General features: G+C 45.4%; 1 protein-coding gene across 1 annotated transcript; it reads left to right on the top strand.

Annotated features, from left to right (window-relative positions):
- Positions 1 to 7395: 7395 nt before the first annotated feature.
- DCDC2C (doublecortin domain containing 2C) lies at positions 7396 to 77092 on the top strand. Its single transcript, XM_060168984.1, is given in 11 exon segments — positions 7396 to 7431; positions 7783 to 8171; positions 17226 to 17277; positions 31102 to 31178; positions 35872 to 36000; positions 40556 to 40693; positions 44498 to 44544; positions 56921 to 57046; positions 59472 to 59575; positions 66179 to 66241; positions 77017 to 77092. Coding segments are annotated over 11 exon segments (1206 nt in total). The 3' UTR covers positions 77062 to 77092.
- Positions 77093 to 112369: the final 35277 nt, after the last annotated feature.

Raw genomic sequence — 112369 nt, 5'->3', positions numbered from 1 at the left:
TTTTTCCCTTTCTGTGGGTGTCTTTTCACTTTCTCTAGAAAGCACAGACAGTTTCACTGTCTCTTGAAGCACAGCAGTCCTCAATTTTGATGAAGTTCCACTATGTGTTTCTGTTGCTCATGCTTTTGGAGTCATACTTAGAAAAGCATTGTCAAATCCGAGGTCATGAAGAATTACCCCTAGATTTTTTTCTAAGAGATTTATCATTTTACCTCTTAGATTTAGGTTTTTGATCAATTTTGCATTAGTTCTTGTATATGGTGTAAGGTAAGGTTTCAACTTCATTCTTTTGCATGTGGATATCAGTTGTCCAAGAACCATGCTTTTTGGAAAAGACTCTTCTTTGGGCACACTTGTGAAAAATTAGTTGACCCATACATACATGGGTTTATTTCTGGACTCTCAATATTATGTGTTTATCTTTATGCCAGTCCCACACTGTTTTGACTAATGTTGCTTTGTAGTATGTTTGGAAATCAGGAAGTTCGTCTTCCAAATTTGTTCTTTTGGAAGATTGTTTTGGTTATTTGGAGTCATGTACAATTCCATACGCAGTTCTGTATTTCAGAATCAGCTTGTGAATTTCCAAAGAAGTCAGCTGGGATTCTCATAGAGATTTTTGCATTGGATCTGTAGATCAATTTGGGGAGTATTGCCAGCTTAAAAATACTAACTCTTGGGCTTCGCTGGTGGCGCAGTGGTTGGGAGTCCGCCTGCCGATGCAGGGGACACGGGTTCGTTCCCCAGTCCGGGAAGATCCCACATGCCGTGGAGCGGCTGGGCCCGTGAGCCACGGCCGCTGAGCCTGCGCGTCCGGAGCCTGTGCTCCGCAGTGGGAGAGGCCACAACAGTGAAAGGCCCGCGTACCGCAAAAAAACAAAACAAAACAAAACAAAACGAACTCTTCCAATCCACGAACATGCGATGTTTTCCCATTTGTTTACATTTCCTTAATTACTTTCAACAACATTCTGTAGTTTTCAAAGTATACATTTTGCACTTCTTTGTTAAATTAACTCCTACATCTTTTATTCTTTCTGAATACTATTGTAAATGGAATTGTTTTCTTAATTTCATTTTTGGATTGCTCATCATAAGTGTATAGAAAGACAATTGATTTTTGAATATTAATCTTGTGTCCTATGACTCTGCTGAACTTGTTTATTAGTACTAATGGATTTTTAGTGGAATCCTTAGGATTTCTACAGACAAGGTCATATTATCTGTTAACAGAGATCGTTTTACTTCTCCCTTTCCAATATGAATGCCAGCTTCCTTCCTTCTTTCCTTCCTTCCTTTCTTCCCCCTCCTCTCTCTCTCTGTTTCTTAAAATCTCCAGTGCAAAGTTGAAAAGAAGTGGCAAGAGCAGAATCCTTGCCGTTTTCCTGGTCTTGGAGGGAAATCATTCAGTCCTTCACAATTAGATACGTTGTTAGCTGTGGGTTTCACAGATGCCCTTTATTAGATTATGAAAGTTCCCTTCTACTCCTTCTTTGTTGAGTGTGTTTATCATGAAAGGGTGTTGGATTTTGTTAAATACTTTTTCTTTGTCTATGAGATTATCATGTGGCTTAATAAAATGTCTTTTGTTCTGTTAGTACAGTGTATTACATTAACTGATCTTCAGATGTTAAACTTGCGTTCCTGGGGTAAATCCCACTTGGTCATGGTGGCTACTTGTTTGTAATGTGTTGCTGGATTTGGTTTGCTAGTGTTTTGTTGAGGATTTCCATGTCCCTGTTCATAAGAGCTATTTGCCTGTAGTTTTCTTTTCTTGTGATATCTTTGTCTGGTTTCAGTATCAGGGTAATACTGGCCTCATGAAATGAGTTGGGAAGTGTTCCCTCCTGTTTTATATTTTGGGAAGATTTTGTGAAGAATTGATATATATATATTTTTTGTTTACTAATTCAGTCTATTTACTCGACATTGGTCTATTCAGATTGTCTGTTCTTGAGTCATTTTCGGTAGTTTGTGTCTTGTGAGAATTTGTGCATTTCATCTAAGTTATCTGATTTATTGGTATATAATTCCTCTTTTATAATTCTTCTTACTTCTGCAGGTCAGTAGTAATGTCCTCTCTTACATTTTTGATTTTATTAATTTGAGTCTTTTCTCTCTTTTTTCTTAGCCAATCTACCTAAACGTTTGTTAATGTTTTCAAAGAACTGGATTTCAGTTTCATTGATACTCTCTATTTCATTAATTTCTACTCTAATCTTTATTATTTCCTTCCTTCCGCTTGCTCTAGGTTTAGTTTGCTTTTTTTCCCAGTGTCCCAAGGTGAAGGTTCTAATTTTTTAATATGGGTGTTTATAGCTACAAATCTCCCTTCAATCACTGCTTATTGGACACCATAAGTTCTGGCATGTTGTATCTTCATTTTCATTCATCTAAAAGTATTTTCTATTTTACTTTTTGATTTCTTCTTTGACCCAATGGTTTAGAGTGTGTTGTTTACTTTTCACATATTTGTGAGTTTTCCAAATTTCATTCTCACTGATTTCTACTTTCATTTCATTGTGATTGGAGAACACACTTTGTATTATTTCAACCCATTTGTTTATAACCACATATAGGGCCTATTTTGGAGGATGTTCCATGTGTACTTGAGAAGAATGTGTATTATGCTGTTGTTGGGTGAAGTGTTTTATAAGTCAATTAGGTATAGTTGGTTTATAGTGCTGTTCTGTTTCCTTGTTGATCTTTTTTCCAGTTTTTCTATCCGTTATTGAAAGTGGAGTACTGAAGTCTCTAACTATTATTGTTGAGTTGTCTATTTCTCCTTTCATTTCTGTTAGTTTGTTTCCTTTATGATTTGGGTATATGTTATTAGGTGCATATATGTTTATAATCATTATAGTTTCCTGAAGGATTGACCCTTTTACCATTATAAAATGTTCCTCTTTATTTCTAGTAACATTTTGTTGTTGTTGTTGTTTTAAAGTCTATTATGTCTGTTATCAGTAAAACCACTCCTGTTTGTCTGTGGTTGCTGTTTGCATGATCTAATTTTTCCATCCTATTACTTTCAATATATTTGTATCTTTGAATATATAGTGTGTCTCCTGTAGGCAGTATATAGTTAAGTTTTGTTTTTCCATGCAGTGGGACTATTTTTGCCTTTTGATTGTTTAATACATATTTTGTTATTGTTTGTTATTATATAGTTGGAGTTACAGCTACCATTTAACATTTTGCTTTCTGTGTCTCATGTCTTTTTTTATTCCTCTTTTCCTCCTTTACCACTCTTTTGATTTAACTGAAATTTTATAAACAGCATTTTAATTTATTTAGTAATTTTTCCCACTATTTTATTTTTACTTTCTTTCAGAAATGTTACTCTTATATAGCTCTATTTCCATTCCCCCCTTGGTGGCATTGTTGTTTTACAAAGCACACCTATAAATGTTACAAACCCAACAATACACTATTACAATTATTTACATAATTTTATGTCTTCTGAAGAAGCTGAGAGAAGGAAGGACAGCAAGTTTATTTACATTTACTTAAGGTTTGTTATATTCACCTTCCTATTTATCATTTCTGGTTGTCTTCACTTGTTCCTGTGGATTTAAGTTACCATATGTAGTCATTTTCTTTAGCCCAATACAGCTGTGCTCCCAACAACCTCCTTTGTGCAGTTACTGGTAAATATATTACACACAGATCACATTTTTATTTATCAAAAGCCCAACATACAGTATATACATATTATTTTATACTATTGTTCTTTAAATCACTTAACAGAAGAAGGGACAGGAGCTGTGTATTTATACTGTCTCTTATAATAATTATATAATCACCTCTACAGGTGCTCTTTGCTTTTCCATGTTTAGCTGCTGGCCGTGTTACTTCAGTGAAGTCAATTTCACCCTCACAGTGTGAGCTTCTGGTGCTGCCCCTTGGGGGGCACAACCCTGGGGATGCCCACAGTGGCCCTGAGATGACAGCTTGGGTAGAGCTCTCTTTGACTATCTCTTTCCTTAACCACATGCACAGTTAGCTCCACTAATTGCCGTCCCATTGCTCTATTTTTTCAACAACGCCCTGGGCATAAATTGCTCCACATACCAATCCAATTAAATTTGGGTTTCTTTGAAGTGATAGTTTTTGAGGTCAGAGTTTTTTTTTTTTGTTTTGTGGTACGCGGGCCTCTCACTGTTGTGGCCTCTCCCGTTGCGGAGCACAGGCTCCGGACCCACAGGCTCAGCGGCCGTGGCTCACGGGCCCAGCCGCTCCGCGGCATGTGGGATCCTCCTGGACCGGGGCACGAACCCGTGTCTCCTGCGTTGGCAGGTGGACTCTCAACCACTGCGCCACCAGGGAAGCCCAAGGTCAGTGTTTGAGATTTTTTCTGATCCCAGAAAAGTTTCTTTGAGCTCTTTCCCTGTTCTTTCCAGCCAACTGTCTCGCTTACAGTTTGTACTGCAGTTATATATATATATATATATGATGTATATCTGATGAATGTATTAGTCTCAGTCTCCTCTTATAGCTTTTCACCATCACCGCCATTGTTTTTGAGAGCACCTTAGCCTTGAACTTCTCCATACTCTGTTCCACGTGAAGCCCATTTATTGGGAAGAGATTTGGAGCTCTCTGTTCTAGGACCCGCTTCTCCCTGATCTCTGAGCCCTGGCTCTGGAGCTGGGGGGTGGGGACAATGGTGCACTTCTCTCTGACTGACAGCCCTGCTTTAGGAGCTGGGTGCTCAATGGACGGGGGCAGTAGCCTCGGGTCTTCTTGGCTTGTCTCTCTCAATGTGGACCCCCTGCCTTGTGAACTGAGACACAGGCGATCATGGCTCCAGTATCTCAGTGGGGCTGTGTGCAGGGTAGAGCCCCATCTCCTGAGTGGGGGCTGGGTGGAAGGAAGGTGCCCCCCTCTTCTCAGCCACACTCACCTGGAATTTAGCCTCACAACAGGTAGATGGGGCAGAATGAGAACCCTCCTGGGAAGAAAGCCCCCAACTGAGATCTGGGGACCAGCCCTGCGTTCGTGGCTGCACCTGTGTGGAGGGGAGACGCCACTTCATTGTAGTGGGAGGAGGGAGCAAAGGTGCTGGCCTGGTTCACATACCATAGACTCTCCCTGGTCTTGCTGAGTTTTAGGAGATTTTTGGAATAAATGTGGCTTCATTTTCTGTGTGTCCTTAGGACTATTCCCAGAGACTTTAAGTGGTTGCTTTTTTTTGCGGTACGTGGGCCTCTCACTGTTGTGGGCTCTCCTGTTGCGGAGCACAGGCTCCGGACGCGCAGGCCCAGCGGCCATGGCTCACGGGCCCAGCCGCTCCGTGGCATGTGGGATCCTCCCGGACAGGGGCACGAACCCGCATCCCCTGCAGGCGGACTCTCAACCACTGCACCACCAGGGAAGCCCTAAGTGGTTGCTTTTTTCCTAATTTTCACGAACTTCCCTGGGGAATGGGTCAGCAGAGGTCCATGTGCCGTCATGCTAGAAGTGGATCTCTTGACCCTCACTTTAGATGCAACACGTTTCTGGTTATCATGCTTTAAAGTAAGACACCAACATGTAGAGACTTGAACACGTTTAGTGATATTGATTGCTCATGGAAACCATCTGTTCTAAAATCAATGGAAGCAACTCAAAGAGCAAAGCCAACAGGAGAGATTTAGGACTTTTCATGTTCGCTAATTCAACAAACACTTATGGTATCGCTGTGTTGAGCTAGGGGCTAAGCGTCGGCTGTATAATCACTTCCCAGATGATGAGTAGGGCTGAGGCAACAGAACACAAGCTTCCTGAAGACAGGGGTCATGTGTCTGGGCTGTCCTTTGCTCACGCCCACTTCCTAGCACAGGCTGGGGGGACAGAGTAGATGCTCAGTAGCCATTTGTTGTTAAGACTGAACCGACAGGGTCCTCGCCCTTACAAAGTGAACCACCCAGGTGGGAGATGCACAAGAAAAATCCTGCAAAAATAGTGATAAGTGTCACAACAAAAGCACTTAGTAGAGCCCTGAGAAATTTCTATTTGGCAAATTTTGATAACTGAAATAGCAACTTCCTATGTTCAACCCAGTGTGTACAGAGCTTAGGAGTTGAGGGAGCGTCTGAAAAGGTATTGGGTGGGAGCCCTGCTTTGTGGGGTTGGTCCTTGGAGTTTCCTGCACACGTTAAGTCTCGTTCTTGACTGGCAGCCTCCACGGATAGAAGGTGAGGGGTGGGCATGTCTGTATGCAGATTTCTCCTCCCCATCTCCCCCGCTGCACCTTTAACTGCTCCATGAGGATTCCGCCCGGATCCAAGTTTAAAAGGGAGCGGAAGCAGTAGGAGAACCCAATGGGACACCTGGGGTGGGCATGGAGTGGCTTTATTGAGTCTCCCTCAAAGGTACCAAGAGGCATATCTAATATTCCAGGACAGTTTTGATAAAAGGGAGGCTGGATATTAATTCTGTAAAGAAGAACCTCATTTTTTTAAAATGTAAAACCAGCTTTATGTTAACAGACATTAACATTCTACACCATTAAAGCAGATCGTAATGTTCAATGAACCAGAAGAGTGTTGTGAATTAGTCCTGCTAGTGTATTTTCCTGGGTTTTACGCCAACACAGTCTGGTTTCATTTACTGTAAATATCAAGGCTCCCACGGTTCCACTGAAAGTTTTTCAGATCACTCAATTTCACCAAATCGTTCATGTACAGATATATAGGGCTGGCTTCAGCAGAATACTCTGATGAATGATTTTGAGCTTCTGTATAAAAAAGCTTGGCTTCCACCTTCTAGGAAATAATCAAACAAATAAAAAGCATTCATTTTATTAGAATCAGATAATGTGAATGGATCTTCGTAGCTATTTTCTGCTCTGCAGACCTAATCTCAGGCTGCTGTGGTTCTCAGCAGCTATTTGATTTTGAGAATATTAGCTTTAGTATTCTCAATTGCATTGCAAAGCAATGTGTTGTAAAAATAAAAATGTAATGCTCTCGTGTGAGTCGGTGTAGGATTTAGCAATGCTGATTTCTGACACCAAACATTCATCTGTGGTGAATTTCCCAATTGCTTTTTGGCCTTCCTGGAGTTATTAGTTCAACAACAACAAAACAATGCAAGCACCTACTACGCGCCATACAAAAAGCAAGCAAGGGCTTCCCTGGTGGCGCAGTGGTTAAGAATCTGCCTGCCAGTGCGGGGGACAAGGGTTCGATCCCTGATCTGGGAAGATCCCACATGCTGTGCAGTAACTAAGCCCGTGCACCACAGCTACCGAGCCTGCGCTCTAGAGCCCACGAGCCACAACCACTGAGCCCCCACGCTTAGAGCCCGTGCTCCGCAACGAGAGAAGCCACCACAATGACAAGACGGCACGCAGCAACGAAGGCCCGATGCAGCCAAAAGAAAAGAATAGGGCACGACTCCCCCAAGACCATGCAGGCCCTTGAACTGTCCTTCCCCCAGATGAAGGTGCGTCCCGAAGGCTACACCTTTGCGATGCCATGCGCCAGCTGCGCCTAGTATTCCAGTCTCTCCCACGCCCTGCACGGTTCCTGACAATTCCTCCCTGACGCAGTTTTAATTGTCAAGACGGTGCTGCTACCCGCCATCTCCCCACGTCTTGCGCGTCGGAGGGCGGAGGAGTAGTGGGAGGGGTCGCGGTGGGTGCCCAGTGCCTCGCCCCCTGCCCTCCCGCCGCCTTCGCGGGAGCCGCGCCCCGTCCCTTTCTCCAGCTCTGCCGTCCTCACCTGTCCGGACTCTGATGCCCCGTCACCCGTCCCGGCTCTGCTTCCCCCTCACGTGTCCTCTCCCGGGCGGCAGCGCGCTGCGGTCGCAGTCGCCGGTGGCGTCAGCGCGGGCGGTGGCGGCCGTGGCCCAGGCAGCCCGGCTGTCCGGCGGCGGAGCGCATGGGCGGTGCGGGCCGTGAGCTCGCGCGCGCCGCACGTGCTGGTGGACCCCGCGCCCGCCAGAACCATCGTGGTGTACCGCAACGGGGACCGGTTCTACGTGGGCCGCAAGTTCGCGCTGTCGCGGCGCCCCGTGGCCACCTTCGAGGCGCTGCTGGAGCAGCTGACGGAGCAGGTGGAGGTGCCCTGCGGTGCGCGGCGCCTCTTCACGCCGACGCGCGGGCGCCCGGTGAGCGAGCTGGACGCGCTGCAGGCCGGCGGCAAGTACGTGGCGGCCGGGCGCGAGCGCTTCAGGAAGCTGGAGTAAGTGCCGCCGCGTCCCCCGGCCTCTGCGCCCGCCCCCCGGCTCCATCGCCTCGCCCCGCGGGGCTGTGGACCGCGACCGGGTCTGCCGCGGCCTGGTGGCCCGTCCTGTCCCCGCGGGGCCAGGGACCGCGACCCGGGCCTGCCGCGGCCTGGTGGCCCGTCCTGTCCCCGCGGGGCCGGGGACCGCGACCCGGGTCTGCCCCGGCCTGGTGGCCCGTCCTGTCCCCGCGGTGCCAGGGAACACGACCCGGGTCTGCTCAGGTCTGGTGGCCCGTCCTGTCCTCGCGAGGCTGGGGAACGCGTCCCACTTCTGCCCCCGCCCAGCGCCGCCGTCCTGTATGGACTTTGTCTGCGAGGCCTTCTCGGGCCGCAGTGCACCCTGCATGCCCCCGGAAATCGCCCCTGCTCGCCCTGTGGGGAGGGCAGACCAGCTACTATCTCCCGACCCATCAGTATTGGAGAGAATTAGAAAGAGGGTGGGGAGAGGGGGCGGCGGGTGTGGCAGTGAAAATAGGGTGCCCAGGGTCGCCTCTTTGAAAAGGTGACCTCTTCGCGAAGGTCTGCAGGAAGAAAGGGAGTGGCCACCGGAGGGAGCACGCTGGCAGGCAGAACGCCGAGCTGGGTTACAGCTTGTCCAGGCTGGTGTCCCCGGGACCTGGGCACGCCTCCTTCCCTGAGAGCACTTAACCGAGCTGTGCTGTTGGCCCAGCTCGCTGCTCTCTATCCTGCTGGTTAAGACCCTACAGAGGACAGGCACCCGTGATTTCTGAAATCCTGGCACCTGACGCAATGCCGGCCTACAGTACAGCCTCTGAATGCTGGCCTGGGAGCAAGGACACCCGCCCCAGCGTCTGCTGCCATCAAGACAGCAGCCGCGGACAGATGGCGGCTGTCCTGGTGGAACAGGCCTGTGTATCAACGTCAGGGCCACTCAGAAAGCCATAATGGAGATTGGCCATATTCAGGCTGTCAGTTGTACTTGTGGGCACCCACTCAAAGCATCGATTTAATTCTTTTTTGTTTAGCCTGGGACTGGTATTGCATTCTCTTTGAGATCTTACTGCAAATGGGGTTATAGTACACTCTCTTACTTTTCTTCCCAAGAGTACCTCAGTCTTTTGTGCACTTATAATCCTTGTAACTTCTCTAAGCTTTCTTGGTAACTGTCATTATACAAATGTCATTGCAAACCAAAGGTGTCTTGCAGGTCCTTAACAAAAGCTATTGTGCGCGTCTCCCTGTAGGGCAGCCTCAGGGCTGCTGCAGAGGGCCTTACAGTGTATGTTTTGGGAAGATAAGAGACAAACAGAAGTCACCACAAAAGAGAAAGTGGTAACGGCTAGGACAGAAGCACAGGGTTAATTCTGTCTAGGTGAAGGACCTCAGAAAAGGCTTCCTTTGCCAAATGGAAGGGAGAACATTGTATTGTTTCTTAATCCTCTGTGCATTCCTGGGCTGCCTTGGCCTCACTCATTTCTTGTGTCTGCCCCTAAAGATGTTTTGACCGTTCCTTACATTGTTGTTAACTCTTGTTTCTTTTATTGTGAGATGTATCGTATATACGGAAGAGTGTATACAGTTTTATGTACAGTTTAAAGAATAGTAATAAAGCCAGCCTCTGTGTAAACTACAGCCCAGATTACGCAAAAGAGCATTACCAGCGTTTTAAAAACCTCCTACCTCCACTCCCATCCTTTGCCCACAGGTAACCACTACTTTGGCTTTTGGAATAATCATCTTTTCATATTAATCTATCCCTGAAGGGTAGATTTTTTTCAATGTTTTATGTACTTTATGTAAATGCAATTATATTGCATATATTTTGTTGCTTGCTTTTTCACACAATACTATGCTTTGGAGACTCATCCGTGTTAAAAGCATGTAGCTGTAGTCATTCTTTTTTACTGTTATGTATTATTTCATTGACTGATATACCAGTTTATTTATCCAATCAGTTGATGGATAATTTGGGTCACTTTAAATTTTATGCTAAAGTAAGCAACGTTGCTGTAAACATCCTTTTACCTGTCTCCTGGTGCACACGTGGGTAAGACTTTCTCTGGGAGAGCATGTGAGTTATCAGTTGGTGCATATCCCATTCGTGCAAGCTTATTGGCGTAAAAGAGCACTTATTATCTCATAGTTCCTGTGACCAGGAAGTCCAGAGCGGTTCTGGCTCAGAGACTCTTGTGAGTTTGCAGTCAAGATGCTGGCTGCAGTCATATCTGAAGGCCTGACCCGGGTAGGTGCTTGCAGGCTCACTCACGTGGCCGTGGCAGGAAGCTTCATTCCTGCCGTGAGCCTGTCCATGGGAGATCTAGCAGCTGGCTCTCCCTAGCGTGAGTGATCCAGGCTGAAGCCACAGTGTCTGTTGTTACAGCTGGTTCTCTGTTGCGCTGTCTTCTCTTCTCCTCTGCCTAGTTACCTCTGTGTGCTGGACATTTTTACTCTTAAAACTTATTTGCAGGGCTTCCCGGGTGGCACAGTGCTTGAGAGTCCGCCTGCCGATGCAGGGGACACGGGTTCGTGCCCCGGTCTGGGAAGATCCCACATGCCGCGGAGCGGCTGGGCCCGTGAGCCATGGCTGCTGAGCCTGCGCGTCCGGAGCCTGTGCTCTGCAGCGGGAGAGGCCACAACAGTGAGAGGCCCGCGTACCCCCCCACCCCCCCAAAAAAAGTTAAAAACAAAAAACTTATTTGTGGAAATCATTTGAGGCCTGAGGTGATATTAGCTTTTGCCAAAGCGGCAGCTTTGCTTGGCCAGCTGCCTGTTCATCCCAGCTCACGATCACCTGATACAGCTTCAGCGCCCAGCTCACGATCACCTGATACAGCTTCGGCGCCCAGCTCACGATCACCTGATACAGCTTCGGCGTGTGGGGTGGTTCGGACTGACCAGGTGTCGGGAGCCAGGGTGCTGCTCACGCCTCAGGTGCGGCCAGTGAGGTCCCAGTTCACTAGGAGGGTGGCTCACAAGGGCCCCCGTCGGTGGGTCCTGAACCAGTGCTTTTCCTGTGGCCACAGAGGCTGTCAGAACCATGGGTCACCCTCTCAGCTCTCTGTTCCCTGGACCAAAGTGGCCCCAGATGTCGGCCTCGTGGCTTCGGATTGCCTTTCTTTCCTGGAGTGTGGGAATTCCTCACCATCTTGATAGGTGTCTTATGTTTCAAAGTCATGTTTTTCAGTGTGTCCGGTTTTGTGTTTTAGTGGAAAGGTTGACTGGGGTTACTTCGTCCATGGTTCCCAGAGCAGAGGTCTCTTGCCCTTTTCCTTCACGTATGTTTTTGCTATGACTCTGTGGATGGCAGTGTCCTTTAGACCGTGAGTGGTATTTTTCACTGTCTTCTAACTTGGTGGTTGCTGATGAGATATCAGCTATCATCGTTCACTTCTCTGAAAGTAATATTTTATCTCTTTGAGCTTCTTAAAATGTGTGCTGTTTGATTCTGGGTGCTGTGCTTTAAACGATACGTCTCAGTGCAGATTTATTGAATTATCTTGAGTCTCTGGTGTGGTGACTCAGCCATTGTCTCTTCAGGTGATGCCTCTGTCTCATGTTCTCTCTCTTTGCTTTCTGTATCTGGGTTGATGTGGGTTAGCGTATTTCATTAGCTCTAACCTCCAAGAGTCCCCCTCTTTTTCACGTATCTCTCTCTCTCTCCTTTATCTTTGTGCTATAATCTGGGTACTTCTGCCTCATGTATTTTTCTCTCTCCTTTATCTTTGTGCTATAATCTGGGTACTTTAGATTTGATTAATTTTTTTCTGCAGTGTATACTAGGCTTCAAACCAATTTATTGAATTTTAAATTTAAATCATTCAGTTTTTCATTTCCAAACATTCTATCTGGTTCTTTTCAAATCCTCCATGTTATTCTCTCGAGTCTCTTTGTCCTGCACGTATTTTCAAGCTTGTCTTTTATTGAAATATTGTCTTTCTGTGGTCTGTGCCTGTAATCCCAGTATTTGAAACTCATCTCTGTTTTCTCTTATTTCACCTGGTTTTCTCTCATGATCCTTTCTGTCCTTGTTAGTTTACTTATTTTTTTGACTGCAAATGACTCCCTTTCTATGGGGTTTTTTTTTTTTTTTTGAGGAAATTCTTTAAGGGCTGAGATAAAGGTGAGATTCTCCAGAGAGGATTTCCATTTTCTTCTCCCAAATGCCAGGAATGCTTCCTCTCAAGATACTCCAAATTAAATCAGTAGCTTGAGTTTTTTTGGACCACCCAGATAGTGTCATTTTGTGAGTTAGCCGGCTTGTGATTCAAATTCTTAATGGCATCTGCAAGGATGCAAACTTGACATCTTATTGTTTTTGAAGAAAAATCATAAGTCACAGACATCACAGTTGCTAAGAGGTAGAGAGTTTGGATTAATGCCATAACATTTTAGATTTACATTTATTACTGTGCTAATCCTGGTATGTATGAGAATTCACTGACAAGAATGTAGTCCTTTGTGGATGTTTGATTTTGTTATTATTTTTTCAGGGTTAGTTGCTGCATGCTACACACTGACTGTGTCCCCCTGAAATTCATATGTTGAAACTGAATCCCTCATGTGGTGGTGCCGACTTGAAAAAAATGCACAGTGTAAGAGCTGTGAGCTAAGTTTATTCAGTGTCGCACTGAGGACTGTAGCTGGGAGACAGCCTCTCAGACAGCCCCAGGGAACTGCTCTGGAGAGGGTGGGAGAAGACAGTGTTCCCGTGATTTTGGTGAAGGAGTATGTGCACTCAGGCACCCGTCACAGGAGAAGGTTGCTGCTAGTAGCGAGGAACAGACATCTCAGTTAATGATTTTAGTGCTTTTCTAAGTATGGAAAGTTGCAAGAACCCAGGTTCATAAAAAATTTTTTTTTTTTAAAAATAAATTTAAAATTTATTTTTGGCTGCGTTGGGTCTTCGTTGCTGCGTGTGGGCTCTCTCTAGTTGTGGCGAGCGGGGGCTACTATTTGTTGCAGTGCGCGGGCTTCTCATTGCAGGGATTTGTCTTGTTGCGGAGCACGGGCTCTAGGCACATGGGCTTCAGTAGTTGTGGTGCCGGGCTCAGTAGGTGTGGCTTACAGGCTCAGTAGGTGTGGCTCACAGGCTTCTCATTGCGGTGGCTTTTCTTGTTGCAGAGCATGGGCTCTAGAGCGCAGGCTCAATAGTTGTGGCGTGTGGGCTCAGTTGTTGTGGCTTGTGGGCTCTAGAGCGCAGGCTCAGTAGCTGTGGCACACGGGCTTACCCCTTCCTCCAGGTGAGGACACAGCGAGAACACACCATCTATGAACCGGGAAGGGGGTCCTCAGCAGACACTGAATATATCAGTGCCTTGATCTCAGACTTCCAGCCTCCAGAACGTGAGAAACGAATGTCTGCTGTTTAAGATCCCCCTACCCCAGTCTGTGGTACTTCTGTTAGGGCAGCCTGAACAGACTCAGACATTGCGTATGCTGGATTCCGATTTCCTACCAGAATCCGGTCTTCACTGTTGTTTTATGACCACAAAAGGTTTCAACAGAAATTGACTTTAAAATCCTTTTCAACTTAAGTGTGATGAAAAGTTTAATTTTACCCCCAAAACGTTTCCTCGTAAAATTGACATGTGTGATGTCTGTGAGCAGGTGAGGAAGGAAGCTTGTGAAGCACTGACTGTCAGGCCTGAACCAAGATCAGGAAATTCTTTCCTCTTTCTGTGGGTTGAGGCACTTTCTAATAGATCCTGTGAGACTTCTAATTTGGTAGGGAGATTTTCAGTGTTTATTTAAAAAGTTTTGGACATGTGGCAGAGATATTGAGAAAGACTTTGAGGTGTTTCTCTTCCCAGATTTCTTAATGTTGATTATTATTTTCCGTAGGGAAAGGAATGTGATCCAGTTCACTGAGCAGGAGGGGAGATGGGATTCCCACGTGGTCGAGACCCTCTGTTATTTTGCATTTTCCAAGTACCTTCATTGCTATCAAACGGATGGGAGAGATTTGCTTATGAAGTTCAACGTGGAGAGGCATTTGGATTTCGTTTTCTCCACTACCTTTTAGATCAATGAAGTATGAAATTGGAACCCAGACGTTGATGAATAAAGCTCTGATTTTAATTTTGGCTTGATTTATACTGGTATCAGTGAGCTAGCACTTGTTGGAATGTATGTTCTGTACTTACTGAGCCCTTGAACGGTTAAAATTAATTTTCACCAGCAAATAATCTTCTAATTGTGCCACCAGCAGATGAACTTTGAAGTGCAACCTGATGATATATTAACCGTCCTGGAGGGTTTCTCATGGTTGTAAAATGGTACATTGAGAAGACAAACACCATAACATCTTCCCCAATCCAATCATCATTCAAACATTTCCTACATTTTCTGGAATAAATTAATTTGAGAAGAGAAACATCATTTTTTCTCTATAAAACAAAATATTATAGGCTAATAATCACTTTAAAAATGTATCCCGTAAAGCCTGGAATTAATGATTTCTTTTGTAGAGAAAGTCATATTCACAACAAAATTTATATCAGGGCATTGTGTGTGTGTGTGTGTTTAGGTGTGTGTGTATGTATGTGTGCGTGCGTGTGTATGTGTGTATGCATGTGTATTGTGTGTATGTGTGTGTGTGTTTCAAGAGACCCCAAAGAATTTGAATTATAGTAGGAATTTTTCCTATTTACCTTAGGAGTTTGCTGTTGAGATTCAAAGTGAAAATGCTATTTAAATCAAACTATGGCAGCTCCTTGACACCCCAACCTGTACTTTGACTCTCCTTACCACCCACTTGTACCCGAGGACTAGTGTGTAACCAGGAAAGGGGCAAAGTGTGTGGACAGACAGCCACGCCCGAGGAAGAGGAATGTGGTCTCAGAGCCAGAAGACCTGGGGTGAACAGAATCGTGGCTTTTCCCATCTGGGTAGCACTTAGCAAATCAAACCACCTCGCTGAGACTCAGCTTCCTCATCAATAAACCAGGGCTGGTTAGTATCTGCTCCAATAGGGTGTTGTCAGAGTGAAATGAGCACAGTGCTTTGAAATGCCTGCCTTGATCTGGTGGTTGGCTTCTTCCTTCCTTTAATCTTGGGAAGCAGCAGGAGGAACATTGCACATTAACATCTAGCCTCTGCTTCCAGTTCCTGCCCCCCACAGCCCCAGGGAGACCCAGGTCCAGCCAGGAACCTCCTGCAGACACCCGGCTTAAAGACTTGGGGCCACTGGCTCTCTGAGGAATTACTCGTCCCCTCTTTCCATTCTATTTCTGTGCTTTTTGGAAGGCAACATTGAAACAGTAAATAACATTTTGTGGGTTTTTTGTGATCTTTTTATGCCTTAATTTCTGTATTTATTTATGCCTTTCGTTTCCATTTAATGAGAGTAAGTTGTCTCATTTGGGGGATTAATGTGCGTCATCAAATATGGAATTTGGGAGCTTAAGACTAAAATACCTATTTGAAGATGAGCACAGGGGGATGGAGGGGAGCTGTAAGCCGAGGGGGTGATTTGGGGATTTGCAGGCGCTTTGGTTCACATAGTTTTCGAAGGTTGGAATTGGCTACCACATTTTATAATGGGGGTGTTCATGTAATATGAAATTTTGGTTTCCATTTAAAAAAAATAGAGGATTTTTGGGACTTCCCTGGTTGCACAGTGGTTAAGAATCTGCCTGCCAATGCAGGGCACACGGGTTCGATCCCTGGTCCGGGAAGATCCCACATGCTGCAGAGCAACTAAGCCCATGTGCCACAACTTCTGAAGCCCGTGTGCCTAGAGCCCATGCTCTGCAACAAGAGAAGCCACCGCGATGAGAAGCCTGCCCACTACAACAAAGAGTAGGCCCCACTCGCAGCAACTAAAGAAAGCCTGTGCTTAGCAACAAAGATCCAACACAGCCAAAAATAAATAAATTTAAAAAAACAAAACAGAACCAGTGTAGTTAAAAAAAAACAAAATAATAAAAAATAGAGGATTTTTATTGTTTAAAAGGACTTAGTTTTATTTATTTATTTATTATTATTATTTTTTGGCTGTGTCAGGTCTTAGTTGCAACATGCGGGATCTTCCGTTGTGGTGCACGAGCTCAGTAGTTGTGGTGCAAGGGCTTAGTTGTCCCGCAGCATGTAGGATCTTAGTTCCCCGACCAGGGATCGAACCTGCGTGCCCTGCATTGGAAGGCAGATTCTTTACCACTGGACCACCAGGGAAGTCCCAAGGACTTAGTTTTTAGTAGCCTGCATTTCCACAGGAAAACAGTGCTCTGCAATTATGAGCACTCCCACTAGCCACAGTCCCCACCATTCCCTAATACCACCCTTTGCGAGCATCATCATTTACTTGCCCAGCCTCTGTAGGCATCTGAGCTTGTGACTCTTGACTGTATATTAAGTACTTAAAAATGTCTTTTTCCTTTCATCTACCAACTCTTAGTCAATCCTTCTCTGACTGTTGCTAAAACCATTGTCAAGAACAATCTCAAATACATGAAAAAATTGTTTTAAATCAGGAAGAAACCCTAACACATATAAATCTTAACATACTATTTATTATCATTAAAAATATCTGTTCTGTTTCTGAGGCACATGGAGGGCTCTCCGAAAGTCCCCAGGGGTCACGAGTTCTGCTGGCGGGGCTCATACACATTTATTCCAGTGGCTCTTTCCCAGCATTTAGTGTTGGCAGAATGGGGACAGTGATGGCATTCTGTGAGACAGGAAGGGACAGCGCAGGTGAGAGGGAGCTGGGCGAGGTGTCTGGGACTCTGCTCTGCCTTTGGCCAGTGGTGGGCCCTGGAGCCGTTAGTGATCCAGTAAAGTTCTCTTTGATTGGTCTCCAAGGTTCCTCTTTGATTAATAGTGTTGTATGAGGAAAAGCAATGCCACTGAAGGACGGTTTTCCTGGGTGATGCCCACGGTAGCCAGTATGAACATTTTCCTGCAATGACATTGCTATTGTATATTGATGTGAGCATTTATGGTGCTCTAGGTTTTAGCTTTAAGTTGCTGTGGAGTGGAGTCATCTCTAAAGAAGCTCGAATTTTCTATCTAAATAGTTACCTTCTAGTTAGGTTTTTCTTTCTTTTGCAGTTATTTTAATATAGTTCCCAGCAGACCTGCAAGGATGAGAAAGTTGAAGGAAGTAAGTGTTCACTACTAACTACTAAAGATGGGATATATTGGATGATTTGGTAAAAATTAAAATGTCAGTATTGAATAACTGAAGTTTGGTAAAAGCAGCATTTGGTGGGGAATGCCTGTAAAGGCGTGCTGCTCTTGAAGCCAGAAGTGGCCGTGCAAGCTCGTTCTGTTTGTCAGAGCACTTAAGTCACTAAGACGATGGAAGTCGGTAAGAACGTTTGAAGACCACCGTTAGGGAGAGGTCCATCTTTGAGATGCAGAGTGCTAGCATTTATTAAGACTTTCTCCTCCTCTTTTGTTTTGGGGATTTGGAAAGACAGGTGACAGGAAAAGTTGTTTTAAGTTACACGATGTTGAAGCTAATTATAATGTTCAATTTAAAGATTTGCTCTGTGTTCTCAACATTTTTGTCCTTGATAGACATTTGAAAGACTACAAGATGGAACCTTCCATCACTCTGTTCACATCACTTGAGTCTTAGCAAAACAACAACAACAAAACAACCCAAATTTCCTATGTAAGTTAAAAGAGATCCACCTTTTAAATAAGCGACAAAAATCAGGTTTGAGCGAGATAGCCTGATGATGATGTTTAGAATGCAAGATGATCTCTACTTTTTAATTTTGTAAATGGACTGTTTGTGGAGTGCTTCGAAGGTGAGCTGTTTTTAGGGTATCTACGTCTCTAAGTGGTAGTTTTGCTATTAAGTTCTCTCCTCTATGGAAAGGAGATGAGAATGTGTCTTAGAGGATGGTTGTGAGGATTACATGATAAACTAGACATAACGTACCAGCACTAGATAAGTGTCGGTTCTCATCCCCCATGCCTTAAAGAAGCAGGGCCCCTTTGTGTCCTTGGACTCCCCGGTGCTCCAGTAAAGGGCAGTCTAGCAGCTCTTGCATCGCCCACAGGCACCAGCCTGCAGAAGCATTTAGCTGCTTCCTTGCCTCTGCACTTTAAGGCTGTGCGATGAACCAAATCAAATTTATTACCTACCCACCTTAGACTGTAACTTGCCAGGGGCAGGAGGGCGAGTTTCCAACAAGAAAGCAATTCTGGCAGTCGTTGAATTTCAGGGCTACTACCTTAATAAATAGAGAGGAAATGGTATATGATTATCCTTAACATCTAAGTCCCTGCATCCCCCTGTCCTGGTGGGGCGGGAGTGGGATTGAACAACAATTCTGAAGCGTACCCCTCGAGAGACTCTGTTCAAGTTTGAGTCTATGTTTATCCTTTGTACATGTCAATGATTTAAAAACATTAGACATGATTATAAGGTAACATTTAGCATTTTAGGACAGGAAGGGAACTTCTAGATTATCTTATCAAAACTCCCTGTTTTCTAGTTGAGGATGCGGTGATGGGAGAGGTTACGAGGGTACCAGCATTGAAATGCCCACAGGAGCCTCAGCCTCCCAGGGTCGGTACTAGATTGCCGTGCACTCATACTAATGAGACTATAGTTGCCCAAAGAGTTTTGTAATTGTTCTTTTGAAATTTACACTCTTTTCATTAAAAAAAATCTGATTTTACAGTCGTTCTTGCTGAGAAAAATGTCAAAAATGCTGTGCAGAAAAGCTCAGTGAGGAAAGTGAAGATCACTTACAATCCTACCTCCCAAAGATCAGCGCACTCTGCATTTTGTCATGTCCATTTCCAGTTGTTTTCTCTGCACAAGTCGCAAATATCTGTCTATCTATCTATCTAACTATCATCTTCACAGATACACACATATATACAATGCATGCATTGATATGTATATATTTACAGAAATGGAATCCATCAATACGTACTATTTTCTTTTTCATTTTTTTAAACTTTTTATTTTATATTGGAGTGCAGCTGCTTAACAATGTTGTGAGTTTCAGGTATACAGCAAAGTGATTTGCATAGTATTTTCTTTTCTGCTTTTTATTAACTATGTATCATGACAGTTTAACATAGTAAAGGATCTTCTGCCACGTGATTTTTAGTGGCTGCAGAATGTTCCATCACGTGACTCTAGCATAATTATTTAACCCCTTCCCTGTCAACAGACCTTACATCCTTCTTCTTTTTCATTATTGTAACTAGGCATTGGGATGGACCCTGATAGAGCCATCATGATTGTTTATAGAGAAGAAGAGTTACACGCACAATTTTTACCTCTTTAATATTTACTTCCAGAAAGTTTCTCAGAACATGTATTGCCTCCAGTGGTGCCTGGGAATGCCATCACTGCCCTCGGGTGCCGTGGGGTACTGCACGGTGTGGAGGCCTGCGAGGTGCTTGACGGTCACTACCCCGGCCCCCTCTTCTCTGGTGGCAGAAGTGACTCCCTAAAAGTGGCTTGATTATTGCCGCTTGCTGTGTAGTATCTTCGTGGACATTCATCTGTGATGTAGCCAAGAACTCTGCTGGTCCCGTGAGGAGCCCGTTAGAGCAGCCGGCAGTTTACATCTGTGTCCTGCTGTCCCATATGAGGACGCAGAGTTGCCAGTCACGGGGCTGAAGTTCCTCAGTCACTTAGTGGGTACCTCTCTTTTGTCCTCCATACTGCTTACGTAACTACTAACTTAAACTCTCTTTGTCACCTCTCACTACTCGCTACCACTGACTAAACCACATTTTAGCTGCTTTGTGGTTTGTGGGGACGTACCCATGATTCGGGAGATAATATAATACTTAATGAGCTAAAAGACTTGTCTTTTTAAAAATACATTTATTTATTTATTTATTTTTGGCTGCATTGGGTCTTCGTTGCTGCGCGTGGGCTTTTCTCTAGTTGCGGCGAGCGGGGGCTACTCTTCGTTGCGGTGCGCGGGCTTCTCATTGCGGTGGCTTTTCCTGTTGCGGAGCACGGGCTCTAGGTGCGCAGGCTTCAGTAGTTGTGGTTCATGGGCTCAGTAGTTGTGGCTCATGGGCTCTAGAGCGCAAGCTCAGTAGTTGTGGCTCACGGGCTTAGCTGCTCCGCGGCATGTGGGATCTTCCCGGACCAGGGCTTGAACCCGTGTCCCCTGCATTGGCAGGTGGATTCTTAACCACTGCACCCTCAGGGAAGTCCGGGGGAGGAGGTCTTAATATCTGCCACTTAAAAGATGAATCAAGAGTTCAAGACAGGTTAAGTGACGTGCACAGAGTTAGGCAACTAGTTAGTAACAGAACTTGGTGTGAAACTAGAGATGAATCCGGGGTCCCCCCACCCCCTTCCTTGCGGAAAGCCTCATTACTGCACTGTACAACCTGTGCATATTAAATGGGTTTCTTCTGTTTAATTCACAGAATTAAATTCCGTGAATTATTTCTGGTGGATACATGAGCGCTCACCTTACAGACAGAGCCGCACTTTGTGCACTGGGGTGGGACAGACCGGATGGTGCTACGCTGCGTCGGCGCAGCGCAGGCTCTGCTGGGGGACCGGAAGCAGAGAGTCAGCGCCACGGGGCACTGGTTCTCCAGGATCTGTGCAGAGGGCTGTGGGAACCGATGCCCCGTAGGATGCGCTGCAGAAGGGTGACCTGGCCCTCCGCAGCGCCACCTCATTCTAGGACAGTGGAGAACAGCTTTGCAAGGACTAAAATCTCCCCAGGCCTTGTGGGGTGTTGCGGTCACGGGCAGCCCCTGCTGCATCTGCTCCAGCCGGCTGGTTCAGTTCACACACTGGGCCTTAAGGATGTTTATAGCAGCATGTTCTTTTTTTTAGTAATTACAAAAACCTGGGAACCACGCGAATGTCCATCAGTAGAGGAATGGTTGAATGATTCATGACTTGTCATACTGTGATTAGATCTATAGGTATTGATCTGAAATAATACCTCTCGGAATGTTGCTGGGATTAAATGAGATGGTGCTGGGCATATTGCAAGAGCTCAGTAAATAGTTGAAATTAATACTCATAATGCCTTTAAGTCTGGGTAGCTCACCCTCTCAGAATTTGAGATCCATGAATGCTACCGATTTGAATACCAGTGCAAACTCTTAGAAACACTAAATATACTATACTGTAAGCTTTGGCCAAGTCCAAATATTCAATGTTTAAGTGTTTTACTAAGTTATTCCGCCTTGTTTTGTGATAGCAACACAGAGTAGAAGTACCTAGCTTTTTGTAGAGTATTCTTTCACAGAATTCCCGTTTTGGTCAAAATATATTAGTGGGAAAATTGAAGACACTTCTCAAGAGACCTTGATTCAGTAAAGAAATTTACTTAAAATTAATTAGAATACCATAATAATATACTTCATATAACCATAGAAATGACTTATAAAATGCTTCAATATAATGAATTTGGAATTACGTGTCATTAAACGGAGGAGCAAAGGGAGAATCAGACTCGAAAACAGTGCTCTTGGGATTTTGAGTTTCCATGACTGTGTCTCGTTGATTTAATGAGAAAAATGTCCTTGGTCTCAGTTTAATTCAAGGAGTTCTGTTGCTGCATCTTAGAGTTTGGGTGTGTAATGTCAAATTGTATAAATTTAGGCAGAATTTAGAAGACCTCCCCTGTCCTTTTCTTACAGTTCTAAGAACAAATGAGCCCCAATTCAATATTCTTTTTTGCCCATGAGGATGGTTTTCTGATTCTGTCCTTCCAGTGCATTCATCCTGGTAAATAGCATACTAATGGTAAAACAATTAAACCACTAATTTAGACCTTAGTTATCTCAAGTTGTTATGGAAGAGAAGGGAGTGAGTCCCTGAGGTGAATTTTCGAATAACGGCGGTTACTGATGATTCTAACAAAAAAGAATTTTAAAATTAACTTTTAATATAAATGCCTGTAACGTGATTTATGTGATTCCCTATCTGACTGAAAAGCAAGGGGAAGGAAATTTAACTGTGTTTTGACTCAAGAGTTGGCTGAGGTACTTTGCACTGACTGAGCCGATACCCGAGTGCATCGTATTCTCTCAGTGGCCTTGACATTGGCTCTCCTTTTGAACGGTCCTGAACACATTTTTGGAAGCTTCTGTTTCTGTTAAAAAAACTACTATATAATTCATGCTCGTTGTAGAGAAATGAGAAAGTATATGTAATTTAAAAGGAAACACACACATAATCCTATCAGCCAGAAATTAGCCACCATGTTTTTCTAGATGCTTCTAACCTATGTGGACATATATGCGTATATATACAGTTGACCCTTGAACAATGCAGAGGTTAGGAGCACTGACCCCCTGCACAGTTGAAAATCCATGTATAACTTTTCACTCTTTTAAAACTCAACTACTAGTAGCCTCCTGTTGACTGGAAGCCTTACAGATAACAGAAACAGTTGATAACATACTTTGTGTGTTACTTGTATTACATACTGTATTCTTGCAGTAAAGTAGACAGAGAAAAGGAAATGCTGTTAAGAAAATCATAAGGAAGAGAAAATACATTTAGAGTACTGTACTGTACTGTATTTATTGATACTGTATGCTCTTGTCACCTGTTTACATGAATCGTCTGTCAGTACAGTCAATATTATATGATGCAAAACACCGTAGGTGTTATACATGTTACTAACACCAGCCATCAAAATGAAAAGATAACATGAGAAGGAAATTCATATTTATTTACATGTGTAACGATTCGTGCATTGATAATGAAGAAGCAGCAATACGATTGCTTTATGGTAGCCTGGCTTTACACCAATGAATAAATTGTTATAAAAATTTTATGGCACACATTGTTACAGTCATATTCATAATACAGTATTGGAAATATGGTTGCACTAAAAAACCCACTTCCCTGGGATGATAGGCTGATGTGCAATTTCTCCAATTATGAGAGAGAAAGGCCTATGTACGGTAATGTAACTTTTTGAAAGCAAAGTTGTATCAATAAAAACAGAAAGAAAGCTAACACATTACTAATTTTATATTAAATATCACACACCTTATGCCTATATAAGGATAGACTAGTACCTACATATATTTTGTGCATTTGTGACATACCTTTTTATCGTTTTGATATTTCTAGGCAATGAAGTTTATGAGCTTTTTCAAAATGTCACAAATGTCCAAAAAATTCTCCAATGTATTTATTAAAAAATTTGTATATAAATGGACCCATGCAGTTCAGACCTGTGTTGTTCAATGGTCACATGTATATACTTCTTACTTCACAAATATATTAATTTAAGCACAGATGAGAGCATATTCTATGTATTATTTTTTACAAATCCCCTTTTACTTAACAATGCATCATGAAATCTTAATGTGTCAACAAATATGCTCCTATAATAATTTGTAGTGGATTCAGAGTATTCTATTAAGTGATATATACCATATTTTTTAGCTTTATTGAGGTGTAATTGACAAAAGTGTAAGATATTTGAAGTGCACAGTGTGATGATTTGATGTACGTATACATTGTGAAAGGATTCCCTCCACCCATCAAGTTAATTGACACATCACCTCACATATTTCTCTCTCTCTCTTTTTCTGTCTTTTGTGAGAACACTTAAGTTCTACTCTCTTAGCAAATTTCAATTATGCAATGTGATGTTATCAATTACAGTCACCATGTTATCCATTCGATCCTCAGACCTTATTCATCTTGTAACTGAAAGTTTGTACCTTTGTACCAATCTCTTCCTATTTCCCCCACCCCCAGCCCTGGCAGTCATTTTTCTATTCTGTTTCCACTTTCTGCCACCTGCCCCCCAGATTCCACATATAAGTGACACCGTGCAGTATTTGTCTTTCTTTGGTTTATTTTACTTAGTATAATGTCCTCCAGTTTGACCCATGTATTGCAAATGGCAGACTTTTCTTCTTTTCTATGGCTGAATAATATTCCGCTGTATGGATATAACATATTTTCTTTATCCATCCATCCATTGGTAGACACTTAGGTTGTTTCCACACCTTAACCATTGTGAATAATGCATCAGTGAATACTAACTGGAGTACATACGCCTCTTCAAGAAAACGGTTTCACTTCCTTCTGATATATACCCATAAGTGGGAATGCTGGGTCATATGGTAGTTCCAGTTTTAAGTTTTTGAGGAGTCGCCATACTGTTCTCCACAGTGGCTGCACCAGTCTACATTCCCACCAGCAGCGCAGGAGGGCTCCCTTTTCTCCACACCCTCACCAGCACTCGTTATTTGTTGTCTTTTTGGTGATAGCCATTCTGACAGGTGTGAGGTGATGTCTCACAGTGGTTTTGATTGGCGTTTCCCTGATGACGAGTGATGTTGAGCACCTTTTCTTGTACCTTTTGGCAAGTTGTATGTCTTCTTTGGACAAATGTCTATTCAGGTCCTTTGCCCGTTTTTAAACGAGGTTGTTTTTGTTTTTTGCCATTGAGTTGTATGAATTCCTTGTATATTTCGGATATTGACCCCTTATCAGATGCAAGGTTTGCAAGTACTTTCTTTCAGCAGGTTTTGCCTTTTCATTTTGTTGCTGGTTTCCTTGGCTGGGTGGAAGCTTTTCATGTATTAAGTTTGATGTGGTCCCACTTGCTTATTTTTGCTTTTGTTACATCTGCTTTTGGTGTCAAATCCAAAAAATCGTTGCAAAGATCAATGTCAAGAAGCTGACTTACTCCCTCTATTTTCTAGGAGTTTTATGGTTTCAGGTCTTATGTGCAAGTCTTTAATCCATTTTGAGTTGATTTTTGTGTTTAGTGTAAGACAGGGGTCCAGTTTCTTTCTTTTGCATGTGGCTGTCCAGTTTTTCCAGCATCGTTTATTGAAGAGACTGTTCTCTCCTCATTGTATATTCTTGGATCCTTTGTGGAATATTAATTGACTGTATACACACGGGTTTATTTCTGGGTTTTCTATTCTGTCCCACTGGTCTATTGGTTTGTTTTTATGCCAACACCATACTATTTTGATTATATAAAAATATGTTGACAGATTATATTTATAGATGATAAACGCCTCCATCTTTGTTCTTTGTGTTAAAGATAGCTTTGGCTATTCAGGATCTTTTGTGGGTAAGTTGATAATGGGGGAGAGAATAGGGAGAATTGCTCAGAACGATCTTAAGTGGATGAGAAAAGACAATAAGAGTAAAAAGAGCTGCCTCTGGACCTGCCTGTTCTGGACATTTCATATAAATAGAATCATACAATATAGTGACTTCTTAGACTAAGCATGTTTTTACGGTTTATCTATGTTGTAGTGTGTATTGATTTTTCATTCCTTCCTATGGCTGAAGAGTATTCCATTGTATGAATAGACCACATTTTATTTATCTATTCCACATCTGACGGACATTTGGGCCTTTTTGTTTACAGCTTGCGCTGGGGGGTGGGAACTGGTCCTTTTTCTCATTCTTGGAGTGATTTCTCTCCTTGTCATCTGAAACCCTGCCCTCTTCTTATTCCCTCCGGTTGTTTCTCCTAACTTTTTCTTGCGGTGTTAGTGTCATTGTCTGTCCTTGGAGTCCCCACTTCCCTCCAGGTGTTACCCCGGTTCCTTCCCTCTTCTCATTCGGGCAGTGTACCTGCCTCATCCTCCACCATCATCCCTGCGCCCAGGGCACCCAGGCCTCTCTCTAGCGCAGGATCCACATCTCTGTCTACAGGGCACTGTCACTTGGATGTCCCAAGGATACCTCAGATTCAGCATGTCCACGTTTGAACTCACTGGCCTCTCCCCGCAAACCCAGTTGTTATTTTGTGTTCCTTTTTTCAGAGAATGGAGGTGTATACTCAACTCCTAAAACCAGAAACCTAGATAATCGTCTTAGCTTTTACTTCTCCCAGCCCCGCTCCCGCCCTGTCCCTCCTGTGCCTTCTCTCAAGCCCATTCAGTTATGGGCCCCCATTCTTGCTGAGGACACCCAGAGCTGCTCCTAGAAAGAGTCGTGTGCCTTCCACCTGGACTTCCTGCATATCCAGCCCATCCCTTTCCAGTTGGATCTCATCAGTTCCCTGGTTCAAACACTTCAAGGCCTGCCTCTTTTCTCCAAGGGGATGGAGTCTACACCGCGAACAGCGGATGTGAAGGCCCTCCTTGATCTGGCCCTGGCTTTCTTCTTCAGCCCCGCCTCTCACCACTCCTCCCTCTGTGTCCAGTGTCTAGTCTAGACTTTTCCATTTCCCAAAGACCTTGTATCCACGAGGATGTATCCAAAGTCCTCTAACAGGATTTTGTGTATGCTGTTTCTCCTGCCTCATTTAGCATTTCTTCCCATTCTCAACGGACCGACTCCTGCTTATAAATCAGGTCTCAACTATAGGCCGCTTCCACCAGGAAGCCTGCTTTGTGTCGCTGTGAGGATGGAGTGCGCCCCGTGCTGGCCACCAGAGAGCCCTCATCACAGAGCTGCATGTGCTTGTCTCCTTGTTTACGGATCACTCGCCCAGTGGTCTGTGTCCCATGCCTCGCAGCCCTCCGAGGCCAGGTGTGATGACGGTCTCACTCACCTTCGCGTCTCTAACACTTAGCACAGTTCCTCCCATGGAGGGGTGTCCTCCGCAAACAGGGCTTACATAAATGAACGGAACGATGACCAAGCGCCTTCCGGGAGTCTGCAGCCGGGCAGAATTTGGGGCAGGTACTCTCCTCTCCTTGGGTTGGTTTTATTTGTGACCCTGCTTCCGAGTAGGGACTTCCTGGGATGGCCAGTAGGCTCCATAAGTCGCGTGGCTGTCTGTTGCTGTGGGATGGTTCCTCTGGGGGGTCAGCAAATTTGGAGTCATTCAGAGCATCAGTTCCAACCTATAAATCTGTCGTCAGCGGGGAGCTGACATCCATTCTACACGGGGCACATAAATCAGCTATGGGCCTTTTTTATTTGATGTTTCGCGTGGAAAAGGCCGTGAGGATGTTCACGGAGGGCTGTTGGAGAAGGATGATGGGGCAGAAGGAGCAATGGCACGAATAACGACCACTGCTGTCAGCTGAGCTCTTAACTCACTGCAGGCACCTTGCTGAGCACTGGAGAGCGAGGTCTCTTACTTTGTGTTACTCATATCACGAGCAAACCTATAGCATAGGCACTACTTTTTTGTTTGTTTTTTTTTACCTTTTCCCTTTAGCCAAATTTTATGTTATATCTGTATTTTTTATTGAAGTAGAGTTGATTTACAATACTGTGTTAGTTTCAGGTGTACAGAAAAGTGATTCAGTTATACATATTTTCTTCAGATTGTTTTCCATTATAAGTTATTACAAGATATTGAATATTGTTCCCTGTATTATACAGTAAATCCTTGTTGCTTCTCTGTTCTATGTATGGTAGTTTGTACCTGTTAATCCCAAACTCCTAATTTATCCTCCCCCTGCTTTCCCCTTTGGTAACCGTAGTTTGTTTTCTATGTCTGTGAGTCTGTTTCTGTGCTGTGTATAGATTCATTTGTATATTTCTTTTTGAGATTCCACAGATAAGTAACATCATGTGATATTTGTCTTTCTCTGTCTGACTTACTACATATACACCACTTGGATCTGCGTTGCATGTACGGAGAAACAGGTTTAGGGAAGCGAGACAACTTGACCAAGGTCACACAGGGAGAAAGTGACGGAGCCAGTCCTGGAATCGTGGATGACTCAAAGTAGGCTCCTAGATGGTGTACTGCTGTAGGTTCAAACCTCCGTTTTGCTAAAAACTATCATACACTATTTTTTGATGGCTTAGCCTGGCCAGGACGCTTGATAGCTGTGTGTTCTTGGGAAGATGACATAACGTCTCTGATTCTTTGTTACCTGGATATTGTGCCTGGTGATTTTGAGGATTGGGTGTGAGTGCTTATAAAGGTCTGAGTGCAGTGCCTGACACACAGCAGGCATCCAGTAAACCGTAGGTCTACTTGGGGACACACACCTTTGGCAGCCTTGAGTGTCTTCCGTCACTGAGGCAGATTTCGTTCAATTACCCTGGACCCTTGTTAAAGAGCTCTAAAGCCCGTTACGTCCTGCCTCTCAGGGCAGGTGAATGACACGAGTCTTGAAACTGTCATCACCATCAGACAGTAACAGCAAAGCACATTTGCTTGATACTTCTTCGGAGATTATTATGTGGAGTGCAGGGGGAAAAGCCCAGAAGCATATATGCATTTAATTGCTGGGGTCATTTAATTAGGCAGGTGATATCAGGGTTAATGAATCATTAACATGTAGGAAAGCAGTTAGTTCATTGTTTCCATAAATTTATGCCGTCAAGAAAGCTGCTTCTTAGGGTGGCTGTGCCTTAATAGAATTTTGCAGAGGATAATTTCTGTTGTTTTGTTTTCAAACTAGGTCTGCAAATTCACGGTCGTCGTTGATATTCATGGCATTGATTTTGTCACTATTGGTACGCAAGTATATATAATTTTATATATAGTATGACAGTAGGGTAACAATGGATGTAGGTGTGCATTGCCACCATCCTCAGTGGACTCACTTTTCCTGGGATTCTTTCCAGAGTATCAGAGCTGTTTCTCACTTGTCATTCATTTGTTCATTCTTCATTCATATTCATGAAATACTTATCAAACTCCTACCATGGGCCGCCCATTTTTCAGGCAATGGGAGTACTTTGTTGAACATGACAAACAAGGTCCCTGCTTTCAGGAGGCTTACACTCTACAAGGAGGAATCAATAATAAGCAAGTAAATAAACACACAAATATTAGGCAATGTCGAGTGCTGTGGTGAACATACATCAAGGTGCGTGATCATCAGGGAAGTCCTCTCTGAGGAGCTGGCATCCACGTTGACTTCTTAATGCAAGAGGGAGCAAACCATGCAAAGATCTGGGAGAACATTCCAGGGTCCAGGTCTTGTGCTTGTGGGAACAAGCTCGGTGCTTAAAGAGCTGGAAGAAGGCAGGCATGGGAGGTGCTGTGGGAGGGACGAGGGCACAGAGGCAGCGGTGCGAGCCACGTGGCCGCGTGGGCTAGCTGAGGAGTGGGGACCTTCTGGAAGTGTGGGTCTTTCCACCACTGGGGCTTTAAGTCAGACGGTGATGGCGTCCTGGTTTGTGTTTACAGAGGCTCCTCCGCTTGCTGTGAAGTAAGGCCTATGGGGGTGGGGAGATGAGTCCGGGGAGGGATGGGGAGGCTTGGCCAGCGGGGTGGCAGGAACAGGGTGGCCCAGGGTGCAGTTTTGAGGTAGAACTGAGAGATGGGCTGATGGCTTAGTTGTGGGTGTCAGGGAAGAGAGGACCCACCGGTGTCTCCCAGGCTTGGTAGTTGAACAAGTGGGTCTAGGGTAGTGCCGTGTTCTGAGATGGGGCGTCTGGGGACGAGCAGTTGGCCGTGGGTAAAATCAGCAATTGTCTTTGGGCTGTAATCCAACTGAGATGCCGAAACGGTCTCTCTCTCCCTCCCCTCCCCCCCGGCCCAGATTCTGCGTGTCTGTGTGTGTTGGGAGACTCTCATATTTACTAGACTGTGTATTTATCGTATGTGATAATAGGTATGGCATTGTGCCTTTTATAAAATGTTATCTCATAAAAACCCTGCAAGGTATATCATCCCCATTCCCAAATTAATAAATTGTAGCTCAAAGGTGAAATGGTTCTCCGAAGTCACACAGGTAGTAAGGGGTTGGGCTGGAGTTTGAACCCTGGTCTGTCCGATCCCAGAGGCTGTGGTTTCTCCTCTCCCAGGCTGCCCCCCAGATTTGTTCTGCTCCCTCCGTGACTGAGGCACTCCATGCTTACAGCGAGATGCCGGGGCAGGCTTCTCCAGAGCACCTCCGTCTTCCCCTCTCTCCGGCGTCCTCCTCTTCAGAAGACAAGATAACACCACTCCCAGCTCCTCATTTAAAACACAGCGCTGGGGGCTTCCCTGGTGGCGCAGTGGTTGAGAGTCCGCCTGCCGATGCAGGGGACGCGGGTTCGTGCCCCGGTCTGGGAAGATCCCACATGCCACGGAGCAGCTGGGCCCGTGAGCCATGGCCGCTGGGCCTGCGGGTCCGGAGCCTGTGCTCCACAACGGGAGAGGCCACAACAGTGAGAGGCCCGCGTACCGCAAAAAACAAAACACAGCGCTGGGAAAGCGTGAGCTGCCCACGTCTGCCTGCGCTGATGGTGGGCTGCGCAGCTTGCCCCTGCTCCCGTGGGGAACCTGGAGGATGCTGCTTGGGTGTTATTCTCGGGAAAGGAACGGCTGTAGGTGACTTTTACTCAACTTGGGATAATTCAGTGGCACTGCGCCAACATTAGAGGTTGGCTGGCCTGTCTGTATGTGACCGGGCGGCCTGGCGGGTCAGGGAGGTGCAGGGAGACGGGCGGGTGGGAGGCCTGGGTGGAAACCCTCTGCCGCGGGGCCCTCCCTTCCGGGCCAGGGGCCAGGAGGCAGGCCAGCCCTGACGAGAGGAGGGGGCCCGGGGCTGGCGGGGGGCAGGTCTCGGGGACTCTTGCCTGCCTGGGTGTCTGGGCCCTGGTGGGCGTGAGGCCGAGGTTGAATGGGGCCCCAGAGCCGGCTCAGCCCCTCAGGTTGGATTCACAGAAAAGAGAAGAGAAGGGTCAGGACACGCTGGGAAGGCGTTCTCACCTGCCAGGACATCCTGGCTTGAACCCCATGGCCTGAACTAGAAGCCCCTGTCCCGTCTCGGGGCCCCAGCGGAGCTCACCCAGGCGGTGGAGTGAGCTGCTGTGGGAGCATCCTCAGCGGGAACCGCACAGCCCCTTGCTGGGCACCTTCAGCGGGGACCCTGCCACCCCCTGGACCGCACGGCCCCTCAGCGCAGCCGCCCGCATCGCCCCGGCTGGACTCCTGGCCACCGCCCGGCACGGAGCCCAGCGCTGCCCGGGCCCCTCCCGGGTCCTGCCCTGCGGTCTCTTAGCGAGGCTGCCCCACCTTTACCTTAGGTTTGGGGTCGAATGCTGTGCCTACTGTTGGTATTTAACAAGCGTTTTTTAGCTTGAACTGCATTCTGAGGCTTCTTTTTTCTTTTTTTTCAGATCAAGCCGGTGGTTCATTGTGACATAGACGTGCCTCCCAGGTGGCAAACATCCCATCGTTTATCCCGACAAATCAGGTGAGTACAGTGGGGTGCGGGGGGTGGAGCTCCTTAAAGACGTTGCGCCGCCTTCGCCCCGCTTCTGCTCGTCCCCGCCCTTCTCTGACGCTCACCCTTCCCCCCCGGGAGCCTTCTGTATGGTTCAGCTGCACGTTCTTGTCTCGTGAACCTTGATTTTGGAGAAGCAATGCCGTTGCCCCGCCGCGGCTGCCAGTTCACGTGGGGTGGAAGTGCACGGCTTAGTCTTGGCTTTTTGTTTATGTTTGGTAACCTAGCCCTTGCAGCTGCTGGCTGGTGAAAGGAAATGTAGAAGTTACGTTCCCACCAAAGCCCCTTGGCGGGGGAGACGGGCTGTCTGATGCTCAACGCGCCCTGGTCAAGGTTGCCTGAGGGCTGGCCGCCCCGGGAAGCGGCTGGTGGGGCAGGTGTAGAGGTGCCGGGGGACTCAGTCCCGGTTAATCGGGACCCCTCTGTGGGCCGGCCCGCGTTATGCTTGGGGCTGTAGAAAGAGAACACACTTGACTCAGGTCAAACGTTGGTTCAAATCCCGCTTTTCACCTGTCGGCTTTGTGACCTGCACACGCTTCCTCTCTCTGAATTGGCATCCTCATTTGTAAACAGCGTGGTGACGTGCACCTGCAAAGTCCCAGGAAACCCCGCCCAGTGCTCGTTAAGGGGCAGGAATTCTCCAGATGGCAGCCATTTCCTCCCAATCCTGCATATATTGTGCCGCTTTGATATTATAGGGATGAAAATCCCTGACTTGAAGTTCCAGGGGGCACCTTCCCTCTCACCCGGTTCTGTTCTCAGCGGAAGGAATTTCGGTGAGTTTCCAGGGTCCTGGCTCTATGTCTGAGGGGCGGCAGCAGCAGGCCAGTCCCAGCCTTGGGTAGCAGAGAGCCCACACTCCGACGAGTCATCCTTCACGCCTCTGCTGACCAGCAAAGGGCTGGGGCCCAGGAGGCTGGGAACCCCCTGCCAGACACAGCGGAGCCCCCGGCTGGGAAGCCCAAGGATGGAGCAAGCGTGACCTGCTTATTAGCTAAGCTGTCCCTTTCACTTACCTTCCAGAACCCAACCATCGTTTCTTTAAAATACTTTTCCTTAGGCCTCTGCAAGGGAGCCACTCAACACACCTGAGATCTCCACTGTGCCTTTTGTACGTCTGAGAGCGGTTCTGAAATGATGAGAGACACAGTATTTCTAAATTTTATGAAGGACACCTCTTTCTGAAGAATGGATAGAAATCCCAGGGAACATTATTGGCTTATGGGTCCTTTCTGGCAAAGACACATATCACTAGACATACATTTTTGGGGGGAGCCTGACCCACACTGTCCATGGTTCTCACTTATTTTGACAGACTTTTTTTTTTCTGTTATAAACCAGTTATTCTTAAGGCATGTGCTCTATTCTTTATATGGTGTGCTAGAAACTCCACTAGATGGACCCAAATACCCGTCCAAATGCAAGGCCTTTTCTCCCAAGGGAAGGCCTGATCATGTTTGCTTGGAGACCTTGTAACTTGAAAACAAACGGAAAATAGTTACGATGGCTTTCAGAGTTTTTGATGTTCGAGGTGACAGGTGTTTTGACCCTTCCCGGTAAGCCGGGAGCTGGGGTAGAGGGAGTGGGGGGCTGCTGAGTGAGTTCTGTAGCAGCTGGATGGTGGAGAGAGAAGCTCTTCCCCCTGACTGTCTGCGTGTCCTCAGAATTCAGCTGGTCGAGTCCACGTTCAGGAGAAGCCACCAGCCTGGAGGCGGAGGCTCAGGTCTGTGTCCTGGTCTGTCATTAACTAAGCTGTGTGCTACGGTAAGTGGCGTCCACTGCCACTACCACCACCATCACCACGTCACCTGGCAAAATCCATTCCTAGATCCAAGTGCTGTTTCCTACTTTGAAAAATTCAAAACATTTCCTATTTAAAAAATTTAAAGTATGTCTCACTTAAAATATTTTAAATATTACCTATTAAAAATTAATAAGCACATCGGGAGATGTATTGGCAAAGCTGTTTTATGCCTTTAACCTCTCTTATTTCAAAGTAATTTTTAAAAATTAACTATTTTTTATGGCCAGAGTAACTTACACCCATGGTAAATATATCGTTTTAAAAGGTATACATTAAAGTAAATCTTCTGCCCACTTTATATCCCCAGAGGCGACTGTTAAAAGTTTCTGGAGTGTCCTTGTAAGACAGGCTTCGCATGTTCAAGCATTTAGAGGCGTGTGTATGCTGCAAGCGTTGCTGTGTATCTTCCTTTTTCTTTCACAGAATTTAATATGGCTTCTTATTAGCACATATAGATACGTTGTGCTTTTAAAAATGGCTACCTAGTATTACAAAAGCGGTCTGTACGTAATTAACAATGATGGGCTTTCACTGTGTGTCCAGGGGCTGTGCCTGTCCATTACCTCTCTGTCACAGACTTTCTAGGGAAACAGTCTTTGGGTGTATTTCTTGGGGTTGGTCATCCGTCTACCTGGATCGTCAGGTGGAAGACGGGCTGTCTGATGCTCAAACAGCACAGACCTAAAACCTGGCAGAGCGAGAAGGGTCTAGTTCATTCTCCAGCTCAACCGGAAAACTGGGGATGTGTTAAGTCCATTACTCCCTCTAAACTTGAAATTTCCTAATTTCTTTATTGTTAACATTTCTTTCTTGATCGTTAACAATTTAAAAAATCCTTTTCTCCGTATTTACATGCTTCGTATAAAAAAGTGGACATCTGGAAATGTGTTAAGAATAAAATCAAAATCGCTCGTTATCCTTCTCCTCAGAGACGGCCCCTGTTAACTTTGAGGGCCACTTACTTTTAGTTCTCTCTGTATTTGCTGGTGTTGTTTTCTTACAGCATTAATTGTATTTGATCATTTTCCCCCTAAATACAAATTCTGCATAAACAATTTTAAATGGCTGCATTAGTTATTATTGTATCCTGTGCTTTGTTTCACCATTCCTCTGCACTTGGACATTTAGGTTGTTTTTATATTTTAGTTTTTGTAAATACAGGCAAACTTTCTACTTTGTTTTATCGCGCTCTGCTTTCTTGTGTTTCGCAGATAATGCTTTTTTTCTTTTACAAATTGAAGGTTTGTGGCCACCCTCTGTTGTCAGATGATAGTAAACATCTTTTTTAGCAATAAAGTATTCTAAATTAACGTATGTACATTGTTTTTATAGACTACAGTATCGTATAAACGTAACTTCTCTATGCACTGAGAAACCAAAAACTTCGTGTGACTCGCTTTGTTGCTGTGGTCAGGGGCCAAACCCGCGATGTCTCTGAGGTTTGCCTGTGACCCTGCGAGAGACGTTTCTACAGGTTCACGTATACGTGCCCACATTTCCGTGGGTTGGATTTCAGGGAGTGGACAGACTGTGTCAGTGATTCCTGGTCCCACGCGTCTCCATGTCTATGTCCCCAAGTCGCCCTTCAGGAAGATCGTGCTCACTTTTACCCACATCAACAGTGTATATGTGTGTGTGTATCAGCCTGCGAGGGCTGCCAGAACCTGTGGGGGACACAGTTCAGTCCATAACAGCGTGCTTATTTCCCCGCACTCAGCGTGAGAATCTGTGTTAAATATCTTAAAAATGTAGACAAAAACAGAACATGGACTTGTCTCAACATTTATTTCTTGTATTATTAGCCGTCTGTGTTTGGAGAGACTTTTGGCGTGCACCATTTAGGAACACGGATGGGTGGAAACCTTGCAGCAAATCTTCAGGGTAGCGGTAACATCACAGATGAGCTTTGCTACGACTTGCGCAGAATGCCCCTTTCGAGGTTTGTTTTGGGGCAGAGGCTTTAAGTACGGAAAAAGGTGGCCTCTGGGGTGATGGCAAGCCTCTTTCCACAGAGCCTTAGCTGATCCTTTTTGTTGTGCACAAACGTGTTAACTTAAAATTTATATTTACTCTGAAACAAGAGATGTATTTCTCCAGTTTTAAATTATTTACATTTAAGGAAAAACAACAACAGTAATCATAAATAACAAAGTAACAGATTGAAAGTCAGCCCCGTGAAGTTGAGCTCCTGTATTGTTAAATGCTCTCCGTAACTTTCAGACTTAAAGAAATAGCCTCATGTTTTACAATATTTTAATAAGAGTTTGAAACTGTTGCTAAGTGGCTTTGACTGTAACACCAGGGAACTAGTAGCTTTGCACTGGGTTTTGTGCGGACCCCAGCCGTGTTCCCAGCCCCAGCCCATAGAAATAAGAAAACAAACCCACCAGGACCACAGGGAAGCTGCCTTAAACTGTGAGAGTGAAACCAGTGGTTTCTATTATCTTTCCAGAGGATTGCACGTTATTTCCTCCGGGACACTCTCTTGGCGCCACGGAGGGGACAGCAGCTGCATTTTTAACGCCAAATTTCCCCGTTTGTTTTCCAAATGGACACAGTTTTCTTCCATGTTCCCCGTTGTCACGGAGGCCTATTTTTTAAAGAGTAGAGTTTAGTCCTGTTCATCGGGGTGTCTTCTATCCCATGAGGCCGTGTCGCCAGCGTTTCCGGCCCCTCCCTGGTTCTGAGCACTATGGGGCTTGGGGACTGTCCTCCATGCGGTGGCGTGTGGGCCACCAGGGGCTGCTCAGGGCTCCGTGTGGTCTCCATGCTTCTGTAATTGGGTATCTTTCGTGAATTCCCAGCGTTTTCCCCCAAGGTGTGAGGCCCTAATGGAGGCTTTTCCTCTGGTTCCTGCAGTGTTTTCACAAATGGAAGATTATTTATTCCACCTGTAAAGATTATTATACCCAAATTCAGCCTGACGGAGTGAAACTGCGTGCTGGCCATGATCGGAGAGAAAGTCTTTCCTCTGGGAGGCGTTAGAAAGTAAGGCTCTGGCCCAGCTCTGGGGACCCGGAAGGAGGGACTCGTTCTGTGCCTTTCAGTGAGAATTTCCTGCCCGTCCAGCAAGGTCTGAAATGATTTCTCGTGAACTCTGATTTTAATTCTTCAGGCAGACAATAGTTCTGCAGTCTTTGGGCCATACTTATTTTTAACAGTTTCATTCATTCATTCAAAAAAGTTTAGCGAGCATCTGCCTCACCCTCGGCGTGGTGAATACAGCTAACAAGGCTGAGATGTGGTCGCCCCAATCCCCCGGGTCCCCCGTGCCCCTGCCGGGTGGCCAGTGATTAACATTCAGTTAGATGCTCAGGTGATGTAATGAGGCCTCTTGGGCGGGAGAATTCGGGGAGCCACGCAGGGGAGCTGGTGTCCGAGTGGTGACGGGGCCCGTCACGGGGGGATGGAACCGTTGGATGGAGGAGATGGTGTGCTGCACTGGCCGAGCAGTGTTGGGGGCCCCACTGGCCTGGACCCCGAATTTGCAGTGGGACACGCTGCAGGGCTGTGGTTTCCTCCGACGCTCGGCAGCCTGGGACTAGGGAGGGGAAGATAGACTCGTCCATGGCCGAGGGTGGGAAGGACCAGCAGAGGAGGGGTTCGGTGTGTGCAGGTGACTCTAGGGATGGCCCGGTGGTCTCAGACCCCGGCCTGGCGGTTGGAGGAGGGCGGGAGGGAGGGAGTGGAGAGCCGCGAGGCTACAGCCTGTAGTGGGAGGGAGGGAGTGGAGGGCCGCGAGGCTACAGGCTGTAGTGGGAGGTGAAGAAGACCTGGACTTGGGAACACACGGGGTGATGAGAAGGCCCGGGTCTCGCCACGGGAGTGGGTGGGAAAGCGCAGGAGGACACAGACCTTTAAAGCTGGGAAGTCGGGTGATGTGGAGTGAGGCGGAAGGACCATTAGAAGCGTCGTCCTCATGGACAGTATGGTTCCGGGTGGCTGGCATTGGAGAGGAAGAGCAAAAACATTCAGTCCCTTTTCACTTTTGTGTCCATTAACTCTTTCTCGGGGGTGAATTAAAACATAGAAGATCTATTGACAGTCAAGAGTTGTGATACCAACAATGACAACTGTTGTGTCTACTAGTGAACAGGACATAACTGTTGGGACATTTAGAGCAATGGGATACTCGCTAGCCTAGTGAGGGTGGTGAATAACAGTGAATACCAATGTTCCAGGAAGAGCGCTGTTCACATAATAAAAAGTCCTGTAAGTGCCCAGGTGACTTCAGGATGCAGTTATAAGTATTCGTGTTTCATCCTTAAAGAAATAGGGACAGTTGTCTGGAGCAGATAGGCCTGTGCATATTTTTGGAAGAAGCCAGAAACAGTAGTGGGATTAATCATAAGTATCACGTCTAAAATCACAAGTATCACATAGTGGTGAAAGGAAGAGGTAAAATCTTTGTGAGGGAGAAGCAAGCAAGGAAGTAGCATATCTAGAGGGAAAATAGGACACGAGATCAATACGCTCCTTTCTTTTTTTCCCTGGGCTTAAATTAGTTCTCTGTGGCTGAGTTTAGAAAAAGTACAGAGCTTGGAAATAAAGGAAATGCTTAGAAAGTACAAATATTCAATAGTAAGCTTGAAAGGGTGATGTAATAGGCACATTACAGGTTTTTTTTTTTATTATCAACGTACATGTTATCTTTGAACGGAACCGACAGCTAATAGTCAACATACGTTTGAGAAGTCGTTTGTATCTATCTGTATTTATCATTCCTTAGATAATGTTAATATGGTTCAGTGGAGGTTTCTACTGTACCTTTTTCTTGTGTCCGTTAGAGACTTAGCCAAGTTCTCAGTGGTATTAAAATTGGTTGATTTATTGGATAGTTTTGAACGTTCTGGGATATATATATATATTCCAGAGAAACCGTTAAGATTGTGTGTGGGTCTCTGTGTGAGAGATTATTGCTGATCTCGGTGTTAGAAAAATGTGCTTTTCGCAGACGTGTGTTGTGTGCTGATTGCACGGTGGGCACCACGCTGTACGCGGGAGGCCCAGCCTGGTCCACTCACCCCTGTTGAGCTTGTGGCCCCGCAGAGAAGGCAGAATCAAAAAGAATCACAGTGGAGGGCAGAGTGTGTAGGAGAGGAGCACACCCAGGTGTGCAGCGCAGTCTAGGAATAGCCCAGAAGAGGTTCGCCTTGAGGACGGCAGACGAGTAGAGGTCGGGGTGTGCTGGGCTTGGGAGGAGATGCTGGTGCACCCCTGAAAGCGGGCACCCCCCAGATCTGCACCCCGGGTGCTTCTCTCGCCTCACCCTGGTCCAGCCCTGGTTGGGAAATGCAGTGTTATGGGCGATGCCTGGCCGTGAGGCCGGCCAGACGCGGTTCCGGAAAGAAGAGTCGTTAGCACGGGGAGGAACTGAAGAGGAAAGAGGCTGAATTTCCCACGTCCCGCAGCCCTGGGCTCTGTGCACCTGGCAGAGCTCTCTACCTGCTGGAACAGAAGGGTGGTGAGTGGTCCCTGCCAAGTTCTGAGGCTCTGAGATACGACCGTTTCCACCCTCAATGCTTGATGCAATCCGCGTTTGTTGGGCACAGGTTGGGCAGTGTTGGTGAACTCTTCTGTCTGCTTTTTCACCGTCTGTGGACTCTTCCAGTTGGCGGTCTTCCCTCTTTCGTTCTGTGACACGAATCTTCATTATTTCTGCCCGTATTTCTTCCTTTCTGCTCCTAATTGAACTTATTTTGGGGATTCTTATTGTCTGGCTGATGGTACTTCTGCTCATTTTATTTCTTAACTTCTATATGTTCTATTATCATTCCCTGCTGCTTCCTGGGAGAGTGCCTCTATTTTATCTTCCAAACAAGAATTTGTGCTTCTTTCTTTATTTCATATTTCCCTTATTTCTTTTGTAACGTTTTCCACGTTTGTGTTACGTGCCTGGTCCGTGTGTCCCAGCACTTCTGCTTCCGGTGGAGTCTCCCAAGGCCCCACCCCCAGCGCCTTGCGGTCCAGCCTCCAGCACCTGAGCTCTGGGGGGAGGCTGTCCTCGCGGCCGCAGCCAGTCAGTCCTGCCGCCTCCCTGGGCCCCTCACTGCCGAGGGCGTCTGCAGCCCCCTGGCTTGCTCCTGGGGACACTCGTACCAGCTGTGTGCCCTCCAGGGAGGGGCACCGACTGTCCCAAGGTGACAACAGGAGAGGAAGGAAGTTCCAAGCCCTGCTTCTCACCTGGAAGCCCTGTGTTCCACTCCCTGGGGCGTCTCACAGTTGCCCCCTGTCTGGAAGTTCTTCATCTTGGTCCTACAGGGTGACCCGAGGCAGCAGGTCCAGGAGCTGCCCTTGGTAGAAACAGATGCTCAGGCCTCATGTTAGACTCACTGAATCACAAACTCCAGGGCAGGGGCCCGGCGCTGTGCGTGAGCCGGCCATCTGGTGGTTCCCTGCTCGCTGAGGTTGGGAAGTGCTCAGGGGAGGGAAGTCTGAGTCCTGTGGGTCCCACCTGTTCCAGGTGCCCTGCATCCTTCTCTCCTCTCCCTTCCTGTGCTCACTGCTGTCATTCGTGAACATGTCGTACGCTCTGCGAGAAGCTCTGCATCTCCTCCCCCAGGTGAGGTGCTTTGCCTCCATCACATCCCACCCACGATGGCCAGCCGCCTGTTGCTAAAACACTGTGCTTACCCCACACTTCCATGCAAATCCCCACTCACTCTGACTAAATTGATGATAAGCTCCTCCCCCTAGAATTCCAGGCTCTGGGATTCAACGTTCACGTTCCATTTCACCCAAGGGTGCATTTCACCCTTCGGTGAGTCAACCCCCTGTGTTCTGGCTTTTTGCAGAGGCCCCTTCTGCTGCCCCAAAGGCTTCATCCCATCTTCACATGAGGAACTCCTACCTACCCTTGTACATTTCACCTTAGTGACGCCTACAGTTGCCTTTACTCTTTCTCCTCTTAGAACACCGACGTTTTGCCCTTCTCTGGTCATACTTGCCTCTGTAGGCTTTTATACACTGCTTGACTTTGGGAAAGCAGTGGCCTTCTTATTTCATATGTTTTACACAAGGCCTACCTCATTGGATGGTGCCTAACAGATGCTCAGCATTGAATGAATTGAACATTTTCTTAAATAAATGAATTATGAATTAATACATGCCAAAAAGAGTGCAGAATAAAACGTAGACAAATATTAGTCTTTTAGTGCTTACAAAAAGGCATATTATTTGCTAATAAATGCCGGGTTGTTTTCCAAGTATTGTTATAACAATATAAGCCAATTTGTATTCATTTTAACTGTTATTAGTTAAAATTAATTGAATACCAACCAACAGCTTAAATGTTCTCAGGGCCCTCTGAATACTTGTAGATAATTAAAGATACACTTTAATTAAAAAATCTAAAAATGGAAAGCGAGCCTAACCCTGGCAGAGCCGCTCCCGCAGGGCTCCGTTAGCCCGTTTTGGTTACGTTTGCTCTCAGCGCATCAGCTCTCCTGTGGTGCGCATACCCGTCGCATTGTGTACCGGGTGCCCCCAGCCTGATGTCATGGCTCTTAAGTCTCCAGCTCATTTTTTCTTTCTTTACTCACAGATTATTTACAATGAATGGGCATCTTCCGGACACCACAAAGGATTTGCAAGACAGCCATTTTTACGTTGCGGCAGGACTGGAGGCCTTCCAGTATTTCCCTTATTGGAAGTCCCCAAAGGTCCCCAGAGAAGTCTAACAGTGAACACAGTTCATTTCTTCCCTTCCTGCTTAGTAAAATTTGCCTTTCCCCCCAGCTCCTCTCCCAAGTACGGTCAGTTTAGGTACCTGCTATTTTTCTGTAGTGAAACTTGATATTATCGTTTTATATATGATGCATTTTTTTTTAATACTTTCTTGGCTACGCCACGCGGCATGTGGGATCTTCGTTCCCCGACCAGGGATCGAACCCGTGCCCCCTGCATTGGAAGCGCGGAGTCTTAACCACTGGGCCGCCAGGGTAGTCCCTATGAGGCAGTTTTGAATTTTCAAAATCTTTGGCATGGAGGAACCACTGCTGTTGGATAGAGCCACAAGGACAGTGAGATCCCGTACTGAGTCTTTCTCCGGGGCTCCTGGGGTCTCAGAGGTCAAGAGTCCAAGCGTACAGGATGGAGCTGGCCCCAGGCCGCGGTCATGGTCGCCACGCTCCATGTGGCACAGTTTCGTTTTCTTAATTCGACTTGCTTTTCCTTATCTAAAACAGTGTGTGCAGGCTGGCAGTCTCTCCTGGTGAACAAAGCAGTGATTTTTGTAGTAGATCCTGGACCTGCGTAACAGGGCACGCCCCGGTGTGTGCATCTGTGGATGTGAAGGAATGGCTGGGAGGAAGATGAGACGGTGGGGACTCTTGTCCCGTCCCCTGAGATAATGTGACGACTGTCCCCGCAGTCTCCGGCTTGCATCTAGGATGGGGCAGCCGAGCGCCAGTAGTGAAGGCACAGTGCTGTCCTGTAGGCTCAGGCCTGGGGGACGCCTGGGGTTTTCCCCTGAGGTAGACGAGCCCAGCGTTTGCGCTCAGAGTTGCATCCTGTGTCCTGCCCTGATGCTCACAGGGCAGAGCAGGCTCTGTATGTGCAGAGCACCCTTCTCATGGTTCCCGGTCCTTGAGGTCACGAGATGAGGCGGTCTGGTTCCATTCCCAGGGCAGACTTACACTTGACACCTCCTTGGTTTTCCGTGTCTCACCCACCCTGCTTTTCAGGGCGTATTTGTATGAAAAACCTCAGTATTCCCAACTCCAAATATCTGTAGGTCTGTAGAGTCCAGATCCCTTCCTCACTTTCCTGATGTGCTGGCCAGACACGGACGCCTATCTGTGAGTCTGGGGCTCTCGGGGCCGCAGCTCCAGATGCGCTCCCGAGTGCCTGACGCCAGGGGTCAGGGCCGGACCAGGCTTGGCGGAGGGTCGGGAGGAAGGCTGACCTGCCGGACTGAAGGCCTGCGGTTCACACTGATCCAGCTCCTCAGTTTTGGTCCCAAACGAAGGCCCTGGGATGAGGACTGTGGTTGGGCTTATTGCCTCTGGGTCAGCCGGGAAGGCGGGCGTGGGGCACGGGAGGATAGGCCGGTGGTCAGCAGATGCGCTCTGCCAGGGCCCAGGCCTTGAGCTGCACGGGACCTGGCCATCCCCACTTCTCCAGCGCCGGGGTGTCGGGCACTCGGGGGCGTGTACACACGAGCCCGAGTGTTCCTTCACACGACGGTCGGTACGGTTTTTTGGTTTTGTTTTGTTTTCTGTTTTATTTTTTTTAATTTTTAAATTTTATTTATTTATTTTTTAACATCTCTATTGGAGTAGAATTGCTTTACAATGGCGTGTTAGTTTCTGCTTTATAACAAAGTGAATCAGTTACACACATACATATGTTCCCATATCTCTTCCCCCTTGCGTCTCCCTTCGGTACGGTTTATAAGGCGGGCACCGAGCACTGCTCCCCGTCTCCAGGTCTTGCTGAGACAGCCAGTCTGGGGGATTTCGGCCCCGTGGCAGCGTAGCCCCCGGGGGTGCGTTTGACCCGCACTAATGTTGGGACTATTTGAGGGCTTGCAGGAGCCCTCCCCGTCGGGCTTCTCTGTCGTGCTCTTATGGTCACTGTGCTGAGAACGAGGTGTCAGTTTTCATCTCGCTGTGGGGCAGGCAGGTGGCCTCAGCCTCGCAGGTGGTAGGCCTTCACCCCACCCCGAGGTGCCCTGCAGGAGCTCTGGGTGCGTTTGGGAGACTTGAGACGCCACCGGGGGAGCCGTGTCTGGGGGCCCTTATGCCTGTTTTGGCTCCTGTGCTCTTAGGTTTTCTACTTTAAGGCTCCCTTCGCCCTGTTGACAGATGGTGACCCCCCAGCAGTGTGATATGCAGGCAGATGCTTAGGTTAGGGTCCTGCCCGCGCGCCTGGTCAGCGTGGATATTTCCTGACTTTGTCGACACCTTAGTCCGTTGCTGACGGTCCTGACAGCATGGCGGGTGGAGATATGGTGGGGCTGTCGGACTGAGTTGAACGGTTCTCTCTACTCTGTGTCTGCTGCTCCCTGCACGAGTTCCTCTGCCTTTCAGTGTGTTTTGTTTCTTCCCATCTTCTGTTCATGTGTTGAACCCTGACCTGAATCTGCTGGTTGCTTAAATAGCTTTCTCCCTCGCCAAAGAGGTTGGGCTGGGGGTGAGCAGAGTCTATAAGAGACTGAGGTCCAGTCACCACACGGGAAGTAGACCAAGCGGGTGCTGGTCTGCTGGAGACCCACGTTGGGGAGACCTTTCCAAACGTGCACGGCAGAGGTTGGAGTCGGTGAAGAATCGGAACCAGCACGTGGGTCTGCATGGCTGTCAGGCACAGAAGGAGGACGAGAGCTCTGCGGTGGGGTAGAAAGAGGATGGACTGGGTTTTGGATCGGATTTTGGTCTCAGTCCTTCTGCTGATCAGCTGTGGGGCATTAAGTAAACCCTCATGTTTGGAGCCCGGGTTCTTCACCAGCCCAGGGGGAGCAGTAACGCTTGTTCTGCATGTCATCGTGAGGGCTGTGTGATGAAACTGTGTTTGCAAACGTGATTAATCCACCGTCAAAAACTTAAAAATGTTAGGGTTCCCCTCCTCGCCGCCCCAAGATCATATAGAAGCTTTGGGGCAGAGGTGCCTATAAACGCATGGCCTTAGGTCAGACGCCCGCCTGCCTCCCGCCCCCCGTAAGTGAGGAGCCATTGGATTTTCAAGGGTTTCAGGGAAGAGCCAGGACCCAGGAGGCTACAGTTGGGAGCCCTTGGGTATCAGTCCAGTCTGGCCAAAGGGGCAGACGCTCATGGCACAAGCATGGCTTCCCAGGCATCGGGGGTGTGTTCAAGGGCCATCTGGGGTCCACTTCACCTCCCCCCCCACCTACTGGCCCCAGACCTGCCTTCCAGCACCTACACTTGAACGTCTTCCCATTGTCACAGTCTTTGCCGTTTGCACACCACAGTCACACACACCGGATTACCTCTCCTTTTCTTAAGAAACGCACTTTTTAAACCTTATTGTAGGTTTGATCTGTGAGAAATGTTTTTATAATGCAAAAGCATGTGTTAGCTACACTGCAGCCTGAGGCCAAAGGAAAGATCGATAACACTCATCCTGCTTCCATTTAAAATTTTTATATTTTGTTCATCGTGCATTACTTTTTGCATTTTGATTTTTCAAGGGCTGCATTCAAGTCGTGTTTATCTTGATGACCGGCTTGTTTGGTGTCCCCTTAAATTTTGCACCCAAGGCCAGTGTCTCACCTACCTCTCTTAGCCCCTTCCCTGCATCATTTAAATAAAGTTTTAAAATACTAAAAAAAAAAAAAAAGATTTCAGGGAAGTAAAGTGAACAGACTTCCTTGGGGCCCTTTCTCCTGAGCCTGGGAGCCGCTGTTGATGTGGGCTTGTGTCCTCTGGGGACAGAAAGCGCCTTCCTCGTGGTCGGTGCCTCCTGAGGCTGACGCAGCAGTCGACATTTTTGTTCAGATGTTTTTGGCTGGGCTTTTTTTTTTTTTCAGAAAGTACTCAGACATTGAGAAGTATTCGCGAAGAAAGAAAAAAGTGAGTCCTTGTTAAAAAGGGCCGATGACAGCCGTGGTCGACCCTGGTGTCTTTTGTATGGCTGATTCATTTTGCTGTGCAGTGGAGGCTAACACAACATTGTAAAGCAACCATACTCCAATAAAAATTAATTAAAAAAAAAAGGACACACGACAGGCCGGGCCCGCCATTGTAGTACGAGCTTCTCAGCACAGGCTGACTCCTGTGAATGGGCCGAACAAGGCATCAGGTGTATCCCTGGAGCTCAGAGTCTCCAGGGCTGGGAGGCACACCCAGGTGTTAGTGATGCAGCACAGTGAGTGTGGGGATGAAAAGACACACAGGTCTCCTGGCAGTGGTAGGAGCAAAAGGCCTGGCAGGAGCTGGGAGGAGATGTCAGGCAGACGTGGCAACTGGAGGAAGGTACAGAGGGGTGTGCTTGTGTTCATCTGCACGCACAGTCTGACATTGCAGCACAGAGCACAGGCCGAGCAAGACAGGTAGAAACCAGACCTTGGCGGCTCCGAAGGGCCCTCATCACCTGTTTACATGATGAAAACATCCCAGACCAGCTTATAGAGTCAGTACTTTAGCGGCTCTACTGCGAGAACGTTCATTCAACAAAGCTGTTGAATGCGTGCCATGTCCTTCCCGGCCTTCTAGGCCCGTCCTTCAGAACTCGCCGGCCTCCAGGCTCTCCAGGCACTCTCTGTTATTTTCCAATATCTGGCAAACAGCCTTTGGGTTTGCTTTCCTCCAGTTGCAGCCCAGATGTCTTACCCACCATTTATCACCTTCCTGCAAGGAGCTTTTGCTTCCTTACCCCTAGGGGCCACCTTGCATTTGCCTGGTGAAAGCCTGGTCTTGGAGCCCAGCCCCTCGCTCTGTCTGCACTTGCCCTGAAGGAGCTCAGAGTCCCTGCAGGGAATAACACAGCTGACCTGACCCTCTTCACACCGAGTTCATGGCCACAATCCTCACCCAGCCGGCCTGCACCTAAAAAGCCTCACTACTAAAAAAAATACTTTTCTGAATAAGTTTTGCTAAATGTTGTTAGGGATTTTTGCACGTCTCTTTATAAGTGAGACTAGCTTAGAATACCTCTTTCTCTTGTTGTCTGGCTTTTGGTGTCAAGGTTTTCCTGAATTGATTCTGTTGTTATTTTGGTAGCTTCTTGAGCTCAATGATCATTTTATTTATTTTCGATTTTCTCTAAGGATTCCGTTTAGTGTTAAGTGTTTGTTGGATGAATGAATGAGAATCACTGAGAACACAAAAATGATAGACGTGATCCTGCCCTTGGGGTGCGCTCCATCTGGTGGGGACAGACACGTGGACTTACGTCATGACACAAATTGTGTATGAATGAGTCACGTGCATAGGATGATGGTTTGTAGGCTGGGGAGTGATCCACACGTGGAGCTCAGCAAAAAGGTGCAGGTCGTGAAGTGTGATTCAGAGAAGGGGGCAGACAATCCCGGAAGGGAAAACGCCCGCATGAACGCACAGGGTTCTAGTCCCACCGAGTTATTCTTTTCTGCCCTCTCCAGTGTTTTCATATATGACGTGGGCACCGAAGTTTGAATGATGACTTATTTAGGAAAACGCCTGCATGAACGCACAGGGTTCTAGTCCCGCAGAGTTATTCTTTTCTGCCTTCCCCAGTGTTTTCATGTATAGTGTGGGCACCGAATTTTGAATGATGACTTATTTAGTGTGAAGAGTACAAGCTTGAAATCCCATACTTTCCTGGTTTTGGAAGCCTCTGAGCACACAGGTAATTGAATCTGTCTGCTGAACCTGTAGTGCGGGTTTATCGCTACCTGCTTGTGTTCTGTCCTCATTTCGTGGTGGTGGGGTTTTGACTTTGGCTCCTTAGAGGTAGGGATGTAATTTTCTTTTCATTATAAGTTTAAAATTGGTCTAAAATGTGAGCGTGTTTGTTCCGATATTGTCTGCATTCCCTTTTCTCTTCTGGAAATGGATCACTGGAAAATTAATGGGTTTTGATGATGATATTTAATACTTCGGAGCCTTTAACAGAATGATCACAAACATGGCATAAACTGTAGTGTAAAGATGTGTTATTTTAGGAAGGTTAGATCTATTGCTGAGATTCTCCTATGAAGTCAGTGTGACAAGAGCATATAGCAGGTACAGCAAGCACATTTGTTCTAGAAAACGGAAAGCCCTAGAAGAAAACAGAGGGCATTGACTTAACAAAGGTTGGTGTTCAGATACCTGTCAAGGGTTTTACGGTGTCCGTTGTCCCTTATGTACGGCTCGTGGATCTCAGAACTGAGCACTGGACGAATCCTTGCCCCATTTGAGGCCTGGGCTGCATTGCTGAGAACGGAAACTGCTCCACAGGCCGGGCTCCTTTGTTTGGCTGCAGAAGCCTGGATTTTAGGATTAGCCACGGCAACTATATTACGACAAATATATTTGTTCCTTTATTTACTTGTTCCCAATTTTCCACGTCTAACTTACTAGACTTTCATCTGTTTTCTGCATGAAGTACCTCAATATCCTTTTGGAAAGTGGGGGGAGGAAATTTAAAAATCAACCTGGAAACCCAGGACTGCCCCTCGAGGGGGACATTGCCCTGCAGCACGTGAGGGGCTGTCGTGGACCCTTGGTCATCTTCCCATTCTAAGGCTGTTAGGTGGGCAGAGTAGCAGCTCTCTGTAAGATCGAGTGCTGAGTTTTCTTTTAAAAAATAAGTAGTTTTTTAAAACATTGTTAAAATTGAAGTATAGTTGATTTACAGTGTTGTGTTGCTTTCGTGTATATAGCAAAGTGATTCAGTTATACACATATGTGGACATGTATATTCTTTTTCAGATTATTTTCCGTTATAGGTTATTACAGGATATTGAGTATAATTCCCTGTGCTGCACACCAGGTCCTTGTTGTGTACCTATCGTGTATATAGTAGTGTGTATATGTTAATCCCAAACCCCTAATTTATCTCCGCTGCCCACTCACTATCCTCTTTGGTAACCATAAGTTTGTTTTCTGTGTCTGTGGGCCTATTTCTGTTTTGTAAATACATTGTATCATTTTTTAGATTCCACATATAAATAATATCATACGATACTTGTCTTTCTCTTTCTGACTTACTTTGCCTAGTATGATAATCTCTAGGTCCATCCGTGTTGCTGCAAATGGCAGTATTGCATTCTTTTTTATGGCTGAGTAGTATTCCATTGTATATATGTACCACATCTTCTATCCATTCACCTGTCTATCAATGGACACTTAGTTTGCTTCCTTGTCTTGGCTGTTGTGAATAGTGCTGAATGTATCTTTTTGGATTAGAGTTTTGTCTGGATATATGCCCAGGAGTGGGACTGCAGGATCACACGGTCTAAATCTGCAAGTGTTTTCTTAAATGTACTGACAGTATGAAGCAGAGACTCTGTCCTGACTCTTCTATGAACTGAACACAAATACACACAGAGCTTTTGACCTGCAGACTATCAGACTTGAATGGAGGCATCTGTTGATGTGTCTGGTGGTCCAGGAAACCTTCATGTGCTGGAGATACAGAGATGAGCTGAGCGTGAGTTTCTGCGAGTGGCGAAGGCAGACGTGCCAGTGAACAGGATACAGTGACTGTAACAGTCCTCACCGGGAGAATGGAATCTGTTCCCTGGCTCAGCCCAAGCCCCCACGTCATCCTGGATTCCACCGGCATCAACCCCTCCTGCTTGCATAATTCCAGTAGGGCAGCGATCCCTCTGCTATTAAACTGCCCAACTTTCAGGCGCACCTGTATCTCTCCATCAGCACTGTGCGAAGAGTCAGGAAAACCACAATACCTGAGATGGGAAAGTGGGATGCAGGTGGCAGCCTGGGAAGGCATGAGGGCTGGAAGGGCAGGTGAGACACTTGTATTCATAGGGATCCTGACCTCAGCAAGGGAGTGAAATGAACAGATATGCACTTGAGACTCACTGCTAGTGATGGAATAAAATGTACGGACTGAAAACGGAGCCGGAATAGCCGTAGCGGAGGAGAGGCCCGTCCTGAGGCCACTGCAACGCTCCCAGCGAGGGGCAGGTGGGGCGCAATTGGGTTCAAGAGCTGCTGCGTGTCACTGATTCTGTGACAGGCATTTTCCCCATCTTTGAGGCTCTGAAGTACGGGCACATCTTAGGCTGATGGCATCTTGGCTGTTGTGCTGCAGGTTCATCTGTTGTCACGGTCAACTTGGCCACAGCTGCTCACTTTACTGTCTCTCCAGTTGAGGAGGTGCATGGCTGACACTACACATGGTGAGCTTACTTGCTGTGTAAATGTCCTCGAAAGGATTTTGCTGTGATTAGGAATTGAAATGAAAGTTATTATATACGTATGGAAATTCATAAAGATAGAAACAGAAAGATGTGCTGTTATTTGTTATTAGTGGGGTATATTCTCCTTCAATTCCATATGTTTTTGCAGAAGAACAGCCAATTCTTTTATGGACCCAGGAAAGGGAGATACCCACACATAGTGGAGCTATCAGCTTCAGTAACCTCTTACTGTGTAAAGAGCCATCCTGGGGACTTCCCTGGTGGCGCAGTGGTTGAGAGTCCGCCTGCCGATGCAGGGGACACGGGTTCGTGCCCCGGGCCGGGAAGATCCCACGTGCCGCGGAGCGGCTGGGCCCGTGAGCCATGGCCGCTGAGCCTGCGCGTCCGGAGCCTGTGCTCCGCAGCGGGAGAGGCCATGACAGTGAGAGGCCCGCGTACCTCAAAAAAAAAAAAATAGTAATCCACCTGCCGATGCAGGGGACATGGGTTCGAGCCCTGGTCCGGGAAGATCCCACGTGCCATGGAGCAACTAAGCCCGTGTGCCACAACTACTGAGCCTGCGCTGTAGAGCCTGGGAGCCACAGCTACTGAGCCCGCGTGCCACAACTACTGAGCCTGCGTGCCTATAGCCTGTGCTCCGCAACAAGAGAAGCCCCTGATCACCGCAGCTAGAGAAAGCCTGCGTGCAACAATGAAGACCCAACGCAACCAAAAATAAATAAAATTAAAAAAAAAAAAGAGCCATCCTCAAACCTAGGGCTGTAAAACAACAATGATTTGTTATTTCTCTAGGTTCTGTGGGTTCTGTGGGTTGGCTGGGTGGCTTGGGCCAGTTCCCCGGGTTACTTATGCAGCTGCATCTAGCTGGAGGATCCGCTGGGCTGGGTTGTGTAAGGCCATATCACCACGTCTGGAAGCTGGTGCTGGTGGTCGGCACCTCTGCTTTCCTCCAAGTGGGGGTGGAGAAATAGGCTGTCCCTCGGTGGAGAAGTGCGGCCGGGTGTTCACTTTTCACACTGCCTGTGCATCGGGGGAGGGGCTTTGCGTCCAGGGGCAGCCCACCACGCTTGTTTGCGTTTTGTTGCTGAGATTGGTGCAGAGGGTTGCCTCCCGTGCTCCAGGCAAGAAAGCACCAGCCTCAAGATGTGCAGAGCAGCTCGGAAGAGAATTCCAGGGGTAATGGAGGAGCCCTCTTTCTGTCCCGTGGAAAAGCACAGGTGGCTTTGAGGCGGGAATGGCTCAGAAGAGCCAGACTCAAGATGTAAAACCTTGGGAGGATGCAAGTCATTTATTTATTGACTGTCTCGCCTTCCTTTTTGCACAGGTGTGATACTGATAAATATCTACGTCTAAGTAGTTCCAAAAGGCCTTTTTCAGGAAGTATAGATAGAAGAAAGAACTTCTAGGTAATAAGGAAGCACCATGACATGGTTTAAAGGGCAGGTTGATTTCTTTATTAGCGACACAGGTCATGACCACGTGTCTTACGATTCTTGGCGTCTTGATTCGGTGAAATGGGAAGGAAAACAATGGGAAGGAACACGGGTGCGTCTAGATGGCCGTGGAGTGTGAGAAAGTGGAAAAGTCAGGGAGGACTCCAGGTTCCCCGGGGCAACACTGGTGGATCGTGGCGTCAGCAGCAGAGACCTGGGCCCCCGGGGAAGGTGGAGGAGGGTTTAGGTGTTGGTCCGTGTGTGCTAGAGTAGCACACTCACCAAATGAGAGGCAAGGGGAGATGTGCGAGATGATATTCATGCAGGAAGGTTTTTGTTTTTGTGTTTTTGGAGCAGAGAAAGGTTCACCGCAGGGCCAAGCAAGGAGAATGGGTGGCCTGTGCTCAGAACCCCCCGAACTCGCAGAAAAGTGTTGTTGATGTCAAATAGAATCCCGTATAATGTGTAGTAGAGGACAGACCCTCTCCTGTATTTGTGTGGGATTATCATTGTGGATTCTTTAATGAGTAAAAAGACGAACTTTCTCTGGATCTAACTGGATGCCAGTGGGTGAATCTCATCTACATATTATGATAACAGATTTTTTTTTTTTCTTAGTAAACCAGTGGCTCCCACCCAGGGAAAGCCCAGGCCTTAAGAGTAAGCGTTCTGGACTCTGACTTCCTTGGTTGGAATCCTGCCTCTGCTGAAGCTCTCAGGGTCTCTGTCAGTGAAACCTGGTTCCCCCCTTTTGCTTCCTGTTTACCCCCCACCAGGATTTCTGTCATCAGACTTGCCTCAGTGGGCATGAATTTCTAATTTAAGCTAATATAGACACCCTAACAGAGTTCTAAAAAAATTGAAGAGTGAAGCTGTTTGCTTCTTACATCTAGATTTCAACTGAGCACAGAATGAAAGATTTAATCTTGGTTTAGCAGAACTTTAAATCACACTTATGAAAATGCCCGTTTCCAAGAAAATGGCAAAGAAATCATATGGGTGCATTTTAACTGATTAGCACGCTTGAACCGTATTTGGGATGTAGTCTGCCTTATTTGATTGGCTCAGTTCACTTTATTGGTTGATTCAAATATTTGAATGTTGGAAAACACGTCATTAGGAGGCTGCCAATGCCTTAAATGGTCCAATTAACAGAAGCCATGACTCTTTAAGTCCAATGAAAGTAACTGAATGCAGCTACTCTTATTTGTTACATCAAATTCAGTTTTATAGCAACTGCATTTATGGTGCAGTTACCTTCCGAAGAGGGTATCTGTTACCTTCCAGAGAAGTTAAGGTTAATTTAATAAGTGCTTAAAATTGTATTCGTATATTAAAATGAACATTTTAGGGTGCAAGCCTCTGTAAAATGTCAGTAAGTAGTTACTAAGCATTGTGTTTATATCATACCCGCAGTCAGAATGTTAATATCACCTACCTCTCTTTGGCTATAAAGCCCAAGTATTGGTGGCAGACAGTAATGAACTGATCAAGCATCGGCACCCTAAGTGTGAGGGCGTGTGGGGTCTGACACCCACGCTTTAGTAACCGGGTTGAGACTGTGAAGTTCAGTGTGAGGTGTAAATACTTTGGAACTGACGTTTGCAGGCTGGTGATGTCAAGTCCACACCACATCGCACAGCAGTCAGGCGGTGTTTGTCGTCATCTTCCAGCAGCCTGGAGATGCAACAGTCAGGTTTAAGTGTTAGCAAGTCTTCTATGTTAATAATTCTCAAAGCAGGGACTGGTTCATTGGTGGAAGACTTTGACCCACTTTGGGGCCAGGCCGCTCCCTTGGGAGCCGGGGAAGTGCCTTTTGCCAGCAGGCCTGTTGTTTTCTACCTGAGGATGGATTGACTCTGAACTGCCTTGTTACGGTCATCAATTAGACGCTGTCTGATTCATCCCAGGTTACCTTGGGAGGCTGCCTTTCATGTGCCGGAGCCAGATGGTCATCTGTTACAGTGACATTAAAACAGCTAGATTGATTGACGGGGGCTCTGGAGAAAAATAATATTTCTTAAAGCACCACAGAGAAATAAACCCAGTGTGCCTCAGGTATATTTTCCAAAAATACTTTTAACAGGAAGAAAGATGAAGGAAGTTGAAAGGAAGTACTGTGGCCTTTGTAACTAGAGGCCACGATGATGTCAGCGGGGCTGGGATGTGAGGACGGAGAGGAGGGGTCGGAGGCGTGACACTCATTTCCTCGTGTTGGGAAGCAGGGGATTCTGATTCCCGCTTATCTGCTGTTTTCCAAGAATGGCTGTAAATCCGTGTGGCTCTGACAATGAAAAGACACCAGAGTGTCCACACGTGCCAAGTGCCGGGCGTGTGAAGATGCAGGCCGCCCTGCCTCGGTCCTTGGGGAGCTTTCGGGCAGAGAGAGAGTTACGTAGTGGAAACTGCAGGCCTGTGGCCGTGGAGCTGTGGACAGAGCGGGCTGGGAGTGGGGCCGGGTTTCTCTCTAGGGACAAGATGACACTGGAGTTAGGATCTGCAGGTGAGTTTGCCAGACCCCAGAGGAGGGAGCCCTTCTGGAGAAACACAGGGATTTGGAAGCGCTGGCCTGTCGGGGAATAGCAAGGCGTGTGGGCCCGCAGGTAGGGGCCCCTGTGCCTGGGTGCGGTGCTGGGAGTTTGGGCTTCGTCCCGAGGGAAACAGACCTGGAGGGCCTGCAGAAGAGGTGTGCATGCCGTCCCCTCCCGGACCTGTGCCCCTTCCCTGGAGACCCCCTCCTTGCCTCCCACTGGTCCACCACCATTTCCCCACGGCTCTCAGGACGCAGACCTGCCCACCCATCACATTCACCTCCAGCATTTCATGGAGTGCTTCTGTCTGCCCCGCCAGGTTCCAAAACCTTTACTGGGGTGAAGCTCTGCAGACCTCATGACCACCCCAAAGAGGCAGTATTATCGGTCCCACGTCATCGAGACGCCTTGGGACAGCGTGGTGGGGTGATGTGCTAGGTGCAGAGCTGCTGAGTGAGGGAGGGGACGGCGCTCAGTGTTGCGCACCTACTGTGTGCCAGGTCCAGGGTGGCTGGAGGGATTGTCTAAGAAAGTCTGAGACACCGGGCCTTCGGGCAAGGCTGCTTCTTCCCCACCGCCAAGTCCAGGATCCAAGCTCCACCCAAGCTCTTACGTCCCTTTCCAGTTCCCGTCACACCTGTGCTGGGGACGCGCTGGGCGTGGGCCTGCATACACTTCAGGTCCTGTGTGTCTCGTCCACTCTGCTAGGTGTGGGTGGTCACACTTGCGAGGTATGTGGGTCTAGTCTTACACTTTGTAGGGTCTTGATGTATTTCTCAGGAGTTTATTTACACGTTTTCAAGTGGAATTGGTGTAAATATTTTGTTTTCTTTCTATACTTTTTCCAACTTATATTACAGTTTGCTCTGTTTAAATAATTAAGATCATCTACTTAAATGTGAGACATTTACAGCTGGTTTCAAAGGTGAGCAGGTCAAGATTCATGCAGGAATGAAAGGGCAGTGCAGGGAGTTTGCTCAGAGCTGTCAGTTTGCTGGTCCTGCCGGTGGCCTTGGCTGGACGGACGAGGAGAGGCTGGTGGTCCCCGTCCCCAACCAGGCAGATAGTTGTCCTGGGATCCGGCTGTGACACCTGAGATGGGACACGAGTGTGTAGGATCCAGTCAGGGACACGTAGCCTTCACCTAATTATGCAGAAACACCAAGCCAACCTCAGATTCTTCCTATAAAACAAAAGAAAACAGGCCTGTGTTCTTCAAAAATTCAGTGTCACGTAAGACGAAGGAAGTCTGAGGACTGGGTCCAGGTAAAAGGGGACGAAGGGGACACGACGCCTAGACACGGTGTGTGACCCTGGACTAGACTGTGCTCGAGGGAAGGTCCACAAAGGATGTCGTTGCATGGAGACCAGATGGAGTATGGATGGCGGATTAGCTAGAAAGCCTGCGTCAAGGCCGACTTCTTGAATGGGGTGACCGTCCTGTGGTTCTGCAGGGGCGTCTGTCTCTGTTGTCGGGAAACCACCCGACAGTGTAAATAGATCATGTGTCCTCAGTACTCAGTCTAAGGGACTTAGCCGTAAATGTGTGTGATTCACGCAACTTCCTCCTAAGTAGTTTAGAGAAGATACGTGTTTAATACAAACATGAATGGAAGCCACTCCTAGCAGCCCCTCACCTTTCCTTGTCTGGAGAATGCCAGATTTTCAGCTGTTCTTCTCCTCCTCTGTCTGCATCTTCCTGCTCAGAGCATTGAATCGGCAGACATTTACTGAGCAACTGTTAACGATCACTTAATTGAACACACGTACATATCGAGAGCCTGCCGTTCGTTTAGGGCCAGGAATGTGCGGACGGTGGGCCTGGGTCCTGGAACTGCGTGTGGAGGTGTTACGGGACCGGCAGGGGGGCCCTGGAGGTCAGGCGTGGACGGGGATTTGAAGGATGAGTCTTAGGTCAGGAGGCAGGGCGGGGGGGGGAGTTCCAGGTGCAGCTGAGCTCTGTAGGAAGGCGTGGGGTGTGCAAAGCCTGCGGTGAAAGGGTGTGAGGAGCGGGCTATGCAGGCAGGTAGGCTTAGAGCTTGAAGGGCTTTGGAACATCCTCATAAAGTTGGGACCACTCCCTGAAGTGTTTGAAAGGTGGGCGTGATCAGATTCACAGCAGCCCTGTTCACTTATGCATTCAGCAGGTACTTACTGAGTGCCTACTGTGTGCCAGGCACTGTCCCAGGCTCTGGGATCCATGATGAGAAAAGCAGACACACACACGTAACCCCTGCCCTCATGGAGAGTCTAATGCCTCATGGAGACAGGTGAACAACGAACGTATAAATAAATTATCTGTAGATTGAGTTAAGTGCTGGGGAAAATATGGAGAAGGGTAAGGAAGGGAACTTTTTTTTTTTTTTAAGAAGGGGAGTCCAAGGTATTTTATGCTTCCATATTTTTTTTGTTGTCCTGTCGGCATACGATTCCTCTTGTCTGATGGATTGCTGAGGTCAGTGGTAGGGAAGTGCCCCGTTGTGAAAGGGGGACAGAGCACTGGCGGGAGAGAGAACTGCTGCAAAGTGTCCCAGGGAACCAGTGAGTTGGTGCATCCTGCCAGGTCTAACTCTTGAAGGATGGTACCTTCTTTGTTAATTCAGAGACATTTAAAATGGGGGGAAATAGGGAGGGAGCCGTCAGGGTGGCTCTCGCCGAGAAGGAGAGGTTTGAGCCAACGCTTGACAAGAGGCCAAACCCATGCCACTCTGATTTCCCTGGATTTCACAGGAATGAGGTGTTTTAGAATCTTGCATTCCCTTCATGTGCTTGTTAGGCAAAGTATGAGATTAAACAATAAAACTGGCTTAATGACGCGACGCCCGCCTTCACCTGCCGTCCTGCTCCCCCGGGGGGTTCTTGTTTCCACAGCTCCTGGGGTGGTCAAACCGCGATGGGTGTGGTTTGCCCTGTGCTCTCTGCACAGCATCCTCGCTGCTTTTGTGTCCTCATAATGAGGCTGGGTAATATTTCCTTGTCACTGTCCTCTGAGTGCTGTTTCAGGGATAATAAAATAAATATATGGCCTCTTTATCTTAGAGGCCAAAGATACGGAAAATGCTTGTGACAAGGAGATGTGAGTAACACCGAGAAGAATCTAGTAGGTTTCCCGAATCCCAGCCCCCAGCTGGCTCTAAGGCACAAGCACCATATATCATCTTCTGTTTCTGAAACCAGTCCTGCAAAGATCTTGTTTCCTGTGTTCATGAGCATGATTTCAACTTGCAGGAAAGCCTCCTAAAATAGGTAGAAAGATTTTGCTCGGCTCCTATATATGTGGTTGAAGGACTATTTTCACACTTTAATTTCCACAAGGAAAAAAACCCCCTAGTAGTTTGCATAATACACTATAGTGCCATATATAAATGGCACAAGGTAGGTGTTTTTAGTTTGACATTTTCTTAAGTGACACAGAGAGCTCACAAGAAATATCTATTTATATAGTTTTGCCTGTATTCATTTCCAAATACTTCAGTAAAGATGGAAAAAGGGAGAACTAAAAAAGATGGCTTGTATATAAAGATGGGATATATCTGGGATAGAATTGGAATAGAATTGGGATGGTGCTAAGAATTAGTTCATCTTACACTGTGATCTAGTTATGCTTTGTTATTATAGTTTATAGGTTTCTTTAGAAATCTAAGTTCCCCTCAATTGTAACCCAGACACACCTGCCACGCATCAGTTTTTAATCAGAGACGCTCCATCCTGCTCTGTGGTCCCAGCAGTGACAGTTTGGTGGTTGTCATGGAAGCGATTTTTATTAGGCTGTAAGGAGTATCTCTAAAGCCCCAGCGACCTCTGCAGACCTGCCTGTCCCCCTTCTAATGCAGACCCTCCTTTCCCAGGCACCACGCGGCCACCTTCCTTTGGGAAGAGAATAGCTTCCCTTCCTGGTGAGCTGCTGCCCCCTGGGAGGAGGGAGGGGAGTATTTTTGCCACTTTACAGAAGAGAAATGGAGGCGACAGCCTGGTCCAGATGGTGCGAGAAGGGGGGCCTCTTGGAGGCACCTGGGTCCCATCCCACTGTTCACTCGAGGAGCGTGTGCTTTCCCTGGCCCTTCTCAAAATAACCGATTAGACTCACTGTACGCCTCCGTCCCAACACGCTCTTTATTCTTTGTTTGTACCTTAAGAGGATCCCAAGGTGAAAGAAACTCATAAATACGACAGCGTTCCACCCAAAGCCCTGGATTCTATTTTTTGTGCCAAAGAAGGAAAGAAGAAACCAAAGGCAGAACCTTTAATCCACAGCGGGGCAGGTAATGTGAAATTCTGTGTCGCTGTCAGCAATTCGAAATGCTGCCGGGTCAGGAATCTGTTTTTCCAGACCAATTTCATCCTGCAAAGATATGACTTGTAACGATCTGATTTAAAAACCCGACTCGTAACCGTCTGACTTGTTAATAAATTGTTCGGCATGTAGGGCCATGGTAGGGGGAGTAGAAAAGTAAAATTTCAGGGCTGAGGGCGATGGGATTCTCCTACTGGGAAGCCCTCCAAGATAAATGCAGGATTTAAAAGTAATTCTGGGGGCTTCCCTGGTGGTGCAGTGGTTGAGAGTCCGCCTGCCGATGCAGGGGACACGGGTTCGTGCCCTGGTCTGGGAAGATCCCATATGCCACGGAGCGGCTGGACCCATGAGCCATGGCTGCTGAGCCTGCGCGTCCGGAGCCTGTGCTCCGCAATGGGAGAGGCCACAGCAGTGAGAGGCCTGCGTACCGCAAAAAAAAAAAAAAAAAGTAATTCTATCATCTCTGTGGACCTCTGGGAAGGCATATTGTCCTTTAAGGACCAATGACACTGAAAACAACCAGCAAACATATCAACCTTTTGAGGGAAACATGAACATAAAAGCCATCAGAACCCACTGTTTGGGTTTACTTTTTGAGTATGAGAGACATTTAAAAGATTGAACTTCAGAAGTGATTTTAAAACGAAATAATTTAAAATACACTCCTTTCAGTCCTGCTCCTATTCTTACTACTACTGCTACTACCAGTAGTATTACTGTTACTTCCATTATCAGTACTACTGTTACTACTACAGTTAGTGCTACTGTTCCTACTATTATGAGCTCTGACTGGGGGCCAGGCTCTGAAGGAGGTGCTTTCTGTGACTGTGTCATCTGCAGGTGTGATGGATACCTACAAGACTTAAGTCCCCTGGTTGGTTGTGGAGAAGAGAGGGAGATGGCGGGAAGGAGGGCTTCCCTTGCCTTCTCCGCAGCATCTGACAAGTTTGCAAGTCATTTCTCTTAAGCTGTCTTCTCCCTCGGCTCTCAGTACCACACAGAACGACTCAGGTTTTCTTCTCTTTGCTCCCTGTTTCTTAGCTTCCTGTGTTTGCTTCAGGCTACAGAGTGGGGCGTTTCCCTAACGCTTTTCTCTGGCTTCTCCCCCTCTCCTGGCTCTCCCCATCCCGTGACAAATGCGTCATCCTGCTGTGCACCAGGCGCTGGTCCGGACACGCAGGTGTTCAGGCATGTTCCTTTCATCCTCGGAGCTCATGTCCTGGCAGGCAAGGCAGATGCGTGAGCACAGAGGCCACGCTGTTCTACTCCACCCTCACGGGGCTCATCACGGAGCCTACTGAACCTATACTACCTGAAATTCTGTAATATATTAACAGTAATAGAAAATTTAATCACCGAGTAAAATGTCTTTCTTGGGAAAACATACCCTCCAGGAGTGGCCTGGGCTGCCGGGGAGAGCGTGGCCTGCTGGGACTCAGATTCCAGCTGTGGCCCTCGTGAGCCTGTGACCTGGGCACATTCCTTACCTGAAAACGGATGTCGTAGGTGTGTCTGAGGATTGCCGTGAGTATTAATATCAAAGGCATAGGTAGGGAGCCCCTGGGACACAGTGGGTGCCCGCCCTCTCCTCTCCTCTTCCATCCCTTATCCTCCAGCCCAGGGCTCGGGGGATGGTTCTTCCGGAACCGGGGCCAGGAAGGGCCAGAATGGACCCCGTGAGGGGTGGGGAGGTCCAGGACTCTTGACTGAGGAATGGGATGGGCTGTGCTCACATCTGTCTCCTTTTGGATGTTGAAGGAACTGGCTAGCCCACTTCTTTTTCCTCTGCTGTCACCTGTTGCTTCTGATCGGGGTGAGGATAAACTTTTCAGGAACCTTGGGATTTTATAAGCATTTACTATTGATACATCCAGTTGTAGTGCTAATTAGATGATTTTGTCTGTCAGCCAAGTTGAGTGGCTTACAGTGTACAGATTCAACCCCTGTGTCGTTAAAGCCCGGTTCTTGAATATATTTTGAAGTAACGCATCTGTGTGTCCTTAAAATCTGATGTTGGTGTCTCGTGGTTGCTTTGCGTTTATTTCTAACTGAATGAACCGAGCGCACACTTGTCAAACATTCACTGTATTTTGTCTCTGGCCTGAGTCCCATGGGGTTGGGACACAGGGATGACGGTGACTCCTGGGGTCTGGGACCTTTGTGGAGACAGTGCAGGTGTTGAGGGCCACTGAACCCAGCACCTCGAATGACGCAAAATCAAGGGTGGTCGGGAAATGCAGGTGAGGGGATGTGTGGGTCCCGGGGTCCCTCGGCCAGGCCGCCTGACAGTGACACAGGAAGCTCCGAGGATGCTGAGTTGTAACTCTGGTTTGGCTCAGAAAAGGTATAACGAACATCGGTTTGAAAACCCTGCCTGCATTATTTTTCTCCAGATGGTGACGTGTATGAAGCCCAGACTCCTAACAAGGAAACCCAAGGAGCACCAGAAGTTACGGGGGCCCCAGACGTGCATGTGGAGGTGCCTGTGGCCAGGTGGGTGGCGGGCACCGCAGGACTGTGCCCACTCCTTCTTACTGCTGCTCCGTCAGCCCAGCCTGCATCTCATCCCCAGCCCCTCCCCAGAGCTCTCCCTGGCCTCTAGAATGTTCTTTGTCCCCTGCAGTTAGCTACTGCTCATCTTTTAGATCCTATGCTGTGCATTTTCTTGTCTGCCCATCTTTCTCCCAAGGCTCTTCTGCTACCAGGACCCTTCTTAGCACACGTCACAGTTCGTGACAGCACTTCAGCCTTATTTGGTTACTGTCCCTTTTCCGCGCTAAGCTGTAAGCTCCACGAGAAGGCCATGGTCTGTGCTGCTCACCTGTGTAGCCCCTGTTCCTAGCAGAGGTCCTGGCATGTAGAAGGCTCTTAGGAATCATCGGTGGAAGGGTGGGATGATGGTATAATCAGACCATGTGGTCGGGAATCATGCATCTGCCCCTTCCTAGCTTCCCGACCTCAGGCCTCAGTCTCCTTGTGCATGTGGCGGAGATGATGTCACCGTGCAGGTCAGCCCGGGCACCAAGTGAAGTGTTAGTGCCCAGTCCAGGGCCTGGGGCACCGTGGACCCTCTCTCTCTGTGTCCCTCCTCCTGGCCTCATGGAGGAGAGAGGTGGAGTCCTGCGTGGGACAGGACGACTGGAGGGGAGAGGTGATGGGGAGAGGGGCTCACTTTGAGGCCTGGTGCCTGGACAGGAGCAGAAGCAAAGGGCCCCAGGCCCGAGTCGGAGGCCTGGGTTCCAGCTGGCTCTGCCCCGCCCCCACCCCAGCGCACCCAGCAGGTCTCCAGGGCCTCCGGGCCCCAATCCTGGGCCTCAAAGGGGAGTCTGTGCCGAAACGCATGACTTTGCCTCTGGTATCTACCTGGAGGCATTAAAGGTCCATTTCCAATTATAGGCTTTTGAGAAAATAATTTATATTCTGTATAAGGTTAGTATTAGCATTTGAGTCCCATTTTTGTTCCTCTTAAGTAAAGTGGGTCCCAGCCCTGCGCTTGCCCCGAATCACAGGAACCAGCGAGCTTTCCTGCTCCGCTTTCAGTACTAATCACTTTTAACCTTGTCGTTTATTTTTAACTTCTGCAAGTTTTTCCCTGTGATATATTTTTAAAATGTCATAACTCCGTCTTAATGTAGCAGTAGCCTTCCACTTCCTCTTGACATGTTGAACACTTTTCCCATATGTCCTGTTGTATTCCCTAAATTACTAGTAATATTATTCTTTTCCTCGACATGACAAGAAAATGACCCAAAGATTTGGTCTTCTCTTAAAACCCAAACTAACAGTTTAAATATTTTTATTGCATACTTAAGAATTTTATAGTAATAATATTAAGACATTTTAGGCAGTTACTTTTTTATACCGAATTTATCATCCACACTTCCACCTCCAACATGAATTATTGTTATTGATCTATTATTGTGTGTTTTCTGGGCTGTACGCTGAGAGTGTTTGGCACAGTTTTAAATGGAGGTAAAGTCCTAGTGTGTCAAATAGTGTTTCCATACTGTTTGGGAACAGTAAACGTAGATTTCCGTTGCTCGCATATTTGAGTTCCATTGCGTTTGAGGCTGTGGAGTGAGATGGATTTCCCCAGACTGGTGTGTGGTCTGATGGGGGGAAGCGGTGTCCACACCACACGACAGGGGCTGCACACCTGGAGAACCGCCTGAGAGGCGTTGGCCTTCATTTGTGTTCTGGTGCTAAGCTCTTGGAGCCACTGGTCTCCTTGTGGAAGGAGGGGAGGGTACTTGTTTTCATGCCCTTAGGACTTTCTGGTTCATAAGGAAGAACGGTTGGCCTTTATATTAAACTATTTGATTATGGTGGTGCCTTTTATCATAACCTGGAGCGCTTTTCTCATGCTTTTGAGTGACTCGCTTTAAGCTGTGGGCGTCTCATCATTCCCTAAATGGCTGGTGGCTGTAGCATTGCGCTTTCTCCACTTCTGTGTTGCCGGAAGGATACAATGTTACAAAATATAACATCCCAACTAGTCAGTTTATGAATCTGGAGTCAAACTGAGATGGACGAAGGGAGCCTCAAGAATGAGGACCCCTCCGGGTCAAAGGGGGCAGGTGTGGTTTGTTCAGCCTGTTGGTAGCTGATGACGCCTGTGAATAACAGGGTCGCAGGTCAGGGTTGAGGCCACTCAGACCGTCCTGCAGCAGCATCGGCCTGCGACACTGCACTCCCGCTGCTGAGTGAAGGTTGAAGCTAAGGTTCGGTTGAGTGTGGAAGGCGGGCTGTCCCTTGTTCTTGCCGGGTGCCGTCGTGTAACATCCGCTTTTTTTGTGATGGTGAGCGAGGCTGACTGTGGCCTCTTAACCTTTCCTTCACTCCAGTGCCTAGAAGCTTCCCCCCAGGACTTCTGAGTCGGTCAGGAACTCCTTGGAGCTGTGCAGAGAGGGCAGGGCAGCTGCGTTGGAGCGCGGGGCAGGGGTGTCGGGTGCTCAGTGGTAAGGAGAAGTCATCAGCTGTTTAGAGTGTTGGTCTTCCCGACAGTCCAGGAGGGCTGTTAATGCTGCCTTTAGACCTGCGCTCTGATTCCTAAGATGCTCCCACTCTTCTGGCTCTGCCTCCCGATCGTTTTCTCTTTAATTTACCCACAGAGCGATACATGCTTCCAACCGGACGTGTCACTTTTTCTGTCCTCCTACGTCAGCCACTTGGTTTTCCGCCACCTGACACCTTTGCGGTTGATTTCAAAGAGCCGCTCATTTTCCTGCGTATGTTGGAAGGTGTGTGCTTACGTTCCAGGGCCTCTGGTCGTAAAAGCTTATTCTGGAGAACAAACTTGACATTGAGACCCTTGTAGAATTCTGTTGACATCCATCTTTGGCTCATGAGAGAATCAAGATCGAGGTGCCGGGTGAGAGAAGCTGTGCTCTGAGTTAATGGAGTGATTTCAGTGCCTGTATCATGAATGGTGAAGCTCAAGCCACTGAACCCTGTTTTTCTTGAACCAAGTGGTTCCTGAACAGGACGAAAGGCTAAGCTGTGGAAAATATAATGAAAGTGAAAGGGAGAGAATGCTAGGGATTGGGACTCTGGCTGTGGCAAGACATTAGAAAGCGTTTTACTGATGGTCAACCATGGTGACAGGGACTATGGTCCATGGGCGTTAGTCACCTTTTTCCTCTTCTATGCTGCACTGTCTCCTTTTGAGTTTTCACTTTTAAGAAATTATGATTTCCTTTCAGTGCCTCGTTTCTCATTGGCTTTAGTAGCGGTTAATATATCCCCTTGCCATCCACCGCCCCCTCCAACCTTTGTTTATCCGAGCTTGAGTGGAGGACAAGGGTGATTGAGTTAACTGTCTGCTTCATCAGCCTCGATTCTCCCAGAGTGCTGACTTCTTACACCAGCTTCTATTTTAAAGTCCTGAGTTATTATACCTCAATGTTAAGGAAATGATTGTTAGCACTTGTAATATGCACAAAAGTGACATCCAGATATTAAGACCTTGATGTTGAAGTTCTGTCTGATTTAAGGACTACATTTGTCACAAAGTAATATCTTCTGCCAGATTTAAGATTCTATTTATTTATTTAATATTTTAAAATTAATTAATTAATTTACTTTTGGCTGTGTTGGGTCTTCGTTGCTGTGCGTGGGCTTTCTCTAGTTGCGCCAAGCGGGGGCTGCTCTTCGTTGCGGTGCACAGGCTTCTCATTGCAGTGGCTTCTCTTGTTGCGGAGCACGGGCTCTAGGCGCGCAGGCTTCAGTAGTTGTGGCGCGCGGGCTTAGTTGCTCCGCGGCACGTGGGATCTTCCCGGACCAGGGCTCGAACCCGTGTCCCCTGCATTGGCAGGCGGATTCTTAACCACTGCACCACCAGGGAAGCCCCCTATATTTATTTTTATAAGTACTTTAAAAAGAGAAAAATGCCCAGAATTGCAGTCTCTGTTTAGCCGGGACCCTGACCTTTGATTCCTTTTTGGGGGAAATAATTCAGCATCTCTCCGCACATGCTCAGCTCTATTTTAGCAGAGTAGCTTTACAATATCATTTTGCAGCAGGCAATAAGCAGGTGTATAAACCCCAGGTCTGCAGTTGATGCATGAGAAGGCTTGACTGAAATCACAGTGGGCTGAGTCCAGGTCTGACCTCTGCTGAAATTCACCTTTTTCAGGGAGTCCCAGAGAGTCTGGCAGGAAGAGAGAGGGCTTTTCCTTAGATTCTCCAGCAGCTACCAGAGTGGTCACCCTCCACTGCACTTGCCGTAGTTCACTTCACTCCAGAGATAAGCTAAGAATAAGACACTAACTGCAGTAAAACCAAAATAATGTGGACTAATTAGGAGAAGGTCCGTCTGAATTTGTGTAATCTCTGAATTGTTTAATTAGAAAAAACATAACGCAGCTTTAAAGCTTTGTCACTTTCAGCTGCAGAGTGGCTCAGACTAAGCTCATATCTGTCCTTGGGGTTCCCACATTAATGAATAAATTAAAAAGTGTAATTAGCACTATTAGGATGCCTTTAGCTGTAAAGAACAGAAAACCTAAGGAGAAGTGGCTTAAACAATAGGAGACACTTACCACGCATGTACTAGAGGTCTAGAGGCTCCCGGCAAAAGCCACAAAGGTTCCAGAGTTGCAGCCCAGTAGCTTGTGGGGTCGCTGAGGGCTCGTCTTCCCAGGGCTCCACTGCCTTCCGCAGCACGTTGACTTTCGGCCTCGGGCTTGTTTCCTTAAGACATTGCTTAGGCTCCGGGCGGTACGTGGAGACGCGTGAACATCCACAAGAAGGAGAGAGAGACCGTTTCCTTCCCTGAGACTTTTGCAAATAGTGAGAAAAGTCTTTACTACCTATTGCTGAATCAGTGAATGAGTCAGCGATCCGCATCACATCAATTATTCTGTGAAAGAGTGTGCTTTGGACTTCTCTTGAAGTGCAGTTTCATCAGCCCCAGCGAGCTTTCTTCGTCACGGCTCCTCCTCTGTGTAGACCATAGAGAGAACGCTCATGTAGTCAGGGTCTGAGTTCTCAGAAGGTTTGGGTGACTGAGGTCTGGGCTAATGGGATCGACTGTATCGAGCACACTTGTCTACACAGCCGCAGAGCTCAGCGCTGCACGTTCAGGGGTCAGCGGGCAGGAGCCGTCGGGTCCTTGGGGCCTGTCGCTAACATCAGTTCTGGTCACTCGGTAAGAGCTGGCTTCTCCACCCACTTTAGCTCAGGTGTAGCTACGCGACCTGCCGTCACCGATGACGGGTGACACTTCCAGGCAGAGGCATTAAGAGCCAGCGTGGACTTGGCCACGTGCCTTCTTTGACTCTGAGGTCGAGGAAACAGCAGGACTCGGAGTCTCCTGGGTGACTGATGAACGGGGGGCCTTCACCAGCCCACCTGTTCCCACTGACACAGACACGTAATGGAAGGAGCCCCCGTGGGCACCTTTATTTTGGCCCCAGGACCACACGATGTTCCCCCGGTGTGGAGAAAGGTTCCAGGACACCAAGTATGGTAGCCTGCTGCCTTTTGCCAGCAAGTTATGACAACCGGGAGATTATCCACAGGGGGCGTGCGCACATGGCCGGGGGCAGCGGGACCAGCCAGGCCGTGGTGGTGCCCCTCGGGCCCAGAGGAAGAGGGTGCTGCTCAGGTCCCCAGGGGTGCGCCGAGAAGTACAGAGGCGTCTGCAGTGACCACTCTCTCTGTTTTACACAAAAGGGATTTATAGTGTCTCAAAGTTTTCTCCAACAGTTTTATTAAACAGGTTTGTTACCAAAAGTGGCGTCTGGCTGTTTGCTGCTCGAAAGCCAATACTCGAGGGCAAAGTTGGTGGAAAGGAAAGTTTGCTTCATTCTGGAGGCCGGCAACTGGGGGTGGGCGGTGGGAGGCTGGACTCGTGTCTGAAGGCCGATTCCCGCACCGCTCACCATCAGGGGGCAAGAGCTTTCACAGGCGGAGGGAGGGGGCTTCCTGCAGGAACAGCACAGTCGGCTCTGACGGTCATCTTGAAATTGGTCATTGGTGCTCTGACCAGCATCATCTTGATTGTTTTAAGTACAGTTAGTCTTCAGTTCCAGGGTCGGTTTGTTCCCATTTCTTTGAGGCCAAGTCTCGGAATTGTGGCAGCTTGTGTCATGGCTACAGTCTGGTCATCATGGAGTTCACTTCTCCCACCTGGTGGGGTTTACAGTTTCTACAAGACAGCTTCCAGGACATGCCTCAGATTATTATCTATAGCCCTTGAGGAGGGACTAAAGGTCCTTGCCTCTGCTAATGACTAAACTATTATTATTTTGTCCTGTTTGTTTTCCTTTGCTTTGCATTTTCTCACTTCTCTGGTTAAAGTTATTCTTTGGCTAGAGTTTTCCTGCAGACAAGGCAGCTGGAGGACGCGGATGGGGAAAGACTATAGGTCCCGCCCCGTTTCAGGCTGGCCCTTGGTTGGAGGAGCCAAAGGTAAAAATGCAGAGCAGACGCAGCCTTGGACTTGAAGTAACCACTGTGGAAACACTGGTGACCTTTCAGCTTTACCTGTAGAAATGGTCAGAAAGTCACGTGGCTTCACGCGCTCTTTGCTTCTTTAAAGGACTTTGACACAGGTTGACTGCGACTAAATCTACCACATGGCGCATCTTCTCCCCAGAAACCAGCCGAGATAGTGAAAGAAGAGACACATGGTCACATGCCTAATTTTGAAAGCAGCGAGGTGAGTGAATTCTACTTTTATTTTGTACTTGACGGCTTGAGGCTAAGGCGCCTTTTCATCCTTTGAACATGTTGGGTGGAGCTCTTGTTTGATGGAGAAGGGGTCAGAGAGCCAAGTCATTCCAGGATACGAGTCCGCACAGGGTTGGACCAGAGTGTTCCTCTTCTGCAGGCTGCACCTCACATCAGGTCTCCTGCGTGCCAGGAATCACGGTAGCTTTCACGGCTTCTACACTCGTCTTTGCCGCCTGTCAGTATACTTCCAGTCACAGACTGAAAGGCTCTTTTTTCCAACATCTTTCAAGATATATTTTTAGAGGGGGAGGAAGGAGAGGAAGGAAGGACAGGGGAACCATGGCAGCAGGCGTGGGGAGGCTCCGTTGTCCCGGATACCTTGGACATTGGTTTTGTGGGTAGTCAGTGTTGTGTAGACGGCACGTCTGGGCTGCGGACACGTGCAGCACACGCTCTATAGATGGCGGCATGAGCTAGCGCAGAACGCGCTGTGTGGTTTGTGTTTGTCCAGTTGCTTTACGTGTGCCGTCAACGCGGGAAGCATGTCTTTCCATGGTACGTGATGAGATTACGTGACTAATCTGTGTAAAATATGTGTATTGGGAAAACAAAATTTACTTTAAATTCTTTAGTCGAGGGATATTTCACAACTACAACTTGTATATTTTTAAGGTGCACAATTTGATATACGTATCCATTGTGAGATAAGCGCCGTAATCAAGCTAATTAACATAGCCGTGTGTGTGTGTGTGTGTGTGTGTGTGTGTGTGTGTGTGTGTGTGTGTGTGTGGTGAAAACATTCAAGACAAAAGTTACTTTAAATATACAATTCATGTAGCTAAGAAGCAGACTTTTGGGAGCTTGTTTTTAAAATTCTGTCTCTGGATTTTCTTTTCAAGGTAGTTTCTTGCTTTTAGAGTTTTGGCTCCAGGCAGGAGGTCATGTAACAAATCTGGGCTATTGAGTCTGTTCTGATGACAGACTATGAAGAAATCTGTGGATGTGATGCCGTTGCAAGTGAGCCTCTCCTGCTCTGAGACGTGCCCCGCAGCATCCTGGCTCCGCGTTTAAAAAGAGGGAGCAGAGTCGGCTCCTGGGTCTTGCCCACCTTGGAAAGGGGCTTTGTGGGAAAGGACGTGGGTCCTTAGGAAGTTTGTTCGGGTTTTTCAACATGAAAGGAGTTTATGATCTGAAACAGACAGTTAGAGGAAATAATCTTTCAAACGATTCTCTTTCCTTCCTTATAGTCTTAAATATTTCTGACCAGGAGGAAGTGTTCAGGGAGAGGTACACTCTCTGTGTCTGGATGGTTAGGGAAGCCTTTGAAATGTGGAGGGACAAAAGGATGCTCACGGCGGCTGACGAGGGTAAGACCGTGTCTGCGGGTGGGAAGGCGGTGGTCCCGGGGCACTGGGTGTCGAGGGGCCAAAGGTCACCTGCTTGCTTCAGGGCCGTGGACGAAAGGGTGCTGTTATGACCCAGCCATGGAGTAGCCGAATGCCACGTTTTAATGGACATATGGCACTGGTGTATTTTGCCTGCACTGAGTTTTTACTGTCACTTGGATATCTGTGCACACTGGCTGTGGACATTCATCATCTATGCTTTGCTGACTTGTTCTGTAAATATATCTCCTCGGGCCTCTGGGAGCATCTTGTGCATTAGCAGCTGACATCAGTCAGTAGACTTAACTTCTTAGCGCGAATCAAAGGGTTGTTCTCAATGCCAGCAGTATCATTGGAATAATGGCAAATCCAAGCGCCTCGTTTGCAGATATCTGGGTTAAGAACCTAAGCTTTTGGGGAAGGAAGGTGATAAGGAGCAACTGGGCCTCCTTCTCTTGCCCAAACACAGATGACTTACGTCAGGCAGAAGGGCTGGATCGAGCAGACGCATCTTCACGGAGCCTTTGCTGTGGGCTGGGCACGTGCTGGCCCCTGTCACTCACGTCCCAGCTCACCCACACATCACTCTTCCAGGTGGTATCAATCCCCGCTTTATAGACTCAAAACCAGTGAGGTGGAGAGATCTGAGAGGGAATCTACCGCACCAGCAGTTAGGAGGCAGGGTGCTTGGCTTTGAACCCAGTTTTGAACGATTCCAAAGTTTGTGTTTCCTCCCCAGAGAACCACGTGTCTGATTCCTCAGAGGAGACGTCCCCTGCGTCATGCTTCCTGGTCTGCCCCTCCCGAGACAGGTGCTCTGTGATGTTCAGGACTGGGTTCATGGTGTGTGACTCTCCAGGATGTTTTAGTTCTGTCAGGTCCACAGGACGCCGTCTCTGCTTCAGCAGGAGCTGAACAAAAACTTCGCTGGTGTGAAACACCCCGTGGAGTTGAAGGTCATCGGCCCTAAAATCTAGCCCATGCTTTCATGGGCTCAGAAAGAGAGCACGCATTGTATAAGCATGGCAGTAGCTAGTAATGCTAATAAAAAGAAACATTACTCAATTAACACTTCCTGGCCGATAGGCCACAGTGATCTGTGTCTCTCAGTGAACTGTGGTTTTATTTGGCATTTCATTTGTCTGTTCACTTGAAAAATTGATTCTGTGGTATTTATTTGACATTGAATATATAGATTTCTCAGGTATGTGGCTTCTGGCTTGACCACCTCTCCCAGACAGATCGTGAAATCCTTAAGGGGCAGATATACATCCTTACTGTCTAGGACAGTGTCTTATATGCAGTAGGTGCTTCATAAATTTTGTGGACTTGCTTCACGGTACCTGTGACTAAGTTGCTTAAACTGAAGTAGATGATCCTGGGGTAAGATGGTAATGACCTTGCGAAGCTGGAAGACAGCATATTGTTATGAACGTTATTTAAAAATACGTATTTTATTTCTGATGTTGGGTCACAAGGGTTTCTGTTTCATTTTGTTAGGATTTTTTAATGGTAAACTCTATACAGCATAAAATTTGCCATTTTGACTGTTTTTAAGTGCACTTTAAAAAATTCAGTAGTGCCATTAAATTCAGGGACATTAGGTACATTTTCAGTGTTGTACCAGCATCACCACAGTCTACAGCCAAACTTTTTCATCTCCCAAACAGAACCTCTGTGAGCATTAAGCACTGTTTCCCCGTTTCCCCTCCTCCAGACCCGACTCTGCTGTCATTTATGCATTTAAAACAACCTCCGACCAAAGGAGCTATGTAGATGTAGGTATTAGGAGCAGATCCCACTCACCCCGGCCCAGGGAATTTCAGACAAGTGCATTTATTTGGTCATTATGTATGTCACGGGCACAGAATTGGGTGAGATCAAAATCAAACACCAAAGTGGACCCGTGCTGTGACATTCCTTCATTCTCAGAACGCTTTAAATGTGTTAATTACACAGTCAGGACAACTCTGCCGATATCTGACACTTTAATAATGTTTTCCTTCTTAAAAAATGGAATGTTACCGACATCAATTAACTAATTTGAAACTTTATGTGAACTTATAAAGATGACATGTGTACTTTTCCCCTTTACCTATTTCAAACTGCGTTCCTGACGCACATTTTTAATTAAATTGGGTGAAAACTGTCTGCATTGAGGTAGACTGCAATTTCTCCAGTCCTTTTAGTGCCTGATTTGTTTAGATCCATTGATTGTAAGGCAGTTTATGAGCAAGCAGCACTTTTTAATTAAAGCTGCCTGCTAAGTTTGTAAAACAATGTGTAAAAATTTTGAAAAGATTCAGTCCCTTTCCAAAGGGCCGTGAAGATGATTCTGCGGCCCATGTGTTTAGGGCTGTCCAAGCCTGGCAGGGATTCCCGTCTGCAGGCAGGTTTGCGCAGGAGTGGTCCGGCCTCTGGGACTCTAAGCCTTTTAATCTGACTCTGAGATCTGGGTTATCAACATTTGAATCGGTTTTTAGCTTTTCCTACCTTCAAAAAGGTTACACATATAAAACTTTCATGGGTAATTTTATGTATTCACGAAGCAAAGAGGGAGAGAGATTGACTTTAACATTTTGGGTGCTTGAGGGAGATTATCTCGGCACTTTCTACCTCCTTCTGTGCTGTTTCCTGTGATGGATTAAGTTTCGTGAAGGAAGAGTTCATTCTACTGTCTTCTGAGCACCTTTCACATCGCCTGGCACGCAGGAGTATGTGGTCTTGAATCTGATCAAGCACCTTGAGCACAGGAGGTAACTATCGTGTAGTTGTGGCGGCAGCTTCAGGGGCAGCGTGAAGAACTCTGGCCCAGAGGCGGGCTTGTGGCAAAGCCAGGACCGCGAAGTGATTCCCGGTAGAGAGGACTAAAACCGCAGCTGAACAGTCAGTGAGTTGCCAGAGACTGTGTCTTAATAAGTAATCAAAGCCTCGACCTTTCTCTACAGGCAAGTTAAACTCTCTTTGGAAAATACCATAAAGTCAAAAGACAAAGTATGGAAGAAACTGTTTGCAACACAAATTAAATTTTCTTAATTTATAAAGCGCTCCCTAAGCCATTAATATAACCCTATGAAAGAAAGGCAAATGAGACAAATAGGAAATCCACAGAGAAGAATACAAATCTCCAAAAGATGTAAGAAAATATATCCATGTTATTCCTAATTAAAGAAATGCAAATATAAACAATGAGTTTATTTTAAAACTTGGATTGACGATGTCCAGCACTGGGAAGATGCAGGAAGGCAGTGATGCTTCTCAACAGGGCCAAAGTGTAAATTGGTGCAGCCTTTTGGGAAGAGAACTTTGCTCTTTCTATTAAAAGTAAATCTGCACATATTTTTTTAACCATTTCCATGGCTGGGAATAGTCCACAAATGTACTCATAAATAACAAAAACTAGAAACAAATGAGATATTCACCCTTTGGGGTTGGTTGATTAATATATGCTCCATCCACACAATGGAAAACACTGCAGCTGGATAAACAGTAAGGTAGACCCATGTGGACTGAGGGTCAGGGCTCTATAATATTATATTAGCTGAAAAAAATCAAGCTGCAACGGAGGATGTAATACGCTGTATTTGGTATAAAAATACGGAGCAAGACGCACATAGAAAACAAAGAGTTTAGAAGGGGAAAGGGGCAGTGCTCGATGAAATGGAAGGGAAAGAGGAGGCACAAGACCGCAGACACGGTAGCAAGGATGGGGGTCAAGGCTTGAGACCCAAGTCCCGAGTGATATTTACAATAAGAAAGAGCTTGACCCAACCAGGAAGGTGAGAGGAGATAGGGAAGGTTGGGGATTTATTTGACAATATCCTTCTTGCCGATAGTTGATTACTATATATATTTTTAATAATAGGAAAAAGAAGATGAAAGGCTTTATGAAGATAATGAAAGGAAGGTTTGTATCAACAGATTCTGTAGTTTTCTGTTTCCTCTTCTGAAGACAGACCTTATAAGATAATCAGAGGATTCCAAAACCTTGTCAGGTGCTTTTTAGAAGTAGAACACCATCTCCATCATACACCATCGCTCTGTTCCCCAGAGGCAGAAAACGGACCCAGAGGAAAAGAAACGCTAAGGCACTTCAAGCAGGTGGATGGATCCACTGTAAGGGCAGATAATAAACAGGGCAGGGAAGACTCCTTTACGGTCCTGTATCAGGTGACTGCCCCCCAAGTCATCTGCCATCAGGCACCCGAGACACTCACCTGGGCTGTCCAGGAAGTCAGGGAACCCACACCCTCCCTGCCATGGGGCTCAGGATGGAATGTGTCCCCAGGGTGAGGGCACCGGAGGAGGGCAGGCTCCCCGTGGCCACGAGGCTCATGGCCCCCTGGGAAGGCAGGGCTCTGGCCAGGCAGCTGGCCCCCCGTGGCCGGTGGAGGCGCATCTGGCTCTGTGGTGTTGCGCTCTAGGAGCTGTGTCCTAGGTAGAGTCAAGATCTCTCTGTTACTTGTTAAATGATTAAGTGGTCATAATGATTGTTGTCTGAGTACGTCAGATTTTATTTATTTATTCCTAATTTCACTTAGACTCCTCACCACCCCATAAAAATAAAACAAAACAAAACAAACAAAAAAATCTTGGGCCATAAATACTAATATTTGGGAAGGTTACCTAATCAAAACCAGCCTATGGAAGCCACTTGGGATTTGACCTCAGATTGGCCTAGAGCTGTACGCTCATCTGTCACTCACCCTGTGTGACCTTGGGAAAACCCCTTAATATTTCAGAGCCTCAGTTTCCTCTGCTGCAAGTTTGTTGTTCGATAGTTTATAACCAAATCAATATTTTATCCATATTAGCTCCAGGATTAGAGCTAATATGGATAAAATATTCTCGATGCTATGCTTTTTATTTATGTTATTAGAAATAACGAATCGTAGGAGAATCCTGACAGTGTCTGGGGAGAGAGCACACGCGTGAGCTACAGTTCTGTTTGTGAATATATTTCTAACATGCAGATGTGCATGCAGCCACATAAAAGAGCACAAATTCCAGTTTTAGTGCCTCTATTCATATGCAGGTGTCCTTTGTTAAGTAATTTTACCTCTGCACCTCATTCATTCAATCAACAATTATTTTACACATTTACAGGTTTACTTACCTCGGAAGAATCAGTTGAGACAATGGATTTGAAAGTTCTCGAAAAGTATATCTATGTTTAAAACGATGTTTATATTATTTACATTTAAGCTAAATAATGAAAGCACATGTTTTCCAATTGGAAAGTAGACACTGGGTTGTTCCCACTGTTAACTCTCGTTGAAATCGGTGTAATCAATTTTACCTGGCATTCCATCCTTTGGAAGGAACTCTCAGTGACCAGCCTGTGCTGGAAAGATCATAGTGTGTGTGCCCCGTGATGTCCCTGTAAATTTAAGTAACATCCACTTGGCTTTTAGTGTCCAGTGATTCTCTGGAAAATTTATCATTTGTTTGGTGTAGGTGTTACTTGCTCTTTTAATGGGAATGTTTTACCAAACACAGTGGATGAAGAGTGTAGACTTTGGACACATGTCAACCGTGTCGTGAACGCAGTTTCACTTCCCTGAGCCTCAGTTTCTTCATTTGGAAAACTGGGATAATTTCTAACTTGTGAAGTCAGTATAAAGTCGTAAAGTGACATATACAGTGCATTGAGAGTTAATTATAGCTACTATTATTACTGTTATTCTCCAGTCTCATCATGGTTTCTAGCAGAGGTTTCAGGTCCTGTGAAGCAGGAGTTTGAATTTATATTTTCATTTTTCTCGGCATCAGGCACATATAGTTGGCATTAATTGTATTTTTTAAGTTGAATTTTCTTATATGATATCTCATGTTTTAACATTAAAAATACATTATCAAACTATGAACAATTCATATTCATGTAGAATTATTAGCAAGTACAGACAAAAAAAAGTAAAAACATGGAATTCCTGTTTAGAATCTGATTTCACTTTTGTGTATATTCTTCAACACTGTTTTCCTTTTATTATTTTATGTAGCATATTAAAGGGATCGTGATTTTGGTGATAATAGAAGTTTATTTGAACAAACACCATGAATCAATATTGAGGATATTTTTAACATTTAACACTCGGAATGCTGATTTTATTCATTTGAAATAAATTTAAACATGTTGAACAAAGCTGCCATTCACATTAAAAAAAAAAACGAAACACCAAAAAAACCGACTTATGAATCAGGCGCTTGCATTGAATTCTTTCAGAGCCACGTTACTAGTTTCCCTTCTTGGGTGTCATCTGCTTTGACCATTTAATCTCATGCCAGCATTAAAAAAGACAGTTTTATTTCTCTTTTACTGGAATATTCAATTTGATTTCTCATTGGTTAGCTTTTTGTGATTGTAGTGAAAAATTGAGAGCCTTAAGAAGGGTACAGTTGACCCTTGAACTGCACGGGTCCACTTACGTGCAGCTTTTTCAATAGTAAATATTATGCTACTGCACAACCCCACCGTGGTTGTTTGAGTCCATGGAAGTGGAACCTCGGATCGGGAGGATTGGCAACCCTAACCCACAAGTTGTCCAAGGGTCAACTGTAAACAGTTGGCATAATTTAGCCAGTAATACATTTAAAAATGTAAACTAAAGTTTAAGTCATGAAACTAGTTGTGGAATTACTCTGTTTCTATCCTGCACTGGCTGATAATAACTGAAACCCAACGTCAACAAAGGACTCTCAGACAGCCTGGTGTGCAGGTTGGTGGTTTGATTTTATTCTGCGTTGTAGGACGTAATCAGAACACGTGGACCACTCTTGACTGAGGGGGCATCCAGACAGGTTGCCATAGTGACAGGCTCTGGGTACAAAGTGTGTAAGAAGATGAAATGATAATAGTGAAATTTTTTTTCAAAGGCTTCAAAAATCAAGTATAATTTGATTCATAAGTGTACTATCAGTGAAAAAACATTTCTTAGATAAGGTTTTTAGCGTGTATATTCTTTGATTGATCAGATGTTCTATCACCTTGTAGAGGTGCATTTTGTACGTTGTACGACAACGTTATGTATGATTAGATCAAGTTGAAGTCCCTTCAAATGCATGTGGAAGGCAACATTAGGCCAAACCTCAAAACCTGTTGAGCATTATGTATTAAATGCTGTCAATGGGATGGAAAAATAGTAGATAGTGTCTGCCTTTGAAGCATTTATAATTTAGCCCACTGGAAAAGCAAGAGAGAAACTGTACCCAGCAACACATGAATAGAGCTTACCTCTGTTTAAATTTATTCCTTGGGACATATGTAAACTTAAAAAGATGTATACTGAGTGTCACTTGTTCTGTTAAAATCTTGATGGTTATAAATTGAAACATTGAGAACATAAGCATAAATGGAGAATCTGCTCTCCAGTGTTCGATTTGACAGTGGAGCACTGAGGGTCATTTTGTCTGTAGGTTATTGCCCTAGGCTAGCATTAAGGTAAGGCATCCTTCAAGGCCAAGGCTTGTGTTCTGCACATGCGGTGGACTTCCTAGTTTAATCTTCTTGTCCAAGAATGCCTTTTAATAGTGCTGGGCTGTTGAACCAGAAGTAGCAGTGCCCAGGTGAGAAGAAGTGGCCAGGGTATCTTCAGATGATCGCTGGCCTTGCTGTGAGTGAGCGCGTAGCCTCAGCCTCAAGTAGGATGCTGGTGGTCGCTTTCCTCCCTGAGTCCACACTTCCTTTGAGCTGGGGTGGGGCCCGGCCCCCCATCCCTCTCCTGAAGAAACGCGACTTCTAAGTTTTCACTTCCGGCCTGATCTTCCGCTCTTTTCCTAATGCTGTGTCTCTAATTAGTTCTCGAGTCACCTCTTCCAAGAAAATCTTAAATTACCCTTTCTGGTCATTTCTTTTTGCGGTACGCGGGCCTCTCACTGCTGTGGCCTCTCCCGTTGCGGAGCACAGGCTCCGGACACGCAGGCTTAGCGGCCATGGCTCATGGGCCCAGCCGCTCCGCGGCATGTGGGATCCTCCCGGACGGGGGCACGAACCCGCGTCCCCTGTATCGGCAGGCGGACTCTCAGCCACTGCGCCACCAGGGAAGCCCCCCTTTTCTGGTCATTTCTTAATGCTCTCTTCTTTTGGCAGTCATGCACACTATTTTAATCACGTCATTTTTTCTGATTACCCTCCAAGTTATTGTGTGTGTGCTTTCAAGTTTTTCAACAACTCTCTCTTGCATGCCTGCTGTGTATTTTTCCTATGAGGCGGCAGCGCCTTCTGTAGGGGCGTGTCTTCTGCTCAGACGCTCCCCCTCCTTCTCTGCCAAAGAGCAGGAATTGTTCAAAAAATTCTTAACTGAACAAATCTGGGCCTCCTAGGACTAGAATTTGGCATGAGAAGGAGATCTTGTCCCCTCATAGCTTTTAGTCTTCAGTGTTTCATGTGGTTGAAAAATTGGAAATTTCAAAGCATTATGACTTTGGGTGGAGTCATAATAACAAGAAAATTGGAAAACAAAATAGGACAATGGGTAATTTTGGTGCAATAGAGAACAGGAGTTATCTATCATTGATGAATGCTGTGTGCTTATTTTCTTATAAAAAAGTCATGTTCTGTTTTGCATTTTGGTTTTCTTGTCATTATGACTCAACTTCAAATCAAAACCTCATAAGATGAGGGGTTTTGAAAAAAATGGGCTCTTCCTATCGTGTGTACCTCTGCTTCAAGTTGGCTGCCTAGGCTAGGAAATGGTGTACTTCGTCCCAGATAAGATCAGATAAAAAAAGTGACTTGCTGATATGTTTCTAGCTGTAAAATGAATGATAAGACAGTGAAACCTTTTAAAAAATAATCAAAGTAATGGTTTCTATCAAATGACATAAATCATATTTAAGTGAGTTAAGATACTTAACAAATGCTGGGCTCAGGACATGAGGCATTTTCCATTGCCTGCAGCTACTGATGAAAACACCATTAAGCATCTTGCTGAAATAAAACGCATACCAAATCCCAAATAGCAATTTACTCTTGCTGTTATCAGGCAGTCAGTAGAGGGATTTCATTTAATTACCTTTGTCAGAAATGCCAATAAAGCCAGGGAGTTTTTGATCTCACGTTGTCTCTCACTCAGGATTTTTGTGACAAAATGAAAACGGCATTGATTCTTTAATTGATTTTTGAAATTCATTGCCTGCCCAGTATCCTTACTATTTTTTTCTTTTTATTATCTTTATACCACTTTGTCACTACAGCTAAGTGTTTTATTGCTTCCCTAAGAGACAAGGTTAATATTGAGCAGCACTGGAGTCTCAAAAGCCAGGTGTAAGTCATCAATAATGCTAAGTGGGATATGGTGAATTAAATGTTAAGAAACAAAATTTTTAGAGAATTACATGGCTTCAGAAAAATATAATGCTTGGATTCCTCTATACATAGGAGATTCATCTGGACTCAAGCAAAAAGAGAAATGTTCACTGTTGAATAGAAGAGTTGCTTTATCTTCAATACAACTGTAGGTATATATTCTGTGTAACACTCTTCGTTAATAAAACAGAAGGTATTGAATTGATGTTTGATAATAGAACAGACACGAATAAACAAATCTAACTTTTCGTACGGTGGGCTCCATCCAAACACGTTTGTTGAATTCATGCCAATTTTAGAAGTGGCGTTTAGGGACCTGAAGAAGGAGATGAGGTGGCTGCAGTCTGGCCTAGAGAAGTAGCAAGTGAAAAAATACCAGCAAGTTATAAGAGGAACGTGCTCTGGGGACCTGCTGCCCAGCATGGCGATTATAGCTAATATCTGTGTCGTATCCTTGGAATTTGCTGAGAGCGTAGATCTGCGGTGTTCTCACCCCACGCAGAACAAGGTGATGATGTGACGTGATGGATGTATTAATTACCTCGAGTGGGGGAATCATTTCATAATCCATACATCCATTAGATCATCCTTAGAAAACATGATGCTGTGCAAACTAAATATATACAATTTTTACTTGTCAATCACACCTCAGTTAAGCTGGAGGAAAAGATTAGCAAGTGTGGGCCAGTTTCCACCACCACAAGCTTCGGTGCCTTTGCCCCTGGTTATAGGCTAAGGACTCACGAGGCCCTCCGAGCGCCCCTTTTCCAGGGGACTCAGAATCCCTTTCAGCGTCCGTGGGGCTGGTTCTTCCTGACGCTATGCCAGCAGCGGCCTGGGCTCCCTTCCCGCCACCCTCCCAGCGGACCCCCTGCCCTCTCAGCCACTGCCTCTGGGCAGAGGGCAGAATCAGGGCAGCGCTCGTAGGATGTGCTGTCACTGGGCTCTCTCTCAGATGGGCTCCCGATTTGTTTGTTGACCTTGGCACTGTAAAAAGGAAGGAGGGAAAATGAAGCCAGATTCTCAGGTAGGTTCACTGCTCCACACCAGCTGTGTTTGGCCGTCCATTTATTAGTTTGTTTTTCTCATTCACCAGTTGTCCACAGTATTATGTGTTACAGAAAATTGATTTTAAGCAGATGAACAAAACTCTTACTTTGGGCCATCTGCTAGGACCCAGATGAGGACAGCACTGAGATTTTGCTGTGAGCAGACTCTTAATTAAAAGTGTCAGCAGAGGTACCTTCACGGGGTGGGAGCGAGGAACATTACGGAACTTCTGCCCAAGTAGCAGGAACAGGGCACAGAGCAAGGAGGAATGATCCTTCTTAGAGCAGCACGTTGCCCTTTTAGCTGTGAGTCTGGCCCTGGAATATGGGGCACCGTCATCCATTTCTGTTCTCCGTGCGTGGGCATCTCATCACACTTCTGTTGGCCTCAGGTGGAGGTTTTATATTAAAATAGGACCACATAATACACAAACCATTGCAGTAACAAAAGGAAAGCGTTTTATTCGTATTTACTTGGTTTTCCACATGTGTTGTAGAGATGCTGTCTATAACTTTTAAAACATATGAATTATTTTTAATTATGAGAATTATGTGGCCCATCTACAATGTTTTTGTAAGGTACCAAACAACCTAAGGTTTAGGTCTATATAATGTAGTCAGGGCCATAAATATAATTTTTGGAAACAAAAAGTAACATTTTAAATTTTCATTTCTGGGAAAGCTTAATGAGAAACCTTCATTGGCTGCCTGCACCACGTTCCGGAAAGGTACGTTTAGGTGTATTTATTACTTAGCTACCCGAAATTGATAGCCATATTTTGGAGGAAAAAAATATCTTTTCCCATGAGGAGTTTAGTGGAGAGAAAATCAGATACGTGAAGAGGAAAGGGGCTACGAGGCCCATGGGCACTTTGAACTGACAAGTGAGATTGTTCAGGGCCCCTTTTATTGATTCCACATATCTTCTGTGAACCTGGCAGCTTTTCCCCAAGAGAGACCTAAAATGAGAAATAGCAGGGTCCTTGGGCTTCCCTCGTGGCGCAGTGGTTGAGAGTCCGCCTGCCGATGCAGGGGACGCGCGTTCGTGCCCCGGTCCGGGAAGATCCCACGTGCCGCGGAGCGGCTGGGCCCGTGAGCCATGGCCACTGGGCCGGCGCGTCCGGAGCCTATGCTCTGCAACGGGAGAAGCCACAGCAGTGAGAGGCCTGCGTACCGCAAAAAAAAAAAAAAAAAAGAAAGAAATAGCAGGGTTCTTGGGACTCAGAGCTGAGGTCTGCTGCTGAGACTGCGTGGAGGTACCATCCCCAAGACCGTGTGATAGTGATTCAAGTCAAGGAGTGTTTCTTATTTATTCATCTTCAGGGTTCATCTATGTTGATATTTGAAGGGGGGGAATCCATGGCAGTGCAAAAAATAGTTCTGTCAATAAAATTCACATTTCTGCTGTAAATAGAATGAGTAGGAAGGGACAAGCTTTTCTGAAGTTGTAATATATCAAAAAGCAGATTTACACCTTGCGTTGAAATGCGTTCAATAATGCATTTCACAGATTGGTAAATATTGTAGGCACAGAACGTGTATGAATTTTAGCAAGCTGTGCGTTTATTTGGGGTGCAGCAAAATGATCCCAAACATCCTTCAGTTCCATCCTCTGTGTCGGAAGCCTGTGTGACCTTCAGCATTCTCTGTCACTACCGTCCAAACATGTATCACAGAGTCTACACACCTATACCTGGTAAATAAGCCTGCATTAGACCAGCCGTTGACTCCCTGACCCTGCCGTCTGTCTGTGGCATATATTGGGTCTCTGGGATCTTCAGACGCTGCGCCAGAAGCACCCCGAGCAATGACTCTTCTCCAGTCCTTTCCTCTGCGGAGGAAGAAATGGAAACACCTCTTCGCTTCTTTCAATACTGTAATCGTTGGTAATTTCCCTATCGCAACAGAAGTATTTTAAACCAACTCCAAATCTCCGGTGAGGGTATACTCCACATTCAGTATCTATTCAGGTGCAAAAGACTCTGCAAAGTTCAGACACAGAAAGATGCAGTAAGATGCAGACTTATCACCCGATTCGTGAATTGCTGCTCTCCTGAGTCTGGCAGAAAGGCTGCAGGCATGGGGAGGGGGAGGCTAGCAAATGGGAAGGGGGTTAGGACTGTATTTTTAATGCAAAGTTTCTCTTCTTTCTTGCTATATATAAAAATATGCAATTAAAATATAAAAAATCAGATTGAAAATTAAAGTAACAAAAAGCTATCTTCATAGGTGAAGCTGGTGACTCCTTTTTCCTAATTCTTGTTCAGAAATTCTCCTTGCAAACGGTGAGCTTGGAAGTTGTGACTGAGTTTAGTTTAGGTTTTGGAGGTTTGATGTGTAAAGTGATAATGGACTCAGGGTACCGCTATTAGAATTAATGCACAAGCATCTATTTTTTATAATATGCTTGGCGAATTAAATGGTACTCTATCAAATTTTGATAAATACCTTAGTGTGGTTCTCAAACGTATTATTCTCAGAACTCCTTTATATACTTCAGTATAACTGCAGATCGCAAAGAGCTTGTGCTTATGTGAGTGGTATCTATCGGTAGTTACTGTATTAGGTATTAAAGCTGAGAAATTTAAAGCCATTTATTTATTCATTTAAAACTAGCGACAATAAATCAATTTTGCCAGATCCAGGCAGCTGGATTTAAATTTGCTTCTGCATCACTTTGCTGCTATATGATATTTTGATAGAAGTAGGTGAAGAATATGTACTTGGAAAAGAGAAGAATGTTTTAAGAGCTTTTTTCAGATAAGTGTGGATACTCTTTGATACTCCACCAAAACTCGACAAGGGATGATTTCTTTTTTTTCTTTTATTAAAGCATAGTTGATTTACAGTGTTGTGTTAATTTCTGCTGCACAGCAAAGTGATTCAGTTATACATATATATACATTCTTTTTTAAATATTCTTTTCCATTATGATTTATCATAAGATACTGACTATAGATCTCTGTGCTCCTTGTGGACCTTGGTGTTTATCCATTCCATATATAATAGCTTACCTCTGCTCATCCCAACTTCCCACTCCATCCCTCCCCCAACCCCCTCCCCCTTGGCAACCACCAGTCTGTTCTCTGTGTCGGTGACCCTGTTTATGTTTTGTAGATAAGTTCATGTGTGTCATATTTTAGATTCCACATATAAGTGATATAATATGGTATTTGTCTTTCTCTTTCTGACTTACTTCACTTAGTATGATAATCTCTAGGTCCATCCATGTTGCTGCAAATGGCATTATTTCATTCTTTTTTTATGGCTGAGTAGTATTCCATTGTATATATGTACCACATCTTCTTTATCCATTCATCTGTCAATGGACATTTAAGTTGTTTCCAAGCCTTGGCTGTTGTAAATAGTGCTGCTGTGAACATAGGGGTGCGTGTATCTTTTTGAATTAGAGTTTTCTCCGGATATCTGCCCAGGAGTGGGATTGCTGGGTCATAGGGCAACTCTATTTTTACTTTTTTGAGGAACCTCCATACTGTTTTCCATAGTGGCTGCACCAACTTACATTCCCACCAACAGTGTAGGAGGGTTCCTTTTTGACAAGGGATGATTTCTTAAGGGTTAGCTGCAATTTGGAATCAGAAACAATATCAGTGAACAGTTTATCCTTTGTTACATTAAAATCCATTGTAATAATCTTGCACTTTGAATGAATTTTTATTCATACGTGATTTTGCAAGATGATGCATTGGTGATTTGGGAAATATTGGTTCAGTAAGTTATGCAAACATTGACACGGTTAATTATATAATATTTAAGAAAAGATCATTTGCAGTATTTCCAGGAATATCTTTAGAAAATACTTTCAGTATTGGGAAGCTGTGAGACACTGTGAATTGTTTTCACTGAAGTCATATCCTTGTTTTGTTCAAGAAAGCATCTGCCCGGTACCCATGACTGAATAACTAGTTTGTCTGTTGTCGGTCCTTTCAAGTAAAGCAGTGTTCCATGAATCTCAGTCTTTCTGGGGATGAAACAACCTTTGAACATTGTTCCTGGCCCTTCCAGCACACATGGCTGCCACCTGTCACCTCACCTGCGTTCATTTACTGACCTAGAATGCTTACGGTCCTTTGCTTTGTGAATAGCTGCACGTGAAGATCTCTGCATTGCCTTTCACATCAGGTTTTCCACACCAGTAACCAATATGCACTAATTCCACCCCCTCCCCTCTACTGTCTCATCAGCCCCTGGAGATGTGGCTTGACCCCTGGTAGCCTAGCATTACCTGTCTCATAACCACTCACCCTCAAATTCACCACTCAGTTCTTCATCTACTCTATCCTTGAAATCATTGGGAGGTTGTTTTTTTTGTTTTTGTTTTTTTTGACACCGCCTGTCAACCCGTAAGACTCCTCTGTCCCACAGGAAGACCCTGGTTCTGACCAGCTCGCTCACATCTCCATCCTGGCGCTGCCCTTGGGCAGGGCCTTCACCTGTCTTTCCCCCCGGTTCTCCTTCTGGCCCCTCAATTTGTAGGGAGTTTACCTTGATGACTCTGGAAATCACTTCCGTTGTGTTGACTCCCATTTGTGTCCCACTTCTGTTTCCAGTCCCTCATCTGTGATGGGATCTCTGGTGGCTTCAGTTCTTCCAGATCTTCCGGAGCAGGGAGAGGCTCATGATGTTTGTGAGCCCCTGCCTTTCCACCTGGATGTGCTGCTTCCTCTCCAGCAAGTCCCGTCCCAACCCCTACGTTCATCCTCATCTCTGTCCACGGCACCTTTGCGCTTCCTGTTGCCCAGGCAGAGTCTCATCCCTTGCTCTTCCTTTGCTTCACACCCGTTTCCAACGGGTCCTTCAGGAAGTCCTTTCCACGCCCCTTGCTCGGTCTCTCTCTCCTGGGGGACGTGGGTCAACTCCTAGCCTCACACTGTTCTTCTGACTCTGTTTATGCCCCTTGAATTGTGTCACTGCTCTGTTCAAAAACCTTATCATCCCCCCCCCACCCCGTAAGTCTTATGGCTTCTGTGAAACCAACCTTGTCCACTCCGAACTTTGGTCATTTCTGAAATCCTGCAAAACTTGCCCTGTATTACCAGTTGTACGCGTAGTTATGTGCCGTCTCATTTGGTGTGTATTGGAAGTTTATTAATCAGCCCCTCAGGATAACCACAAATTCCTTGAGTATAAAGGCCACGTCTTACATTTCCCTGGAGCAGTGGCGGTAGAGCCCTGGGCACACAGTAGGTGCTAAATAGGTAATTGGTGATTGGCTAATATTTGACATTTCCAGGAAATAGACAATGAAACAGGGATTAAAATCTCTTTTGTTTTCAGTCTCTGCAACTGGAATTTCCTCTATTTTAAAAAAGGAGCTATATTGTATTTCCCCCATTCTTTCTTTGTGCTTACTATATTGAAGGACTATTTTCTTTCTTTTTCTTTTCCCCACAACTAAGTTTTGTCATTCTGCTTTTATTTTTATTTTTAAAAAATTTTGTTGAAGGGCTTCCCTGGTGGTGCAGTGGTTGGGAGTCCACCTGCCGATGCAGGGGACATGGGTTCGTGCCCTGGTCTGGGAAGATCCCACATGCCATGGAGCGGCTGGGCCCGTGAGCCATGGCCACTGGGCCTGCGTGTCTGGAGGCTGTGCTCCGCAATGGGAGAGGCCACAACAGTGAGAGGCCCACGTACCGCAAAAAAAAAAAAATTTAATTGGAGTATAGTTGCTTTACAGTGCTGTGTTAATTTCTGATGTACAGCAAAGTGATTCAGTTATATCTTTTGTTTGTTTTTGTTTTTTGATGTTGGGGGCAGGAGTTTTTTATTAATTTATTTTTGCTGTGTTGGGTTTTCGTTTCTGTGCGAGGGCTATCTCTTGTCGTGGCAAGACATCTTCATCGCGGTGCGTGGGCCTCTCACTATTGTGGCCTCTCTTGTTGCGGAGCACAGGCTCCAGACGCACAGGCTCAGTAGTTGTGGCTCATGGGCCTAGTTGCTCCGCGGCATGTGGGATCTTCCCAGACTGGGGCTCGAACCAGTGTCCCCTGCATTAGCAGGCAGATTCTTAACCACTGCGCCACCAGGGAAGCCCAATTATATCTTTCTATATATTCTTTTTCATATTCTTTTCCATTATAGTTTATCGCAGGGTATTGAATATAGTTCCCTGTGCTCTACAGTAGGACCCTGTTGCTTGTCCATGCTGTTTATAATAGTTTTTGCACCTGCTAATCATGAACTCCGACTCTACCCCTTCCCCAGCCCCCTCCACCCTTGGCAACCACAAGTCTGTTCTCTGTACTGAGAACTGTTTTCTGTTTTGCTTCAGGTGTTGCCCCTTATTTTATTTCCTTCCTTTTCCCCCTCATTTCCGATTTTTAAAAGCTCTACTTTAAGGATGACGATAAATCCATGAAGGAAGGACTCAGTAGGAGCAGATATATTTTTAACTGAAGAAAGTTTTATTTCAGTGGGAATTTTCCCTTTTGCCCTCATTCTGGTCTCTTAGAGAATTGTAATGTAGTTGAGGAAAAGTCTACCTTCTGTTGAATCATCAGTGACATTTCCTTTCTAGGTCTATTTTGACAAGACTAGATTGTTTTTTTTTTTTTTTTTTTTTTTTGCGGTACGCGGGCCTCTCCCTGCTGTGGCCTCTCCCGTTGCAGAGCACAGGCTCCGGACGCGCAGGCCCAGCGGCCATGGCCCACGGGCCCAGCCGCTCCGCCGCACGCGGGATCCTCCCGGACCGGGGCACGAACCCGCGTCCCCTGCATCGGCAGGCGGACTCTCAACCACTGCGCCACCAGGGAAGCCCCTAGATTGTTTTTTAAAAGTTGGGAATATAAACTAAAGTAGAGATGAATATACCCACCAACATGTTTAGGAGTTAATCTGTACTTTTTCCCCTTTTCAACAATGTGGATAACTGAAAATCAAGGAAATCCCAAATAACTCCACCTAAGCGAACTGTCCTTACCTCCAACCCCAAGAAATCATGTACAGAGCGGATTACAGGTAATACACCTTTTATTCTTCCTGCTTGCTCTCTGAAGGCATTCTGGGTGGGCAGGTCAGCCCAGGAGTGGCGTAAATAGAATCAGAGTAATCCAGGGGGAGCCCTGGAGAGGTGCCACTTGCGTGCTGTGGCAGGGTTGACCCAGGTTTTTCTGGGTATGAGCTGGGATGAGTCAAATCCCTCCTGGTGGAGGAGGTATCAGGGCATTAATAAGAATGGTTGTGAAGAAAACCCCAACATCTCTGTTATCTCCATTCTTAGTCCTGGGCCTGAGGTGGGCATTCTGGGGAATCTGTTTCTTCAGTGGTCATGGGAGCAAAGTCAAAAGAGGAGCTTCATGAGTGCTGCCTTGTCTCAGCGGCCAGGGATCCCTGGAAAATGGCACAGAAAGACTGTGTCATCTCATGTCTGTGTTTTCAGCCCAGTGCTTCTGTGAAATGTTTTAGGAAGTATTTTATGACATTTTAAAGGAAGTGATGAGGCTTCTGCAAATAGATTTTTAGTGTTTAATCTTAGAGATGGTGGTAAAGATGCATAGATTGCTTACCACACGCTTTCAGTGATGCCGCAGGCCAAATTGAGCAGTTTTGAGAACAGTTCGGTAAAATGCAAATACAGCCATACCCCATTTACCTCATTTTAAAGCAATGATGAGCTTTGTAAAAGTGATTTTCCATATATGTGATGCCTCTCCTGTTAAGCCACGCTCTCTTCATTTTTAAAACCCGTCTCCTGGTGCATGGCCATCATTTTGCACACGGAAAGTCTCCGTGCTGTGCCGCTTGGCGTTCTCCGAGATGACCGAGCCTGCAGGCTTCTGTCCCTGCACAGTGGCTTCTGCTTGCCCACTTCTTGAGTTCTCCTGTTTACTCTGCTCATTTTGCTCTCCGTGTGCACCTAGCAGCTTCCCTCGTTCCTTTCTGACACGTGGCTTCTGCTCGGTGGCAGGGAGAGCCCAGAGCTCCGCTTTCTGGAACCGTGCTCCTGGGCTCCAGGTGAGACCCTGAAGGCTTTCCTGCCGACAGAGAGTGTAAACGTCACCATGTGGATTTGGGACACCTCTTTTGTTTTTGTTTTTTTTTGCTTTAAGCTCTTTTCTGGCTGAGTGATGCTAGGAGCATTGCACATCCCAGATGAAGCGGTGTTGCTCCAGGGCCCCCGTGACTTTGGGGGCTGTCTTCTCTTTCTCATGCTGTAAAGAAAACTGGCGGTGCAGCTTCTCAGAGGCTCGGCTGACCAAAGCCAGAAACTGTTGAGTGGGCTGGCTCCCGAGTGTCTAGTCTTGGGATGTTTTCTTCAAAAGCTAATTTGTTTTTAACAGCGTTACTGGGGTATAACTTACATGCACTGGAACTTGAGGAGTTTTGGCAAACATATACAAATATGCAGTTCGTGGTGAGTGAGAGAGCTGGGCAGGCTTTGGCTCTCAGACCTTCTGCAACTCTCTCACTTCCGACATCCCCGTAAATTTCCAGGTGCTCAGCGGCTCTGAGCTTCATCATTCCTCTGAGGTCAGCCACCTCCCCGTTTTCCCCCCATGACCTGGCAGAGACTGATCTGTTTTCTGTTCTAAGGTGTTGCCTTTTCCAGAGTGTCACATAACTGGACTTGTATAGTATGTACGCTTTGGAAGCTGTCTTCTTTTATTTACCGTGATATGTATGGGTTTCATCCCCCTTGTATGTCCCACCCAGTCATCCCTTTTAATTGCTGAGTAGTTTCCATTTTATGGACGGCCAGCAGTTTGTTTATCCACCTAACAGTTGAAGGGCATTTGGGTTGTTTCCAGTGTTTGGCAATTTTGAAAAAAATCTTCTATGAACATTTATGTTCAGATTAGGTAAGTATCTAGGGGTGGGATTGTTGGGAAATATGGTAAATGCATATTTAACTGTGTAAGAAACTGGCAGACTTTCCCCAAGCAGCAGTACAATTTTGCAATCCTACCTGCAGTGAATGAGAGTTTCAGGTGATCTGTGGCTTCACCTGCAGTTTGTATTTTCAATTAGAAAAACAATTTTAGTCATTTTATACTTGTATTTCATTTGTGATTTTATTTTGCATTTCCCTGATGGCTAGCAGTGTTGAGCATCTTTTCATGTGCTTCTTTGCCACCCACATATCTTCTTCTGGCCATGTCTATTCAGATCTTTTGCCTCCATTTTTATTATTGGGTTGTTTGCTTTTTTTTTCATTGAGTGTTGAGAGTGAGTTCTTTATGTACTCTAGATACAAATGATTTACCAGATGTGTGTTTTGCAATTTTTTTTTCCCTACTGTGGCTCGTCTTTTCATTCTCTTAACATTGTATTTTGAAAAGCTGAAGTTTTAATTTTGATGAAGTCCAATTTACTGATTTTTCTTCTCTAAACTGTGCTTTTCATGTCATAGCTAAGAGTTCTATGCCTAATTCAAAGTCTTAAAGATTTTCCCCTATGTTTTATTCTAGAAACTTGATGGTTTTATGGTTCACATTGATGTCCAGGACCCATTTTGAGTGGATTTTTATATGTAGTTCAGTGTGTGGAGTGAGGTTCATTTTTTGGTTTTGCATGTGGATGTCTAGCTGTTCCTGCACCATTTGTTGAAAAGACTGTCCTTTCTGATTTCATTTCTTCTCGCATTTTTCATAACCAACTGACCGTATTTGTGTTGGGCTGTTTCTGGACTCAGTAGATCTTCTGTTGATCTCTGTACCTTTCCTTCCACCAATATTGAACGTCCTTGATTACTGGAGCTTTGAACACAGATTATGTTTGACCTCTACTTTTATTCTTCGTTTTCAACATTGTTTTGAGCTATTCTAGATCTTTTGCCCTTCCAAATAAATATTAGACTCAACTTGTCAATTTCTGCAGAAATCCTGGTGAGATTGATTGGGATTATACTGATTGAGAGGTCAGGGAGAATCTACATGTTAACAATATTGAATTTGATATACCACGGACATACTCTCTCTCTTCATTTATTTAGGTCTGTGATTTTTTTTTTCTTTTTTTGCGTTATGCGGGCCTCTCACTGTTGTGGCATCTCCCATTGCGGAGCACAGGCTCCGGACGTGCAGGCTCAGCGGCCATGGCTCACGGGCCCAGCCGCTCTGCGGCATGTGGGATCCTCCCGGACCGGGGCACGAACCCCTGTCCCCTGCATCGGCAGGTGGACTCTCAACCACTGCGCCACTAGGGAAGCCCGGTCTGTGAGTTTTTAATCCATGGTTTTTAGCATTCAGCATACAGATCTTGCACATATTTTGTTAGATTTATGCATTAGTGTTTTGTTTTTGGAGCTATTGTACATGACATTTTAAATTTTAATTTCCAATTGTTTGTTACAAATATATAGAAAAACAATTGATTTTTATATTTTGACCTCAATCCTGAGATCTTGGTAAACTCATTAGCTCAAGCTTTTTGTAGATTCTCTGGGATTTTCTACTTAGACAGTCATATTGTCTGTGAATTAAGACCATATTATTTCTTCCTTTCCTAACCATATGTCTTTATTTCTCATTCTTACTTTATTGCACTGGCTAGTGCCTCTAGTATGATATTGAATGGGAGCGGAGAAGGCAGACCTGCCTGACTTCTTTCTGATCTTAAGGGGAAAACATTCAGACTTTTATTACTAAGTGTGATGTTAGCTGTGTGTATGTGTATGTATATGTTTATGTTCATTTATATGTAATGTTTCTGTATATATGTTTGTATTGATCTATATCTATATATATCTGTTATAGATGTCAATTATCAGATTGAGAAAACTACTTTGTATTCCTAATTTGCTGAGAGATTTACTGTGAATGGATGCTGGATTTTGTCAAATGGTTTTTCTGCATCTGTTGAGATAAACATGTCATTTCCTTTTTTTTTTTTTTTTTTGTGGCACGCGGGCCTCTCACTGTTGTGGCCTCTCCCGTTGCGGAGCACAGGCTCTGGATGCGCAGGCTCAGTGGCCATGTCTTACGGGCCCAGCCGCTCCGTGGCATGTGGGATCTTCCCAGACTGGGGCATGAACCCATGTCCCCTACATCAGCAGGCAGACTTTCAACCACTGTGCCACCAGGGAAGCCCCTCATTTCCTTTTTTAGTCTGTTGAGATGTGGAGTTGAGTTGATTGATTTTCAAATGTTGAACTAGATTTGACTTCCTGGGATAAACCCCACTTGTTCATCATGTATTATATTTACTTACATGTGGCTAGATTCAATGTGTTAATATTTTATGAAGGAGCCTTGTGTTTGTTTTCAAGAGGCTTATCCATTTGCAGTTTTCTTTACTCATAATGTCTTTGTTTGGTTTTGATATCAGGCCTCATAAAGGTCCCCAGTGATGTTTTTCTCATGATCAGACTGGAGTTATGGGGTTTTGGAAAGAATACCACAGGGGTGGAGAGCTCTTCTTGTCACAGGGGATATCCATGTGACATCCCTAATGAAATTAACCTTCATTACTTGTTTACTATATTGTTTATCAGAATTCTTTATTGTAGACTTTCTCTTTATCCCTTTCCCTACTCTATTTGTAGAAAGCAAGTCACTAAAGCCTCCAAAAGGAGGTGGGGTGAGAATTAACCATTGTCTCCAGCAGGGGGGTATCTTGATCTGTATGTATCTGTTCTTTGGAATTCTCCTGTAAGGAATATTTGTTTATTATCTCCAATTTATTTATTTCTTCAACCATTTATTCACATAATTATGGACTCCTGTATGTATATTTTCTACTCTCGTTTATAATCCAATATTATGTTATTTATTTTATTGTTCCAATTTTTTCCCCTTCCTCTATATTGCCCCTCCCCCCATCTCTCTTCCCACTGGTAACCACTAGTTTGTTTTCTATATCTGTGAGTCTGCTTCTTTTTTGTTTTATTCACTAGTTTGTTGTATTTTTTAGATTCCACACATAAGTGATATAATACAGTATTTGTCTTTCTCTGCCTGAATTATTTCACTTAGCACAATGCCCTCCAAGTCCATCCATGTTGCTGCAAATGGCAAAATTTCATTCTTTTTTATGTCTGAGTAGTATTCCAGTGTGTGTGTGTGTGTGTGTGTGTGTGTGTGTGTGTGTACATCTTCTTTATCCATTCATCTGTTGATGGACATTTAGGTTGTTTCCATACCTTGGCAATTGTAAATAATGCTGCTGTGAACATTGGGATGCATGTATCTTCTCAAATTAGAGTTTTTGTTTTTTTCCGATATATACCCAGGAGTGGAATTGCTGGGTCATATGGTAGTTCTGTTTTTAGTTTTTTGAGCAACCTCTGTACTGCATCAATTAACACTCCCACCAACAGTGCACGAGGGCTTCCTTTTCTCCACATCCTCACCAACACTTGTTATTTGTTGTCTTTTTGATGATGGCCATTCTGACAGGTGTGAGGCGAGATCTCACTGTGATTTTGATTTGCATTTCCGTGATGATTGGTGATGTTGAGCATCTTTTCATGTGTCTGTTGGCAGTTGTTCCTGTTTTGGTCATTGGTGTTCTTTCATCTTGGTTCCTGTGTCCCTTTGGCGTGTCCCTTTGAAATGTTTTGTTATTTTAAGAACTTCCTTTGTTTCTATTACTACAAGTTTCTCCAGGCTCATCTTGCACTTTCTCTGCTGTGGAATCAGCCATTTATCTAAGGAGGCTTGGTGGTATGCTCTCACACTCGCCTACACTCACCAAAACTTTTGGCTGAAATCCTCTTACGCCTTTGGTTGGCGGTCTTTTCCTCCCGTGCTCTGCCCCAGGGAAGCTAGCGCTCTGCCCTGCCTCTTCTTGGAGGAGTCTGTCTGCCCTTAGATTCCAGGCTAGTTGGTTGCCCTATGATCCCAACTCTCTGATGAGTTCAGGAAGGTTATAATTTTCTAGATTATCTGGCTTTTTCTTGTTGTTAGGATGGGTGCGATTCTCTTTGTAGCTCTTTACATTCCAAGGTGAAGCTGGGTCATTTTTGTTATGGGAAATGTTTGGGAGGACAAGATGGTGGTAGAAAACTTGGAATGACCCTTGGGAATCAGTGTGAACTGGGTCCATAAGTCTTGGTCTCCAGCTTGGCCACTGAACCGCCCTGAGTTAAGAGTTCAACAGAGAAGAACTGGACCCTGAAGCCTGACTAGGGGAGCTTATCTGGTCCATGGTGATCTGTGGGCTTTCTTGATCTTGGTCTGGACTCCCAGGCCAGGCCACAGTAAGGCTGTCCCTGGCTGGACCAAGGAGAGGTGGGTGGCCTTCCAGCACAGGCTATGTGGTTTGGCACATCATTGTTGAGTGCGTTATAATCTCCAGTGGGCTAACCTTTGTTGCAAACATCAGTTCTCAGGGTCTAGTTGTAGCTGAGTGTTCCAGTCCTGAGGGCTCTTGTTTATATTCAGAGAAAAAAGTATCAGCTGCTAGCACTGATGGTTTCTATTTCAGGAAGACAATTCACGAATGTCTTTTAAGAAAAAGTTTCCCTTAAGGCACAACACAAATATAAAAGGTGTGTCATGTAGATGCTGAAGAAATAGAAATGTATATATTTTGTAATAATTCAGCCATGGGTGAGGATACATGTAAGATCAATTATAAACAGCTAGTCAAATTTGTCTCCTGAAATACAGTTAAAATATGCATAGAACATTTGATAGAGAAAAGGTCTTATTTCCTGCCCCCCATAAAACCCCATAAAAATAACCACCAAATTAGAAATTCCTTTCCTAAATTTTTCCATAACTATTTATTTATAATCACAGTTGTTTAGATTTGTAGTTTTAAAAGCGGTTTACAAAGGGCTTTTTGGTGTAGCATATTACCCATGAGGATTAGGAAAATGATATATTACAGTATTAAATGACACAATGCGTTGCAAACTGTAAAAATGGACATGTTAACCATTTGTCTTTTTATTACATAAGTTGGCTATTTTACAGATGAGGAAACTGAGGCATAGAGAGGGTGAGCATCCTTCCCAAGGTCACAGGGTGATTTCCTACATTACTGAGATTGTAACGTTGGCCAGAACTCACTCCAGGGTGTGTCTTTCCATCTCAAGGCCTTGAACTGTGGCTCAGATCTCTGTCAATAACCTGTATGCTCTTTGGACGTAGCTTAGTCCTCCAAAGCACCTGCAGCCCTCTGTTCTTTGAAGTCTGGTGATCACAGTCCTGTGAGATAGTCATGTCCCGTGAGATTAGCTGGTGGTAAGGATTATCTAACGCTGTGTGGCTGTCTCCCCTCTCCTCTTCTGTGGGCTCTATGTGTGAGGACCTGCGATTGTTCCCCTTGAAGAAAGGAGAGGAGGAGTGTTGGCCATGGGAGAGGCTGAAGGCGTCCCTGGTAGCTTGGACGGAGGTAGATGAGCCCCGACTCCCTAGTCCTGTGGGCAGGGGATCACCCATCACATCTCAATAGCTGACTTCTGTTAGCATTTATACGTGATTAAAATTAGATTAAACCAGCCCCAAGGGGAGCCTTGAAGGGAAAAGAGATCTGAAAGAACATCTCTAAGGTTTCCTTTGGAAGAGGTGAGCACGGGCATCTTTTTGGACCCCAGGAAGTAGAGCTACCAGGAGCCGGGAAGGATGGCATCTGGGGACCAGCGAGGCTGGGTCAGGGGGGCGTCGGTCGTTTTCAGGCTCCAAGAGGGTAGAGAGTTCTTTGTGTGACGCGACCTTTCATGCTGTTTTTCATCTCTGGCTTGGGAGGAAAGACAGATCCAGGAAGACGGGCTTCCTCGGACTGACCCTGCATTATGACATTTTGGGTTTCAATTTTAAAGATGAATTACAATTGTCAGTGTCCCACAGTCAAAATCTTTCAACAACAATTTCCATTGAATGTGAGGGAAATAGAATTTCCATTGAATTTTGGGAGAATGTGTACCTTTTGATTTTCTACTCTTCTTGGTAACTTAAGAGAAAACTCACCATCTATAAATGCCAGTAAGATGATCAGAGATTTTTTTGTTTTCAAGAAAAGAGGTTTATAAAGTAGACCCCCAGGTGTTTAAACATGAAGGTGGTGTTTGCTCCCAGCCACTTGAGCCCCAGGTCGCCACCTACTGACCAGAAATAAACCTGCTGGGGGTCACACATAAGTCTGACATGCGTGTCTGTTCGGTTTAGGGCGTGGTCTAACCCCCTGCTTCTCTTTTCCTTTTTGTTATTTGATTTTTTGGTATTTGATTTCCCTTTTGTTATTTGCTCTTGAGGTGACAGTTCACCCCAGAGAGCAATCTCCGAGGGCAGAGCCGACCTTCCCTTTCAGCCTCTCTGTGCCCTTCCCTGCAGTCAAGGTCCTGAGTACTTAAAAAATCCCATTAAGTGCTGTCGGCTTTTATTGAGCCTTAAGTATATAAAACATATATTGAACCATCTGCTGTAACAATAATTTAAAAATACGCACGGATTCCACAGTTCCTCCATAGACATTTCCTTCTGAATTTTATTTTCATTTTAGCACCTTGCCAGGTGACAATCCTCATTTCACAGGGGAGGAAACAGAAGGATTACCTGTCTTGTCCTTGGTGGCAGAGGTGACTGAAGAAACAGCAGAAACTCAAGCAAAACCAGCTCTCTTCCCTCTCTCCCCTGTTGCCAGCGAGACACTGTGCTGGTGCTGGGCATCAGGGTCAGCTCGGCTGTGGCCCTGGAAGCGTGGGCTTGCGGTGGGTTCGACAGTAACGCCGGCGCTCGAGCGCCTGATGCGCGGGCTGTGAGTGATGTCAGGACCCCTCTGGTTTTTTTCCCAAGTGACCAGGCTGCCTTTCGGCTCTACCGGACAGCTCTGAAGTTTCATTACAGCCTCCAAGGCCTCCGAGCGGCGTTTCACTCAAGCACATCACCCCGAGCTGTTGGAGTTAAGCAGCCAATCCGAGGCTGCCGGAAACTGTGGCCCAACACAAACATTTATCTGGTGGAAGGGGATGAGCCCATTTCACACCTGCTTAAAACATGTTACCTTCCCTACTGAATACTCATGGCTGTTAGCAGCCATCCGTCCTATCAACTTCTACAGAATCAGGTGCTTAAAAAATCTCAGAATTCTTAGCAGGGGCAACACTGTTTCCAAAACACTGCGGTACCTTATATTTTGTGAGAGTTTGCAAGTTTCATTTTTCTAGGAGAATGAGGCAGTTTTAAGTCCCTGAAGTTTAATTCAAGTCCGTAATACTTTTTTTTTTCCTCACTGGAAATAATTTTTGGCTGTGTTCTAGTGCAGTTATTTTTGTTTGTTTTTGGGAATTGGGAAGTGGAGGGATATTCAAAGAGAAGGAACCAAAGAATCAGAAAAACAAATCCATTTTTTTCCACTGTGATTTCCACCTGCTTTTCTTTGCTTCAGAGCGTTTTTCATTCACAGCTCCAGGGGCAAAATCCCAGGAACAGCATGATGCTGCCCAGTGCCCAGACTGCCTGGCTTATAATCCCTCTTTGCAGTGTAGACACAAGTAGGTCTCCTGGCCGTTTGATTCCCCTGGGTGCTGTGAGCCCAAGAACCATGAACTATAGCTTGACCAGGCCAGATGCTCATTCTAAAAGACCTCATTAGGGGTCTCTCTCTCTCTCTCTCTCTCTCTCTTTTTTTTTTTGGCTATGATTTTAGTCAATCTGACAACTTAGGAATTGTTAAAAATGAATTTTTAACACTTTTTTATGATCATAAATTAGCTTGGCTCTCTGATGACCTGTTATTGTCATTCAGAGAGCTGCTAACAGCTGGTGATGATTTGGGTCCAGGAGGCAAGACAGGAGCCTCTCGAGAGCGGAGAACACAGACCCAGTGGTGGCCTGGCCTTTCTGCTCAACCTGTTTTTAGTTCAAAGCACATCATGGCTTTGCGGTGAGTTTCCTGAGTGCTGTCTGTTTTGACAGCCTCTTTTTCTTTCTTTCTTTTTTTTTTTTAGCCGTACTCGGGCCTCTCACTGTTGTGGCCTCTCCCGTTGCGGAGCACAGGCTCCGGACGCGCAGGCTCAGCGGCCATGGCTCACGGGCCCAGCCGCTCCACGGCATGTGGGATCCTCCCGGACCGGGGCACGAACCTGCGTCCCCTGCATCAGCAGACGGACTCCCAACCACTGCGCCACGAGGGAAGCCCTGACAGCTTCTTTTGACCCGTGGTAGCAGTTCGTTCTAACAAAATGAATCATGAGGGTTTATTTTTTAATTCTCATTTTATTTAAATCTTTGGGTAAAGCCGGGAGACTGACTCGCCTGAGCCAGGCTTCTGCTCATCTCCCTGCTCTTGGTATGGTTTTCACCAGAGTGGCCCTGAGCAGAGTGGTGACTCTGGGTCTCAGGGCCCTCAGCCCTTCCCATCTCCCCCGCCAAGGGAATCTTTCGCCCTTCGCTTCTCTTCCTGTTGGGTGGCCAGTGGATAAAGCCTCTGCTCTTGGGAGTTGCTACCAGTTATTTACATCCCGCAGTGACATGAAGCCAGTGACTCAGCTTCCCTTGTAAGTGGAAGCCACCTTTTCTTTGAGGAAGCTGACTGTTAGTAAGTAGGTGTGGGAGACCGTAACTGAGTTCTAAATCCAGAGGCTCTGACAGTCACACCATGTAGGCTTGTGAGAGCCTCCCTGCTCTGTAGGTCAGGATGTTAGCCATGCAGGAGATTAGTCCACTGAATATGCATCTTGTTTCCCCCAAGGATGAGGAAAACTGAAAGAAAACCAGTTACTGTTGGCTTGGTGGTCCGGGCCCTGGTCTCGCGCTGTGAGCGCTCACATACCCATCAGCACGTCTGAATGCTTCTGTGCACCCTTACAGGTGTGCGGTAGGCAGTCACTAGCTAGTTGGTGTTTCTTTTGATTGTGTAAATTATGAGTGCTGTTATCTGAGAGGCTCGTGTTTTGGCGAGTCCCTTTAGAGATATTCTGTGATCCTTGACTTAGATGTAAAATAATGCTTGGGTTTGCCACGTGGGACAAAGCAGAGTGAGCACTGAGGCTGCATCCCACGCCTACTAATAGCCCTGGACCTGCTGCGTCAACCCAGACCGGGTGCAGGGCCCAGGGGCTCATTGATAAGAGGAGGTGGTGGAGTCAGATGCTCCTGTAGGTTCTGAGTCGCGCTGAATCTGTGAAACCCACATGGGGGTCTGCTCTTCCCGTTATCTTTTCTGGACTGATTAGTGTGAGCGGAGAGCTGCCCATCCCTCTGTGCTGTCGCCCGTGCTGAGGCTGGGCAGAGAGTCCGGGAGGTCCACCTTGGGAATAGCAGCCATGGGGACGAGAGCTCAGTGGTCACTCAGGCTGATGGTGGGACTGACTTTAATTTGCTGGAGGTTGTTTGAGTTTTGAATCCAGAGTCTTTGCTTTTAGACAGAATGAGTTCCAAATAATTCTAGAGAAAAGTGTTCACGTACTTTTTTTTCCTTGGATTATTTCCTTACTACTGAAACACAAGTCGTTTATGATCATCTAAAACCTCTCTCTCTTTCTTGTGCTAGTGGAGCTAACTCATTTCCTGTGTAGCATTTGATCTATATGAAGCGCCTCTCCAGTCTTCTAGGCTAAACAATCTTAGCCTGATTAAATGACCTTTTGAGTTTTATAAACATTGTTTCTTAGTGATTATAAAACAAGTTAGATTTATACCGCAGCTTTCCTCTTTAGAGGTTGAAGACGACGTGCTGTATTCATAGGGTGCATGAAGAGGGGTCATTTCCTTTGCCTTCCTGGTAGCCAGAGGGGGTGTGGGCTCTCTCCTGTTTGTAGACAGCCCTCCTCCAAAATGGTCCTGGAGAAGCTGTCATAGGATAAATTAAAATTGCTGGGAAGATGCTAATATATAATTATTTAAAAATTGTTTTAAAAATATTTTAGAATCGAGAAGAAGCAAAAAGGAGGAACCGAGCATTAAAATGAACCTTAATAGTTTATTTATAATAGTTAAACTAATAGTTTAACTATTAGTTTAACTCATAGTTTAACTCACCCATAACAGTTTAACTTACCCATGTGTGCCGTGGACAGTGTAGTAGACCCAGGGCTCTAGGGACACATACCAGCCTCGCCCCGTTATCTGTGGTGTCCAAAGCTAGTCATTTCACCTCTCTGAACGTTATTTCTCTCATCTTCAGATGAGATGAGAAAAGTAGTCTGGAAGTCTGTTGAAAACTCTAGAACTGTATACAAATGCAAGGTAGTTCTTTGTTCTCCACTTTGCCCTTTTGAAACATCCCAGGTCCTCCACATCTGTTTTACTGTGTTGTGTAGTGGAATCTTGGCTGGGGGAGGGCCCTTCTCTGTGTGTGCTGCACCTTCATCACTGCCCTACTTTAATTTCCAGCCATTTCTGTTCGCCTGATTTTTTTAAATAAATATTTATTTTATTTATTTATTTTTGACTGCATTGGGTCATTGTTGCTATGCGCAGGCTTTCTCTAGTTGTGGCGAGCCGGGGCTACTCTTCGTTGTGGAGCATGGGCTCTAGGTGCGTGGGCTTCAGTAGTTGTGGCATGTGGGCTTCAGTAGTTGTGGCATGTGGGCTTCAGTAGTTGTGGCTCGCAGGCTCTAGAGCACAGGCTCAGTAGTTGTAGCGCACGGGCTTAGTTGCTCCACGGCATGTGGGATCTTCCCGGACCAGGCCTTGAGCCCAATCCCCTGCGTTGGCAGGCGGATTTTTAACCACTGTGCCACCAGGGGAGTCCTGCTCACCTGATTTCGGCTCGTCCTCTAGTTGACATTTTACTGTTACTCTGCGCTAAATAAGTGTTCAGCTTGAAACATCTGCCAACATTGAATGATCCAAGAACACATCTTACCTGCTTTTACCATATACTTTTGTTGCATTTCTGGGCAAATTTTATAGGAATAGTACCTGTAGCATAGTGAGTTCTCATTTCTTTCAAATGAGTCTCTGATATGTTTTTATCAATATGAATAAAAGAAGGGTAAATAGCTTACAACATGATTGAAATTTAGACTAGGGAAGGACCTTAAAGACCCAGTAGCCAATCTCTCCTTTACAATTTTTCTTATTTTGGGATTCTAGTCCCACTAATATTAATACACAGTGTGACTGTGAACATGACTTATTTGAAGCCGTATCTGAATCTTATTTTTTCATGTGCCAAATAAAATGTAAGCACAAGGTCATTGGTTTTCAGTCTTTGAAAGAAGACATCAGAAAACTTTATAGTAGCGAAAGCTGACAGGCACCACCTACCCGAGTGATCAAGGTTCCTATCACCAGTGATAAAGTGATGTTGATATAATATACCTCTTGGTGTGATGCAGTGAGAGGGCTCTGGTGTTACTCCCCCAAATCCATAACTCCAGTCCAAAATGAGAAAGTATCAGCTACACCGGAATTGGGGGACATTCTCCAAAATACCCAACCAGCACTCTTCAGAAGTGTCAAGTCATGAGAAATAAAGACTGAGAAACTGTCACAGTTTGGAGGAGATTAGGAGAGAATATGAATTAAGTGCAAGGTGCTATCTTGAATTGGATCCTGGAGCAGAAAAAGAACATTAGTGGAAAAACTAGTGAAATCCAAATAAGTCAGTTAAATAGTATTGTCCGAATGTTAATTTCAGTTTTTACAAATGTACCATTGTTATGTAAGATGTTCACAGCAGGGGAATCTGGGTGAACAGTGTATTGGAACTCTCTGCACTATCTTTGCAACATTCCTGTAAATCTAAAATTGTTTTAAAATAAAAAGGTAAAAGAAACACCAGGACTTCTTTTTCCCCAGGTGGAAAGAGAAAAAAGGAACTGTTTGGTGGAAGAGGATGTGGGTGGGTTGAAATCCACAAATTCAGCCTCTTCCCTTTGCTTCTTGCTGACGTTCTCCCACCGGTCTTGCCAGACATCTCTGAGGAGGGCTCCAGGGCACACAGTGGGAATACAGTTTATTGACCAACCTCTTAAGGGCCTTTCAGCTTAAAAAACTATGGCTCCAAGTCTTCCAAGGAGTAATATTTGAGCAGTAATAGAACTCAATCAAGTTAAATTTTTCTGATCGACTGACCCTTGGGTTTGATAACATGGAAGTCATTTGCAGCATTAACAATAGATTATTCCTATAGAAAGATGACCTCGAAGCCGGATAGGAGTTAATCCAAAAAATGGGAGGAGTGGAAATGGAGATGTCCAGCACAGGCAACACTTCCTGGGTGTTCAGGCTGGAAAGGGCAGCACAGACTGGGGCAGTAGGTAGAGGTGGACACGTGGTCAAGGTTGGATCCCTTTTTTAAAGGTAGTGGGTGTTCCAGCACGTTTGTCCTGATCTAAAGGGGAACACACTGCTGGTGCAGGAGAGAGAAGGGATAATTGCCAGGAGGATGTGCTTGGGTAGGTAAGAGACGTGAAATCAGTGTACAGTTTAGAAATAGGACAGTCTATCCAGAGTGATATGCAAAGTAACAGAGTGTATGGCTACAGATGCTGGTGGCTTGAGAAGTGCAGGGGCGGGAGCCTGTGGGAGGTCTGTCTGATCACTTCCGTCTTCACACATAGACACAAGGTCATCAGCTGTGAATGCAGAGGGAGGGAGTGGAGTTTTGAAGAGAAAGATCATGAGACAGCTGCTTGGAAGAGTGAGCTACTGAATGGACCCAGGGATCGTATTAGGGTTATGCTGTAAAGCTAAGGGATCCTGGGAAGTTAGTGATCATGAATCAAAGGAATGAGTCCGGTGATGGACCGTAATCTCTGGGTGGGATGAGGAAGGAAGCATGCACAAGGTGGGAGAGGGCCAGAGGGATGGCGGCAGGGTAGGTGGGGCGGGGCGGGTGGTGACCAGGTAGAGGAATCGGAGTTGGGGCATTAAAGGGAGAGGGCTGTAAGGACTGGAGGGTGAAGCTGAGAGGGGTTAGCATTCTTGGTAAGGACAAGGTCTAGGGTGTGATCGTGGGAGTGGGTCGAGTGCAGTATCCTTGGATGAGAAGCCGTGATTGGAAGGTGGCCACTGAGCTCCCCCAGGATGATGACAGGGGTTATGGCAGAGGGAGACACGGGAACCACGAGCTAGGGTGGCCCAGAAGAGGAGGGCGTGGCTACTCCAAGGACAGGGAGTGGGCGGTAGAGAGGCTGCGGGGTTTTAGGGCTGAGGAAGGGATAAAGCCTGGAAATGCCCACTTCCAAGCACATGAAGTGTGAGTGAGCAGCCTTCGCTCAAGAGGGCTCCTGGGGAGATGGTGTCCTCAGGCGGGTGTGACTTGGGTAACCTCTCCTGTAGGGCACTTTGAAGTACGCCCAACTCCGAACCAGCAATCTACATCTAGGAGTTTATCTTGAGGCTATAAAATCAGAGATAAATGCTGGTTTTATACTCCAGACTTCATTTAGGTTACAACTTACAGCAAGTGGTGGGTCTATGACTTAAATTTATTTCCATTTCGGGAGGTGCTATTCTCTATTTTCCAAATTTTTTATGATGAGCAGCACATTTGAATGCAGAAAATTAGAATTATTTTAAGAATAAAAAAACTATACTGGTTGCAGGAGAACTCATTAGGTTAATCTGTGATTCTAGGACTCCGGTTGGGATCTTCAAACCACTGTCAAAGATTTTGTGAATTCAAACTACTTTTTGATTTGATATGTAATCCCCTGAAAGGACTTGGTCTTTGTTGATTTATCTAAAAACATGCCTAGCTCACAGAGAAATCAGAAGCCTACATAATTGTTACCAAATACAAAAATTAAATGCTATCTAACTTTGGGTTTCTGACTTTCATAAAGTAATTACACCTTAAACCAAAACACTGGATTTGTTTTCACGAATTTGAGCCTGACATCTTAATTCATAACTAGCAGCTGCCGTAGATTCTAGCAGTCACAAAAATAAGTGACAGTGAGGACAAGGTTTCAAAGCAAGTATTGAGTACAGTACTCAACAACATGCTCAAATCACATTATACTTTAAAATGGGCAAAGGCAGTGGTTTTTCTGATGTCATCCAACTGTTGTGATTCTTGGTGGCTTCTGACCTCCCACGATTGTCATCAAAACCGGTCTTCTCCTGAAACTGTGAGTTCTTGTTGGCTTTTTCTCCGATCCAGCTTTCAGATTCCTCCAGCTGCTGCTGCTGGCAGTCTAATCTCTCCAGTCAACTCTGCTAACAGCTTCTTGCGTTTCTTCTTCTGTGACTGGCAGCCCCCCGCCCCCCAGCTTCTCTTGCTTGTCCTTTTTGTCTCACTTGCCAACATAACGGGTCTTCAGAACAGCTTCAGTCTAGTTATTTGGCTCCTGGGTTCGTTTTAACTGAAGTGCATTTTAACAAAAATATTTCTGTGTTAATAATGTCAGTGGAAACGACACACACATGTGCTTAGGAGCATATATCTGCAATAGAACAGCTATTTTCATGCCATGTTGGTGAATCGGCAGAGACTCCCACAAGCTTCAAAATACCTGAAATCAAAGCAGAATTGTCAGATAAGAGGTGAAATAGGTGGATCTGCAGAAGTTTTATTGCATTTATTTATGTTGTGCTTGTGTGTACTAGCGTCTTGTATCTTGCAAGTACTGATGTAAATTACACATTTCTAGGTTTAGTAGTTTTCATTGTAGACTGAATATTATATTTTCACTGCTCTTCAGTGTTGAGGTTTTTGACGAGCAGCTGCCATGGAAACTGAGCAACATGTTCTGGTTGTTGGTGGGGTTCACCCAACACCTGCACTTTACAGTTTGCTGGTCAAACTGGAGAGCCCCCGTTACCTATTAAACCTTGTTATGCAGCAAAGGAAATGCCACAATATTCCCCCGACTTCGCACTGGGAAACTGAATGAGGGAGGAGTTTAAAAAAAAGCTTAACTAAAATATGCTTTTTTTTCTTAGAGGAGGAAAAACAAGAAGATCAAAATTCTGTTGCCCCATAATCTCAGAGACTGACTGGCATAACGTTGGCCTGACTTCCTGTGTAATAAATGCAGGACTTTTACCAAAATGGCCCTAAATGCTGTCTACACTCCTCAACGTGCTGACATTCTGCTAATTCTTTTAGCTGTAGATCTCACATCACAATCTCATGGTATGTAAACCCTTTGGTCGTGTATTAATATTAATATCTGGGTTTTTCTTTCCTTTTTGTTAGCATCTCTCAAGAACCTCAGTAAGAATAAGAAAGTGGTTCCGTTTCCCGGTGAGAGAGCAATTGTCATGACTGTTTATGGGGTGTGTGTGAGACAGGCACACTCCTGCTGTGCTCACTCTGTCCTTGTCAGTTACCCCCGAAAACGTGTGCAGCGCCTCCACTGGGCCACCACCAGAACTTCCATTTTGGGGGCAGATGGCTACGCGGACTGTTTGGCTTTGAACAAAAGCTTACCCTTTCATAACTGTGCCCTGACCTCTTCAAACCCTCTTGTGTGGCACTGTTTTTAGGTGGGTTGACAAAGGAAGGTTTTTACTCAGCACAGGTGACACTGTCCGTCAGCTAGAAGTTCAGTCCAGGCAGAATTTGCATTGTTCAACTATATAAGTATTTTAAGATTTTACTGCATTTGTCTTTATTAACATTTTGTAAGAAAAAAGGGGAGAAGAGAAAAAAAAACCCTTGAACTTGGGGTAAGAAGGTGCAGGTTTCAGACAGGAGACTTCAGACAAATATGGTAATTCTTAGGTGCCTTGAAGTGCACATTTTTAGCCATATTTAGGGGCTTATTGGATTATGGGTTCAATTCTGAAAGGAAACAATACAGAACAAGTATACAATGCCAGAGACATCGCATCGGCCATTGCATTTAAAAGGCAAAGTGAACTCAGGGATGTTTGAAATACACTTTATTACATACCAATGCAGCAATATATTATTTTATATTAATGTTTAATGCAATTTTATATTAAATAGTAGGGTGCTCTATTATTCATATAAACACACTTAATATCTTAATACCATTTTTAATTTTGCACAGTCTAATTTTGTATGTCTTTAGCGATGCTTTATGTGTGGGACTAGGGACTGCTGGTCCATTTATTATTTATTCCCTTTGTTTCATTTATCGGACATTTTCTGAGTACCTTCCACGTGCCAGGCTGAGCTGGGTGCTTGGGAAACAAAGATGAGTAAGACACAGCCCCTGCCCTCAAGCAGCTCGAGGTCTAGTAGGCGAGACAGACTAAGCAGAGGGTCAGCCTGCGTGTGGAGGGAGCCTGTAGGGGGCGCTAGGCCGGCACGTGAGCGGTGAGCAGCTTCAGATCTTCCTGGGGGTTTGCAAAAGGGCAGTTTCAACCCCTCTTTTGCCTCTCACTATCTCGGCCTTTCATTTTCATATAATCATATAATACCTTGTGACAGTTCTCAGTTTTTCTTCTATAATCCCCTTTTTGGGCTCTTGAAACTTTTTGTGATAATAATAAGTGTCATACCACGTGCACAGCTTGCCTTCTGTATTGATGGATTCAACCGACGGCAGATCAACAATATTTGAAAAGACATTCCAGAAATTTCCAAAAAGAAAACCTTTAATCTGCCACGTGCAGATGACTATTCACATAGTATCTAACCGTATCTACAACTGTTCACGTAGCATTTACGTTGTCTTAGGTATCATAAGTAGTCTAGAGGTGATTTCAGGTTCACAGGAGAATGTGCCTAGGTTGTATGCAGACACTACGTCATTTTATATAAAGCACTTGCTGTCCGTGGGGCTCCTGGAAGCGGTACCCGCAGACAGTGAGGGACAACTGTGCATCAGTGTTTACAGTTCACCATAATCCCACATTTCTGAAGATCCACACTTTCACCCGTATTTTTCCAGAAAGACATAACTGAAACCCAGGAAGGGAAGCTGACTTGTCCAAGATTATTCTGAAAGTAGGCAGGGGAGCCAGGACTCAAGTGTCATTTTACCGTTCTTTAAAAATGAAACAAAATGGTATGGAACTGCCGACGCTGAGCTCGGCCTTGATTGTGGAGAGAATACGTAGGAGTTAGACTCAGCTTTGCTGTTCTCAAGAAGCTTGTTTCTATCGGGGCTGGGACCCAGGTGTGTAAACGGACAGAGGTGTGTATTGGATACCCTGGAAGTGTCCCGAAGAGAGAATGGCTGAGTGTCCGGGGCCAGGAGAGCGGCTGCAGGGGATGATAGAAGGTGTTACAAAGGAGAGGGTTGCTCAAATGACTCGTGCCTTCACAACTCAGGAGGAGTTTGCCAAGGAGGCAGTGCTGAGAACGGATGCGGGGCAAGGGGTCTGCATGTGCAAATGTGTGGAAGAGCGATGGCACGTTGGGGGGTGAGGCTGGAACAAAAAGAGAGTGTCAGGGAACAGTGCGAGGGGAAGATGGAGACACAGATGAGGCTCGGCGCCCAAGGTCTGCTGTATCAGTGACAGGAGGTGAGGCCAAGTTGTAGTAAAGGTGTCCACCCCAAGTCTCATTGACTCGACACAATAAATGTTTATTTCTCGACCACACAAAGGCTGCTTTGGGGTGGAGGCTGTCCTGGGTGTCTCCCCTCCCAGCGGTGACTCAGGGATCTGGATCCTTTGTGATGCTGCCATCTTCCAGAGGAGAGGAGAGACAGGAGGTTCCATCAGACACTTACCAGCTCAGCCCAGAGGAGGACTTCATGTTCACAGCCCTGTGGTCGGGCGAGACATTTGGCCCTGCCTGGGTGCTAGTTGGCTGGGAGCTGTCTGGCAGCTCGACACTAGGGCAGGGGGCACAGTCCTGGTCTGCTTGTCATCGCTGCCACGCCTTTGTGTGTCACTCTAAAGGTTTGGTCTTTATCCTGTAGATAATGTTAAAGCAGGGAGATGATGTGATCAAACTTATGTTTTAAAATCATCACTCTGACAGCGGGAGGGGGAAGGGAGAGGTAAGAGCGTTACATGCACCCGCCATTCCACCTATTAGATGGTGGCATCGGGACCATGGCAGTGGGGCTGCGTAGGGAGAGACAGCTTTCTGGAAGTAGACTCAATTGACCAGACTTAGCCACAAAAGGGATGTGAGAGATGAGGAGGAAATTGGAGCTGGGGTTTCTGGATTGGGGTCTGGTGTTACTCCTGAGAACCAGAGGAAGAGCAGATTTGGAGTGAAGGGAAGAACCTTCTCTCAGGTTCTGTGAAGCTCCAGCTGAGGATGTCTTTCCATGTGTTGTTTCAAACAGCGGTGTTTTCAGTTTTTAGGAGTATCCTCTGATTTCCTACAACAGATGGCGTTTATCTCTGTAGGAATCGTGTTGGCATTGGCGAACATGGTTTGGCTGGTGGAAGGTCCATAAGTACGTGATAATCTTCCTGCACTTGGTGGGTTGTTCTTCATCTTGTTGGTGCCTCTTCTGGAAAACAGTGGCTCTGGATTCTCCTGCACTGCTTCTTTTTTATTTTAATAAAAGTGCCTTCCCTACCTCAGTGACTCATAGAAAAAGTTTCCAGTGGTTTTTAAATATGTAAACAACGAATGGACTGTATTTCTAAATGAGAGTAAAAGTGATAAGACAAGTGAAAGCACATCGTAAGTGTAATATCCTATGTGAAAACTATTTTATTAATATTATTACTGTCATTTTGAAATCAATGATACAGTAGCATGCTTATCATCTTATGATTTATTTCACCTGGTTTAGATGGCGACTATGTTTATGGGTGATTTTGGTTTATTTTGTTTACTGAAAACAAGAAAAAGAACCATATGATATGCTAGAGGAAAAAAATACACCTGTACTACTAGACAGCCCAGTAAAAATAGAAGACCAAAGAGAACCACCAGTGGGACAGCAATCACAGGAAGAGTCATCACCAAGACAACCGGAAGTAAAACTTGACAAACAAGAATTGCTGAAACAGTCATACTTGGGACAGTCATCTGATGGACAGATACCTGAGAAGCAAGAATCATTTGAACAGCCATCCCTGGGACAAGCATCCCAAGAACAGATACCTGATAAACAAGGACCCCCTGCACAGCCATCCTTGGGAGAAGCATCTCAAAAACAGATACCTGACAAACGAGGACCCCCTGCACAGCCATCCTTGGGAGAAGCATCCCAAGAACAGATACCTGACAAACAAGGACCCCCTGCACAGCCATCCTGGGGACAAGCATCTCAAAAACAGATGACTCAGGGAGCCATGAAAACACAATATCAGCCATGGTTGTGAAGAACAACAGTCTGAAGCTAGAAAGGATCATAAGGCAAATGAAAATGAAATGAAGCCGTTTTTTCTCATTATGCTGAAGAGGTAATGCTCGTAGAATATTAAGATGAATGAATTTCATATTTTGGTGGCCAGACATAAAGTTTTAAAACAATGACTGAGGCTAAATGTACCTGGAATTCCTTCTGTTCCCTGAGTGTGAAGCTGGAAGTGGAGGGGTGTGGTTGATGAGATTTCATGGACATTGTCGCGGGACCCAGATCTTCCCTGTTTCTTAGAACATCACCCATATCTGGCATTCCAGAGTGACTCAGCCATCCTGAAAATTATACGTATTTACATAGTTATCTGTAACTAATTATTCCTATTTAAAGGTGAATTAAGACATAATTATTATACATATTATATATAAATCCACACACAAACACATCTACTTTATATATACATATACATACACATACATGTCAGAAATAGACAGTAGAACCCCAGGGAATGGTGCATTTTTGGTGATGAAGAGAATGGACTTTCAAGTCAGACTACACAAGTGTGTGAACTAGGTCTGTGTCTCATCCATAAACTGGAGCTGATAATAATGCGTAACTCATAGGTTGTTGGGATAGTTGAAAGTGGTAATGTTTATTGCCGGATACATGTGAGGCACAAAAAAAGGTTGACTATACTGTTATTTCATTTTGGTGGTTGCCTATTTTCCATTAAATGAGGGACGACAAGCAGATTATTCTACCCAGAACTTCTGCTAATATTATTGCCAGATTTGACTCTTAGGAGGGTTAACTGTTAAGCTTCTTGACTGCCAGAACAAAGATGGCAACAAAGATTTCAGGATTGTCAAGGTCTAGTTAAAATCATACCAGTTCTTCACCATCTGTTAATTAGTAATACAGTGTTGGCATATGTGGAAGGAGAAAGGAACGCTATTATTTCACCATATTTATGGTTTCTTGATTTTAGTTAGACTTGACCGTAGCATTTGTTACACCTTACGGAGGACATTGTAATCCAATGGAAACCATCTCCATCTTGTCTTTAGACTTTTTTCAGTTAATTAATACATTTCTGGGGGAGAATCCATCAATTTTGATCTGGCTCCGTTCTTACAACATGTTTTGGTGCGTGAAAAGGCATTTAGAACTGCATTTCTCATTCTTTTTGCCTGAGCCCTCTGTTCCAGTGTCTGGTGCGTGTTATTGTGGGAAAAGGATGGATTCTGGGTAAGAACCGCCGGTCTAGTCCAGATGTCACCCTTTATTGACCCAAAAGTCTCGAGCATTCACTGGATATGGTGTCTTCTGTAAAATGAGAAGTGTAATATTAGAGATGGGAGCAAATCCAGAGATCACAGTGTTTACAGCAGACATTGTACCATGAGGTCACCATAGGGGTTAGTTAGTAGGCCCAAAGGCACATGTGACCTGCGGCTTATAGATAACAGGGCAGGACTTGGACTCTTGCTTTTCTTTCTTCCTTTCAAATTTACTTTTTGAGTTTCAAATCCACTAAAATACTTAATCTGCCTTAGTATGGAATTATTGTGTGACAGATGAAATTAAACTCTCTAAAAGTCGTAGTAATATTCTGGTGTAAGATAGATTCTTTTTATTTTAATGGATACATAAATACTGCTTCATTTAAAATATTGCATCTAGATGATACCCACATTTGGGGCCTAATTTTAGAGTCATCTGGTTTTCTGGGGGATGGATTATGTATCAGTATGTAATACTGAATCACTCCCTTAGGGATTAATTCAGTATTAGTCAAACAAAAAAATTCAGATTCAAGCAATGCCAAAGCATCTCAGCACATTTAAGGACAGGAGCTGGGGGTTGGGAGCGGAGAAGGGGCAGGTGGGGCAGAAAGGGGCCTCTTCAGATCAACTGAAATAAGGTGATCACTAACCCTGAACTAATTTCAACATCATTTCAAAATAAATTTTAAAGGTTGTTTTCTGCATCAGTGCCTTCCTGGCAGCAGACTGCTGCCTGGAAGCGTTGTGATTAGTTTGTATCTAATGCTGTAGATCCTGGACTCTCAACATGACAGAGATTGTGGCCCAGAAAATCGCCCGGAATCCAGACTTTACAGAAATACCAGCTCTTGTGAGAACTGGGAGTAGGATGTGGCCAGATCACCAGCTTTTAGGAAGTTTTTCCTCCAACCGGCTTTTTTATGTTTTTCAGATGGTCTGGGAGTGGAAATCAATAAATTTAAAAAGTCACCCTTATATCCACTTGAAGTCAATCTTTCTTCCATCCTGGTGCTTCCATCTCACATATGGACAGTTTAACAGCCAGAAAATCATAGCTGGGGTGAAGCCGAGGCCCCAAGCACTAGGGTCTCCTCAAAAGCTAAAGATGAGGGTTTTCCAGTGGATTCCATATTGTTCTGATTCCTTTTCTTGGTGATATTTCTTTTTAGTAAACATTTGAGAGAGTGAAATGTGGTTCTTTATAATTAAGTCACACAAAGATTGTTCAGAAAACCAGAAGGGTTTGGAATAACCTGTGCACATTTCCCCTAATGACTTTTTTTTCTTGGAATGTGTATTGGAAGGTATGGTTTTATTTTTATGCAACTTGGAAGTTCTCACAAAGAGGTACCTAGAACCTCTTGTGTGTGAGGTTCAAAGTATGAAAATATGTTACCTAATGAATGATTAAATCCAAACGAAAAGAAAAAAAAATACCAAGGCCACCTGGGAAATGGATTTTAAATTCTATTTGCTTATTTTTATGAGAAAATACCCACGTGGCTAAGTGCAAAGATTTAACAGTTTTCTTTAGCAAAGATTTTAATGTTAGCAAATAATGTATGCTTTCAAATCACTCTGTTCAGAGTTTGGGGATTGTTTTGCTGAGTACACATATAGCTGTTATATGTATTTTGTTTGCATTTTGGTCATATTTAAAGAAGTCGTAGGCTGTTTACCTTTGCATTTTGGTAAAAAAGATCACGTGCTATCAACAAGGTTAAATTTTCACAATTAGAGACTTAAATATTGTCATCTCCAAGATACTGGGCATGTTCGTGTTAAGAATGTAAACATATTTTCTGTAATAAATATTGATAAAATAGTTACAATCATTGGCAGCAGGTTCGATAGTGTCAACTTCTTATATTTTATGCTTAGAATGCTTTAGAGGTTGGTCTGCATGACAGTGTGTCAGAACCTCTTGGGGTATACAAGAAAAAGTGAGAAGGTAAGCAAAAGAGGAGAGTTTAAGAAATACCCTGAGAAAACCATAATTCAAAAAGAGTCATGTACCAAAATGTTCATTGCAGCTCTATTTACGATAGCCAGGAGATGGAAGCAACCTAAGTGTCCATCATCGGATGAATGGATAAAGAAGGTGTGGCACATATATCCAACGGAATATTACTCAGCCATAAAAATAAATGAAACGGAGTTATTTGTAGTGAGGTGCATGGACCTGCACCACCTCACTACAAATTACTTCATACAGAGTGAAGTAAGTCAGAAAGAGAAAAACAAATACCGTATGCTAGCACATATATATGGAATCTAAGGAAAAAAAAAAAGGTCATGAAGAACCTAGGGGTAAGACGGGAATAAAGACACAGACCTACTAGAGAATGGACTTGAGGATATGGGGAGGGGGAAGGGTAAGCTGTGACAAAGTGAGAGAGTGGCATGGACATATATAAACTATCAAACGTAAAATAGATAGCTAGTGGGAAGCAGCCGCATAGCACAGGGAGATCAGCTCGGTGCTTTGTGACCACCTAAAGGGGTGGGATGGGAGCGTGGGAAGGAGGGAGACACAAGAGGGAAGAGATATGGGAACATATGTGTATGTATAACTGATTCACTTTGTTATAAAGCAGAAACTAACACACCATTGTAAAGCAATTATACTCCAATAAAGATGTTAAAAAAAAAAAAAAGAATGTCTACTGAGCCTTCTGAACTGAGTAGTGGAAACCAGAAGGAAAATGAACAGTGGAAACATATTTCCCTTTTACCGGAAAAAAATATGGCAAAAGAAACTATTTCTGATTCCATTGAGGTAGCACCGTTTACTTTGTACACGAGGAGTTGCTTTTTTCTTACACTTTTAAGATTCTCTCTTTGCCTTTGGCTTTTGATAGTTCAATTATGATGTGTCTAGGTGCATAACTCTTTGAGTTTATCCACCTTGGAGTTTGTTGAGTTTAGTGTTCAGCTACTACTTGGACAGAGATTCTCTTAAACACCTTGATTCAATAAATCCCCATATTGGTACATATTCATGTGTGTTAATTGCATTCCTAAAATTATACTTATTTAATACCATGTCCCTGGAATTTTTCAAAAAATATCTGCTTTTAATATGGTGTAATTATTGTAAATTTCTTATAAAATTTCCTTTAATCTTCTTCAAAGTAATATTTTGTGGTTAATAAATTTGAAATTTCTGACACCTCCAATTTAATCTTCTCTATATACTGTTATATTTTTAATTCAGAAAATACTCTCTCTAGAGGTGCTGAGGGACCTGGTAATCTCATAGCAAGTTTTGCTAAGGTGAAAATTCTCAATGCTATTTTAAAAATATTAAAATTGTAAATATTTCAGGCAAATATTTTTGTAGTTATTGTCTGTTGCTTCCACTCAGGATGTCTTTTGTTGACAAGTATTTTTACAAAACAACTCAGCAAAGGGTTGTTTCTATTGATGATTCTTTTAACGTTTTGTTAAATTTATATGCTGCAAAATCACAGAGGCTCTTAATTTTATGTTATTGTGATAAAAATACAAATTAATCCAATTAAAAATAGGTTCTTCATAAACTTCCTACCAGTTGAGATACTTCCAGACAAAGTTATAGAATTTCCAAATCAAGTCATCCACTTGAACTCTCATCATTCAATATGTTGAATGCCTCCTTTGCTTTTTCTTGTTTTTTTTTCTTTTTTTTTGGCTGTGCAGCGTGGCATGGCCTGTGGGATCTTGGTTCCCTGACCAGGGATCTTATCAAACCTGTGCCCCCTGCATTGGAAGTGTGGAGTCTTAACCACTGGACCGCCAGGGAAGTCCCGTCCTTTGCTTTTCTTTTAGGATACATTTCAATGCCCTGCTGGTTTTAAGCTTTTCCCCCCAAAATTGCAAACTTGCAATTCTATAAAATATAGTTGCAGTTGTATAAAATAAGATTGAAGGCTTTATTTGGCTCTATTTGTTGGATAATCTGATCAAAGCTTACAAATGATTTTGAACAGACAATAACCAAAATTTAGAAAAATTTGAGAAATGTTTACTCCACTATGGATTAGAAAGAAGGTAACAAAACATGTTTTGTGTGCAGTGCAGATCAAGAGTACTGGAGACCGTGGGTGAATGCTGGGGCTCTTATCTGTGGAAAATGCATGAGTTTGAAGCACAGACGTTGTGTAGGTGACCCTGGCTTCAAGCTTCTGCTTGCTTCCTGGATCTCGGATGTGTCTGGGTAGGGTAGAGAAGTGGCCCATCTTCCCTCATTCTGAAATAGGCAGCTCCCTTTAGTTGGCTCCCTGGCCATTTCCTGCAGCCCTTCTGGGGCTGTCCAAAGGGGCACCTTGTCATTTCATGAAGTATTAGTGATGTGGCAATCAATTCGAACAGGTGGGCAAAAGTTGTATCCAGAAATGGCATCTTGGCTGGAAGAATGCTGCCTGTCACCAAGATGATGGATTTCTTTCAAGCAGTATCCCTGCTTATTATTTATAAGGTGTATCTAGTATAAGTCACTGCTTGTAACTCAACTAAACAATTGAAAAGAAAACTCAGGGAAGGCCCAGCTTTAACTGTACATCATGGACTCATTGGATGTTGTGTTTGTCCCTCAAATTCTGCACTTTAAATGCTAAAATAAAAAAATAATGATATTAAAAAAATTAAAACAATGCTAAAATAAAATGCTTATAAATGAATACGAGACTTAACTGTGAACTTCGAGGTTTAGAATGGTCTACCCGGAGAATTTTTAAAAAGTTAGGTGTAGTGTGTTGTTGGCATTGTTCATTGGTGACACCAACAGACATTAGCGTGAATAAAGTTTGCATCTCGTATTTCTCAGTGGGAAAACGAGGTCACATGCCAATGAAGCTGAATCCTTTCCTGAAAAAATACACATAGGATATTCAAAATTTTAAGAATTTGAAAATCGGCGAGCTTAATTTTTTTTCTTAATCCTCGAGTGACATATTCTGACGTATTTCTGGAACTCTGCATAATGGGCAAATTCCAGATTGCAATGGAAGAAGAATCAGGGGACCACCTCCCTGGGGCACACATGCTGGTGAGCTCGCTGGAAAACTGCAGCACCTAAATGCAATTCCTTTTATTTTTATTAAAAAAAAATC

Source organism: Lagenorhynchus albirostris, chromosome 13 (assembly GCF_949774975.1).
Source record: "Lagenorhynchus albirostris chromosome 13, mLagAlb1.1, whole genome shotgun sequence".
NCBI lineage: Eukaryota > Metazoa > Chordata > Mammalia > Artiodactyla > Delphinidae > Lagenorhynchus > Lagenorhynchus albirostris.
Note: the sequence above shows the minus strand (reverse complement) of the source record. Positions and strands in the feature narration are given on the sequence as shown.